Source organism: Diadema antillarum, unplaced genomic scaffold, assembly GCF_040938485.1.
Source record: "Diadema antillarum isolate AM-2024a unplaced genomic scaffold, OU_Dant_1.0 seq00000645_RagTag, whole genome shotgun sequence".
In the NCBI taxonomy this organism is placed as follows: Eukaryota; Metazoa; Echinodermata; class Echinoidea; order Diadematoida; family Diadematidae; genus Diadema; species Diadema antillarum.
This window is the reverse complement of record NW_027271559.1, coordinates 120,883-265,061: the sequence shown is the minus strand read 5'-3', so window position 1 is coordinate 265,061 and position 144,179 is coordinate 120,883. Positions and strand designations below refer to the sequence as shown.

Below are 144,179 nucleotides of genomic sequence, written 5' to 3'. Positions count from 1 at the left end.
TAATGTATTAATTTCCCAAAGGCTACTTTACTGTACCATATTTTATTTCATCTGTTATGTGATGCAAACTCTTGCTATTATTGCAAGTTACAACGCTTTTTCGTGCAGAGTCTGCTAGCGGCCCAACTTCAACTTCTATTAACTACTTTTTACAACTTGTGTCTTTTCTAGATTATGATGATGGATAATGATTAGATATATTAACAAGGAAAAGTAGAAATTACGCAGTGCGTAACATATGTCCCCGCCGGAAGTAGCATTTTGTAACAAAATGTGCAATATAGGTAAAAAATCAAGGTCAAAGGTCAAAGAAGTCAAAGGTCAAAATTCTGTGTAGAAGTTTTGAAGCCCTCACCTAGTGCCATCACATAAAGCAAATGGAATCGAAATTGGGTTAGAAATGGCGAAGGAGTAGCATTTTGTAGCCAATGTACAATATAGGTCAAAAATCAAGGTCAAAGGTCAAAGAAGACAAAGGTCAAAATTCTGTGTAGAAGTTTTGAAGCCCTCACCTAGTGCTATCACATAAAGCAAACGGAATCGAAATCGGGTTAGAAATGGCGAAGGAGTAGCATTCTGTAGCAAAATGCACAATATAGGTCAAAAATCAAGGTCAAAGGTCAAAGAAGTCAAAGGTCAAAATTCTGTGTAGAAGTTTTGAAGCCCTCACCTAGTGCCATCACATAAAGCAAACGGAATCGAAATCGGGTTAGAAATGGCGAAGGAGTAGCATTTTGTAGCAAAATGTACAATATAGGTCAAAAAATCAAGGTCAAAGGTCAAAGAAGTCAAAGGTCAAAATTCTGTGTAGAAGTTTTGAAGCCCTCACCTAGCGCCATCACATAAAGCAAACGGAATCGAAATCGGGTTAGAAATGGCGAAGGAGTAGCATTTTGTAGCAAAATGTACAATATAGGTCAAAGGTCAAGGTCAAAGGTCACGACTGAAATTCTGTGTAGAAGTTTCAAAGCTCCCATGTAGTGCTATCATATAAAGCAAACAGAATCAAAATTGGCTCATAAATGACAGAGAAGTAGCAAATTGAAGATTTTGATCACACACGGACGCACACACGGACACACGGACACACGGACACACGGACGGACGGACGGACAGACGGACGGACACACGGACACACACACGTACGGAGCCCGTTTCATAGTCCCCTGCTCGAACTCGTTCGGCGGGGACAACAATTATATAATAGTAATAATTATATTTGATGGCTTTATTTCAGGGAACACCAGGAAAAATTGCACATACTAGAGCTAATATTGCAATCATCTTTGATTCAAGCGATATTGGCCCCAACTCATGCAATATTCCCTGGTATTCTATTCATTGTAATTCAATATACAGTAAATGTACATCTTGTGCAGAGCTGACAGCATATCCCACCTCTAAGATGAACTCTGGTGGTATAAGTAGTAGTACTTTTCATTAAAAGCAAGAAAAAAAATCTTGGGCTGATCCTATACTACTAAAACTTTTGACATTCATATTCATGTCAGGTAATTAACATGTTACAAATCCAAACAGTAAAATTTACCACAGAAAATACCCTTTTGATGGGTGGGTTGTTTTTACTCTTTGGACACTTGCAAAGCTTACTTGAGCTCATTTATCTACATCAGGGCTGCACACTAACCCTTTTTTGCTACTGGTCCAACCTGTCTGTCAGACCAGTAGGTACCCAGTTTTCAATGTTTTACTCACTGGTGAATTTCTGAAAAAGTTACTGGTCCAACAGTGATTTTTACTGTTAAGGGAGCACCAGACCAGTGCCAGTGTGCAGCATTGTCTATATTGATCAATCAGAGAGTAATAATAACTATTCAAAGCTTTTCATGAGATGACTGAAATATCAAACTAGAAAAGCACTTGAAGAGCGCAGACCTCTGCAACCAGCTCATTTCCACTCATACTCGCATGCTGAAAATCACTCTTATAGTCTAATGATAAGCCTTTCTCTCCACTACCAAAGGTTAATCATCTCTTCCTTTTTTTTTTCATTATCAACATTTCCTGTAATTTCCACTCAAATCTGTTCATGAATTTTTGATTTATTTTGAAAACAGACAGGCAGACAGACAAACCAATGCCGGCAAAAAACGTTACCTCCTAGGTGGAAGTAATAAGAGAAGAGCTAACTTACCTTGAGAGAAGAAGAGTGCCCAGCAGACTGCCCCCACAACCACCAACCACAACCACCACTCCAAGCCTGGTAACATACTCTTTAGGAGGTATTTGGTAGACTTGTGCATAGAAGGTTGCTAGCCAGGCATCTAAGGCACAGCTACCAATATTTTGCAAGATCACTGCTACACACAGCACTACATACGGCTTGCATGCCACCAGCTCTTGTAGGGTCTCCTACACACAAAGAAGGGAGGATTAAAGTTCACAAAGTATTGAAGAACATATCATGACAAGCAGATGGCACATCATCATGTCTATGATGAAGAATATAAAATGTTTCAGTTTATGCTCTTAGAGTTGTGATATCCTTACACACAGCTAATCAGTTTACTCCATTGAGGACAAGTCCCAAGTATACTCAGGCAGGTATCTACTGGAAATGTGTGTTGAAGCAAAATCAGTCTGTCCTCAACGGGTTAACAATTAACCCACTGAAGACTAGTTATGAGTATACTCAGGCACATGTCTATGAGAGAGGTGTGTTTAACCTGTTGAGGATGGTTTGATATTGCTACAATACGCATTTCCCATAGACACCTGCCCGAGTATACTCGGGACCCGTCCTAAACGGATTAACACACCAAAATCAGCTCATCCCCAATGGGTTATTTACTTCCTTCCTAGTACTGACCTAAAATATTGTAGCATCTCACACTTTACAGTTGTCATCAGATTGCCTTTATCCTTATTGACTAATACAAGTCTTACACAAGCTGTGTTTCTCCTGAAGATGAAATCCCTTTGTTCTGAGTTGGGCTGTCTGACTACCAATGATGCAGCTAGGAAGACCCCAAAACCTGCCACGCCCAGAATGAAGATGACTTGTCTCCAGGTGGTGGTGAGATATGTCAGACCCAGCAGATACCCAGCAAAACCACCTTTCATCATAAGAACAAATAAAATCAGTAAATCTTGTAATCAATCAGTAACCATAGAGATCAACTCACAACCACACCTTGTATAATATCTTTGTATGTGTTTGTCACTCTTAGCTTTAAAGAAACATTTTGTCTTGTTATCGTCAGCCAATTGTAATAAGAATTCTCATATACTCTTAACCTGTCACAAAATTGAATAAAGGAAATGGCAAACACTGATTTTTTTTGTGTACATAATTAAATAATTTCACTACTAATAATGTTCATGGTGATTGTTGCAGTCAAATACATACCAGCAGTCTTTACTTAAACCTAGTTTTAAAGGTCCAGTTTACCTTTGGGAGCAGTGATTTATTTTTTTTTTACATTTGATGCATATGTGTGAGCCTATTGTATCACAAAACATCCTGCCATATAAGATTTTGGCAGTAAAGCCTTAAGTATTAGGAGATATCAGTATTTTTCTTAATAAACCATAACTGTAGACAGTTTTGTCTGGAAACATTTATATCATAAGTATAGTTCACGTTTTGTGTATTTAACAATACTTAACATTCATAATATGGATTCATATTTTTACAGTGATTGTTTCTATTCCAGACTCACATTTTAGAACTATATCAAAGCATCAATGCTGGGTTTTTGTTTCATCTGCAAACGGTAAATTATGCCTTTAAAAATGTGTCATGAAATATGATGTCTTTTTCTTATTCAACGGTGCAGTGGTATCTATTACAATGATTGTAAGAATCATAGATTAAAAAGTTGTCTACGAATTCATAGATCTAAGCATTGCCTGTCTAGGATACAAAATTCTGCAAACATTGTGACCTGTGCAGCATTTTTCATGAGCCTTACCTACAAACACTGCTTGATGGAAGACATTCGCTGCTTGCTGGGAATGAGTTGAAGATGTAAAGAGTACTGACTGCAGGCTGGCTGATGAGGATAAACATACAGACTGAGAGAAGAAAAATAAACAGGGGGAAAGATTCCTTGAATTAGACACTGTTTATTTGAATGATAGTGATAAATCTCTTTAAAGGACAAGTTCACCTTCATAAACATAAGAGTTGAGAGAATGTAGCAATATTAGTAGAACACATCATTGAAAGTTTGAGGAAAATCGGACAATCCGTTCAAAAGTTATGAATTTTTGAAGTTTTTGTGCAGTAACCTCTGGATGAGAAGACTACTGCAGTGTGTGAAAAACTTAGATGTCACATGCGTACAACAATATAAGGAAAATATAAAGAGAATTTCACAAAATTTCATCTTATGAAAAAAGTACACATTCCCCCGACTCGTTACCGACTGGATGTTATGGGTAATATTATTCCCCCTGCCTTTAGAAAGAGGCAAGTCAAGCGCTCTTTTATTATGCGAAAAAAGTGAAAATATGTTGAATTTTCTTTATATTTTCTTTATACTGTTGTACGCATATGACTCACAAGCTGTAGTAGTCTCCTCAGCCAGCGGTTCCAACACAAAAATTTTAAAAATTCATAACTTTTGCATCGATTGTCCAATTTTCCTCAAACTTTCACTGATGTGTTCTACTAATTTTGTTGCATTCTCTCAATCCTTATGTTTATGAAGGTGAACTTGTCCTTTAATGAGCATTACTTATTTAACATACATTAGTAAGATTCATGTTTCAATAGCAAACATTTTCCGTCTCACTTGGTTTATACTGGGTTTAATATCAAACCATGCTTGCTTCCTGCGTCAGAGCGGAGACTTGAGTTTTCCCTTCTATACAAAGTGAGCTTGTCAGTAGTCAGCTGCATCTAAAATGCTTTGCACAATAATAAGACAAACATGCTGTCCAACAATACTTTTACAGAAAGAACTACAACGTAACTCCTACAAAGTTTCAAATTCCTCACATCCACTTGTCTTGTTTTAATAACGCAACTTTACAGTGTGCAGTCGGAACAGGTCTGGAAAATGTCATGGTGAACTGTAGTACAGTGCATCCCCATGTTTAACAAACGTGGTTATAACGAAATACCAGTTGCAAAGAAACAAAAATCCAGTCATAAAATTATTGGCTCTATGTTTATTTTTATTGCTTATTTGTTTGGTTATAATGGAATTTCAATATGATGAAAGAAATTTGCCAGTCCTAAGGACTTTGTAATAACAGGAGTCCACTGTATCTGCTGACTTACAAAACCAATGCCGACCCCTAGTCTAGCGAGAGCCAGCTCCCAGAATGATCTGCAATAAGATGTGAGAAGCACCATAGCACTCCAGAGTAATCCCCCAGTCATGATGAGAGAGACGTGTGAGCCACAGCTTGCTGCTGACAGGAGCTGGGCTGATGGTGGGACAAAGAGAAGGGCTAGACCCACTAAGGGACCCAGGAGAACTCCTTCCTAGAGTAGGGATAAACCAGCATGTATGTAGCATTATACATTAAAATGAAATGTCTTTGATGAAAATCTCCTTTTGGTTTGCACACACACACACACACACACAAATATCAAAATCATACTTTATGTTGACGTAATAACAACTACAACCTCTTTTCATAATTGCCAGTTATTACCAGACTGTAATAATTGATGTGACAGTATCATATTTTGTTGATTCAATGCATTTTATATTGAAGATTTGTGTATGTATTACAATGGGAGACATGTGAAGTGATGATGTAATAGCACCTCTGCCAATTTAAATGATCAGCTGAGATTATGATTTGTGAAAACAACAAGGACATATTCTTCTTTTATTAAAGTCACTGCATGATTTCAATACATAAGTCTCTTTTATAACAATATATGTTACATGCTATCTTTGGACCTATGATTGTATATAGTTTTGAATGCAATGATTAGAATAGCATACCTGGATGAGAGTCATCTCTACACACTCTGTCATGTGATAATTGGTGCTGACTGTCACATTCTGATGTGTGGGACATGATTGATTTAAACATCTTAAACCTGTAGTCAAAGAAGCAAAGAAAGAGAATTCAGGCAATATGACTCACACAGACTGGGAATATAAAGAATTGTACAGTCCTACTGACAAAACAAAATAAACAGGCAATGTACTGGTGGCAACAGTTACATCCGGGCCACCAGTTTCATATCACTTAACCTAAAAGATGAACTCATTTCACTATAACACACATTTCCCACAGACACCTGCCAGAGTGTTTGGGACTAGGCTTCAACAGGTTAATGCATGCATTATTTCCAGCACAAAACTGCATACAATATTGTGTAGGCTTGCATATAGAATACCATTTGGAGCAACATTACAGTGTACTTCCTACAAAATGTGTACAAACATTTGAGTGTATGAGACTTCCATTTGGCAAGGCAACTTGTTTTAATATTTACTTATACTTTTACACAAAAAGTTTCCTCTAGGACAGCAAAGATATTGACACAATTCAAAATTTTGAGTTGGTATCAACTGCACAGTCACATGTTTGTTTTTGTCTTTTTGCACAACATTACAAAATAGTAGTTCATTTTTCTCTGAAATATTTTTGTTAGTTTATTTGGAGACAACCAATGCAGAATTATTGTCAAAGAGACTTATCATGGGTGTATGCAAGGGGGGGTCGGGAGGGTCGTACGACCCCCCCAAATTTTCAAGAGGTCCACTTTTTGTAAAAGACATTTTTTTTTTGAGGGCTTTTTACTCTATATAGGCCTACAACAGGAAAAAAAAAGTGACCAGGTGGTGTTCCAGCAAATTGTCAAAAACCTCGTAAATTTCGTAACTTAGTTTTAGTATGCCATAATTTACCTTATTTCTAAGCTGCACTGCCATGCCGAAAAAGTCACTTTTGTATGCACCAAATTGCCCCATTTTAAGATATAGAATTCAAAAACCCCCTACCGTGGAAGGGGGGACACCCCCCTCCCACACCCTCCCCCCGCTCGGTCGCTCCGCTCCCTCGCAAAGGTAAAGGTCCAAAAATTTTGGTTACGACCCCCCCCAGAAAAAATCCTGGATACACCCCTGCTTATTGTGGCTAAATGCAGTGCAATAAACCCTGCAGTCCAAGGGCAATAACAGAATCCAAAAATGAAATGTAAAAAATCAAGACTAATATCATACAAACTATTATTGCCAATTACAATAAGAGTATATCACACTAAAAATAAATGCCATATATATCCCTGTGACATATGAAAATAGACTGGCTGTTATTTTTGTTTACTTCGTCTGTACATTCAGGTATAATCTTTATATGGATAAAATTACTTTACAGGTGTATATTCATGAACAAAAGAGAAAAGAAAAATGGTTACATTGTTCATCATTTTACACAACTCATGTCATACAATGTATATTCCCACAGCAATGATGACATGGATTATTAAAGCAATTCATATTTGTTGACTAGTTTGTTAGCTTTGTCTGACTTGGGAAAATTCTTCCTTTTAACCCACTGAGGATGGACTGATTTTGCTACTATTCAAAACACGCATTTCCCATAGACACTTGCACGAGTATACTAAGGACTCATCCTCAGCGGGTTAAAGGCAGCCGATCGCCATCCCTAATGGTACGTAAACTCCGAACGACCGAAGTTTGTGCATGCAATTGCGCAATGCCAGACTCGGTGCTATATCCATAAACGTGTGGGACAATGCTGCCACTGAGACACGTGTGTGTGTGTGCATGTGTGTGTACGCATCATACACAAATATTGTCACCGCGAGCTGCGGTGATTGGAGGAGAGAGGCCAGAAGACGCGTGGCTCTTTTGGCCTCTCTTCACGCGCATGCGCACTGAGTGTGTGCGTCCATTCGGAAGCTCACGTGGCTCGCTCGGACAGCCATTTTGGGTTAGGAGATTAGCACAGAGAGCGCTCTTGTAGCCTACGCGTTTTGTTCGCTGACCCATTGAGCCAGTGCTATTCTCATTCGGGGTCACTACATTTGATACAGAATGGGGGAGGCAGCGTGTTGCGTTCGTCTCCGTGCCGCACAAACCACTCGCCACGACTGAGTGCCTTTAATAAGATATAATATTCTATGTATCCTATATCATAGACCAGTAATAGTCAAATGCATGGCATATTAAGCCTTACCTGCAGGCATAAATGTTGGAATGCCTTGCTTCTCACTCCAAATCAAAATATGAATGAAAGTCATGACTGCCACCGACACCACACCACGTCCCATTGGTACTTCTGGATCACTTGATATACATGCTAGTCTTCTCATCCAGGCTGACTCCATTGCTGGTCATGTGATTGCAGAATCCTCACTCATCAGTTGCATCTGGCCAAACAGCTTTGGTACACAATGTATCAATGTGCTTTGCCTGGGCTGAAGGAGTAAGCAATATGAAATGACAAAAAAATAAATCAACTGTATGTAATATGTCCCAAATTGTTTCACCCTGTAGTTCCTATTTTCTGACTCAAGCAACTAATGTGTAGTAACTTTACAAAAATTAAGCAAAATTGACCCAAATTTATGAAAGTTTATGGGCAAGATAAGGTCCCCTCAGAAGGCAAAATTTCATCTTTGTTCAATATTGACATGTTTGGTATCATTTTGAAGCTTATGAGTTGAAGTTTTGATTTCCATGGAGGAAAAAATGATATTATGTAAATTTATGTAAATTTCAAGGGCTTCATTTGCATAAATATGAAACACAGCATTACGTATGGGACACTTATAAAAATTCATATTTATTCAAAGGAAAGCAAATAATATTTTAGAGATATCTGGACATAAGAAGTTCATCAAATAGTTTAACTTGGTATGAAAATTTAGGGATTATGCAAATGATTATGCAAATTAACTCGTGTCCTATTATGGGATGTCCCATACGTAACAAATTGAGGTCATTTTTTAAGGTTTTTTCTGAAATTTCTAAGGTTATTTGAATGCCCTTTTGGAAAATTCCAATTTATTGTCTAGAGAAGTTAGAAACAATAGAAAGAAGAAAAAATAGTAAAAGAAATATTTTTTTATTAGGCAATGAAATGATGTTACGTATGGGACAAATGCCTTACGTATGGGACATCCTCATACGTGTACATATTGCATGTGAATGCATGTAGCTAACTGAGAAGGTCTCTCAGTACACAAATGGGCAATCATCCTGAAGAAAGCATCCCAACTTTGCAGCTATTTTGGAGTTATAGACACTTGAAACAATACATGTACTTGACTGAACAATTTTCGGAAAGGGCGAGGGGGAGATGGCAAAATACAAAATGAAAACCAACATTAAAGGGATAGTATAGTTTTGTAGAAATGGGGATTCCAGGGCTGCCAACATTGGAAACTAGTTGAGAGTGAGACTCCCATAGGCCAATGCTATAATTTAGGAGTCAAGATGAGTGAGATCAATAGAAATGCATGCAAATGAAATAAAGTTTTAGCGTGAGAAAGGACCAAAATGAGTGAGTCTCACTCTCAATGAGTGAGAGTTGGCAGCCCTGGGATTCAGTTTTCAACATTTTACGAGATGATTGGAAACCAATTATGTGAATCATTAAAGAGCATACAATTTTAAGACTAGATGAATTAAACGTTTATTTGATGGAGATCCAATTTGAAATGACAGAGATATAAAAAAACAAAACAAATACAAACTAAAATGACGTGGTCCTAAAAAAAAAATGATACCCACCTTTTGTTAGGACACCACATTTCTGGATATTTCAGCCATTTTGAAATGGATTTTTGTCATGTTAACTTTGAATTCCTCTTAGAACTGTATGCTATTTAAATATTTCATAAAAGAAGCGCTAATTATCTTGTAAAAGTTGAAATCAGAATTCCCATCTGAACCAGAAAAGAACTATACAGTCCCTTTAAGTAGAGACCTCTGATTTAAAGGGCACTGAAACCGAATACACAAGCAGATTGAAAAATTGCAGTTCAACTACTAGTATATTGGGTACTGTTCACCACACAATGTAGAGCTCTACAAATGTAGCTACGTTGCAGCGGCATTGTATAACACATGCATGTGATGATAATGAAGATGTTACTTCAAATTAGTGTTTTTTGTATCATTTCTTTTTTTATTGCAAGTGATAGACAAATTGTCATTCAGTTTTCAGTAGTAGCCACAACAAAGTTCATGGGTATACATACATACTGAGGTGTGACTCGAATCAATGACCTGATTGCTAGACATCATACAACTGTATATCTACTCAATTACTGGGGTTCCATGCAGCAGATATTGCATATTTATCAAAATTAATATTTCTTGTGTCAAGTTGTTTTTTATTGAAACTGAATGGCAAGCTGCCCTTCATCAATGGAAGTAAACACTTGGTGATAAGCACAATCAGGGTATGCAATCATGACTTTCTCACTTTAAAAAATTGTAACTTCTAAAAGAATGCACCAACTGACTTAAAAATTCACATGCAGCATGCTAAGACATCAGTAATCACATGTGGTAAGACAATAGCTAATTTCTTCTCATTTACTGTTAATTATTAAAGATTAATTACCAAAAAGTCCCCCAAAACCCACGTAATGCGTCAAAAAAAGCGTTTTACAACTTACGTAAAATCAAGATTTGAGGTCCATATTTTAAGTCTACCCCTATGTGTTTGGTATCAAATTAATGGATTTTTTCCTGGCGTTGCTTGCATGCAATAAAAAACAGTGGTTCTTTCAGCTGGAGAAAGTTATAAGGTCTGAAGTCCCATCCTGGTAGGAGTGTAATGCTGGCTTATTTTTGTGACATTGTGACCTTTTAACCCATGCTGTACAGCTATACATGGAGAAACAGCTTATTTTTCTGCTTTTCCTGAAAGTACTGAAGACACACTACAATATGGTGCGCTGTTTGCCAATAAATGTTCAGCCAGTTTTGAGTTTTGAGCCATTTTCAAATGCTGAGTAAAATAAGTGCAGCCGTCTTTCAGTATTTTCAGTGAGGTATATCCTAATTTGACTACTTTAAAGAATCTTTTCCCCTTATTGAATATCCTTGTTTTTTTAACCATGAATTGTACATTTGTAGAAATCTATTGTGTGAAAATTTTAGCAAATTTGAGCAATAGGAACTTATTTTTTTATATTTTTACAAATTGCTGAGCATAAAAAAGTGCGATACACGCCCATGTTATACTGCATGAAGGTCATATGATAAGTGTTCAGTGTTCATATTTCAATGCTTGTTCAATTTCTAAAGATATCATAAGCAAAACCATAGTATTCTGGCTTAATACAATGTATGTCATTGTTTGAGTGTCACAGCTTGGATATCAACTCAAGTCATCATAAATCTCACATTCATTCTTCTATCTGTGTTTACAAATATGAGAATTGATCCAAACACTGTGCGCACATTCAAGGTCAAACTGTACAGATAATTTTTTGATGAAAAATGTAATATCTTCCAAAGTACCAGCCCTAATTTCATAAAAAATCTGTAATAATGGCCACTATATGTCTGTTACCTATTCCTGAAAGTTTTGCCTCTTCACTCTTTGGCAAAAGTGAAATATGATAAAATATGTAAAAGTGGTTTTATTTGAATTCAAAATAATGCCTACAAAATTGATCATCCATTTCGAGAAGTGAAAATACGAAATTCATTCATATTTTGTGATATGTCATGGCTATGTGCTGGTGGTGAATGAAAGGGATATTTATCAGGAACATCTAACAGCAATATCAGATGAAAAAAACATTCTCCTTTTTTTTAATGAATTTTTCCAATATATTAGTCATTTCAATGTAATTCGACACCCCTAATTTAAATGCTAATTTATGCGCAGTTTGATGCAAAATTTTGACTCTTTCTTTACATGAAATGAAAATTTGAACACTCAGCTACAACAAACAACAAAAAAAGCATTTTCACCAAGTTTTTTCATTTTTGCCCTGTTACACAATTGCATACCCTGATTGTGCTATTGACCACTTTCCTATTCAATATTTTAGTAGTACCGTAACTATCCTGATAAAAATACAGGGCATCCTACATACTCAGGTTGGTCATAATAGAATATGATCAAATATGATTGTGATGGTAAATATTTGGGGAATATTGTTTCCTTTACAATCTGGATCAGTATTTGAGTAATTTCAACTGATTCTACCTAATTATGCAAAAATTTGTTTATGGGTATTTTACAAAATTATTTTGTAAAATACCCATGAACATGGTTCTGAACACACCAAAGGTATGGGGGACAAAGGGCATGCATACTCAGGTTGGTCATAAAAATATAAGAATATGATTGAATATGATCATGATGGTAAATATTTGGGAAATATTGTTTCCTTGACAATCTGGATCAGTATTTGAGTAGTTTCAACTGATTTTATTTCAATAATTATGCAAAATACCCATAAACATGGTTCTCCACACACTAAACGAATGGGGGACAAAGTGTCCCATATGTAACTGTCCCATACGTAACACTTTATGTCTGTCTTTAATTAGAACCTGTAATTAGAGCTTTTTGCCTCATGACATGAAACTTACCTCTAATAATCTTGAGTTGAGTGTTGTGACTTTCATGACAGTGGGTTATAAGTTATAATGCAATACTTTCAGAGAGTTTTGAGGTTGAAAACTATGTTTAAAAAAAAACAAAATTTTTCTGGTCCCATACGTAACGGCACATATTTTCTCTTCTAGAATATAATTGTGAAGGTCATTTTTCTCCATTTTTTACAAGATTATACTTCTCCTAGATATCGATCATCAATCATGAAAAAGTTCAATATGACCAAAGGCCATTAACACTATTTTTCAGTCATAAATGACTCTGAATGTCCCATACGTAACGCGCGCGTTATCTTGGACTTGCCCATATAAGGTGTCATCACTTTGGGCCCCCCCCCACCTTTTTTAACCCAGAAGTACGTAAGTGGTACTAAAAAAAAATGGATAGAGATCTTGAAGTGTGAGTGCGGTAAGGCTGTTTTTCCGCTGAAGTCCCTTTTGTTTTTGTTTTGTTTTTCTGCTTGTCAGCTAAAGAAACCCAGAAGTGGAAGGGCAGAGATGAGCTGAGGGCCTTTTTTTGTGAGTTATTCGTTTGTTTGTTTGTTCGCTAATGAAACCCGAAAGTGCCCCCCCCCCCCACTTCTTTTGAAAAACGCTCCGCCAGCCATGGATGATACACCAAACAAAACGAGGACTGTACCAGTTGTGGTAGTGAGCAGGAGGAAGAAAAAGAAGAAGAAGAAGAAGAAGAAGAAGAAAACACCTCTCCTGTGTAAACCATTATAATCCAGGGAGAGGTGAGACCTTCCTGTTATGATCACAACAATGGTCAATAACGTTGCGTTGGTGGTGCTAATGGTGGAGTAACCCTGGGGCGCTCCTTGTACACAGTTATAAACTTGAAAAGCACTCTGAGAGCACAGACCTCCGCCAAGCATTTATTTTCCACCGATGATCTAACTTACTCTTCCACAGAGATCAGTGATTTCCACCCATAATACGTACATGCATGCTGAAAAATCGCCCAGTTTCCCAATATAGAAGCTTTTGTTATGTCATAAACCCTCAGCTGTGTGGTGCTTCTTGCCTTTGCAGAAACTAGAGCATGCACTTTAGTGCGCATATAAAAACCTCAAAAAATGTGAAGCTTGAACTCCCAAGTTCATTGACCCTACCTGCTAAAATATCAAAAATCTTTCATAAAATCCATGATAAAAATTTCCGGATCACTACAAAAATTTAATCATTTGTTTCTTGTGTCATTCTCAATCTTCCCTACAAGTTTAATACAAATCCGAGCACAACTTTTTGATTTATTTTGCACATGGACGAACAAACAAACAAACAAACAAACACGACAAACCAACGGTAAATGAAAACATGTCATAACCTCCTCCCTTGGTCTTCGGGTTAAAAAAAATATTAAATATCAGGCACAAATAATTGCAAATGAGGAGCGAGGTAAAAATACGTCCACCTTCGGCAACGGCACGCACATACGACACCCCTTCATAGACAGTGCCCTTGGCGGAGGTAATTACAGTATACTGTGGTAGCCCGACCAGACGCTGTTTGTACGCTGTGCGAATACCGGTACTTACAGCGACTGGGCTGTGTATAGTTAATACTGTGGTATAGACTGGTAGACATGAAAGATCTGTCTGTCTGGAGGAGTCTTTTTTTTTTTGACGAGCATCTGTGAAGCCAGTCGCAGTTTAATGGTAGAGTAACGTTACACTTGTACTTGTACTGATCTAAACAGTTAACAGTTAAAGGTCCTGTTTACCTTTGCATTGGGAGCAGTGATTTAAAAAATGTTCAGGATATCACATTTGATGCATAAATATGTGTAGGTCTGTTGTATCACAAAACATCCAACCATAAAATCATGCAATAAAGCCTCGAATAAAAGGAGATATTATTCAGTATTTTTTGTGAAAAAAAAAAAACATAGTCGCATATGCTGTAGCTACACATGTAATTTAGACATAATTTAATAGATCTGGATGTTTAGTCTAGAAATATTTTTAAGATTTCTATTAAGTATTAGGCCTATAACTACACCCCTATTCATTGTTCACATTTTTTTTTTTTTTTTGTAAAATTGTATACCGGTACTGCGGTAGATCTATTGAACGATACTTAACAATGACATCGATTATACGGATCTATTCATTTTTTTTTTTTACATTGGCTGATTCTATTCCTAACTCACATTTAGAATGATTTAAAGCACTACTAGACATAGTCTAGAATTCTATGCCAATTCTAGTTGGTCTATTAATGTTGGGTTTCTATTTCATGTAAGCTGAAAATGCCACACATTTATAACTATAATGCCTTTTAATGGTAAATTATGGATGCCTTTATTCTGAGTAGACGTCTATAAACTACTGACGGCGAGACGACGCAACCGACTGAAACAGAAGCAGAGACAGAAAGAGATTCATACCTACATTGTAGAAGATTTACTTTGTCTTTGTAGAGTAGATCATCTGGCTGGACGAGTATTTTATTCAGCGAGCTGGGCTTCTTCGCTTGTGCACTGTGAAGAAGATTGTCCCAGCCTGTTATCACCTCCGCAACACTGCCAACAGAGCAGCTATGTGCCCTATGTGTGGTGCGATGTGATGAACACGATCAGATCAGGTGACCCGTGAAGTCATGTGACAATAGCTCCAGGAGCGGAGGACGGGCGGAGGACCAAATGCTAGTAGCTTGCTGTTCTTTGGATAAAATCATGGCACTGATGTTCACGGAAACTAACAGGTAGGCGTTGTCTACAAAGCAATTGAAAAAAAAATCCCAACGCTATCTTCACTTCTTTTGTTGTTTTTTAAGTTATAATTTAACAAGAGACATGAGTATGATTTGCCGAATTGTCTAGCTACATGCTACAATGACATGTGTAGGCCTACACGACATCCTGTATGACCAGAGGATGGTGTGCACACCGTGTGCTTGTGCTGTGTGCAGTGCAAGCAGTAAGTGTTAAGTGTAGTGCAGTGCCGCCGTAGTCTGCTGGTAGTGGCAGTGCAGTGCAGTGGCAATGCACATGGTGATATTATTAATACTAGTTACAATACTAAAAATGTTTTGAATAAAAGATGCAGTAGGGTCTTCTTCTGACTACTGTCCAACAACCCTATAGAGGTGTCTGTTATTGGTTATACAATGTATGCATGGCTTGACCGAAAGATCGGTCTGTATCTGTCCGTCGGGGAATGTTCCGCGGGGACTGCGTCTGGCTTCACGGATCCCCTCCGTATACAGACTGAAGTCAATGATCCCGGCTCCTGTGTGGAGCATCGCGCACAGATCAAACGTTACGATAAACCAAATTTCAGACAGCTTTTTTACATTCAAACAAGTTTGACATGACATGACACATTACACTGTACCTCACCCAATTTTCCATAGAGACAGTGGTTAAGAATATCCACACAGCAATGGGTACTGGTACCTTCCATCTGTCTACGGAGGACAGCGTTAATGGCAAAATACCAAAAGAGTCCTCCGGACAGACGGATCTTTCTGTCTGATGCATGGCATGCTATGCGAGCAGCGCTAGACTCCTACTGTAGCTTGAATGCTAATGAAATCTTTCTAAAGCGGTAGTCTACCGCCAAATGCGGTAGAGTTGGCAAGTATGGCATGGGCCACCAGACGACACGACAGAGCTGCGCATGCGCTGCGCTGCATGATGAGTTTAGTGCAGTGGCGTGGAGATCGAGAGAAGTTAAAAAGCTTGTTGCTTTGCTTTTGCCTTGGTCCAAGAAGACTGATGTAGTGAAGGGCTAGTCCATCTATTGTTTTGAGAAGATTGCAAGCCGCCCATAATTCAGCCAATGTCTTCCACAATTTGACAGCCAGTTACAAGTAATTTAAAACCTCCGCAGTATGCTTTTGTGCGTGATCAAATTTTGGCACAGGAGGTCAAACCTGGGTGCTGTGTTTTTTTGTTGTTTTTGTTGGTTTTTTTTTTTGTGTGTGTTTTTATCCTTGTTTAAATGTCCGTGACTTCTGATGGCAGTGCATTCCACTCTGTGATAGTCCTCAGCTCAGTAGAATCGAATGCTGAGTTGTTGCAGTCTTTGTATTATTGCCAGAGAGAGTGTGTTCTTTGTACTATGGAGTTGAATCAAATGGATTAAAAGACACCATTTTCTCCAGTGTTTTGCAAGTTTGTATCTTCTCTAATTTCCTTCTAGGATAAAAAAAGCAGTGAGTCTAATCAATGAGATTGATTCTTCAAGGTTTGCCAGGCTCCTTCAAAGGATTGTTCAGAAACTTCATCTTAGGGTAAGTTGCAGGGACTTTGCTTCAAAAGGCAAAAATTGTCTTGGGATATATGAATTTAATAGTTTCAGATGTATCAGATTTTTGGAACTAAACAATAAGCCTTAGAACCAAAAGTTCTCAACATTTGAATACAGTTGTATTTTGTTTTTGTTTTTTTTAATTCTTGGTTTGAATTCCAAATTTGGTAATTTTGGTTTTCTGACATGAGATGACTACCTACATGTACAAGTACGTTGGTAGAAATGTAACTATACACAGCCCAGTCGCTGTACGTAGGTACGTCGGTACTTACAGCATCTGGTCGGGCTAGTAGAAATGTATTGTGTACAAGATGTCACATGCTTATTTTTCCCTTCAAATCAACCTTTTCCAATGCTTGAGGTAAAAGCTGATGAGTATATCAATGCACAATGTAGTTTCTGACATTTTCTGCAACAAGTTTACAATTCACATGTTGAAAGTGATCTAGTTATTTTTCCTTTTTCTATGCCACTGAAATAGTGTATCTAGCTGTACATCATTTTTCTTTGGTCATGATTTTAAATCTAAGGTCAAATATTCAAATATAATGGATTGAGTGAATGCAGCAATTCTAGTAGCATACATCATTGAACTTTGAGGAAAATTGGACATTCCATTCTAAAGTACCGGGTAATTGATTTTTGTAGTTTTTGTGCCACTATTGCTGATGATGAGACTATTCATAACATCACTGCAGGACAATACTGTAAAGAAGATTATATTAGAAAGCGCTTTCACTTTAAGTACCTTTTTCAGAAAGCAGGGAGAATATTTTGGCCGTAGCATTTTGCACTGATAAGTTGAGAGAATGTGTGTTTTTCAGTTAGAAATAAAATAAATGTTGTGATATTCTCAGTACATTTTCTTTATATCATCCTGCAGTAACATTGAGAACTTAATGTACAATGTAGTCTTCCAATCGAGCGCTGATAGCACCAAACTTTTTTTTTCCAATGAAAGCTTTGAATGGATTGATTTGATTTCTCCTCAAACTGATATGTTCTACCATTGCTGCATAAGTTTAATCCACATGAATATATTTTGGTATTATTCCCTGTTAAAGCAAATTTTGCAATGTGAATGATATTCATGAAAAATTTGCAGCAGGCTAGAATATTGTATGCCTTAGTACAAATGCACATATCTTGTCCAAATGAAAAATCACTAGCTTTAGTTCTTAAAGAAATATATTTCTTATTCCATTCTTGTAGAACTTTCTTTTTTTAATCTAAAAAATCACCAACTTGGCTTTGGAGTCCCAGTTTGCAAAATATCATAGTCACAGAATATGTGATACTTTCCATTTATCTAGAGGGAAAAGGTGGAGAGAGATTGGTTTCATAATTTTTCATCCGATTTACAGATGAGAAAGAAAGAATTAGAACACTATGAAATATTTGTTGGTTGCTGTGGCAGTTGATCTATACAATCTTGCATTCTACAGTACATAATTTATTGACTGAAATGGTTGTTTTTCTCTTGTTTAGGATGAGCACTCTTTTACAGAGGATGAAGAGGAGAAGCTTGAAGGAGCTCTTGATCTAGAAAGAAGTGAACTTGAGTTGGTCCTAGAGACCACAGCCTTCATTCTAGAACAGGTCAGTACCTTGTCCAAATGACTGACATTGTAGCAGTCTGAAATGTGTCGTTGTATCATACTCATCATGCACTGAATTTAACTTACCATTTCTTCCAAGATACAATTGTATGACTTTTTCCTGTAAATCTAATCTGTGGCAAACTGTATCTAAACAAGAAGGATGTACGCATGCCTTTTGCCTCCAGGAGAATGACAATAGATCATGTTGATATTGGCCTCATGTTAGCCATAAAAGGTAATTGTACGTGTAATTGCCAGATACCTCCAGGCATTGTTGTTTGCAACCAGAATATAACCCTAAACTTACAGTACAATTACAGGCTGAACCAAACAGTGACCAGTGAGCTACAGAACAATAAATAAAGGAAATACAGCGTTATTTTCTTTGCCATCAATACCTGATCAAAGTATCCCTTTTAATTAGGGAGTCTGATAACAATGCAATTTATGTCTCCCAGATTTCATAGTCATAGAGCAGCCATCCATTGTCCTTATGATGTCCTTGTCATTAATCTTTACAGGCTGCATACCATCTGGCAAAACCTGGTGTCCTTAGTCAACAGCTTCAAAGCATTCACTTGAGTGAAGAAAAGGTTTGTTTGTCAGACAGGACAGTTATAGTGACGCCCTTTTATTTCACAAGACTTAAAAACACACGTCTTTATTTATTTTGTGTCTTGATTATAATTTGAAGATTTATTGATCACTATTGCTAAATAGGTAGATTTAGCTTTTTAACTGTGTGGCTGAATATAAAGACTTTTCTGATGTAAATATAGTGGCACAGTAGACATGGCATGACATATGAAGGCTAAGGAGCGGTTGTTGTTTTGTTGTTTTTTTCCATAAAATTTGGCAAGATGACACATTTTGATATTGTTTACATTGAGTTTACTCTGTTGTATCTAGTAAATTGGAGGTTAACTGTATCATATTCTAGAAGGTGAAACAAACAAGATTGTAAGGGAAATTTGCAAGCAGGAAATCAGATATTTGTAAATATCTAAAACGCAATGAATGTTAAAATGAATGTCATTAAAAAAAGAGAACCCTTTACATATTAAATTTTATATTTGTTGGTACCATTAATCTTGCCTCACAAATTGCACATGGCTATGTTTCAGGCATCCCTGTTTGCCAAAGTCTGGACAGCTACAGGCAAAGATGTGGTGGAAAAGTTGAGGAAGCGAACATTGGCACCGAAGCAGGTAAATCACACGACTGGCACTCAGCACTCTGTTTGAAGCTCATTATGAGAAACACAAGCACATTGTAAAGTGGCACATCTACCGGCGTGCCTTGACAACAGGCTAAAGAAAAAACTACATTCCTGGTAGTAGTAGATGTCATGATTACCTGTCTCAGGCAAGCTGATTTTTTCATCATCCTGACAAGTTGACCAAGAAAATGTAATGTTTTACGCTAGTGTATGTCCTCGTGCATGCTTGATCCTGTGTTGGTGTGTATGTGTGTAAGTATGTTGGTTTATGAGAAAAAGTGTATGCTAATTTTTACTATAATATAAGGGCCTTGCTTCATTTGTGTTTGATAAACTGAGATTTGCCAGTTTGCCTAGTATGACATGCCAGGTGACATCTCCGTTCTATAAGCTGTACAATAGGCCAGAGGGGAATATGGTATTGATTAAAATGCATTTCATTGATTTCATACTGGTAGATGATCAAAACTGCCTACATTACTTGTTTCATCCATTACACTTAGATATTTGTTATGTACATGTGTTGCTTTTATCCTTTCCCAAAAAAATTTGGATAACTCTGTGTTGAAGAGTTTTCGTACAAATCGCAGCACACATATGTCATGTGTATGAAAGATGTATAGGACTCAATGTATTGCACCCTGAATTTGCATTACAGTGTGCATAAACCAGCCATAACATCTGTCATGTGATATTAAAGAGGGCTGTTTTCTGTTGAAATTTATAACAATGGTAACAATACGTAATTTGTGGTGTGAAAGTGATAGTAATGGCAATAGTGATAATGATGTTTTTGGTGATTATGTTTATGATAGGTGATTAACTTATCATATCATATATCATATCATATCTATATATTTGTCATTCCAACCTACTGCAGTTGGCTGACGTTAATTGGAGGTTAAACCTTCAGATGTGTCAGTCTTCTCAAACGAAGCTAAAAACACCCAATGCCATGCTGGAACTTGGCGTGAAGACAGATCATGGGGAGACGGAAAGAATACGAATGGAATTCACTCACCAGGAACTTTACGCTTTTTACAACCAGGTAATGTAAAACATTTTTTTGTTCCATTGCCTTGTGCTTATTAGTATCATGTTATCTATGTTGAGCAGAGGTTATGGTTTATGCCAGTTGGGATAGTTTGTATCAATTTTAGAACAAGACTTTGCCTGCCTGTGCAGCTGTATATGGATATCTACAATATTTATCAGAGATTAATTCCATTTAAAGTTCTTCTGCCTCTGAAATCAAATTTATAGCAAGAATATTTTCTGATCTCTAGTTTCATTGATGTGATTTTCTTTTGTAATTTTCATGTAATAAAAAGAAGGAAATCTTCAATGAGGAAAAGAAAATTGACCAATTTGATAACTTTTCTACTTTTTCGAAAATTATGGCTATGGCTAAAAGTTAAAAAGCCTGCATAAAAAATGCTTACATGGATATGAGGCAATTTGTCAATCATTTGCAAAAAATTGAAAAAGTAAAAATAACCAATGTTTTTCAATTTTTATCCCCTACAATATACTCTTCCACATGTAGATGCTGCCTCTAGCACCCATTTTGCAGCTTTTGTTACAGCACGCACACGTCATTACAGTGCCATTCTCTATGTACTGCATACAATATTTAGCAAGTCAATTTTTTTGTCAAACAAGACTTCTCAATGATTCTGCAAGTGGATAAATTCATGATCGTGGAGTACAGTACTGAATATAGAAATGTGTGCGTACACGTCTCATTCATGAGATGCCAAACTTTGCTTTGATGTAAATTGTATGACAAATCTACGATCGTTTTTCTTTCAAATGACCAGTATATAGCCATATTATTGTAGAGGCATTCCTTTTGCAGACAAAACAGTGCCAGAAACTTAGAATTTACTCGCAAATCCAGTAGGGAACATCACTTGATAGCCAATCACCACATAAAATCAAGCTACCTGTGGCAGGAATGGAATTACGAGCAACGCTCGTACTGTGGCATTTGGCAATTTATCGGTCCGTTTGGGCGGCTTTGTGCTTTTGAGTAGAATATGCGAAGTTGGCACGCCGTCGACTGAGTTGGAGGTGCAAACGTGGCACATAAACCGAGTTAAATTTGCGAATTAACACCCGACTCACGCAATTCCCAAAAATGAAAAAATAGCAAAATATTCGGCATATAAAGTAGCTTTCTTTGAAATACCAGCTCTGTGTGTCTCATCATGCATAAAGCCCTGACCAAGATTCTCACAAGACTTTTCAAGACTCTGCCAAACCTTGATTTCTAGGTCTACCAATTACAATCCATAGTTGAATGATGTGTAGCACTTTTTTTTCACAACTAGATTTCTATATAATCTTTTCAGTTGTGGAATACCAATATGACATAAATTTGCTGTTATAAGCTTGAAATGTGACTATAAGTAAAGACGTCGCAAAATTAAATGCAGGCATTTTTGTAAACAAATTGAAGTAAGTCATGTGAATAATTTAAGTTTTTCATTGCTTGACCAAGTAATTTGAACTTTGTAGCATTTGATGAGGTGGTGCCAGGGCTACGTGCAGAAAATGTGGTGGAAATCTTAAAGCACAAGAGGGGTTTTCAGAGGGATTCATTACTTCATTTACAACCTAGTTCACTTATGTCATTGTTTCTTTACCTGTTACTGAAATCAAACTATTATAGGATATAACTGCTTTTCACTTCAAGGTGCACCAAGTAGAATTGTTTAAAAAAAGTGAAAAGTGTACAGTGGGACATATAGACATGAAAATATCAGTATTCTTTTACTGTCCATCTGTCTCTCTCTATCTTTCATTCTTTTCCTTGTCTCTCCTTGTGTTTTTTTTCTTTCAGTTGGAGACTATCCAAGGACAACTGGATTCACTGAGCTGATCACTGTCTGGGACTGGAATTAGACTAGCTGGGAAGATGTCATGTCTTCTGGTAGTTTTCACAAGAAAGAGATATCATCACTAGTATAGATAACCATTTTATGTCAGACCCTGGATTATTCGTTTACATAAAGATGACATGAACGTGTGATATGTCATTGTGAGAAGACACACAGTCCTTTATCATTGATCACGGCTAGCTAGTTTTCTTTTCAAGCTCATGTATTTTTATACATTTGTCGTAATTCAGTGTGAACCCAGATTGTCTCTGTTCAGAGCAGAACCCCATCATCTCCAATTTAGCCATTTTTGAACTAAGAAAAAAAAGGCAAGTAGTTCAGATGCAAAATTTATTCCATAGATTTTGAATATCTGAGCCAATCACTCCCTGCTTCTCTTGAGTTCATGTCCATTTATAGAAAAGACTGTAAATTCATGAGACCTGTGTGAGCACACATTTATGGCCAGTTCTCTAAATTGTTCATTTGCATCATGTGTTGCATTGATCCACATTGTACCCTGCAGCTCTTGAGAGAAGTCAGAATTCTTGAGCCCTGGTATGATTCGGCTTGCCGTACACCGAGGTACCATTAAAACCTGGGGTATGACATTGTGTAGCGCCATCTTGTGTCCATTATCATACAGTTGTGAAATACTTTAATGGCGACTATTTTCTCATCATCAGCACCAGCATAAATCGGTGTGGTGAAAACGATTTGAATGCCAATATTCCTACCATGCCAACTTTTAAACAGTGAAGATTACAACAGAGCATGTAAATTTATAAGAGAAAAAAAAGTTACTTATTATTTGCATACATTTATTGTTGCATAATCACAAGCAAGAAAACATTTTTATTCAAAAAGAGTACTGAAAATATTATATTTTACACATTTTTGGTAACCCAGGGTACAATGTTGGAAAAAAAAATGAATAATTCAACAAAATGGCAAATTGTCATTTGATACCATAGGGTACCAAATATTGCATCCTGTACATTCATGTGTGTGATATAGATCCCCACCTACAAACTGAACCCATAGAAAGAGGTCTCCTTCGATCACCTACAAACAGCTGAAAATACATGTATGTCATGTCAGTAAAGTTGGCGCATCTTCCTGGAATGGTCACTCCTGTAAAATAGGGTGCCTATAGCTCTTTATTAAAGGGTGATGACTTCTACAAATGTACATTGTACCATGTGTTGTTCTACGTTCACGTGTTGAGAAACACTCATGTGCACTCCAAGGACAATTACTTTCCAGTATGTGTCTGTGTATGGAAAATGAAATGTTTGTTCATAGCTTTTATTTTCATGTAGCAGAAATGTTAAAGGTAAAAATACTGTTGTCAACAGCATTAGCTCTGCTAGTATACATTGTAATATAAATATGCTGTCATGCTGTTTGATTCAGTGTAGAGAGTTTACAGACATGCCATTTAATTCCAAATTAAAGAAGCTATCATGTAAATACAAGAGTTATTCACTGCAAGTTTTTTATATCCAATTAAAACATGAAGGAAATACTGAAACTTTGTGTTTACTGTATTTCTTTGTATCCGTAATTGTCAGCAGATATCAATGGTGTCAAAAGTATGAGTGGTCTCAGTGCTGTATATAGAACTTTCTTCATTCACAAAGATTATGTTATTGTAACCCATTTGCCAGGCAATATGGCTCATTAATGTTTTCCCCTGAATTGTCACTGTTTGGAAAACAGAACTGGCAAATTCACTTTCATTGTATGTACTTGTATTAAGTTAATGCAGCCAAATGTCTCCAAAGACACTACTTTCTAAAAGCTGGATGGGCAATACTGTACAGAAGGTAAAGCTGTATAGAGCCTACATATTTCTACAACTCCTCTCTCTACTGACCCCACCCCATGTTATAGTTTGTTCATTCCTCTCTTCTCCCTTTTGTTCCATTGTCCATATTTCTATATTAATGCAGTAATTCATCAAATCCAGTCTAGTTTATTTGTGTGATTTCATAGATTGATACAAATTATACTTGCCATGGGCTGGTGTCATAAACAGGGAATAAAGGGATTCTTTCTTCTCAATGTACATTTCACTCACTTTACTGAAGGTTACACAAAATACCTGCCCTTGATTATTACTGGGTTAAATAGTGATTGATTCTTGCTTGGAAAAATATCTGTACATGTATTAGCACTCCAAGTTCCTCTATGTTGACAGAGAAAGCTGTAATGAGTGAGCCAAAATGTCACTGATGGTCAGAATATGTTATCTAGCATCACTCCCTTTGAGTTGTGATTGGGATATTGAAGCAATACATATGGCATTGTTCCTTGCTAGTGATGTCCTCCTATAGGCCCTAAAAAATCATGTTGAATTAATTTCATTACTGAACTTTTGAAATTAATAAAACTTGCTCTCCTCTGGAGATGAGTTAATGACAATGGTAATGACTTGAACTAGACTAAGTCTTGAGATATTGATCAGCAAATCACTTCTCTTTTCTCTTTACTTGATATTCAAATAAAAGTGTTTAGAGAGAGGAATGTTGCATGAGACTTCTTTGTATAAGAAAGAAAAAGAAAAATGACAGTAAATATTCAGCTCCCTGTGATTGGACACTGGAACTCACTGAGTGAAGTCTAAAGCATCCTCTGTCACATCCTACTAAACCAGTCCAGTAATAAACCAGTCTCCTGAAGTCCATCCTGTTCTCTACATTTATGAGGAGACTGGGTAAGAGAATGCTCGTTAACATCAAAATGCTTGCATTCATACATTTACACCAAAACATCACACACAAGTTCAAATTAAACACGCACATACAGTATGCCCACACATGAATACACACTACAGTCAACCCTCGCATAAGTCAAATAATTTGCCCAAGTCCAAAAGGTGTTTTCAAGTTTTCTTCTATCTTTTGATTTAATCCCTCATAAGCTGAGTTTTCTCCAAGTGGAAGCTAAATCTTTAGTCCAAATAAATTTGACTTAGGCAAGGTTGACTGTACTTTAATATCCACCAATGACTAACAGCAACACACAGTGAGCTAGAGTTAGACTGGAGCCAGCGGCCAACTAGGGAATGCCTCATCATTCTCATACAATCACTATACACAGCAATCTAATCATACATGTAAAGAGGTCACATGTAACAAAACCCTCTTTATCTTATACATGTATATTTTAGTGTGTTTATCAAGGTGATATTTTTTCAGGTCCCAACTCTACGTGTACATGTTCCTTTGTTTTGCAAAATGTGTCCTGATACATGTATAAGTTTTTAGATCCTTGTACATTGTATAACAGGTTCCCTTGTATGTGTACATGTTCTGCATGTTGCAATCTGTATGGCTCTAAAGTTTACTGACCTTGAACGTCGACCCTGGCGTTAACATTTCCAAAGTTTACACGAAAGAAATATAGCCTGTATTTTCCAACCCTTCCATCCAGCATACGAAATTGTACTCCCACTGAACTTTCCTAGCTTTAATACATTATGGCCAGATACATGTATTGACAATTAACCCGTTGAGGACGAGCCCCGAGTATAATTGGGGCAGGGGTCAATGGGAAATGTGTGTTGTAGTAAAATTACAGGCAGACAGACCGCCCCATGGGGCAAAGGCATGAAAAGGAAAAGTCTTATGAGAAAAAGAACACAAGTGACAAAAAAACTTCACATTAATTTGCATTTATTGCAATAACATAGAAAACAATGGCGTTGCAATTTGTTTACGGTATCAGCATAATGCTCCTCCTTACTTACATCATTGGACAACTATGACAAGATTTTAGCAAGGAGCAATATTAGTTTGTCTGCTTTTCACAGATGGGTAAGCTTACTGTCAATCTAATACACGTCAGATTTTGTCGGAGGCATCTCTGCTCTCTGGAAAAGATAGAAAAGTGATTAAAGCTTTACTTCTTTCTGATGACCATGACAGTCGAGAAGAAGAAGTGCATAATGCAGCTGGGCATTCTCAAGTTTGGAGCTGATCATAAGACAGTTCATTCCACAGAAAATACTGTTTCTACAAATTTCTCTTCTTTGCAGAATAGAATTTGTATCGTATAAAAATAATTCAGATTATCATTTCTTTATCTCTCTCTCTCAACCTTCCATCCCTACCTCCCTCCCCCCCTCTCTCTCTCTCTCTCTCTCTCTCTCTCTCTCTCTCATTACAGCAGGATTCTTATTTACACAAAAAACTTTTAAAAATTCAGTGAATAACAATTACCCAAGTCAACCCTACATGTAATTTTGCTTAATTTTAGCCACAAACTTAGGGATAAAAGCTACATTGTAATTACAGAATTTGGCAAATTGTAATGAAACATGCCCTTTTTGGGGCAGCTTTCTGGTACTACATACATATAACTCCCAAACACTATAAGCAAACTCAATTTTCAGCAAATATTTCATATCTACAAATGAATACCTTCAAATAAATTGCATGCAAACATGAATACATATGCAACATAAAGTTTAAAAAGCCCATGATAAGCATGAAAACATCACACTAGTACTCTGTATGGCATGGTGAGGTGATCATACATTCAAGTCTTATACATATAAAAGCAAAGAATGTTTATGGGATTGTGAACACAAATTTGCAGCTTGTTCTGAATTCTAACTGTGCAACTGAACATAAAACACTGCTCAATACGTTACCTCTTGCATATATCTGAAAATAATTAAAATACAGTAATATTTCTGTCTTGCATACTTCATATTCAAATTACTGCTGAGATAAACCATGACTCAAATTTCTAGCGTGGAAACCATGATCTCAAATTTCTAGCTTGGAATTCACCATGATTAATGTTGAATAACACATTGCTACAGTATTTGAAAGTTATAATGAAATTGAACCTGATCATGATTTTCAAATCTCACAGAAATCAGATATTTTATTACATCCAAAGTTCTGGATTGCTTCATCAGAATGTTGTGTTATCCTTTACTAACTTCTTTCACTCCAGTTTGACAGTGGAAGACAATGCTAATCTTAAATTGGACAAATCATCCAAGCTGAGATCCCAGAAATCCAGAAATAATTCACCAAGGAAGTGGATAATGATGGGATTAGGTACAGTGCATATAGCTGGGTTGTTTCTATGACAACAAAATTAAGTGAAAGACAAAAGGCATAATACTGGTGAAAACTAAACATCAGTAGCCCAGTATACACCACACACTACATGCAGGTTATAAAATATATTCTCACTTAATCTTTTGAAAATTTGTATGTTAAGCAAAGTGATTTAAATAGCTTAGGATGCATGCCATAATACAGCCAGGTTATGATCACAGTATTATCCTTTTGCTTGTGACAAAAGGATTTTTGCAAGCAGCATATTTAGGTTAAAAGAAGGAAAAGCGGCATAATGCTATATCTTTCCAAGTTCTTAAAAAAAGATTGTGCATGTTGCAGTTTGCACAGAGCAAATTGCATGGCAGTGAACAAACATTATTTCAAACAAAACATTGCAAAGCTATGAAAAAATTATATCTGACATGGAAAGATACAAACGCAGTTTTCTCTATGAAATGTTGGTGAATTCATTACAACAGTCAATATCTAACATCTTAAAAATCATGCACAGCTTGGGGATGAATTTCAAGTGCAGGTGCTCAGTATATAGCCTCTGTTAGCCCCCTCAAAAAAGAAAATGGTTAAAATTCAAACATTTTGTTCATATTAGATGGAAGATTCCAGATCATATCATTCATTTTTATGTCGGAATTTAGCCTACTTAATCCAGAATAGTCTAGTTTGCCTTCAAATAAAGGCACACAAATACTCAATCGCCATGACAACAAATGGAATTGTGCAATTATTACTATCACTGAAACATTTGGAATGTTAACAATTCATCACTTTACAAGAATACATCGATCGCTGTTAACAGACACATAAAACATAATACATAGAGGGCAATATTTTTGCAACATCTGTACAAGTACATATTTTCACATAACTCTTGTTTACATACTCTTTGTTCCAGCTTTGCTATAAAATTAGTAAATCTACACTCAAACTTCATAGTAAAATTAGTTCTCATTGTTAAAACTCTCAGAAATGTTAAAAAGTAGCACAGGACCATCACCCACAAATGCGACATCATTTCATGATAGGCGCTGTCTCAACTTGGTTACTGAGAAAATTACCGGTACATGCACATTATGTGGCCTACACTATAACTTTAATAGGTATGCTACTCTGCTATGTCAAAGAGATGTTTGGTACACTGTAGCTGAATACCAGAAAAGCATGACAACATAAATGTGTATAACATATTTAATCCTCACATGCCTCTACAAAACAACTCTTACTGATACAAAGCTCACTGAGGAATACTATAGGCCTATGTCTTGAAACCTGAAACAAAATTTGCTGGCTTTTGAATGATGAAAAGAAGGTAGCTTTATGTGAACAAAATCCAACATTATTCATGAGTAGCTAGCTATGTGTAGTGTACTATGTGTCAGGGATTACAGATTTTAACAAACAAGTAACAATAGTTTCTGACATTTCTATCTAAAACCCCAATATGCAAAGGTCATGTTCCACTTACATCACATTGTTTCCGCTTCGGTACATGTAGCTGATAGAATGCAGCCATCAGCTGCCATACTTCTTTCAAACATAGTGGTGATCGTGGCAATGTTTCTAGAGAGTCAAAGTGAGCTGTTGAATGCTGTTTGTGGTTACCTGTATTTTCTCACATTGGTTTGGAAGTCATCACAAACTAGATCTAATACAGAAGCCTACAGATATACATACATGTTCAATGTAATCAGTAATCAACATCTGTAAGTAATCTCTTGCGTTAGGTGCTGATGCTGACACTTATGGAGTCAGTTTCATGAGAGTCGTACATGTATCTATAGGAGATTTTTCACTCATAAGAAATGTACTCTTTAACTTTAGAAAGACTTCTTTTCTTTGAAAGTCTCATATAGCTACATATGAGCAACTTTGGCCATTCTGAGAGTTATGTAAAAACTTCAGTGACGACTTCATGAAACGGACCCCAGGTCTATGGTTATCTCTTAAAGCGTTTAAATGTTTTGCCTTGCATATTTTCTGTACTTTAGAGGCATGCATCACAATGCATTGTATATCTATTGTGAAAGTGCATCATTGGACAGGGTTGAAAATATATTTTGCCACCAAACCTTGGATCCCAAGAGACTTTGACACAAAAAGCTCTACATTCCAATCTGTCATTCCTTTGGTCAATAGCAAGGGTACTACTGCAACACTAGACATAAACACAAGATTGTGCCCTGTTTGTAATCGAGCCAACATTGCATAGGTGAGGAAAAAGAGAAAACAGCTGATGTTGCATAATCATGAAGCTACCTTTGATGAAATAAAACATCCCAAATTATCTAGCAATCTCTTCTCATTCACTCTCCACATACACATCTACCACATTCCACATAATTCAATCACAGTTAACCTTCGTAATAAAATCAATAAATATCCATTTGCATAAATATCTTCTGAAGAGTTGGTGGTGATGCTGTGTCAGATAAAACTTTATATACAAATATTTGTTAAACAGCACTCCTATACACTAGCTGTCAATGAGTTAGCATGGTGGCCACTCTTCTACTTTCTGATTTCTTAGACCTGGCTGTTAATGGCCTACATAAAAAATAATTCTCACTTTCTTTCTAAAATAGTTGCAATATTTTTGGAATCATTTCATATACTTTATATTTGGGATGACTTCCTCTCTGTGTGTGAACTCCCTAGTCTGTCTGCTCATGGTGAAGTCCTTATGATGTACTCTCCTCCAGGGTGTCATAGTCTTTGGTCAAACCTGGAACATACAGTAGCTGCAGGAATGTGCATCTCAATGTTCACAATCACTGCCTTGTTCGCAAAAAAGTCAGTCCCTGTATGGACACTGAGCCTGATGAACACAACCGTGGGAGGTCTACCTCAAGTGTCTGCTCGTTTTCCTTTAGGTCTGCATTCTGCCATTCCTAACAACCATGGAATGTTATAAAAATGGAGGCAAATGATCAATCTGACGTAGGTTTTCATCTTGGCCACAAGGTAATCCTCCGACTATCTCCACTCCAGGAATCCAAAGTTCATGTTGATCAGTTTATGATGATTAACAACCAGGAATGCAGTTGGCATTAGTCCACATGATGAATATGATGTCATCAGTCTGTAGCCATGGAAACACATTTGGCAGCATTAAACTGAATCATCCAAGTGGTCGAGTTCTTGCTGCAAGTCAAACCTACAGTAGGCAGGGAATCCATTCCAACAGCCTGGCTGGATCAGACAAGCTCTTCTCCATCCATCCTAGGCTGCCAAACATCATCATCATACATCTCACTGTCTGAGGCCCCCGAGGGCCTCCTATCCTCAGCTGTCATTACTCGTCCATTGTACGGTGAGTAGAGTTCGTGACTGCGTGGGTTTTCTACATACAGATTGTGAATGGCTGGTGTTCTGTGCCTATCCAGACTGTTGAAAGTGCTCAGTCCGTGTTTGTATTTATTGATGCGAGCTGGACTGGGGAGGGAGCCTACGGTATGTGCATATGATTGAGGAGACCGATAGGCCAGTGGGACGGTGGGAGTTGGAACAGGCATGGGACGCCTAGGTAGGCTGTGGCCGTTCACTGGTCCAAGAGAGTCTCTCTCCCGCCCTGCCGGTGTGTGGGAGGTACGGGAGGGGGGCGACCACGGGGCCTCCGTTAGCATGCCACTGGGAGGCGGCTCGCAGTGCAGTGCCTTTCCATTCGGGCTTAGGATGGAGGATTCTTTCTGCTCCTTGGTCTTGTGATCTGATGGAAGAACAACATAAAAAACTTAATAAGCACATCTTTTTTTCTCTCTCTCTCTTTCTCCCTAATGTAATCTTACAAATCCCTACAACCTTCTCAGCAATATCAAACATCAAAATGTCATGCAAAAATAAAAATGACACAAAAACAAATATCAACAGTAAATCTAACTCCACAATACATATGCCACTGCCTATAAATTTCTGTCAAGTACAATGTGGTATTCAAAGTTCACTTTATGCTTCATAATGCAGCTTTCATTTTCTGGCCTTTAAAAATACTGAATCACTTACATGTATGTGATTTACTCAATTCACTATGTGCCATTGGTGATGTAAGCCTGGGTGTGTTATTGTGCAACATTTTACCCTTTTGGCCAATTTCCATTATGTAACTTTTGATAATAAATGTCAATTGAAATCACCCCTGAAAAATGTGTGGAGTTTCAGAACACACAAAGGACAAACTCATTATAAACACACCAACAACACAAACAAAAAGAAAGAAACACCTATAATCACTGAAACCTGCACAATATCACAACAAATACAAAGATTACTACATTCAAGAAACAATGAAGAAGAACAAGACAAACATTTCAGGACAAGACAAAACTCACTTTTCACCTGGTACCCTTCTCTTGAAGAGAACACAGTTATATCACATCAAGACTTGAGACAAGACAGTTCAAGGAAAAGTTTCTCTGATCTTTGCTCTAATGTCTGGAAGGAAACATTTTGTTTCTCTTTATTTTCTCCCAATCTCAAGAAAACTGCTTCTCTGGGGATTTCCTTAAGCCCTGATACTGCCAATATTATTAGAGGTAGGTATGTATAATGAAAGACTGTCCAACAAGAATTAGATAGGCCCTGAACACCATGAAAGAGGCATGGATATGATGTACAGATGGCAATGGATGCATACAGGTATAATACAGTGTGTCTGCAACAAGAAAAGTAATGTTGAAATATGTTGCATGCTTGAAGAGACCATCATCATTAATAATGAAGATGATGCCAGAAATCATGGACTTCACCAATGCCACACATGAATTAAGTAGACAAACTGACTAGCATCTACAAACATGTTTATGTATCAAGACATTATTTCTACTAAAAGTTTTCAGCACATCCATGAATTTAGCTGAATGAGAAGTATTGGGTACAATGTACATAATGTACCCTGAAGTACCATACCAGGCAAAATGAAAAAAAAAAGAGGAATGTCAATTCCAACTGAAACATTCTCAAATGTTTGCACAATGAAGAGCAAGATAAATGAATACTGAAAGCATCTCATTTCATAGTTTGGACGCAGTGGAATGACAGAAATTTTGATCATACCTTTGCAGAAATTTCTTGCTTATTTAGTTGTTTGTGTTTTCTTAGATATCACATTACATTATGAAAAACAAGACCAGATATGCTTTACAAAGAATGCTATTATACTGTAGCCACAATGATCACACTGTTATTCAGAAGTGATTTAAAATCTGTTAAGTGATGAACAATATCAGTAAATTGATAAGGACAAAAATACGTATTAGTGTACCACATACCAGTTTAGTGTTAGGCACATCGCAAGACATGATGAGAGATTGGTTAGCGAAGTAGAGTGAATATATCATGAGGGAGGAGAAATGGAAAAAGAGACATGAAAAGATCACTTTTATCGTAACAATGAACACACAATTATTGATGTCTGGCTTTTTGTTTTTTTGCATGCCTCATACATCATGTCATTTCTATATCTGTAGCACTCTCTCATATCAGTATTTACCAGCAAACTAATTTCACTAGGACTTGCATGATACCATTATCTCATGCAACATTGTACAAAACAGTCTATTATCAGTTGGTTTAAACATTTGTTGGATAGAGTTGATATGCTAAATATGTAATATTAAATAATGTCAATCACAAAATACAAAGCATGCACAACTGAATCTTGTGTCTTTTCATAATGATTATCTGAGTGTCCTGTATTTTAAGTTAGATTACTGTAGATTTAAAATCTCATCATTTTCTGAGCACACAGGCAGCCATTATGCTTTCAAGCAAACTTATCACATTCTAAACAAGTCATACAGCAGAAGCCTTACACATTAGATTACTACATCAGGCAAACAGTGCATTGCTGGCAAATGTTGAGTGCATGGAAGGCATGGGGTGCATGGAAAGTAGAAGGAGAGAAGAACTGATGTCATATGATGAGAGATCCAGGGCTCCATATATTGAAATATGAAATGTCATTGTTCACCTTTTTAGACACTGACAAATAGCTGAGACAACGCATCTGAATATTGTCACATGTTGACAAACTGATGACTCATTTTGATATTGACAAAGAACTCCCATTACCCATGCAGACAATGACAGCATAAATTGTTTTTATTTAAATTATACTTAACAAATATTGTATGCGCAGGTATGACTGGAATATTACTATAATTCAAACAAATATTCCATTTCCTCCACCTCCCCCCCCCCCATAATATTTCATTGCACATGTTGATTCTTGATGAGACCAAGTATACTACTTGATATTACACAAACTTTTGGGTGTCTTTGTATAATATCATAAAATGAAACATATCAACAAATTCACTTTTAAAAATTCTTGCTGAAGCACAAATTGACAATGCTTGTGGAATATTAATAAAGATAAAAAGTACCGTGTAAGAATAACTTGGAAATCAACTTTGTTTCTTGTCTGACTATGACATCATACAGCGAAAGGCAAAATATCTCAATGCAAGAAATGGAAGCATTAATACGTTGAAGAGCTGTACAGACATGATAGCATACAAACTGGATGAAAGTAAGGCATTTACATGTGAAATGTACAACAGGAAAAAGAGCAAGTAACATAATGGAGGTGACAAGATGCAAAAACAGAGTGAAAATAATGTTGATGCATGCTGATGTGACATGTGAAAAACAGAAATTTGATTGGGTTAATTGCAACCTCCACCTGAAGATACTAAACCCTTTATACTGGCAGTCTTTAATATACTCAATGAGTAGCATGGGATTTCTTATTTTTATTTTGCCCTCTAACTTAACACAGTCCCTAACCATCTTTTCAAATTAGCCAATCTGAAATTATTAAAATCACTCTTCATTTATTAAAAAATAGCAAGAGCTCTTCTTGTTATTCCTCTGACTAGTGAACATTCAAAGACAATTTACCTGCAGATTAATTCTCTATGAAATGAATATTCTAACAAAACTTTTAGGAGGTAAGGACAAAGTGTACTACTAAGTGTATTATAACCATATCTTGTTTATAAGCTGATAGTCTTCAAATTGGGATAAGATAGGCTCTACATCTATCAAATTTTAACTTTTAATTCCCTTGCCACTCTGTAGTCTTCATAAAAAAGTGAAATAAAAAGCCTAACTGCAAAAAGTGTTTAAAAAAAAACAAGACCTACCTTGGCTGTCCCATTTCTACAGAATTCAAGAAACTTGAAGTGTCTATGAGTGCAAGTAATTAATAATTTACATTTTAATCATAAAACTGTCCACTACTTATTTTAGTCATGTAGAGTTTGACAGAAAGAAGAAACTGAATATCCCACTTGGAATATCACTTTGTGATTTCAGTGAAGAGAAGTCTTAGGGAGGTCCAATCAGAAGCAAGCATGACTTGAATTGGGATCGGAGGAGGGAGAGCTGTGCCAGGGTCTTTAGACACACAGCAGTCAGTCACAGCATGCTGGGAGATTACTAAGATCAGAGAAACCTTACTTGCACTCAAGATGCTTTCATCTGTACCAGTAGGTTGATAGATACCCTTATGATGTCGACTGTAGCACTGGTACAGGACCACCAATCCACAGAAGGTGAAGAGGATCCAGCCCAGAATGAGGAAGACCAGGACTAGCACATTGCCTTGGTCCAGCAGGCTGTAATTCTTTTGAGGATCTGAGGGGATAACAAAGTCAGGGCAATGAGAGGAAATATTGGTAACTTCTTGATTGGAGAACAAAAATGGAACTTAATGGACTGTGCAAGAACAATCCCTGAATTTGTTAGTAGCATTTACTGTTTAATTTACAACATGCATACAGACATTAGTGAGAACCTGTTTTGTCCACACTACATATTTTTCATAACATCTCTCAGGACTCCTATGAAGATATTGTATTGCATGTACCACTGACCCCATGCACACAAACCGACATTTCTCTATTCTCATTATTGCGATGCTTTCTTCAAATTCCAATAACGAATCATGTTTGAAAGTACCTAACAGTATATATGAAAATATAGACATACTGACACAAATACGAATATATCTACATCCATTGAAGTCAATGCCACAGGAATTTTAACATGAGGTATTTACAATACTATATCAATATCATAATGCTAAACATACAAGGGTAGTGTTGCTATAGCACCAGCATGCATTGTGCATCATATGCATATTGAGAGGCATTTTCAACATTCTGATACAAGGCATCACAAGGTTTAAGGTGAAGACTCTAGATTCTCTTCATAAAATCAGTGTTCTATTTCCAGAAAGGGCAGTCTACCAGTATCACTACAAAGCTCTCTTGTCCTCGTTCATCTTGAGGACACACTTTAATATTACAATGGCTTTATAAGAAAATGGGGAACTTTGCTCGATTATGACATTTTAGTGGGCAAAACGCTTTCAGTGCACTTCAAGTACAATGAATTGTGTATAAAAATGTCACCACAGTAATATCTGTTCTTTAATGTAATAGCAATACTGCATTGACATGAAAGTATGATAGTAATTTGTGTGTCACTAATTCCCACAATCTTATTTCTATATATAGAAATATCTTAATTCAGCGTCATAACAAAATATCAAAACACTTGGGAGAATGTGAAACCAAACAGATTAGATTTCAGCTAGCTGGAATCTTTGTTAAGCTGTGCATTTAAATGAACCATCCAAATGCAAAGCAATCACAGGCAGGATGGGACTGTCTTATAATGTAAGAGGGAATACGTGAAGTAACAGCATGCAAAAGGAGGTGATTTTAGAACTTGGACTGCTTAGACAGCCTTATAGAATGTAACCTCTCCATTCTTTGCATATGTAGATAAATAATAGCTTCATCATTCCATTCCTCAAAAGGTAGCTTAAGAAGAATTTCATTATTTCATTTGTAGATTAAGCAGTCAATCCTCAGTAAAAGTGTGATAATATGAACATATCTTGACACATGCAGCTCTCCATGCAGCATCATAGCTATATTTCTATGTGAGTGGTCATGCATGGCAGGTGGTTTTTACTCAGTTTATCATCACAGGCCAAGTTAAGGCCCTGATTTGGTCACTATGCACATCAAACATTTATATACTCAACTGATGGTAAATATTCTTAGCACTACAGGATAATTCAATATAAAAAATGTTAACAGCAAAATGAAGAAAACAAATAAATTGTTATCCACCATCATTTTTGTATTATAAAATGCATAGTACTTCCTGTTTCATTCTAAAAATTGATGTTAAACACAATTATGTTAATCATGACAAAATATTACGGAGACACATTTTTTTCCCTGCAAAAGACTTCATTCATTTATATGACTAGAGAAGACATAAATCACATAACACAGGTACATAACAAAGTTATCAACATTATAACATAATCATTGTTAAAATTCTTCACTTTTTGACATGTTAGAATTGAGTTGATGAAGAAAGATTCAAAATCACCAAAACCTCTACATCCACCCTCTAGTAGAAGCACGAAGCAGATGGAATGAAAATATAGATGAGACAAAAAAAGAGATATTGATGATAAACTTTCTTTTTGTCTGTCAACAAAAATATTTCAGAATTACCAAGTAATACGTCAATGTTACAGGAGAGTGTCAGATGCTAAGATTATGTCATCAATCAAGTATGGCAGAAGTTGTAATGATTCTGTCAGTGATCATGCCATGTACCATAACTTGGTTTGATGAATCACATCATAGCTCTTGTCATGTACCATAACTTGGTTGGATGAATCACATCATAGCTCTTCCTCTCATTCCATGATAACTCTCTCACCAGCCATCACATGCTCTGTGGAATCACTTGACATCATGCACTACCTAAACACTCCAACTACACTACCTTCACAAACAAGCACATCCTCAACAAAATAAATCTTCCTGAAACAGAACAACTTTTTTTTTCTGTGCAAGAGAAATCATACCAGCACAACAGAGAGAGGGACAAATGATCAAGCAAAGTTTTACAGATTTTTAGAAATCAAATGCTCTTTTGTGTTGATGAACAAAATAAATATGGGACAAGAAATAGCTTGCTGATGAGATGTGGACTGTGTGTGACATGCTATGATCAACACATGTAGGCTACCCAGCTGACAAAAACACTTCACATGCACAAACCATACAGAGTGCATTCATAGACTAACAGAAATCTACACCAGATGCTATATGTCCTACATCCCATATCAGCTACTCACACTCAAAAACATCAGGTCTGACTACATGTCTATCACCATGGATACCATCTACTTCATTGGGGGTTGCCGTGGCAACCTCAAGTATGTCCACATCAGAGATCACTAGGGCATAATTAACATTCCAGAACAGGAGAACAAGGGAAAGTTATAAATTGACAGGGATGAGGAAGACTGTAATATATCATGAAAGAATATACTGGAAATTTACTAGAATAAAATTGGCCAAGTAAATGAGTTGACCAAGTCAAAACGAGTCCATCATCACAGTCTCTCCTCCGCATAGCATACACAAACTCAGGATGCACAAGGATTCCTCTTCCTACGTTTGTCTGTCTTCACTCTTACATAATATTTGTATAGGAAGGATCAGGCAACGACCCCGAGAAAGAAATGATATATTTTTGGATCCTTAATCAGCCAAATTTCATCATTCTGAGATTTTCAGGCATTGACAAAGACTCATAGTTATGAAAGAAGAAGATAGGCAAGCAGACACATGGATACAATATATAATTTTCATGAGATGGAGGGATTAATCATTAAGTATATCATGGAAGTTAATCATTAAATGCATTATAGTTGAAGGACAGAAGTTTAGTAGCTTATTCTGCAAGCTTACAAGCATTTTTTTTTTTACCATTTAGACAAGCAGGCATGGCATGCATGACAAATTTTCCACAATGAAGCTTTTCATAAACCATAAGCAAACTTTCCTGTATTTATTTATTTTTAAAATTCTATTTACTGCTAAGATTGTGGCTTTTTCATCTTATAACAGATTCTACCTGGTTGGCCCATGAATACATGGGCTTTTATATACATTCCTTGGACGCATAGGTTTTAAATTTTGACTATAAAATGTGATTGCAACATGACTGGAAAGGTTATACCTGGGAGTAAATTTATCTGATGTCTGATGTGAAACAATGACTATTACATTGCCTTTTAATTATTCATCTTTCTTTCTTTCCTTTTTTTAAACAAAACTGAATATGTCCTAAAGCACATCTCAAAAAACAAGCTGAAGACTGCTTCTAAATTTCTAGCTTTCACAGAAACATTTGAAATTTTTGTGTTTTAGTAATCTTGCCTTGGGCTGATATGAAAGGAAATGGTTTGCATACCATCTCCCCTGCAATGTTAATAATGACTGTGGGTTAATGTTTACCACTAGACAGGATTATGGACACATAAATGAGGGCAGCAGCACCTTACAGGCAGGAGAGCTATAAGATGGCTGGTGTTAGCTCATGAGATGTCATGGCTACATGGAATGAGGTGAAGAACCAACTGAGAGATCTTACCAAGGGGGCCGATATTGTTGCTAAAGGTGGTGGAAGGGGGCAAAGATGGGGTAAGCTTGCCTTCTGATAAGTTGTTGTCCAAGCCAGAGGCATTTGGACTGTCATCAGTGGACTTCCCTTGGACATCACCATCTCCTGGTAGGTAGAAAAGGTGTCATTCAACATGTGAGGCTAGAGTAGAGTACTGAATCAAATCATCAGTGATTCCTGAAGACAGACACAACACCATCCTTCTACCTAACCTCACCTATAGAGGGAGCACTACCTGCCATGTTTACTTCCACTAAAACATGACAGACAACCCTAAACCATCTTTTGAACACAACCAGAATGAATTTGGAGGAAACTGAACACTGGTGCAGATAATGTGTATTTCTGGAGAATACCACTATAATGAAAAACAATGAATCAACTATTTTGATAGACCTACAGTCCAACAGAAAGAACAGAATGCTATCAGCTCATAGTGTAAAACAGACCGACTCTATTGGTTTGATTGCTTGGTTTCTAATGTCTGATATCAGACCTGTGTTCTTGGTTGTTTGCTATATGATATATATTTTTTTTTGTACAAAAATTTAAGAATGTGTGTGTGTGTGTGTGTGTGTGTATGATTGTTTGTATGTTCAAATGAAGGCATTTTTTTTTTTTCAACCGATGGACAGAGCATGTGAGGGTAGTACAGGAAGAAAAAGGTTCAAGATATGTTAAAATCAGTCGAATTGATATACAAATCAACACTCGTATATCTAAGTTACCCAACCTCACTTGCAATATCCTTGAGAGCATGTGGAAAAAATTGGAATACCTTCCATAAAAGCAACACAAATCCCAACCCTGTGCTTGATATAACTGTATCATACATCTGTACATCCTCTGAAGCATGTGGAGGGAAACAGGGGGTATAATCCAAGAAGTGATAAATATTTCTTCTTACATTAAACTTAAAGCACATTCACTAACAGAATTGTAAGGAACATGAGAGAGAGAAAAAAAATTCAATCATATTCATGAAGTAGTTAATCTTAAATGGTGATCACCATGAAAGACATGGAATAGACTGCATTTTTAAAGGAACAAGTCACAGCAAATAATGTCAAACAGACTGCAACATGGACAATCAATCCAAACCTTACTTCAGTCCAAATATGGATTTCTATCCTTGCCAAGCATGAAAAGGCAAAACAAAAGAGATGAAAACAACAACAACCACATTAAAGTGGAACTATGAATAGGAAGGAGGACAAGCAGACTGACTGGGATCTCACAGTAATTCAGTCACATGACATGGGAGGGAAAGGGAAAACAAATAGAGCAATATTTGAAACAGGAACATTGCTTACTACTGAACCTAGAGAAGATTAAACTTCAGAGTATGACCAAAGGCAGAAATGCAATGTTTAAACTCTCTTCTCACATTTTTCTGTACTCTTTAAAGAATGATATTTCTCCCTAACCCAAAGTCAAAGAACTCTATCAAAAAGACATAACTGGTTAATGCAAGAACCTTTATCAAAGATACATTATTTGATTATTCCTAATCAGGAAAAATCATACCTATGTGTCAGCTTATCTTGTCTGTGCAATCATAACACTGAACATATTGACTGAATCTAAGCTAATGAGAATATGAAACCAACAGTGGTTTGGATGCGCAATCCAAAATATTTACTTGATGGACTTGATGGAGATTCTAATTGACTAACTTTACACATCTTTCATTGAATTTAATAGCTCCCTATCTAGATTAGGTGTGGGGATTACAACATTTCCACTTGTTATGATTTTCAAATGATTTATACTTTGCAAGTGACTATCAATTGTGCCTAATTACTAACAAAAAATGAGGAGGAAATTTAAGTCTTATGATAATACTGTCTCACTTCTTTTGTAGTGCCTTCATGAGGACTTTTAGTAGTACATGTAGGTACACAGTTAGTACGAGGCATAATAATGTCATGTTTAGAATACACAGAGAGAAGGGGAGATAACATCTACAATGGAGGGATGAGAAGCACAAAGTCTATGGAGGGGGGGGGGTCTCCAATACAAAACAAACAATGACATAAATAACATCAACACTATCTGTGGGGGTTGGCGACAGGGTAAGGTAAGACAAAAGATGAGGGAGGGAAATATAACTGGAACTGGCTATGGAACAAGGTGTGTCTATAGTTTGGTATTCTATGGTCATTTGCCACAATGTGTACAATATATGATTCTAGGTAACGATAGATTACTACAAGACATTGTGGATTGATCAAACATTAAGAAAGTCTAAAAGAGGAAGGGTTTGATTTAGGAAACTGCTCTTCATATGATGATGTTTATGTGTTGATGTTTTACTTTGCATGCTTTTGTTTTGTTTTATTTTATGGGGAATGGTGGGATGGGGGGGCTTTAAAACAGAAATTATCATACCATAGTTTGTTTTGTGGGGATTTTTTTACCTAATATGAAGTTTACTCTGAATGAAAACAGGTCAGAAGTTCATATTCCTTCGTCTCCTTTTCGGACCATCACAAGAATACAACGCAGGTATGAAGATGGGTACAGACAGAGGGGATTGAAATGCAACACATGTTGGTATACAAAGGTCCAATGAAATAGACAAAAAGAAGGCACACAAACAGATCCAGCCAGACAAGAAAAGGGGAACATAGGGCGGGATGTACCTGTAGGGACTGGTGAGGAGGTAAGAGACGTCGTCCATTCAGGGAGTGTTGTGGAGACAATGCTGTTTGTTGTTGTGGAAACAGCTGCTACATAACACAAATTATCAAAAGAAAAATAAAACAATACACAGCCAAAGCTAAAAACAAAAACCAAACCAAAAAACAGAAACAAAAGAGCAAGATGCTATCAGCATGCCACTATCACCAAATGCACATATACTTGTTAATGCCTGGACATGTCAACTGTCATCATATTTCATATTTTCCTTCTTTTTTCTGCCTCAACGTCATATGAGAAATTGAAATAATCTCGGTAACAACGAACATCATTTCAGTGAGTTGACGGAGGTGTACAATAAATTGTACGAAGGCACTAACCAGCAGCAAGATAGTGTGATACCATTCAATATGCACTCATGCACGATACCAAATGCAATTTCTTCAGATATAAATGAGATGATGAGATAAGAAAAAATAACATGATAGAAATGATGGCAATGGCTTCAATTAGCTTCACCACTAGACCAAGGTTAGCATGTACAGCACTGATACTGTGTTTCTAAACTCTATAATAATTATGTAAAGAAAAGACACCACAAGTTCCATAATGAAAGAGTCTTCTAATACATTTTCTCAAAACAAAGGGTGTACTGGCTGATTTACTCCTAATTGAAATGACTTTTTTATGTCATCTTCTTTAAATATAGAAGAAAAAAAGAGGTCACTCATATTTATTGTACTTTAAATCTTTAAATTCTATAAAGACAGTCACACTTTCTGCATACACAAGGAAAAAATATTTGTATTCATCAAGTCCTAATTATGATTTGAAATGGACCATATCACACACAAAACAAATCACAGGCATCAACATCAAACAGGCCAAAGAGAACACCACAAACACATACTAAAATGCAGAGAACAGACAACACATGATTCTAGAAAAAATGAATAACTTCACAAAAAATACTATGAAGAGCACTATTCCCTCTAGTCAGTGTTTCTGCTACACAGTAAGAGCCAGCACTTAATGTGACTTCTGACACATAAACACACAAACTAACAAACAATAAAACAACAAGCAAACAGCAACTTATATTGATCTCTTCTACAAGGGACTCCAAATCTACAAATTTCTTAATATGCTAATTGGTTGAGTAAACAGTCAGGGTTACAGCAAGATCAGATTTATGATCTCTGAGTCATTACCTCACACAACATGCTCTTGGGGAAACCACATCAAAGTGACATATTCAAATAAGTGAAAGAACTCACTTAAATGTTGCAGTCTTGAATTATGAATAATATCTATGGACATCTTACAATCTTGACCTGAAACATTTGGTCATTCAATGTAGTCAGGAAGGAAAGAGAAAGAGAAAATGATACAGATGACATCGCAAGACTTGATATCAAAAAGATTTTTCTTTGGACTGTCAAACAACACTTTTTTTTCCTTACCAGATGGCTAATTTTATTTGAGGGAGAAGGAAATCTCAAGCTATATTTTGTCCTAGGAGAGAAAAAAAACCTGAGAAGCACACTTGCTTTTGTAATGCTTACAATAATGTTTACAAAGCACTCTGCTCAGGAAAGACTGACAGTTGACAAGTGATACTAATATCAAGGCCTCGGGGAAAGCTAGGTGGATTCCATCACTATGGTGTTATCTTTTCTCATTAGAGATGACAAACATCGTGTCTGAAACTCTGATGTAGTGCCATATTTCAGATCATCAGGTTACAGAAAAATCAAAGTTGTTAATAATTTCCAGATAATTCTCTGTGTCAGTCCTCAAGTTAAACTCAGCACCACAACATTCATACCATGTCACTATCATACATTCATTCATTTCATGAGTATAAAACAATGTAATTCCTCCAAGACTCTTGGTACCAAAGGACTTTAAGAGACCAGAGAGAAGCAACTGACCAGTTGTGGTGGTGGGCGGGGCAGTAGATGGTGATGTGGTAACCATGGTAGTGGTGTATTTGAGAGAGGATCCTGCTGAAGGCGCCGAGGTGTCACAGATACACTCAGGAGGAGGGGTGGTGGGTGGTGGTGGTTCTGTACCATGCACATGAGGGAGTGAAGGGTGTCAGGTAAGGGGCAAATTAAAGTGGGGCACAGCAAATCAAAACTCAAATCAAAACAACAAACAAAAGAAACATGTACACACTTGTGCAAATTAAAATATCAATAACAATCCAAGTGCAAATTACTGTGTATAAACACACATGTAACCTCACTATAACATAACAAACTAAATGTACAAACATTAACATGAAATTATGAGCACTACAAATAAAAATAAACGGCTTCTGATAACTTTAAGAGGCAGAGGGAAAAGGGAAGATGGATAGTGAAGCATGTCTTTGACAAGACTTCAATGTTATCAATAGTAATATGAAAAGCAGCAAATGAAGACATGAGGTATACAGGGTGAGAGGCTATGAGGTGAGAGGCTATGAGGTGAGAGTGGCTGAGTATTTCATTCATATCATGGCAGTGTTACAGGGTTCCAGGTTGAGAGGCACACAAAAGTAAATTCATTTTTTGTGTACCAGGTAGTAGTCATTCCATCGCTCTTTTTATAAATCTTCCAATAAATTTCTTTCATTCAATTGGTCAACTGTACAACAGTGTACCAACAGCTTTCATTCTGCTAAGAAATTCCTGCACTTTAAGTCATCATAAGATCCCTGTGGAAAAGAATTGCCATAATATACAAGTGTAAGAATTGTATAATTTACTCCCTCATCTTTGAGTTTATAAAATTTTGTTATTCCATAGTGTACCTGTGATTGCAAACTTTTCACAGTAGCTGACAAAATTCACTGCCTGTCAGTGCCTAATACACTTGAACACCACAGGGAAGTTAGAATAAATCAGTAATAAATAACTCTAATTAGCTGTAATTCGGGAAAGGAAGATTGCTCAATTAACTTATATCATCAGTGAATTGCCATTTTGGAGTTGACATCTGTTTAATTTTGGGGAATTATTACAAATAATGCAGTGTGAAAGTTATCATACATCACCACGTGGAAAACTCAGTGAGACCTATTCACTACAGAGAGCGTCATTTATTAGTCACACGAGTGCACTCTGAACAGAGTAGTGTAGTAAATCACATGTGCTATAAACACGTATCATGATACCAATCCAATCTAATTCTATCACTGGTAGGTTTCTGTAGCAACACCACACACTGACATGGAGGAAGTAGAGATACCTTCACAACCCAACTCTATTTGACTGTCAAGAGAGGAGCCTGGCTCAGATGTAGACTCAGATGTTTGAAAAGCAGAAGTAGTTGGAATTTGAATAGGAAGAACTAGGAGTACGGAGTATACAGAAGAGATTGGAAACAGACATAAAGAGAAAGAATGAATCAACATTGTTGAGAGCTTGAAAAGCAAAGAAAAATATTGAAATGAATTCATACATAATACCAAGCAAATATGATTAATAGAGCACAATGAAAGAAAGGACTTCAGCCAAACATAGAGTACAGCCTAGCTTTGGGTAAACTCAACTTCCAGGGCAACAAGATAAGGTCATGCCCTTCATTGCTCACATGGTATATTTCTCTTCTAATTATGAAAAGCACAACTTTATAAAGTAAAAAAAAAAAAATGATGAGGGAATTCTTACTTCAAAGGTAGGCTGTACCCTTAAACATGTTGCATTTAAATCTAAATATTGCATAGAAAGTTTTGAATAACCTTAAATGTTGTGTATGTCAGTACATGATGTATTAACTTCCTCATACCTGGTGGTTAGCTGAGTCAGAGAAAAGCACTTCCAAGCATGGAATACAAGCAAGTCAGGTTAGTATGGTTAGAACACAGAAATGATACAGCAATACAAGATTTATTATTATGCCAGTTAGAAATGAATTACAAGGCACAATGTTCTTGAGATAGACAAGAACTTCATCATTTGAACTCACAAGTTATTTCTCTGGTGCATGAAAATTAAAACTGCATGATATTCCATAAGTCAACAGAACATATTGCATGAAATCCAGAAAATGAACTATGATTGCTTTTTCTGAATCATCAAGATCAGTAATCATAAATGTGACATATTCTTGAAAAGTGAAATAAAATGCATTGGCTCCAAACTGATGCAAACCCTCCTAGGATTGAGCATCAGCCTGTGCTATATTTCATGTGAGACAAATCAACTCAAATAAGCATGGCATGTCGTAAAAAGCAACAATAACATGAAGAAACAAAATGTAAGATGACATGGTTTGAGCCCCTCTGACCAAATTAGTTGGTTAATGATTCCATCTGCACCACATAAATCATATCAATATCATAAAACAAATGACATGACATAAATCTTTTCACTTGCCATGCAAGTTTCATGTTTAGTTTCCAAGCAATTATCCCAGGCAGTAAAGTAGATGACAGTCTTTGCAATAAAGGCCTTCAGCATCTTCCTTGATCATGCATCAGGGATGCAGAATTAAGATTAAGAATGATTGCTTTTCATGGTCGGTTAGTCAATAAAATATCAGTGAGCATCATAAGAGTAGAACTTGCATTATAGATATGAGTGGGATACAGCTACATGGCATGTGAAAGAAAACATTGAAAACATGCCAGCTGAGAAGGAAATACACACAATGCTCCGACAGTCAAAAGTGTACCCATGCAATGCTGAATGATATATACACTGTGTAGTTTATGTGTCAGTATGAGCAGTGAAAGATTCATGTGAGGATGTGGACAGTTTTTGATGCATGTGCAAAGAGCAGACATGTTAACTTTCTAGGCAACTTTTTTTTTTTTTCATTTTTATTTGAAGCTATGAGCTGATAGCATTACAGATTTAGCTGTGGATTACCTGATTGTAAATGACAACCAAGAGATTTGGTAGGCAGGATTTAGAGCAATAATGAATGAGGAAAGGGTAACATAATCCAATGTCTCCAACATTGTGATGCAATCGGCATTCTGGTATCAAAGAAGGTAGTGGTAATCAAACTAAAGCAAAATGCAGACAAACATATAATGCATAATTTCCTTCAGATAGAAATATGGAATTTCCATGAAAAATGACTTATGGTGAACATTGACACCAATACATCTCGGGAAAAAAAAGATGTATATCAATAATTCAGAAAAAAAAACCTCTCTCTCACTGAGAACAGACATTGAACATAATTTGTTGATAAAAAAAGAATCCTTGCGAACACATTGTAGCACTCACCATCTGATGAATGGCCATGGAGCAGACAGGAGAAGATGGTAGAATGTCATGTGACATATCACATGACCACAAGATCACATGATGTAGAATGCAGACCAGACATCAGTTGAGAGAAAGTGAAAAGAAGCAACTCATTAACAAATGTGCAATGAACCCTGAAGTAATCATTACGTCACATTATATTCTTGATTAAATGTCCTCTGTAATAGAATCTGGTCACATTAACCTAACATTCCATACTTGATATTCAGACAAACAAGAATGAATCACATGTAAGCTCTTTTGAAAAATCAAAACAAACAAATAAACAAACAAAAACCACACAAACTGTAGCTTGCTGAAACACAGGCCAGTGAATGACAAAGAGTTGAGTCAACATAAACCTGATGTTCTCACAGCTAAAGACTACTAGTGACATACTGTAGTTGACTTACCTGGACACTCCTGGATTGCAGAAACATCTTGATCATCACTAGAAGATAAAAACACAGATGTTCTTCAATTCTTCACATGACATAAAGAATTGTCAAGCATTCAATAGATTGGCATAATTACTGGTATAACCACAGTTACACTACTCCGTTTTTCATTTGTTGATATACTACAAAGTTAATTGTCAGAAATGTTTTGAACACTCTAACAAGCCCTCCAGTATTTTCCTTTTAAAAGACCAACAAAATTCTGACCACAAACAATCTGCTTCATTTCACAGACTCTGTAAATCAGAATCTTGATTACTACAATATGTACCCCTAATATGCACATGCTATTTCAAAGAATTTCCATTGCTTCCAATATCTTTTCCATACATTACATATTTTTGCAAGACAGCTTTAACAACATCAGCAAGGAAATGTGCATATTGTGGTGAAAGAAAAAACCCAACAACACAAAAACAATGGAACTAAAATCTTAAATGCATAGTTTGGCAACACGTATGCAATCTATTGACACATAATGAGTACTTACAAAGAGTTATCTCCAGTGAAGTCATAACATTCATTACTGAAGTTGTTCCACACACAGTATGGATCCTGTACACAGCCACTGAAAGTCAAGAAGGATGAAAGTTGGTCAAATCTTTAAAAACAATGACAACAACAACAAACAACAACAACAACACAACAACAACACAACAACAACAACAAAATCAAATCCAACCAACAAACACAAAACCATTCGTACAAGATATGCCTGTATTTTGGACTGGAGTCTGTTGTCAATCACGTCTTCCTCATACTGAATATCAAACACACTTGTCTCTTCACAACAGGGATGATATTGAGGTTTGTTGAAAAAAATTGAAAATCAAAATTTTCAAGTAATTTTGATACATGAAAAAAGCAAAATGTGTATAGACTTGAGAAAAAAAAAAAATCTGATATCAGATTTAAATCTACAGAATATCATGCCTGTCACAATTATTTTCTCTGCTCTAGCATACACATAGCTGAACTGTGACTTCAACAGAAAAAATTAACAAACACACCACACACACAAAAAAAATCACTTTGCGAGCACTCAGCCGTATCACTTACCATGGGGGTTCACATGACAGCACTTATAATCAGAATATTTTCTTACAAAATGAGTAATCAAGAAATTAATATTTAACTATTGATAAGAAAGAACAACATGATTCTAAATCTCAGACTTCAGGACAATGAAGATCCTTATCATCACTTACCATCTGCTGGTGTAGTTGCTACAATCTCTGTAGTGGGACTTTCTACAATAGAGCTGACAGTGTGAACAATGAGAACTTCTTTTCCTTCATGATTTGGGACTATCTCCATATTAATCACTTTCTCTGACCCTGCTGAGGGCGTACAGATATCTCCTCCAGAAGATTGGACTGAACACTGCCCCCTTCTGTTGGGACCAGGACAACTTTTAGGATGCGGCTGTCATCTGTATAAGGAAAAGATACATGTATCAACTTTCAAGGCTAGAAAGTTGGTACTTTTACATTTAAGATACACTGATCCGAACCAAATCATGTATAAAGCTTAATACCTCCACTGGAAACATATTGCATTATCTCCCTTCACAAAATTCATTATAAGATACAGTCTGCATACATTATGTGTACTGCTTGCAGGAGCTTTTTTTTTTTTTCAATTACAATGTCATGTGCAGTTCAACTGTTCAACCTTACTGGAATCAAATTGTGATGGCCTAGATTACTACCATACAGTACAACATTTTTGAAGTCAATGATAGGACCTAAAAGTTTGTAAAACATATGTGAAACTATTGTCTATATGCACAGGTTGTTATCACTCCTACCTGTGCCCAAGAAGAGAACTTTGTAGTCTCTGTCAACCCCTCGCTGGTTATGAACCACTAACTGTGTCAGCCTGAAGTCTGCCCTCGTTAGGTCAAAGATAGGCAGTGGGTTGTTATGGTTCGGCACAGATTCATGCATCAGAGGATGAGCACTTATCCATCGTATGCTGGTAACAGGAAGTGCTTTTGAGCTCCAAGTCACACTGTAAGACAAAACCAGCAGCAATAAGGCAGTAGATATGATGAAGATTTGATTTATCACAACTAACATATCAAGTTAGGGCTGAGCAGAAACTACTCTAGCAATATATATGTATATCATATTTTCATGAATACACAAATTGTCATTGGAGTCCAAGCATTTTTAGTTTTCAGAGATATTAGAGCTACTCAAAGTTGATTCCAATCTTATCACACACACAAAAATATGCATTATTTTATAGAAATATTTCATCAAAGTAAAAAGTCATGTCTTGCCAAGAGATATATTAACAAAGCAGGACAACCATGTTAAAAAAATTATCAACCCCAATAACACTAAACCTTGACATCTTATCTACCAAACTAAATTTGATAATTACCTTTTCTATGCAATGAAATATCTGATAAAGGATCTTGCATTCTAAGGGGAAAAAAATACAGGGTTTGTCTACTCCTGTTCCTGGAAACTGTTTTTGTCTGTAACATACAAAATGCTTAGAACTGCATATTATGTCCTCAGTTTGGTTTTCAGTAGATTTTCCACGTGGCCTAAGTGAACACCTTCACTAAGTATCAAACTGCCTGCAATCTGTTCAGACTAAAAGTTCAGTTTATGGTCAGAGGATGTGGAAAAAACAGGCATAATGTATAAATAGCAAGAGGAACCATTAGGAAATAAAAGAGTAAAACATCAGACTGGTGTTAACTTTCTTCAAGCAATCATAAGGATGGGAGTAGACTTCCTTTTTGCCTGCTATCTTTAATATACTATAAACTTACATTTCCTGGTCTGGGAACAGTGTCAGACACTGGAGGGGAGGCTGGGTACCACGCCCCGCCCTGCTGTTCTTTGAACTCTCCTTCATTCATGATGGTTTGGATTGTTTTCAGACTAAAAACACAAACGGCTGAGCCTGGAATCTCATGTCTGAAAGAAGAAACACGACATACTTGATTTTAGATAACCAAATAGTGGTATACTACTTGATTTTCAATGCACACATTTGTATCTGAAGCAAGCCAACATATAAGTTTGAAATTTATCTTATGAACATCAATCACACCCAACATGATTTCTAGTTTGTGATAAGAAATCACAAAATGAAACTTGTCTTGCCTTGCCTGTTTATAATGTAATACTCTTAAAATGTAAACTCTCCTAAACTAGGAGAAAAATATCACCATTAAGTAGAATGCACTCAATACAACAAGCAAAAATGATCTGTCATTTGCCAAATTACTCTTTCCTTTCAAGAATTGATAACAATATATTAATCTCAATGCATTCTCCATATTTATGCAAGAGAGTATTAAACAATATTGTGTGCTTGTGATGTCTGAAAAAGGCTTTTCTTTGATAAATACATGAAGAGAATAACGCTATACAAGAGATAAACCTGCATGATTTATATGAACTTACGGGCCAGTGGTGAAGACTGCATAGAACATTGTATCATTCTCTGCTGGTATCATGTAAGTATCCTCTGTAAACAAACACACACAGTAATATGCAATTAATCCTTAGCTTCAACTACGTTAAAAAGATCAACATCCATTCTTTTATGCAATGGTGTAAAAGTGAAATCACCTATGTGGATACAATCATTCTAGTATCAAAGTTGTATCGTCAAGATTTCATTACTACTATTAAGGAGCACCTTGTTAATGCATGATGATTGATGGAACTCTGAGAAACTCATTACTCGCTTCTAAGCCACAACACACATGTGATAGCATATGTGAGCAGAACAGACTTCTACATGGTTCTCAGGCACTGCAGAGAGCGAGCACAAGATTGATTAAACCACGAGGGATTTAGCAGGACTGGAATTGGAATGAACTCAGTTATTCCCTGCCATGCCAATGCATATAACGACTTCAGCAGGCAGAAATCCGTGATACGAGGTGCTCTAATGTGATGACAGATAGCTTGGAAATTAGCTTCATTACACTGATGATTTTCTGGTAATCAGAGGTACAGACATACAAGTTTGTAATTATGAGCTTCAAAGATATATTAACTACCTCCATGAGAATGACATCATAAATTAGAGAAAATCTGATGTAGGATAAGGTCAGCTGCTCAAGTTTTGCTAGCGGTAGACATTGATGGAACAGGAAGTCGGCTAGCTGAATTGCAGAGAGCCGGTACTTGACAGCTTTCAGCAATGTTGGCTGAGGTGAAGGGAAGAGACTAAGACTTACGGAGAAAATTGAAGTAGAATGGAAAAGCTCCTGGGAATGAACAGTTCAGGCGGATTTTCTGAAAGGTTGTCCACTCTCCCGCAGAAAGCCAGCCACTGCCTCCTTCATCACTCTTACAAACCTTGCCCACACGGGAGTACACAGCCTAAAGGGTTAGAATGACATGAATTACAAGTGGATCATTTAAAACCCAAGATTTTCTTGACAGCCAATATTTTCTTTCATATAGTGCTTCTGTTTTGCGCAATTTAATATAGAATTAGCAACTGAACAATCATTGCACAAATACACAATGCGCAAAAAAAAAAAGACAAATTTCCTGGTTGTTATCACATCACCTATTTGTGCACAATCCCAAAAGATCATTACCTTCATTGTTTTTGTCAAAGTTGTAATAAAAAGATATGTCATCTCTGTTAGACTAATTGTAGTCATGTAATGAATAATCCACATTTGCTGTCTTTGAAATATATGTACTATCACATTAAAAAAAATTTTTGCCTGCGAGTTTCTTGGTTATATACTCAACTCACACCAACTTTAACAAGAATATGATTCATACACTGAGCACCTTCTGTCTCTTCACTCAGTGCTGGAATGAGAGTTAGACCATAGCATGGCTACTGATGCAGCCTTGGTATAACACTCTGTCCACGGCTGTTTGTTGTGTTTATTACACCTAAAAGGATCCTTGTTTATAGAAATCTGAATCTGCACATACCACGAGCACCCAGAATTCCCTACTAATAAATTGAGTTACTGTTGTGTGGATGTCAAAGTACTTTAGTGTATCATATCCACTATCTGTCATCCTGCTCTGCATTATGTTTTCAAAATATTTCCTCATATGCCAGGAATATCAAATTACCGCAATTTTGGGAAGAAATTTAATTTATGATAATAACCTTTCTGATATTCCCCTTTAGTCTGGATTTCAAAAAATGCATCATATCAGTTTTGTGGTATAGGTTGGTCTTTCGTGTTACACTCTTGCTCTGGACCTCGAGTGTGAAATACCACCTTCCCATATGTGATAAACATAAGCTTTAGAAAACCAACATGACAATGGCAGCCTCAGTCTTACAGCAAATATCACATGTGTCTTCATGAGATGCTTAAATGATGTGGACTGCTTGAAGTCAGAATATGACTACAATACAATCACTTTACTAAAGACCTGGATAAAAGCACTTCTGTGAAGGCACAAATGTAGAATTGATATTAATTGTTATAGCAACAATCATGTGCCATTCCTTGTATGATATTCAATGGCATGTTACATAATAGTTTGAATCTTACATCTCCAGAAGTGTACTCCACAGCTAACTCTCTGAAGAAAAACATAACCCAGTCTCCGACATCAAAGGAGTTAATAAAGGCAGGTACTGTGGACAAAGAAGGGGAGAGTTCACATGGGGGTCATAATCTACTGTCTGGTTTAATCTTTTAATCTGGTTTAATCTTTTAATCTCAATGTTACAAATCCAATCATAAGAATTAGGTTTGGTCACTGGACCAGTTACTGGACCAGTGCAACACAAATGAACAACTTATAATCTTATATTGCTAAACAGATATCAATTTCGCACCACAGAAACACAATAAAGCACAAAATCACATTTAAATGACATAAACTCATTTTGATTTATCCACCCAGTTGGTCGGAGAAAGTTCTTATCTTATATTAAAATAACAAATACACAAACAAAAACCTGCACAACTTGTACATAAATACCACATATATGCATGACATTTTCAATAATTTTAATGAGATGTTTCTCATTAATGGAAGAATGTGAATGTGAGAGTGACGGAGAAATTCTCTCCTTCGCTTGAAGCTAGCAGAGTAGACTTGGCATACAGTCTTTTATCACTTCCCACTCTATTTTCCCGCTTGACAGAGCCAAAGTAGGAAGTCTGTGTATATTCTGAGCATGTCTGACAAACCGAATGAACAGGATGTTTGGTTTTGTCACCTTCACACTCCATTAGCTGTGCACAGAAATTGGCAGCAATTTGCTGCGTTATTACCCATAACACCCTGGAAAAGAGTAGAAGTAAAATGTGAGAAACAAAGAGCGGTTCCATTTCTTGTCAGTGTACAGCAAATGGGCATTATGTGTACAACAATCCTATCACATAGCAATGTACAATGTAATAATGACTAACTGCACAAATATTGTATGTCTAGGAGATGTTTTGATTACTTTTTAGCCATTTGGAGTCCATAGCTTTAGATGTCAGAACTGTACTGGGTCCTTGACTTCTAAATATGACAGAATCTCGAACAGTATAATCCCGGGCTGCTCCTGTATACAGATTACCATCTGGCAAGTAAAAAGAGATGAGTTGCATGTCAGTTGTTTTGTAGGCATATCTTTACAAAAGAAGATTTAAATCTAAAACCATGGTTAACTGATTTACTGTGCAAAAAAAAATAATAATAATAATAAATAGTTTAATGAATGCAAATAGAATATCAATACATGTCCAGTTTACACATACATACACACATTGACTGGAAGGCACTGCTATGATATATGATACATTGTATGAATATAGTAGTAGCATGCAATAAGCTTGTCTACATTCCATACTCCAAATGTGTGTTGCATTACATTCATTCCTGTTGACTAAGTTTATTTCACAAACAGGACAAAGAACTACTCCCTAACATATACGACAAAATGCCCCAAAATGTAGTTTACATAAAATTTTTTCATTATTTCCATGCATCCAAATAGTCTGCTTATATTGTGAGAAATATGCAAAGCTTTTAACAAATTTTACATTATAACTAGCAGAGCTTATCAGTTTACAATGCACATTATGCAAAGTGTTGTATGTGTACCTAACTTTCTTATACTTTCTTCCCTTCTTAACAGTTCACCATTATAAGAATCTGATGGACAAACTCAAGGCAAAGGTGATGAACTTTGAAGCTTTGTTTACCTGCAAAGAGAGCTGTGCCTTCTTGCTTTGGGTTAAATGGTGAAATGAAGGTTCCATATGACTCCACATAATGAGTGAGGCTGGCATTCTAAATGTAGGAGCAAACATGTAAGTTGAATTAATACACATTCATCAATTTTCTTTGAACAGACTACTTCACTGAACCATGGCAACCATTAAAGGAGGAAATTAATGACCAGTTCTGTTTCTTTCGGTCTATGGCATGGAACCTACTATGATAGAAAGTGCCTGGATCTGATGGTTGACATAGAGACTCTATGACACTTTGGCATCATTCAGTTTCCTCAATCAGTCACATCCAATCAATCAACAGGGTAAATCTGATGACGTCACCACCAAAGAGGAAAATCCCAAACTCATGTCGCCATGGAAACCTACTAGTGCTAAGTTCATTTTCCTCACCATTGCATTTCTTGGCATAGACTGCAAGTTGGCAAACTAGAAGACAGGAAGATCGTTAGTCTAGAACCTTTCCCCAAGGAAAGAGGATTCCAAGCCTTGCTTTACATGCCTACACAGACAGTAGCTTATACACATGGTCTGTGCTGTTTAAAGGACCATTAGTTATCCTATAACCCAAAATAAATGAAGTAGGATCCAGAAGGAGTTATGTGTATCACGTCAGACTTTTCAAAACCTTTCTATTTGCATTAAGAATCCTTCCACAATTAGTCATGAATTGAAAGATGTGTAGCATGAGGGCATGTTTTTGCCATTATAGTTTGACACAGATCAATAGGGAGATAAAAGAAAAATTCCAGCTGTCTACACATCTTTCCTGACCAGCTTGTAATTCTGACGCTGACAGAACATCTATAGGATCAGCCAAAATCAGTTAACTCCTTATTGCAGACATGGAGGAAGCAATGAAAATATCATCATTGTTCCAAACTAAGATCATTCATTGAAAGCTATTTAACTTCAGAGCCGTGGAATCAAGCAACGGTTCTTTGACTTGAGATGCCTAGATACTGATTCAGAGGAGTGTAATGATCAATTCTCTGACATGATCTATGGGCTCCCTTCAGCAAATAAATTCTCTTCTTTTTTTACATTCCTAAATTTTTATTACCATTTTGTATTTACTACAGAGGCATCAGGGTTAAAAATGTTCTGCTGAATACGGCATGCATAAATCATTTCTAATCAGGGGTATCGTATGTTGCATTTAATGTAATTCTGAGTATGACAGTCTAGATTTCTGCCATCAGGGTGAAGAATTTCCCTTAAATGTTTCATGATTGGGGAGGCTACATCCTAAATTCCTCCACCAAGTCAGGCTTATCTTGCTGTCACGTGCAACTGAGGAGACATGTCTTCAGAGTGCGTGGAGTAATCTCCAGCCAAGACCCAGTTCAGCTGATAGTTACTCCCTGCCTGCCTGATTCATATCTGTGACTAAAAGGGGCAATAACATGCACCCCACTCACTCATATTACCTGGCCATAGAAAGATAACGAATAGGGCTCATATTATCAGTAGTGCTACATTACTGTCACATATTCTGAAATAACTGTAAGTTACAAAAAAAAAACACAAACAAACAAACAAACAAACACACAACTAAGCATGAGAAATAGATAATTTTTGGACACCATGCCCAGGAATAATATCCTTTTATACAACATTATCATCTCAATTACTTTGTTTACACGAAAAAATACATTGCTACTACAATACAAAAATATAAAAAATTATGATGTAAATGTAATGGTGAAATTCATGTATTCTAATAAATACAAATTTCTAACTTCAAGTGGACACAATCTACTCCACCCTAAACTCATTGACAAAATGGTTGCATGCAGTATTTCACTTATGAACCATGTTTAACAAGCTTGCAATACCTTCACAGAATTATTCTCAGCCTAAATGCAGTAATGTCAACACATTTTCCTTTCTTCACCCTTGTTGGTTTTTTTTTTAATGTAAAAGAGGTACCGATTTCATCAACTTGAGCATTGATACAAAACAGCATTGTGACACAACACACAGCTATTTTTTTTTTACTCATCCATTTATCCATGGACAATGTTTTACATACAGAGGAAGGAAGAAAATATTGTAACAATATCTATGAAAAGTCAAAGCTGATTAGAAATAAAAGACAGGACTGAATGTATTGAAATCAACAGTTAGAGTCTGTGCTGGATTTCTCCAGTTCGTCTAGAGAAGACAGACCCACTCTCTCTGACACTTCTCATTAGGAAAGAAGTGAAACCTTGTTTCCATTAGGCATGATGTAGCAGAGATCCATCCATGACTCAACATTTGACATGGGATAATATGTCCTCCTTCTCCCCCTACCTCTCTTTCTCTCTGCAGCCCGTTTTGTGGGGGCAGGCTGTCTGCTGTGAGCAGGAAGAGAGTGGTGAAAAGGCATTCCTGGCCAAGCTTGGGATCAAACCCCATCAGGAGTTTGATCGCAGCAGTAAGCTGCACATATATTGCAGGCAGCATGCAGGCTAGCCATAAATACTAGCTCATATCATGTCACTATCACATGCCACACATATGCAGACAAAATGGACAATTTATGAGCAAGAAAGCTATTTCCAGCAATGGATGGCAGGGATATAATATTTGCCTATTTCTAACATTCTACCAACTGCCACTGCTTTCAATATTTGGCAGTGACATTGTGATTTCACTGAACCATGTGATCACTTACTGAGAAGTATCTGCATCTTGGGTCTTGTGCATTGGTGCCACATACAAAGAGTTTGTTGGAATCAGCAGCGTTTGGTTGTAAGACTTCAATGAAATTCTGACACTCCCACTCTTCAATTCCTTTCATCAGGCAGTTCTGAATAGTGGTGTCATCTGAGTACCATGTGTAGTTTTGAATTCCCTATAGGACAGAAATCATGATGGGAGACTCTTTGCAAATATCTGTCTCATCCACACATAGAAATGTTCAATGGTTATATAATAAACACCAGTTTTTCATACTTGGAACACAGGTAAAATTCTTGACATATGATACAACACATATTGTGCTTTTATGAAATTTGGGCAAATATGACATCATGTCCAGCCACTAGATTTACATTTGCAACTTGCTGAATGGTGGTTTCTATGTGAAACAACAAAATGTTGACAGTAATACTTCACAATTTCATGATTTCTTTGATATTTATCAAATATTTATCAAATCATCACTGTTGTGTTGATACAATTTTACTCTCACTTATCAGATTAACTATTAACTGGTCTGGAATTCCTGTTTAAGTCTTCTCACATCATGTGGCTTACCTGCTGTGCTCCTATTGGTTGATTAAGGTCCATGATATAGAATAAATTCTGGGCACCAACCATGAGCAACCTCTGGTCCCTACTAAGAGTCATTGATCCAAGGTGACTGCCGGAAAATGATCGAAGATCTGAAAGTAAACGGCAAAAATTACCCCTTAATATCTTGGTCACTTTCATTCATGGTTTAACATCATCAGCTATTATTTTTTTTGTCAGTTATACAAAACTGAAACCAGTTATATACTACTTGCAAAATGATGGAAACATTTTAGTGACAGACTATGATCAGTAATTTGAGGAATGAATGCATTCAACCACAGCACAACAGAATACATTACAGTACATTCAAAAATGATTGTGCGTGGTATGTGTCTCAGTGTAAAAGTTACAGTCAGCTATACATAACAACCCATGTGCTTATGATCTACATCTATGTAGCTTACATTCACCATTTTCTTTTATCCCCTTCCTGTTCTTTCTTCCGTAGTCTTTTCTTTTTAATGTGTAGGCCCTATCTAATGTCATTTTGTACACTGTATAGCCTTTATTTTGCTGGTCTTTTATTTAAAAAAAAATGAATATATGTTAATTTTGTGTAATTGCTCACAATGGGTTTGATACTCCCTATTGTTAGTGATATATATTGAATTGAACTGAGTTGAAATGTATGGATATTACAAACAAGACATAAAACTCTGCCCCACTTTCAGACAGAAGTTTTCAAGAAGTTAGCAATGATACTATTACATTCCATCAAGGAATATGCTAAAATCTATGATCTTTAGAACATAATGCGTAAAAAGGGGCAGTCTGTAGGAAGACTATGCTCAATGTTTTGGCGGTCTGTTCATGAATACTCAATGTTTGCATTGCCTTTTCAATACACTGCACTCAGTTGGCTTCATTCATCAAATATTCATGATACCCTCCCCTCTCCTGCTCCATTCACTCAACCTGAGTCTACTGCAGAAAGGCAACTATGTCATTTGTATTCACAGGGTGCTAAATTGAGAGAAAACGCATAAGCCATTCAAGAATAATTACTCTTTCCACAAAATGTTCATTGACAAAGCAATAACTGTATGAAATAAATATGATATGCGTGCTGTGGACTGCAAATAAATATGCCCTTCTGGAAGGAGATTATGATAATGGTGCTTACGAGAGGAGGTAGTGGAGTGTATACTGATTGCTAATGAATGCAACCAAATGTGAAAGCTTCATCCTGCCATAAACCTGCTTCTACTACGTGTGTTCAGCCTCATTTTCCTATCTCTCCTAGCGTACAAATGTACACATATTGGCTGTATGGGTGAGTCATCCTTGCCATCTACGATACCATTAATCAATCTCCTTCCCTCTCCATCCAGCCTCCTCCCACTGCTTGGCAGTGAAAGTCTAGCAATCCACACCCTGCTGTATACAACACACAGTATTAACTCTTCCCTCTCTCCATGAAGACTGGTAGTCTCACACCTCTCAGCTCATCCCATCTTCAACATGAATTGTGGATAATGACTTCTCAGGCCTGCTCTATGGCTGTACTTTCATTCAGTGACCAGAGTCCTTTTAGACCTTTATAGATTTCTTGCCAAAACAGATCAATTGTTGGATGCATGTGTGATGGAGAAAGCTCTGTAACAATCAATACAGACTGGAGTTTTGCATCCGCTGGACACTCACTCTGCTCATTCCGGATGAATAATGCATCGTATTTCCGGTATATTGACACTCAAATAAAACATCAGAAAATATGGTAGATTGAGAAATCACAATCAGTGTGTGATACGAGGCAGAAGCATGGTATCTTACATTTTCCCCTGCATGCATATAGCAGACAGTGTGTTAATAGAGACAAAACATAGTTAATAGTGTGTCTGTGCTTCTCGAAGGCACAGTGACAACCTAGGCCTACATGTACTGGATAGTTCAACCATCATCTACCAAATTTAGAGAGTAATCATTTATACTAAAATAAAGCTCTTGGTACTAAATTGACTACACATATATCTAGCAATACCTATTGAATTAGTACCTACATGTTTCTCAACAAAAACAAGAACTAGTAAGCATGAGGAGATGCAGGAATGTGATTTATATGCTATGGACACCTCTGGACATACAGCTCAGTTACTAGTATGTACTGCATATTTTGTATTGAGAACTCCATTTTAGGTCCAGGAAGAATGAAGGAAAAAGCTCTAAAGCTCCGAGAAATGAAGGGGAGCTTATGAAAGACATTTGATGGTGAAAACAGATAACAGGAGTGAATCACGCAGGCCATATCTCTTTCCCAGACATATTCTACTAACTATGTTAAAAATCAATTTCCCATTTTTTCCCCTGTCCATTTAGGCCTACTGTCTGTACAAGAAAATAACAGCAGTCCAGGCATTGCACACTACGTGCTTTCTAGATCCAGATGAGAAAATGTCAGTCTTCTCAATCAATACTAAACATTGATTTCAGCCTTCCTCAGGCAAATCTGATATCAATAAATTGAGGGGATAAAAAAAACAACAACTGACAACTTCAGCTAAAGCACACAGCCCAAAACCTATCCACACATTCAATACGCACAAAATCATCACCCCAAAATCCATTGCAATTCCCTTAGGAATTCATGCACTGTAAAACTGTCTAGTTTCCTTCACTATGATTCTCCCTAATATGTATAATTACAGTATGCAATGAAATGTTGCTATTTTCCTTAGATGCAAATGCTATCCTGAACAGTATTGTCTCATGATATTGACAATTCCTATATTGATTTATTTCTTTTTCTTTATAGTAGACAACCTGATGGAAATCTGAAGTCTCATATAAATTGAACATCCAAATATTCTTTATCTATTCTGCACTAAAACCTTCTCTTAATAGTCTTGCCGTCAAATTTGGTATAATTTGTGAAGCAAACAATCTGACTGTGTTGATGTTTCCTTCAAAGCAGGCCCTTGGAACCTTGAAGTCTGTCATAATGGAGAGGTATGGGGGTAAAGTCTGTCATAATGGAGAAGTAAGGGGGTAAATCTTACCCCCTCCACCTGTTCCTTGAGGGGGCTAAACCATAAACTGAGAAACGGTTTGATAGAGTCAATGTGATTCTGGTTCTCCCCCGTATGTTTGCATCAGCCTTTCCCTCAAGAAGTTCATGTTGGGAGGCTCATTTTATTAGTAAGCATCCAGATTATAAAAATAACAATAATGTTTGGTCCTACTTTTTCAATCTTATGCTATAAAATCATGGAGTTGGTGCATTGCAAAACTGTTCAATTTAGGGGCACTAGAGCACATAATCTTGTGCAATCCCCTTGTTCTTGACAGCGCAGCAACTTGACATGAAGACATGGTGTATGCTTTCTTAGGATGCTGAGAACAATCTACCAGCAATCACAAAATCAATTAATTCCCATCAGAGTCAAAGTTTGCCAGTCATACTTTCGTAGCAAGTTCTGTACAGGAAGGAGGAAGTGTACAAGAAAAAACAAATCAAAGACCTATTATTTTCCCCCACCAAGCAATCTGATCCAAGGAATGTGATGGTTTCAAACTCTTCCCTGGCCTCAAGAGTTCTGAGAAATTTCATGTCACATGGAATCAGAGTGCTAGAAATAGCAAATCATAGAGCAGCTGTCCATGAGCACCGACAATGGACTTGACTAGAATAATATGATGGAGAATACTGCATCACAAGGGCTGATCCCCGACAAAATCAGAGAGAGACAGAGAATACTGCAGTAGTCTGTATGAGATATTTAGCAAATCTGAACTTTGCGATGATTTCATGAGCGGTTAGATTTGCGATCTTGCGTACAGTATACTGAACAGAGAAGTGTAGGCCTATACGTGCAGGTCACATTCAAATTGGGATCAATATATGTCACATTCATATTGAGTCAATATCTTTTTTAGTGTTTTTCAATTTGCGAATAGCACCTGACTCGCGAAATTTGCAAAAATAAAAACCTCCCAAAATATTTGGCGTATAGGCCTACAGTATCATGTTATCAAGAAGATTACAGTCATACTATTGTTGTGATGATGTACATAAAACGTCTACAGGCATATAGAATCTCTTTTTCTATAAGAAATTTAACAAATTCACAGAACATAAGGCTGCTCTGAGAAATATATATTTTTAGAATATTGACAATAACATCTGATGTTTTTAAGGACATTGTATATTGATACTTCTGTGCCAAGCTTGATCTTGAGAGTAATGAAGTGGTTGTGAGTTAAAATGTGATGATAAGATAACACAATGGAATGCTCAATACTAACATTTATCTTAAAAAGTCTGCCATGACACATATGGAAAAAAGTTAATTGTACTGTAGCAATACACAAACACAAGTAATGGATCAATGATTAACATTGGTGATTAAGCATTGTAGAGGAACTATGAATATATATCTCTGCAGGAAACATCTAAAGTAAACTCTCAACTTGTTATGAAGTATTACTATTTATGAATCTTTGGTGTATCTCTGGCAAATGTGTGATGAGCAAAGACAGAATTCAGACAAACCTGAATATGGTTCTATAAAATTGAGTAAGTATCTCTTCATCAGTAAAGAAAGCTTGGTTACTTTAAACTCAACACTCCTCCGTATGGATTCATTAGCTTTGATTTTGAATGATCATTTGTTGACATGTCACAGTAAATGAAGGGTCAGACAAGGGAGAGAAAGCCAATGTGCTAGGCTATGTCTGAAGCCTAGATGGAATAGACACTGTGAGACACATAAACCTTGTTGACTGACATATATCCGTGCTCACAAAGTGCAAGACCAATCCTGTTGCTTAAAATGCAAAGTTCATCTGCATGGTGAGAAGGGCAGCTTTACACTTTCACATATGTAGCGAAGAATGATCCGTCCATTCAAACAACTTAGGTTTCAAACTTCATTGGTGCAGAGTTTCCCAAATAAAACCTGTTCTTATGTCAACAAACTAAACTACAGAACCTGCAGTGACAAAAGAAATCTGGTACAATGATCCTTGCAGAGCAGAGAAGGGAAAAACTTTTGTTCCTGGTGTTTCTTATTGTTTAGTTTTTTCCCCCATTAGTGTTTAGGCTTGCCTACAGGCTAGTCATCTATCATTGTGTTTTTTTCTGTCTTTACACAAATTTTCAATCTCAGAGGGGTAGCGGAGCCCAAGAATAGGGGCGTAAACAGAGAGAAGCAATGACAATAGAGGGTTTACTCTGCCCTCTGTACCTCCTCACTGTGTTTCTGTCTGAGTGCCTCTCAATACTAGAACTAACACACTATTCTATGGAAGTGAGGAGGCTACCAAAGGGGGTAACCAATTCACACAGTCTCAACAGAAGCTAACGAGTGGTTTCTGCTTGTTCATTCTTGCCTTGCCTTGAAGCCAAAAAGTGGAGCATTTGCATGAAAAATCATGCAAACCAAATAAAATGGGTTTTAACTTGATTATGCCAGAATACAATGTGGCATATTTATGAACATGTTTGAATAAAGCAAAGGCCCTGGGAGGGAGATACAATCTCAAAACCTGTCCTTACTTGGGGATAAATACAATCAGTGTCGGGAGTGGGAATTGCAGTCACAAACAATACAGCACCTTGCTGCTCCACTCCAAGCCTGATGTTTACAGCAATAGTTTGCTTGATTGATCACCATATGTCAAGCCAATAACTTGATTTGAGAAATTTATAACCAAATAAATATGAGAAAACAGCAAAAGGTCCTGGCCACCTAAAGACCTTCAGCACCTGACTAAAGAGAGATGGTCTGATAAATAGTCCTTTATTTCCACAAAAGACCATTTCTGTCCACAAATTTTGTGGACTATCAGCCATCATCCCCCTCCCCCCCCCCCCCCCCCCCCCAATAAAAAAAAAAAAACTCTTATCATGTCAGTCTAGCAGAGTGCGGTTACATTGTAAAAGGAACCAGCCAAGAAGTCTGCACACACCAACCTCATTATGACACAAGTGGCTCCATCTATGATTACCTTAGACAAAAGTACTTGAGAGGATTACACTAGCCACCATGAAAAGTATCAATTAAGCCTTGTAGATTACACCACACCTCTGACTAGACAGGTATTAATCCCTGTGTTTTCAGAATGTCTTTCACTGTATCACCCTTGTGACTGGTGAGTACGTGGGGAACAAACATCATTTCCTTAGAGAAAACATGGACAGTGAACCTATGGAGGATGGAGACAGACAAGATTTACTAGGGCATCATTCCATGACTGGTCAGACTCCTACTGTAGGCCACAATAAAACCAAGGGACAAGCAGTGACATTGCATGGCTTCTTCTGACTACAGATTAGCCTCCAGAGCAGACAGTTTTCTGCATTGAACTCATAGTAACAATTGGTAGGAAGTCTACCCCTAGTACAAGATGCAAAATGCTTTGCTATTAATCTTGAAACTCTTTATCAGCTTAAGCTTGTAAGACATGAGTATTAACATGTTATGCTGTCTGTGCATGGATTATGGTTTACCAGATATTTTGACTGGAACTTTACTTATTCTTCACAATAAATCCTATTCGATAAGTAATTCTCCCACAATTCAGAAAACCAAGTGCGTAAAAAAGTGAGTCAAGCAACATTTAGGCCTACCATGCATCATGATGTTAAATTTACTTTACTGACACATGAGCTCTTTGTGGGGAAACACCTCATACCAAAGAGCATCAGTCATTTGTTGCTGTTTCTGTTTTAGCTTTGATGATGGCACATATTGAAATGCCACAACACAGCAGCCTATGTGCACTCTGGAGTGACTGCTATACAAACTTGTAGGCCTACATGTAGGTCTTTTGATAGTGACATTGCTTGCTTCAAGATGTCTTCTGAGTTTGCACTCATTGAGAATGTCATCTGTTTTAACTGAGATTACAATTGAGATATAGTGAGATTTTATAACATTCATATCAACACTCTCATCACCACTCATCTCAAAATGTAGGCTATTACATGAATACAAGCAGGTTGATGTAGTTATCACTAGCTTAAAGGACAAGTTCACCTTCATAAACATAAGGATTGAGAGAATGCAACAATATTAGTAGAACACATCAGTGAAAGTTTGAGGAAAATTGGACAATCGATGTAAAAGTTATGAATTTTTAACATTTTTGTGTTGGAACCGCTGGATGAGGAGACTACTACAGCTTGTGAGTCATATGCGTATAACAGTATAAAGAAAATGTAAAAGAAAATTCAACATATTTTCACTTTTTTCGCATAATAAAAGAGCACTTGACCTGCCTCTTTCAAAAGGCAGGGGGAATAATATTACCCATAACATTTGTCGGTAACGAGTCAGGGGAATGTGTACTTTTTTCAAAAGATGGAATTTTGTGAAATTCTCTTTATATTTTATCTAAGTTATTCATACACTGCAGTAGTCTTCTCATCCAGCGGTTACTGCACAAAAACTTCAAAAATTCATAACTTTTGAACGAATTGTCCGATTTTCCTCAAACTTTCACTGATGTGTTCTTCTAATATTGCTACATTCTCTCAATCCTTATGTTTATGAAGGTGAACTTGTCCTTTAAAAAATTCACAGGACAGATATTACAGTCATGTGACCTACAAACTTGTACATGTCAAATTACGTAGGTGATTTTCTGACTTGAAAATTCAGTTATTTATCAGAAGAGTTTCTTTACTTTCAGATCCATATGCACTGAGCTCTTCGCAAAACTACAAAATTATATGACTGATTGCAAGTAAGGATGGGTATAAAGTGGGTGATATATTCGAGTAATATGATGCCACATTGGGATGCAGATTATGTCACACCATGGTCACACACAGTGAGATGCATGGAAAAAAAAAAAACAGACAGACAGACAAGAATTGATCTAAAAAATAAAAAAAAATGCAGGCAAAGTCAAGACATCACAAAGCTCCATGGAGGAAACAAAATGATACTTTTGAGTGTAGAAATCTATATCATTTACTTGAGCTTCAAAGATTAGGCCAGTAGATGTTTTTCACTTCCTCTTTCACATCTCATGACAAACACAAATTTCAGGAACAAGAATGGAAATAACCTTCCCAAAAATGAGATGCCACATACAGAATGACATGAAAAATGAAATCTGCATTTGTCCCAGTAGTCCTATTGATATAATAGATATGACGAGACCAGTTCATTGTGGCATTCATCATGCCCCTCAGCCATACTGCGGTATTTGATTGGTGAGTGTGGGAGACGTTGATTGTTTTTGTAGAAGGGAAGCAAATACAGTCTGAGTTCTGGAGTCCTACTCATTTCTGCAGGCAGTGAACATGATAAGATTTATGACCCAAAGCCTTGCCCTAGACTCACTGACTATAGGAGGACAAACTAGACCAGACAGACTTGAGCCCAGGAGGCTTCAGCCTGTGCCAGGTTCATGGCTACACACAAACTTGATTACAAATGCAGTTTCCTAAAATGGAATGATTATAGGGCTTAAACTGTTTATCACAAAAAATTAATAAAGCTAAGTATAGGAATAAATTCATTACGAAATGAATACTTGTGGTCTATCCCTGCCTTGTTCATGTAAAATTTTCTATTAGATTTGCACTCCATGCCAGCACAATAATGATGAAAGCATGCCTTTGTTCTAAGACTACCAATAAACATTTGTGACCTGGTGCAACAAAAGGATCCGAAAGTATCTGAACGTCGCAGAGAGGTTGATTTTCTAAAAGTGACATGACATCATTCCCTCACTCTTCTGCTTTAATTGTAATATGACTCATAAAAGTACTTGGTTGCAGAAATATCAATGATTTTATGAGATTATGTTGAATGGTCTAAGGAATCAGCGTTTCAAGAAAACTGATTTTTAAGTTTTCCTAATCATGGTCAAGGTGAGGTAAGACAGTTTCCACCTCTTGACAACAGAAGGTACCCTCCTAGCAACCTCTGCAATGTTCATTCAAGCTTAGTGGCAGGGGTCTATGCATGACCAATCAGTAAGCAGGATGCCACGCACTGACCAATAAGATCATTCCCTCCTTGCCAGAGGTGGAGTCTTAACTGCGGCGCTAAATCCAAATCTTTGGACACATTTCTGTTCCATCAAAAGTTGGAAAATCATGACCAAGAACAAAGCTAATTTCTTGCCTTGGCTTTGGTCATTTAGCTTCGAAATTTCGGCAGATGATAGAAGAAACATTAGACTACAAAATTATGCCAAAACCAGAAATTCAATGGTTTTGACCGATTTTGATCATCTGACTTCAAACGCGATATTCTTGACTCAGCCTGCAGCAACTTTACAATCCTTTTGTTGTGGCAGGTCACATTTGGTAAAGAGACTGGAATTTCGGATGACCAGATGAATTAAGACTCTGCAACTCAAAATGATGTTACAGGGATACACATTACCTTTGTACTTCTCAGTCTCTCCTTTAATACATAGAAGGGCTTTTCAGCAAAGAGGTGTGGCAAAACATTTATCTCAGTATCTTAATTTTGGATTGACAAACACCAGGTTGTCTGGTGCCTAGGAAGCAAGCCTTGAGGAGAAGCTGGGAAGGCACATCATCCATCATGCTGTCCTCTAATTTAATCAGAGATCATTAGAAATCTGTGATGCTTTTACAAGCAGGTTATCTATGACAAATCGTTGGTGATAATTGAGTGCTCCAAGCCCCTCCCTTGTGACATCGTGTCCTGTAATCAGTTATGGAAGTACACCATATCAGGTAATTACAAGCTTCAAGCTACGCTACTTACAATGCACAGAACAGTAAGTCTGTAGCAAGGATAATTCTAACAACTCCTCCATGGATTGTGCTACATTTAATTCAATCACATGAGTGTTGCATGCAGAAAAAACTTAGAAACTAAAAAAATATTCATAAAACCAGTACCGAAATAATATGTCATCCTACAAAATTCATCAAAGTGCACAGTAGGTGTGTTATTGAAATGGATAGTTTTAACACTGCAGAATATATCATATTCACAATCTATTTTACTTAATAATGCCTGTGATATTGTTGCATCAGTTGTGCCTATACATAACAAAAATACATCCACACATCTGTGAGATAAAAATCTTGCAGAAACGCAGACAAACAAATATGAAGACATAAGAATATAAGCACATAAGAATAATGTGGTTGATCATAATAGCTCCAGTCTCTCTGTTCCAAGTCTTTCAACAGGTGCAAGCTTAACCCCAGAGTTTGCTTCCACTTTCAGTTCCAGGAAGTTAAGCATGCCTGCGGCTTCTCTCGCAACCATAGGTTACCAGAACTGTCAAAATAACCTTAAGTCTCTTGAAATCTGTTGTGGTTGCTAGGGACGGATTGTATTGCTTGCTGGCAGCCCTCTAGAGTTACTCATGGCACACACAATGCAATCTGCCGACCCACACAGTGCCTCAGAGAATTCATGTGAATGAGAGACACTGGCAGTGATTAAGTTTTGCAATGAAAGCTCATTTTGCCACTCACCAATCTCCTCTCCTTTCAAGTAGGCCTACCAGTAACCTGCTTTAAAAAGCTTATGAGCAATGCTACGTTTAGTATGTCATGCTCTTACATGCTGGTAAGGAATAAAAGTGATATGTACACTGTAATGCTCTGCTGAAAATCTTGTCAGTGTCTGTCAGTGGAAGAGATTCTAGTAGAAGACAGAATGTTGGATTACTACACAACTGGAAAAATAAGAATTGTGTTCACGCTTTTCCATTGGCAGAATTTTGCAGTGCCTAGCCATCAAGACTAGTAGAGAACTCCTATTGATGGCATGGATTCAACGACTTGTTTGTGACAAACAGGATTTGTAGGAGTTTGCTTTGAATGAAAATAAAGCAGCCTTACAAAACTCACTGATGCTATAATGTGGATCCTGCCCACAATAAACAGGCTTAGATTTAGCATAAATTGCGTCACAACTGTTTGTTGCCTGCATTGGTTATTTACTCAAGCCTGTTCCTTTCTCCCAACTTCCTTTCCAGTGCTGTTTTTCAGCTTCAGCTAATCATATAATTCTTGTAAAGAGGGTACAGCTAATGTTGTTGTTGTTGTTGTCGGCCTATGTCACCAGTTCAAACATGTAAAATCAAATTTCCATGTGATAGAAGAATATTGTAATGGTAAAACTACCACAGACATAATTCTTAGGAAGTATTCAATCAAAAGTGCATTTGCACCATTGTCATTTCCCATTAAAAATATGAGTAATGTGGTGCTGATTCTGGAAGTGTTTATGTACTATCAAATAGAGGACTACAAGAATGATTCCACAGCCATATCAGAGCAGACTATACATGAGGGTGTTGGCATTACAGCATCATCACTTAACCTCACAGGCTTCCAGAAGGTTGGGGTTTTTTTTAATATCTAGAACTCTTTTATTGCCAAGCCAAGTCATCTATCCAAGAAACCCAGCAGAATAGAACAGATGGTCTTATCACTCACATGATTCAGACGATGAACACAGAATGTGTCAGCCCCTCTGGAAAGTCTGATCATTTCTAAGATTTGGTGTCAAATGTGAGCTTTGTCTCAGAAACATACAAGAGAAAAATGTCCCTTTTCTCTTTCCAGAAACCAGTTATGTGACACAGTTTTACCCAAAAAACAGTGGTAACTTGAGTTGAATTGAACTGCCACAGAATGACCTTTGACTGGCACCTTACCAAATATGGTCATGACTGGTAGCTGGCCTGTCAGCAGTGAGCTTGAGAGTTTGTGCACTTTGAGAACCGAAAAAGAGGAACAGAAACCGTAACAAACTTCTTTCACTTTCATTTCTTTCTCCCTCCCTCCAAGTATGACCACCTCCTTGATATATTGTATGAGGGGGAGAATACTTTCTTCCTTCCTCTATAACACTGTGTGTGATTGGAATGATGTCACAGACACATTCAATATGTCTTGTACTGCTGCAGGAGTTCAAAGTTCATGACTTGTAAATAGAGTATTTCATCTATAATCTGATTCAATCAGTACATGTTCTGATCATGACTATTAGGCTTTAGAAAGCAGTTTGATATTCTACACTGTCATCTGCTTCAGATTTCTAAAACAAACTCTGATAAAACTGATTAGACTGATTATTACTGACCTCCACTACAATGATGAACATACATCAATACTTCTATTCAAAATTTTTGACTTGTTAGTTGGATTCCACTCTATTGATAGGGTCTATTTGGAAGGGGCACTCTAGTAAAGTCAAATATTCTGGACCTTTCAAATTTGCACAGAACTTGGTCTTTTGCCTATTTGCATTGATTGATAAGTTTCTTGCGTACTTAAACGTGATGTTCTTGACTTCATCCAAAATAAATGTCATGCTTGGCTGAGAAGGAGGTGTTGAATCATTAAACCACTGAACAGCTTTTATCCCACTTTATTCTACCATTACACAACCCATGGGCCTCCTTTTTTCTATTACCAATCAATTATTGATTGCCAAGCTGCAAAGAGACAACAGAACCTGCCAAGTTTTTATTTCCACTTCTCAGGTTCCTTCCTACTAAGCACATCTCAATTGTCTCCGTTCTTCTCTTCAAGGCCCACTCTGCCCTTGCCAAACACACTTTGGTTAAAGAGCTGATCGGTCGATCATTCTGGTCTTCAGGCGTAACCAAGATCAATACTTACCTAGCTTTGGATGATTGCTTTCCAACCCTTAGCCAGATATCTTGGCATTTAACACTGAAGTAAAGCCTGCTAGATCTACACTACTAAACACTAAACTAAAACCAAAAAGCCGAAGACTGCATCTCTTCACATGAAGCATCAGTAAGAGGGTTTATTTTCCAGGAGTAAATGACAATTTCAGAGGTGTATGCCCTTTCTGTCATAAATATGAACATTCAATTTTCTTATTGATGACAATCAAATATTTTCCCTCCTTTAACAAGTTTAAAGTACATTTCACGGAACAACAAATATGAGTAGTCCTTGCATTTATATCCTCAGTTTGTATCATGAAATAGTGTTTGTTTGACTGTACAAAAAGTATATTTTCTGAGGAGAGACAAGAAAACAGTGCTCCCCTCCCTCCAGAACATCAAAGATTACAAGAACACCACACTGAGGGTCTGCCCCATGGAGCCAGTTTGATGTCAGAAAAGGAACCCAATGTGTTTGTTTAACACCGATTGCCTTTGAATAAACATGAACCTTGAGACCAGGACTGGTCTATTCAGTTTCTTGGTTAGCACACACAAATCTGAGACAGCAAAGAGAACAATAGCTACATAATAATGTTTGCCAGGAATATAGTTCTTTCATTTTGATACACTTCTTTCTAAGTTGAACAAAAACAAGACATTTCACTTTGACAAAATTCTTATCTTATTTTCCCTAATAAAAGCAACAAGTTGCACCTTACTTTGTTAACTTTTGTTTTTGTTTCCATGAATTCTCTTGATCACATATCTCTCTAAAATGAGTGTCCTTTTTACATCCTTGCAAACTCAGGTAAACAAGTGTTGCATCAGTAACTGCCTTGTGTATTGTCTTCACTATTGTGTGCAAATATAGATGAGGGCTTTGTTTTGATATTCTGTGCAGTAAGAAAAGATATCACAAAACAAAACACTTCACAATCTTATCAGAGAGAGAGAGAGAGAAAGAGAGAGAGAGAGAGATGTTTACCTACATTAATGGCAATTGTCCTTTTAAAGAATATTGCTTCAGTTCTTGCTGAAAAAAAAAAATAGGCACTGGTGGTACTGAAAAAAAGTAGAACAAGACAGAGACAGAATTACATTTTATATGATACTCTACGGTATCTTGCAAATTATCTTTGTTCCACACACCATTTTCAAGCTATGGTGAAGTTGCACTTTTATGCTGATACTAGAAATTCTACTCTTCACGTAGACCTATCTATAAAGCATCTTCATGCAAACTGTGTGTTGTGATATTCACTCATGCCTTCACTTCAACAAAGAAAACACTCATATTAGCAGAGAAAGCTCAGTCTTTCCACTGTCCCTAGCCTTCTCTGTATTTATAGCAATACTTATCACTTGCTGTGCCTCCTCACTCTTGTTTGTTTTCTGCTCTCGTCTCATCTTGATGTGTTTGGAGTCACCATCTTGCATCAAGCAGACAATCACAGCCACTTCAGTCAAGTCTCTTTTTTCACAAGTGTCTGTCACTGTCACCCATGGGCCAGTCACAGCTTTTGTCACACCAGGGATGTGGGAGACAATCTCTCACCTCCCTAGTTACACAGACCAGCCCTCTGCATTGCTCTTAGCTTGTACTCTTACTGCTTCACATTTTCTCATAGTAAGTAGGCCTAATGTGTACAACTCACTCAATTCACGCTTCTCCTCACTCGTCACCATCTGACTTGTCCTATGTGTTTAAATGGCAGAAGGAAGAAAGCCTCTTGACAAGTAGGCCTACAGGTACCTAGAATTTCCCTATTCCCAGACTTGTTTGGGTTGTTTATAAATCAATCTAATGAAATGAAACAAACAGAATGAAAAACAAAAATACAGGCCTATATTCTGGTCTACGTACCTGGATACTAAACAGCTTATCACATTCAGAATCCCTGTGACATCATTCACGGTTAATTCTAAGATGATGTTTGCAGCTCAATAATCTTTGAGAGTTCTCTTAAATAATCATTTACTTAGGTGTAATTATGTGTCAAGTACAGGTCTGGGAATGATGTATAGTGTATGAAGAAATGGAGCTAGAGTGTTGGACCATTCTTCAGTGGTGGACCATTCTTCACTGCAGAGACTGACATCAGAATCAGAAAAGAGATTCCAGCTGGTTTAGGTCACAACCACAGACCCTATGACTGAGTCTGAGGTCAGTCTATGGCTTGAGGTGATGAAGATATGGAGGGGAGGGGGGGGGGGAGCGGGGAGCGGGGAGGGGAGGGGCCAGAGAGGAGCCTGAAATAATGACAAGAAGAAAAACAAGAGGTGACCTCAAACACCAGCAGGGTCTTAGCCCACAAACAAACAGCTCTACTCAGCAGGTAACAAACCCTGTGTAACAGGTGCCACAGAGAACAGAGTGACTAGTGCTGCTTTACTTCCACTATTATAGGGGCATTTATACTGCCACTAAAAAACAAGAGTTTTTGGCACATACCAATTTTTCTGTCAGATGTTGCTAGACAACAACTCATATGTGAGGAAAATATAGGAACTGGAAAGAAAAAAAAAACATTTTCTAAAAGTGGAGTCCCTTGAAACCCTGTACCTTTATTCTGTTTTGACAGTGTAAATGCTAATCTCCCAAGCTTGCCAATTTTACTTGTGGCTTTTGTTCAGATAGGAATCCTGCCCAACTGCACACACTTACAGCAGCAAATTGACATGCACTATTTTATCTACAAATCAGAGCATTCCAGTTTTCTCCCACATGTGCCAAAACTCTGTAAAGTTTCTGGTTTTTCTCGCAAAATATGTAGGCCCTAATTGGTAAAATTGAAAAACAGTAGGCCCTATATTTCTGAAATACAAATGCCCTTTATATGAGTGAAAACCATGGTAAAGCGGGTGCATTGGAATCTACAACAGAATGCAAGAGAATTAGGCCTAATCTATTTCATGAACACATTTCACTTTCAGGGAAGAAATACTTTTCATGGAACTGCTGCTATGATAATCTTTGATACACAGTTGAGACAGTGTATTCATCCTATCAAAAAAGTACATTTGTAGCTATTTTGCTATTGAAGTACATATATATGCTTCTTGCAGCATTTTGCCATTTTGCTGGATGAATTTATTTCCCAGCTTGTTCCTTTCATTAATAATACACTAACAATAAAGTATATTATCTCATAATATATTTTCAGAAACACAAAATCTTATGTAGCTCATAAGAATAGGTTGCTTTAATACTTCCATGATTTGGCATGTTGGTACAAAACATGAGGCCAGACTGTTTGGCATTTAAATATAGAGGGACACTGAATAAAGTGCATTTGAACAGAAAAAGGTTCAAAAGTAGTTAGCTGTAGTCCTTCCATTCAAATGGCTCAACAATAAGGTTCATTTGAGTTGTTTGGGATTCCTATTTGTGGTGCTGCTGAGCCCTTTGGGAATGAGGACAGAGGAATTGTTAGGTCCAGTAATGGGTCTATCTATGCCTAGAAAGGCAGCACAATGAGTCCTCGGAGGCTATTTCCCTACATTAGGAGATATCATTATCTAAGCTAGAAGGAAATGGACCTCAGTATTGAGACAGATAGCTTTGCAAGTGCAGGGCTGCTATTCCTATTACAAAGTATCATTTAATTTAAGTGACACACTTCAAAATTTCACTAATTCAGTAAGGATGGCTCCCAGCAAGCCATTCCTGTCAACTTAGACTTATGTTACAATCCTTTACTGGGATAAAAAACAAACAAACAAACAAACAAAAAAAAAACATGTATAACAGCACCCATGTAGACAGTTCCTCTAGTCAGATTTTATGCTGAGAAGTTGCATACATTGTTTAAAAAAATGAAGCTTCTCCTGCAAGAAAGTTGCTTGATAAATCAGATTCTAGCACATAAACATTTATGTTTTACTGTATGTATGATCTGTCCAGACATTCACCTGATAAAGTCACATGTGATAGAGCCCTAAGAGAGTAATTAAGAAAGTTATCTGGCTTCAGAAAAACATATTTTTGGTACTTATTCAAAACTAAAGGTTTGATGCCCTAATGTATCAGGCATAAGCCTATAAAAGAGTGTTTACACATGGCAGACACATTTCTTTTTGTTTCAAAGCATGTTGCAATGAAGGTTTACATTGATGCAGCATGATTCAACTACAATGGGGCAAAAACCTTAAAAAGAAAACTTAAAAGTTCAAAATACTATAAAATGAAAATTAAATAATGTTAATAGACCTAGCTATCTAACTCTCATGTAGATTGCTTGCATAACAGTACATTACATGCTGTCCATAAAGAGTCAAAGTGACAAGAATTGTGGTAAAAAAGCAACATAAACTAAATCCAATTGTCGTCTATACTACATAATACGCTATTGAAATCCTTACCAATCAATTTATAGACAATGAAAAAGTAGATTGAAATACTTTCCTTTTCATGCTGCTTGTGTATTGCGGATCATAAGATTACAAAAGGGATGCTGATTACATATTAAAAAACAAGTCCCTGTATCCTAAGGGGGAAAGCCAGACCTAGGAATACACATCAAAATCTTCAAATTTAAACAATAAAATCTAAACTACTGACCCTACGTAAGTCCAAAAAGCACTTTGCAGATGTTTGAGACTATCTGCAGCTATCCATGAATTGATGATTTCCTCTTTCACACTACTCCACTCTCCACTCATTTCCTCCTCATTTTCCTCCTACATAGTACCAGGTGTGTGTGTGCGTGAGGGCAAGGCAGGTGTACTATTTACCCTGCCAGGAGTCTAGAGACAGGTGCATGTTTGCTTTGCTGCTGGATCTCATTTTTTCTGCAAACTCATCTAAAATCTCCTCTCCTTACACAGGTATTCTTTTACAGACTGCAGTGCAAATTTAGTAATTTTAGTCCTGCGCTGCTGCTGAATTTTATATAAGAGGGGGCTCATTGACATTTCTTATTAGCTGATTATAATTTAGGTATTGGCCATTGGCCTTATCAATGGCTACGCAGTCACCTCTGTAAATGATAGACTCCAAGGCACATGTACCACTTTGTGCTTTCTCTCTGCATACCAGATAAATACTGTTGGCTAATATACCTACAATGTTCTTTATACCTCTCAGGTAAATTTCTTCACATACGTTGTATGTCTTCCTTCTTGTGCATCTGGACTAATACCAAGTCATTTCAGTTTTTTTTACAATCAATCTTCTTTATAGTCCTACATTTAACTGGACAGTGAAGTTAAACAAAACTCACTTGAGAAGCCATCTTTGGAGATGAGTTTTGGTTCTGCATCTTTCCAGACACCATCGACCTGTGTAAGGGTAGCTAGATGAATGATGAAGATGAGTGAAGATGAAGATATCCAGCTCCTTAGCTCCATCCTGATGATCATCCTGACCCACAGCTTCGAACTCAGTAGAAAAGTGGATAAAGTCCGTCAGCTTCAGATGTCTACAAAAAGACCAGACAAAATAAACAGACATACATTTACAAAACATACACAAAAGGAACATATACTGACCATTCTTGGTTTTTTTTTTTCTACTTCTACACAAAAAGAACTTTAGTCGACAATTTATTTCTATCGAAGGCTTACCAGGAATCCTAGCAACCACAAAAATATGCATTGGTTGAGTGTCTATTACAGTGTGTTGAAACAGCTGAGTTTGATATGACCTAACCTCTAACTGGCCAGCCCAGAAAGAGGCTTGACAGTATCAGCAGGCTGGGGTAGGGGATAGCAGGCTGGGGTAGGGGATAGCAGGCTGGGGTAGGGGATAGCAGGCTGGGGTAGGGGATAGCAGGCTGGGGTAGGGGATAGCAGGCTGGGGTAGGAGATAGCAGGCTGGGGTAGGGGATAGCAGGCTGGGGTAGGGGATAGCAGGCTGGGGTAGGGGATAGCAGGCTGGGGTAGGGGATAGCAGGCTGGGGTAGGGGATAGCAGGCTGGGGTAGGGGATAGCAGGCTGGGGTAGGAGATAGCAGGCTGGGGTAGGGGATAGCAGGCTGGGGTAGGGGATAGCAGCCAGTATGATTCAAACTGACAGACACCTTTGTCACAGCTATAATGATAGCAGCATTCACACAAATGAGTTGTCACATCTTGTATCACCATGTAAAAATCAACTTTGCTTGCCATTGTTTTTACAATGATATTACATTCGTATCACAACGGTTAACAAATTCTTTATATACAAACAGTTTTTTTCATGAGACTGGAAAAAAAAATCAATCTCAAAAAATGTTATGTCATGGGTGTGTGTGAACAGGCCTGACATTACATTGTATGTTCAGATAGAACACTGGACTATTACAAGCTGAGAATGTGTTGGCTTCCCTAGTTTGGCTGAATTAGGTCTGATGCAACACAAATAAACTCCATTATCTCACTACTTTTTACACTTGGTGTAGGCCTAATTAGCATTTATTAACAAATACATTCAAGAACTCTGCAGACTTCAAACAGTGCTCTTTCAGACACCAAATCTCAGACTGTTTATGTGCTGAAGTGATTTTCATCAGCTCAATATGAGCATTCAAACTCATGACCAACATTGCAAGCTACCACATGGCTAAGTTTATCTTTGTTTTTACCCTTATTAAAACAGAGTGCTTTTCAATGTCTTTTAGTGTAGAAATGGGTGCCAGGCTTCACAGACAATGAGTTTACCAGCCAATTAGACAGACTAGTCAACTTACATCTATCAGTTATCTTGTCTCACTACTTCATCCACAGGATTTTTTTTTCCAGTGAGTACCAGTATGGCAGGAGTTTAGCATGTCATGCAATTGAGGTTTACTGCACAAATCAGACATCAAGATGCAGAATGAGCAAGTTTTCAATGTTTTAGGACTTGATGTCACTTTGTTCACAAAGCCCGATTGCCCGCGGCAAGTGAAAAATCAATTCGGGCAAGTGTTTTTGAGCAATGATAACAAATGCTTGCCCGAATTAGGCAAGCAAAAAGTTTTGAAGCCATCTTTTTTTTCACTAATTCCCCCAACAAACCCAGAAAGTCAACCATACAGAAGCCCAAAGATAATGGCTGTTTAGTGATGCAACACACGTTATATTTCATTTTAGTAACTTTCCAACACTTTCGAGAAGAAGCTCCAATGCAATGCCACGGCAACACTTGATCGGACCAAGTTTGTTACTCCATTGTGTTTACGCGTGCAAATCAATGTGTGCTGTTTACTCGAATGATTGTGTTTTATTAAGCCCTTGACTACCACATGATTTTCTATATTATTTCCTTATATTTTAGACTTTCTTTTTTGTGCAAGTAAAATTAATGTTCGGGCAAGAGTTTGCACCAAATATGAAAATCTGCTTGCCCGACCGGGCAAGTGGTAAAATGAAGTTATGTAGCACCCTGAAAGTAATTAGTATCATAAGACAGAATTATTTGTAAAATATCCTAATGAGTGGACATACATGTTGTTGTACAAATGTGTTTAATACAAACATGCTGGCTCTGTATTATCTCCTCAGTGTCAAGTATAGTAAAGAGATGATATGTTCAATTTCTAGTTTTGCAGTTTGTAAAGACTGAATTTTCTTGGTCAAAAGAGAAAACTACCCTAATTGATTGATGGACATTTTTTTTTTTTAATCTGGTATATTTAAGCCATTACTACACAGTATCTGTGCTATGGATAATCGTCGCTGGGGCGATAAGACCTCGTATAGAGGAAATGTCAAATGTTCAGGAGAACAAAAAAAATACATGGCAGCCAAAGCACTGTATCCAATGGGAAAGACATTCCTTTGACATGCCGTGGTAGCTTCATTTTTGGGGTAAGACATCTAGGATTTGTACAGGACATCACTTAACTGATTATCTGACCATTAATCCAGAAATTCATTTTCACCAAAATTGCAGATACAAGGTCTTGTCACCCCAGCAACGATAAAATTATATAATATATATATATATATATATATATATATATATATATATATATATATATATATATATATATATATATTATATCTGCAAGAGGATTATAGAGAAAATAAATGTACTAAAGCTCTATGTATATTTAGGGTTTAGGTCTAGGCCCTACATCTTAACACAGGAACCATGTCATTCTCAAGAGAGCATTCTGGTGCATGAATTACTATGCATATCATAATTTGGTTTGATTGGAAAATCTATCACCATAGTACATTGACATAAAGAGCAGGTGACTCCCAAGATAATACAAGATTTAACTAGTGGCACATGTCCAAATGCACCTGATGCTACAGGTTGCAACAGCCAATTAATTAATTAATTGCTAGGTTTGCCAGACACTAATTACACCAAGCCCTGGATATGACGTTAATTAAAATGACATCCCTTCTGAAGACAGATAGTGATAACAAAGGGTTGTGTCAGAAGGGAAGAGAGAGAGAGAGAGGGAGAGGGGGAGGGGTGGGAAGGGAGAAAGAAAGGGAGAGTTTGAGTATACATCAATGCAGCCCTTGAGGCATGTAATAAGCTGCTGCTACCAATCAATAGTTCGTTCTTCTTCAGTTTAGTTGTCAATCTCCCTCGCCGTCTGGTCACTTTGCAGTGATTAGTCCTTTGTTAGTAACTCATTTGAATGTGAAGAGTTTGGGGTTTAATGGGGCCACAAATGATTCCAGGAGCCTCAGGAGGTTGGTTGATGACTGCAAACATCCTACAAACCAGCAACACTTTAACCACACCCATCCATCTACTGCATATCTTTATATGCAGTATATTTTGCACTGTTTTTATTTTCATGAAGTAAAAAACTAATAAAGACACATCCACAGTGGTGTAGCAGTATTCAATCATTTTTGTTTTGAAAGCACTTCTTTCAGCAATTAATATTACTGTGACATTGCTAGAGGAATTCTACTCCTGAGATGTGTACTATATGTCACAAATTTCACTTAAATCTCTGTAAGTCAAATACTTCATAACTTTAAGGACATCATGTCACCACAGCTCCACCCTAGCATTTTTTTTCTATCATATTGAAAATATGTTTTTATCACTTATACTCCCTACTAATTTAATGATACAATGCAGCAACATAATAGCCATAGTGACAAGGCCTCAAGGAAATACACTTATATGTTATCAATTAACTGACAAACTTTGAAATTTTAGTTTTAAGTAAGAGAAGTGACAAAGAGTCTTCTACTCAATCAATAAGACATTGCCCATGTGACATGGCAATGTCTTTTTTTTTAAAGCTATGAGGATAGCACTGGCTATACACTGATCAAAATCCACCCAAAAGTAGATCAACTACAACATAGGACTATAGGAGATTACATAGCCTGCAAAAAATGAAACATACTCAAGTTCTTCAACACACAATTCAACTGTTGATAAACATGTCAGGACTCCTACCCTCCACAGTCTCCCCCAAATTGTCCAATCAAGTGATATTTTTGTAAAGACGATTGCCATGAAAACAATCTGGCAGAGAAGAGCAATTTTCTCTCACCTACAAGTACCCTCTCCTTCCTCTGTGAGAAATCATATTTTCTCAGAAGTATTGACGGCCTCTCACTCTCTCTTGTTCTGGGAATGCTACGAACATTATGTACAGACATCACTATTAACCTCCACAGAAATTTAGGTCCCTCTTTGATGCATATTCTGTATTCTATTGAAACAAGGTAACTAAGTGCAATTTTCATTTTTGTGTAGTTAACTGATGTATAACTAAGCTATTCTTTTAAACTAAAGTAGTTTTAAAATCAGCATTAAAAGCATCATTCTTCCCCACCCCCAAATTAAAAAGGCCTATATACTATAGGGCCTACATTTATCCCATCTTGATGCTGACAAAATGTGTTTCCAACAATTCTGTGAGATATCATTGAACCATCACAGAAATATACATATTATCAACAAGAATAAGAGAGAGAGAGAGAGAGAGAGAGAGAGATACATTGTAGCTAGATAGTGATAGATGGAGAGAGAGGGGAGAGAAAAGGAAAGAAGACTTGAAACTTGACTCCCATGAGCACACACACACACACACACACACACACACACACACTCACTGAGATAGGAGTTGGGCCCCCACAGTGCTTGTCTGATTGGATGGCAAGCTAATCGCTGGTATGAAATATGACTGATATGAGATGGGCTGGCTGGGAGGCAGTTATTTGTTCTAGACCTGTCACTGGTATTATATCATGGTCATAGCTCAACTTCAAGGCTATCAAATGATCATTGAAGGAATTCTGCATGAAATATGTAACATAGCCTTCCAGCCAGTTTTTCTCATCATAGTACAACACTCTAATCACCATTCCCTTTGAGGAAATCATGCCTCATAATGAGTAATGCCAAAACATCCAAGTACACAAATATTTCATTTTCTTTAAAATGATTCTAGAAATGAGACTGGTGAGAGACAGTTGGTACAAATGTCATGTACGATATGCAACTCCACAACTCATCTTTCTACAAAAACTCACTATGATGTCATTACAGTATGTTTCCCCAGGCCTATGGACACCATCGGAGACATTTTTGGGTGGTTTTTTTTTTTGTGAAATCAAGTAATGAAATCAGAATAAAGCACAATTAAGACATGTCCCATGTGGCTCTCTCAATACCCAGTACCACACACCCAGATACTAGTCAAAGTCACTCTCATGGTTTGTGTGAAGTCATTACCAAAACCAATGACTTTCAAAAAGCAACCAATGAATGGGGCAATGATAGTTTGCACTGTGCAGGCAGGCTTCAAAGGAGCTGAAAAGAGTCATAAGATCAGTGCCTAGTAATTGCCACTTGCCAGCTTATGATGTGGAGGGCAGTGCTACGTAAGGCCTCCTTATCCACACGGAGAAGGTAAAATGAATGAATATTGGCACACTGTCCCCTGTGCATCATCTCCCTCATCCTGTATTGATGCAATTTCTGGAGGACATCAGGAGCAAGGGGCTCACTCCCATCCGTAGGCAGCTAGCTAGCTAGCTCGCTCATATTTGTAGACCTCTCCTCCAAGCGTCAGACCGCATGATTAGATCCACAGCTGAGCAAGGATGAGAGGCTTGCTATCTCCCTTTCTCTCTGCATAGACTTAAAGGGACAAATCTGGAGACAGTACTTGTACATCCATGAATCATTATCTGCCAACACCTGTTCTTATTCATTGGCATAAAACTTATTTGGTTAATACAAATATAAAACTGCATCACCTGAAATGTTCAACATCTACACCTTACATGTAGGCCTACGTGCAAAGTAAAGACTGTATTCCACTGTTTAGCACTGCTTGGCCTGTAAGTTGTGAAAAGTATGCCTATTTTGTGCTTATTTTAGTCCACAGACTAAATTGAAGTCGTTTTGATTTTAACTAGGGCCTATACCTTTGTGAATTTTGGCCAATGGGTTTACATTCGCAGAGTATAACCATATTGGATTTACAACAAATATGAACAAGCACCTAATGTCATCTTCCTGTATCAGGCCAGTAACTAGGATTTTTATGGGAGGGTTCAGAATTAGAAAAAAAGTAGACCTCTTCCGGGTTTAATCAGCTGACAAGCAAAAGAAAAAAAAAAAGGCTCCTCCATGCAGGGGGGCAGTGTTCCGCGACTCATTTTTTTTTTTTTTTTTAAACACATGTTTGGTGTACGCAATCTCTGACATACATTTACACAGACGAATGTGCATAATCCATGTTTAACTGCCTTTATGAATTCAGGCTAATTAGTTTTACTATGTACACCCCTAACTGGTTTCAAACAAGCTTCATGCAAGCTTCCTCACACTCTGGATCATCATAATCGCTCATGTTTGCTTCATTTCAAACTTACATGATGAACTCATGTAAGGCTAACTCAGCAATTCTTCAACACTGTAACTTTAGAATTACTTAGCTTCTCTATTCTATGAATCAATGTTGTGCTCATACTAGGTTCCCTATGAAGATTCACACTGAATAATACTAGTACATTGTAGATACATGGGGTAAATATTGCTACTAAATAAAAAAAAATACATCTAGAATAACTTTAGAATAATAAAATAATGACTAATAACATCACAAATACCTCCCCATGACAAACTAAAACTTTGAATTCATACCTTGATTGTTCTCAATAATGTCATCCTACATATCACAGACAAAAAAAAAAAATCTGAAAAGAAGCAGAGTGAAAGGTGCATTTCCAAAATTTGAAAGGCTATAGTACTTAAATAGCGGAGCTCTGTTGAGTTGGGAAAGCACAATATTCTCTCATTAGAATTGGCTGCAGTACTATGTTTGATAATGGAGTCATGTTGGACGGTTACAAGACAAAACAAAACACTTCGGGGAAGACATTTTCTACTATGATACACAAAGTTGTACAAATCTCAGTTGCGGTTATATGGCCTTGATATCTTCTACAGCTCTACATGACACTGAAAAGCAGCTTAACTAGCCATCTACACTGTAGCTCTGCTAACCCTAACATACAAACTAGTCAATCCCAACACAATAGGAAACTCTTCTGGGTGTCAGTAGGAAAGAGGTACACACTGAAGGAGCTTACGAAAGCAGGATTTTTTTTAAGAGAAATACTAGAACAAGTCTGCACTTTAAGAACGATTACACAAACCACTCCATTAGAAGGTTCTTGGCATCTACCTGTATGCGCAAGAAGAATTGGTAAAGCAGGATGAATTGAAAACAGAGAACTAAAAGAGGAAGAAAAAGAACAATCTGCACAAATGTAAATTTCAATTTGATCTACTCTGTACCTTGGTACGCCGAATATTTTGCAAGGCTTTTATTTTCGCCAATTTACAAGTTGAGTGCTTTTCATGAATTTAAAAACATGCAAAAATATTCTCTGATCCCGACATGAATGCCACATGCACGCATTTCTCCCTTCAGTACTGAACTCCACAAATGCAAATTTGACCACTCATGAAATTGTCAGGAAGTTCCAATTCGTGAAAAATCAAACTCCCTAAATATACAGCGTATGCAGTAGGCCCTACTTGTTTCACTCAATATCCCATACAGAAATGTGATGTACAGTTGTAAGCACTCTCCTGTACCCCACCCCCCTCCTTCCCCCCCCCCCCCAAAAAAAAAAGAAGGACATAAAAGTCATGTTTCCCATACATATGTATGAAGCATTCTTTCACTTCACTTCAGAAGGGATGCATAAACATGTTAACAAATCATACATAGGATAATGATGTCATTAATTAATTCTGGTGTCACTCTAAATTTCTTTAGAGAAAGCTTCCTAAAAATCATACCTGTTGCAGTAATGCACATTCTGGAACAATGACTTGTTGGCTCATACATCCCGATGAGGAAGAGTTCATGCAGAACTCAAGTGTATGTGAGAAATGATATCCAAAGTTCATTCCACACAGTGTTGATAACATTGCCCTTAAAATGACTATGAAGAAAGAGCAGGCTTTGCTTTGTTATGGGATTGTGATCTCAAGTCAGAGCACCTTGCTCACACTCCTTCTATACACACAGATAATACTGAAATGAATCAGGTAAGAAGTTCTTGGAGGGAGGAAGTTTCAGAAAAGATTACCTCCACAATGGCCTATTGTGTCTAGCTGTTTACAAGGAAGGAGATTCTCCAGTTCAATGGATGCCGTAGAGAGGAAGGGGGCTGAGGGTATTACTCAGTAGATAGAGGAGGGAGCCATTAACTACTTCTTTTATGGTCACTGGTTATTATCACTTTAAGCTCTTTCTGAGCCCATGGATAGAACCTTCCTATGCCTTAGCTATGGTTTTACCATGGAGGTAGGCACTACCTCCATGGTTTTACAAACTCTTAGCCACTGACAAAGGATAATCCTCTACGCACTCATTACAGATTGAATCTGGAGAGATTATTGGTTTCAGCTAGATTTTCTTCTTACTTATCTTAGTTCAATTCCCTTGCTAGTAATACTGGCTGGCATATAGTTAACAAGTGGAAAAAAATAACATTACTTAATTGGTCACTTTCAGCTTTATTTTGATTTATTGTGAGTAAAATTTTGATATTTCACACTCATTGCTCGCCTCACAACACACACACACACACACACACACACACACACACACACACACACACACACACACAATTCTCTTTTGCTGAAAAGCTAGAAAGACAAATTTCCTCGAAAGCTTAAGTCAGCTAGAAAATTGCAAATTGCTCTGAATAGGCCCTATACATAATTTCTGAGTCGAGAAGCATTACACCACGACTGAACAGAAAATGTGATAATGCAACCATGTTTAACCCATTGAGGACGTGTCCCGAGTATACTCGGGCAAGCGTCTGTGGGATATGCGTGTTGGAGAAAATCAAACCGCCCTCAACGGGTTAAATGAAACTGAGGGCTGCTGAACAGGGAATAGCATTTGTAGCTCTGTGGTCAGCATGCCAAATGACAAAAAAACTGTTGCCAATTCAACACACACACACTACAGGCCTACACAAAAATACAAACATTTGGTTGTTTGATTGCATCATTATGATAGAAATATTTGCCACTACTGTAACATTTCCAACACAATATTGATAATGCCTGAAATGTATAGGGGGAGGCATCCGCTTAATATCCTAAACTAAGTAACTCTACAAAAATTACTGAAAAGCAGTGAAGTTGTAGCACACACAATCTAACTTATAGAGAACCTGTCACATGTTGTATTACTCACTATGACTTGTTATTATTATTAACAAGTCAGTGTAATTGAATGACAAAACAGCTTTTCTCATTTTCTCACAGATAGATTGTATGGCATGTACAAAAAACTCTTGTGTTAATTCTCAAAAAGTTTCATTGCATTTCTACGAATGACAAATCCTTATCCCCTTGGACAGATCTTTAATCCTTAAAGCTCCTTGTACTTTCTTCATTGTTACAAAACGTAGTCATTCACCCATTCTGTGGTGTATCTTATCCTGCAATTTTGTTCAATCCATTTGTTAAAACCACAAACAACTAGGCCTATACCTTCTTGACAAGTTTGATTTGATGGTTTAATTATGTAAATCTCTTATAGGCAAGTTGTGTAAATTTCCCACCTTCAATCATTCATCCCCAATCGCTCGGATGACAAAGCTGTTCCTCACAAGTTCTCTGCCACTATATTTTCCTGTTTTAGATTTCAGTCTTTTACATGTTACATGCCTACTAGTGATACTCTTATTAATGGATTGACTTGTTACTTGTTAGTCAAGATATGGTGTTGAGAAGAAGCCGTCAGTTCAGAAGAGAATAACCATGTTACTATTTCTCAGCTATAAACCAAGCCAAACTACCCTGGGCCTCAGCCAGGACGCGGGTAACAAACAACCCGGCACACTTTGTACTCCTCTCGCGTGCACACATAAAGTGCACCTATTGGGAAAGAGCATACAGCATGAAGCAGAGTCTATCTTGGCACAATTACTTGATATGATTCATTGGTCCATGGATTTAAGAGGCAAAGAATATAACCCACATTGATTGTATTCAGTATGCAACCAACATCACAATAGGACAGCAATTGAAAGCAGGAACATTGTTGTAGAACACTCCGACTTGGCACAAAGCTCATCAAACAATCACTACCTGGATCACTGAACTGCTAAAATTGCAGAATAAGTTAGAATTTGCCATTTTGGAGCAAAAAAACAGACAATTTGGTGAAACCACAAAGCAGAACCCAGACAAGTTGGCCAAGTGTGTGATTAAAAACAAAGTCTGACTCGCAATCTTTGGCAGCAATGGGGGAAAAAAGAAAGAAAAAAAGACAAAACAGAAAGAAAAAAAGATAAAGCAGTGTGCCAAACTAATATTTTTTGTCTATGATCCCCTACAATCCAGGGTCCCACATTGAAATATCCTGTACTCCTTCTCAAGAATGACTATCCCACCGACCCCACCCCCCCCCCCCCCAAAAGAAGAAGAAGAAAAAATCTCATTTTCTTTCAAACTAGACAGAGAGAGAAAGAGGGAAGGAAAAAAGTTATGGTTCTTCCAATCAGGGGCTTGTGGTTTGCATTTGACCTCAACCTGAACCAGACATCAATCAGACCAGTCTCTCAGATGGCCAGGGAATGATCAGGGGTCATGACCTCAGCCTAGAGGTTCATATGTCAGCTGGTGCTTCAAGTCCCATGATGCAGGGGGGCTACCAAAACATACTGGGGCATTTCATGGTATGGGAATAGCTGGATCACTTACTAGTAGGCCTATCTGGCTCCTGAAATGCCTCAACTGTTGTCTACCATAATACTCACAAATTTGTGAGTTACTTGCCTTCTCTACACATGTATGTTTTGTTGCCCAAGATTGAGTAGGCCTATAGTAAAACTGCTTCAAAGTCTGACAAACTGATGGGGTGATGAAGCTAGATTCAGTATATTTTGTTTGACACGCTTAAAACTAAAATGTTTGGACGTTACTCAGTCGTACTTCTCCTTCCCCCCTCTTAAAAAAAGTTCATAGTCTATATAGAGAGTTATTCATATTACCAAAATACATTCACACAAAATACTGTACACCAATTTGATTTTTTTTTTTTCAAATCAATCCCATGTCATCATCCTCTATAAGCTACTGAAGATGTGCCTTTATGCAAGGAGTTGAAGCTCCTTGCTTTATGTCTCACTTTGAACAAGCTGTGTGAAAGTCATTGGTCCTGTCTATGTTGGGCCACTCTATGAAGCCAAGAAGGTCAGTTGAATCAGGGAGGTGAATGGGGAGAAAGCTCCCCCTCGTTGATTGGTCCTCCACTACTTACCAGCAGGAGGTTTACCGGCAGGAGGCCCACAAACAAACCCATTCTCAGCCTCACTACTGCTATGGTGGAGGGGTCACATCATACCCTCATCTCAACCCTAATGAGTGCCCCAAAGGGACCTAGAGGCCAGAAATCTCTATGGTAACCAATTCATGGTCTTCTGGCTGCACAGGGTAAAAAGAGACTTTGGGTTTGTTGTCACTAGAGCTTGGAGCTCTGCCAATTCAGCATCTTATCGCTGCTATAATCCAGGTAACCTTAAATCTTAGTTATCTACTTCAAATGAAAACTTCTCTAAGGATTAGCTGTAGGGAACAGGGCTAAATGCTTCAATAGTTTCATGCATTCTGGGATGTCACAGGCACATCTGCACTGATCCAAGTTGTAGCCAATTTCCAAGTTCAAAGAAACAAAAAAACTGGATTCTAAGTTCCTCAAAACATTTGACTCGTTGAGAAGCAAAAAAAAAATGCAGAGGTATAAATGAATTGGCTAACAATAAACAGATCTTGAATTGCCTTAAATCTACTAGGAAGGAAAGATCATCTCATAGCCTATCATTATTTGCTCACTCAACACTCACTTGTTGTTTACATTTGTCTAGGCACATTACATAATTTTGATCTTCCAGCATGTCATTCAAACAAGCTAACTACATATTGGGCCGACAACATGTATGTCAATTTTCAAAGTGCCAAAGTTCAAGATGGATGAAGATATCCCATTGTGTTCTATTGTGGTAGGCCAAGGGCCTATACATGTACATTATTTTGATGTTCCTGTTGAAGTCTTTTCATTCATTATTACTTTACAGAGAATTTTCCATACTCTGTCTGTCTATGCTGCATTTAAAACAGAAAATTAACCAGCTTAACATACATCATGTAGACTTCCTTCAAATAGAGGTATGCTGTATAAAAACTGTATGGTTCCATTTGATATAAACAAAACAAATACCACATTAACCTTCACACCATATAATATGTGAAGCAATCCTAACCTCTAACACAGTCTCAAGGCAAAGCAGGGCTTCACAAACAAATAAGATATCAGTGCAAATAAAAGTCATAGCCAATAACAATAAGTCAGAAAATACATCTTGTTTACTTTGTGCAGAGAAAAGAGAGAAAGAGAAAAAAACAAACAAATGTTTGGCATTTCCTGGACACAGTGTTTATTTGCATACATCAGTGGTAACAGAGGAGACAATGTTACCAGTGGGTTTGCTATGGGTCCATCAGTACTTCTAATAAGCAGTAGAGATGAATTTTGTTATTGAAGTAATTAATAATGACCATCTCTCTATCTTTCTCTCTCTCTCTCTCTCTCTCTCTCCTCCATCCTCCCATCCAAACCAAACAAACTTAATGATCATGTCTTGCTATGAAGACATTACAATAGTTACGTTCAGACGGGAGCCCTTAACCTCGAAGTTAGGAAACTTCGAGGTTAGAGCTTGTAGTTAGGGACCGTGAAGACGCACTCGTAATTAGCAAACCTCGAGGTTTGCTCGATGTTTCGAGCCACGAGAAATCTTATGGTTAGCGCTCTAACCACGAGCCGTGGGGGGTCCCCACTCGTAGTTAAGCACCGTGTGGACACAAAAAACAACGAACTCGAAGTTAAGAGTGACCTCGCCGTAAACTCCAGCCCCCACAATTTTCCTCTGCTTCCGGGTCAACCTCCCAAACGTACACCACAAATACACTACACGTGAAAAACCTATGACGGACGACACAACATCATCATCTTTTCTTCCCATGCGCTTGATCTCTGAAACTGAACACGTCGAACTCGATACTGTATTCTATATTCTTCTCCGACGCTAAAAAAAATGTTTTCGACGAATATCTTCATAAAGGCATAAAGTCATCAGTGCAGTGCTATCTCTGCATACCATGACAGAGAAAAAGAGTACCTGTAAGCGAGTCCGACAGGGTTGGACTAAAGAATAAATAGACGTCTTGTTAGCAGTGTGGGCTGAAACTTCCGGTTTTGTGGTTTTAACATCGAGTGGGACCCACTCGTAGTTACGGGGGGCAGAAGCTTTACCTCGAGGTTTCGTAACCTCGAGGTTAAGATTCGTCGTGTGGACACACGTCGTAGTTAGAGGGCAAGAGCTAAACCTCGAGGTTTCCTAACCTCGAGGTTAGGGCCTGCCGTCTGAACGTAACTTTAGTCAGATAACACAGCCAGCAATTTATCAGATGTAAGTTTATTTTTCCTCATCAACCTTCTGACTTCATTTTATAAATCTGAACATTGAGAAGGGGTAGTTTGTGGAGATTTGGCAACAACAAAATTATTCAGATTGATCTGCATACAGTACCTTTCTTTTCCACTTCTAGGACTTCGAATGTTAAAAGAGATACACCTTCTCTAAACTACCAAACCTGCTACTCACTGGAAGTCATGTAGACTGTTGTTCCTCTGCTGCTAAACTCAAAGTGCAGTGGCTCTTATGAGGCCTGGGTGTGGAGAATGCATTATCATGAGTTAGACGTGCCGATACGTCACTAAAGTTAGGTCTTCGTTGCCGATGAGTAATTATGCAGAGGTAGATGCCATATACGATGGCTGTGAGTAACGAGAAAGACACTCTATGTCCTGTCACTTTCTATCTCAAACCAAAAACAGTCAGCCTTTCATTTGCACACACAAGGGAGTCTTCACATCATGTGAATAGATTGTTACTTTGTCTACACCTCTTGGTCAAAAAGCTGCTTTATTCCTAAATTCTAAGGTAGTCTGCATTTCTCATTAGAAATAAAAAAGCTCTCTAAGTTAACACGCAAGGCTTCCAGTCATTCATGATCTAAGCCCTCATTGTTTAATTTGCATGAATGGTTCCACACAAAGTTTGTTTTCTTTAATATTTCATACCTAGAGGCACAAGGAAATTCATTATGGTTTAGTGATATTCATTAGCTGGTTATTCCCCGAGTGTAAACATCATAAGTAAATCAGAAGACAGACAAGGCAGTTTGCTTGAGAAAAGGTGGTGAGGTATTTTAAAATTATTGTTCAGGGAATTCAAAACTTTGGGAAAACACATCATGACATGTTTTTTAACTCATATTGTACTATGCCCCTCTACACATGAACACACCAATACTGATTCAGGTACAAATGTTTTAGTTCCCTCATTACCAAATGTTTGGCTTGGGTCAAGAGAAATACAGACACTGAAATATAATTGCTGAATTCCAGACAAGGTTATGTAGAGCCCTGAAATCTGCACAGAAGGAAATTGAGAGGAACCAGTTTTGTTGTGAAGAGTCAAGAATAAGATACTATTTGCTGCAAAGCCTATAGACCTCCCTCAATGTCAGTGATTCATTGCAGTCTATCATCTTCATACTTTACATCAGAGTTATCAAAGCACATTATATTTTGAGAATTACACTGAAAGTATGATGAGCTGTACAACTAGAGAGAGGGAGACTATAAAAACCATCCTGCCACAGCATAGGGGAAGAGACACTTCACAGGAGGTATCAACACAGGGCACTGGAGAAACACTCACACAGTACTGACGAGTGTTGTCTTGTGAAGAAAGAAACTATGAAGCCAGTAAAAGATGAGGTGGTTAGGCAAGGCAAGGGGAAGTCACCTCATTGCTATCTCTCAGACATCAGTAGTCCTCTGGGGTTACCTCTGGACCTACCCTCACTTGGCTTGACGGGAAATGGATGTGGAACGTTAAGAGTGCTCAGTAGGAATGAGTGTAGTATTGAATATGGTTTGCTACCAGCCAAGGTGTCTGTCTCCGATTCAGAGATTCATGATTATTTCATAAACTGCTCTGGTTAGGATGTTACAAACAAATACGCCTCAATGCATGAATAACCAACACTCCCTGTTGGTCACGTTAAATGCCAGGTATTAGTACTCAAATACATGTATGAATTTTATTGAAGTTAGTTTAGCTAATGGAAAGATGGCTGTTTTGTAGAGCTCTGCCAAACAATACGTACATTTCATCTTGTTTAAAGTTAAGCACGAGTAGTGACACCATTAAAACCACTACTCTGCCAAAACTACGGCACATCAATCATATCATTATCACTGTATTATAACTCAGTTTAGTCAAGTGTTCCATCCACAAAATAATGACTCGGAATATGACAATTTCCATGGCAACATCCCATGATTATGATCTTATGACAACTATAAAAATATGTCATATGACAGAGGACATACTATCTACTTCACTTGTAGCTTTGACAGTGGATTGCAATACAATAAAAAACATTTAATACAAGGCATTTACAATCATCATTGACAGTATCATACAGGATCGGGCTATAAAAGGGGAGAGGTTGATTGACATTGTAGATCGATTATGATGTCTGAGGATCAACAGAGAGATGGAAATGTAACAATGAAACGGTAACGTTGTGTACCAAGTTGGAAGAAGTAAAAGAAGAACACTTATATGTACTGGTGTCGATATCAGTCATTCTGTCCACATGTTGTCAGACGTCTGTCTACATTTTAACCAATTTAAGAAGCTAACATGAAAAAAAAAAACAAAGACACATCAACACATAGTAAATAGGCTAGCCAGTAGCAGTGGGGATCAATATGAAAGGTTACAAATGCTAATTTCACTTGCATCTTTAAGATTTAAATTGCAGTATCTCTTGATGGAGAAGAAGCAAAAATCTTCTCGCTGAATTTTCCTTGTCCCAGCTTTCTCTCTATTCTTCCCTTTCTCCATATCTTAAAATGTGACTGTAATCACCTTGTTAGTGGTGTGGTAATGAGAAGTAAAATCATTATGTAACAGAGTGATAGATAACACAGCTTTCTCTAATGGATGCTAATTACTTCACACAGCTGCAATGCACACAGCCCATGCAAGAATATACATGTACATATCTCAGTTTTCAAATAATGCTACTCCTACTGGACTCTGCTTGAGTGTCAGATACTAAATTACATAGTCATTTGTTGAATCTTAATTGCTTATCAATTCATGACCTACATACATTACAGAGCTAAAACAATCCAGACCAGTTTTCCATTTCAACCAGATAAAGACCATCTCTTCAAACCCATCTCTCGCCCCAAGCAAGCATACTTACCCTGGCCTGGGGCAGGGGGACGTGGATCCCAGTAACCTGGTACGAGCTGGGAGGGGCCAATGCGAGCTCTTACACCTAGGTGCGCGTTTGTTGACATAGGGGGACTAGCGTCTGGTGGGAGCTACTACCCAACACGGCAGCCGTAAGTCTGGTAGGGCTTCATCGCCTTCTCACTATCGTGCCCAACAACAAATGATAGAAAAGTGAAACAAATCCGCCATTGGTTTCCTTACCTTCAGATGTTAGCTGACTTCAATCATCAATAGATATCCATAGTGTAATGATGCAGATGTCCACTGAAGTATCTGCAAAACCAGAAATTACAGGCAGCAATCATTGAGTATCATCTGGAACAATATTTCACCCTGTCCAGGCCCTTCGATGCATAGCAGTATCCACAGCACTTCTGTATTCCAAGCCTTACGTTCCCCTCCCCTCTCTTCCCATTGCTACCTAGCAGTTTCTTAACCATTAAGTTCTGGGCTGGTTCATTTTGATAGAGGGGTGATACATATCAAGTTGCTGAAACACTCTGAATCTACTCGTCCTTTCAGTAAGGAGTTTTCATGGACCAGCAGTTAGTCTGTAATTGTAAATAGCAAAATTTTTTATTGAAAATTTTTCATTATACTGTAGATGAGTATTGCTTCATTTCAGAAACAGAATGTTTCAGGTTTGAAATCCCCTCCTGAAAAAATGTAGCATCTCTGCTCTACTCTCCACCCACAGGGGGCAACGGATAACTGTGTGTACCCTGAGCGTGTGTGCTCTGCGTGTGTGAACAGTGCGTTTTATTTGTGCTGCTCGGCGGAGAGGTCACTAGAGTGGAAAACACATGAGGGGGTGGGGGAGACTCCTACTAGTCTCCGATGCAGACACGGATATGGTAGTAGGTTTTGATAGTGTACTGAAGTATTGTATGTATTCAGTAGTACATGACATCACATTTTTTTTTTTTTTGCCATTTTCATAGACAGGACTGATGTTTCGTGCCACATGGCCGACTTGTAGTGATAGAGAATTTTTGTGTTCCACGAGGCCTACATCCATTTCTGCAAACATATTTTTGTTTACAATCCTTGCTTCTGCCATTCCTCTCGGTCTCATCTCCCTGCTTCTACATGTACTTAGTCTTCCGATCATAGTTGAGCTTGCCTGTTCATTAGACACTGGGCCCTGTTGCTTGAAAGTTGGAGTCAAAACATCAGACATAAGTCAAACATCAAACATAAGTCTCTGAATAATCAACTCTGAATGGCTGATACCTGAACTGTGTTTAGTTATCTGACTGCTTTTTGCATCTTTTTATGGCTCTGACTAATAACCAAACTTTGTTGTCACAAGAGTCTCATTTTCAAAAGTTGATGTTTTTAAATGAACGACACTTTAATGATGCCATAATGGTGTAATTTCTTCACTTAGTAAAACTAATGAATAAAACTAATTGATAATGCATAGATTATTTTGTTTTCTACCATTTCATAGTAACCTCTTATTTCCCAAGTCAGATACTTAAAATTTTGATGCAAAACAATGGTTAGAATAGCATTTCATCATGGCGATATGGCCTTACAAATCAAGAAATATCCTTTTTTCAATGACTACCTTGTTAATTTTGAATGAATTAAAATCATGGTCTAATATTATGACGAATGTCTGCAATGGATAAATGCAATTATTACAAAGTTTTTGAATTAATGTGTGATCATGATGAATTGCTCAGTGGAAAAGGCCAAATACTCTGAATTGATAAGTTTCTGGTTCAAGTCTTTTGGTATCTGCAGTTGTGCCCTTCAGGTACTGTAATGCTCTTTATCCTCATTTCTACTCCTTCACACTTATCACTTGTCATTCCCATAGTACTGGGAATTTGCTCATAAATACTCTATAATCTTGTTTACTACCACTAGCCATATTGTTAAAACAAATCCAAACAAAGTAAAGGAGATGAAAAGTTGATAGATTATTCATTTTGTTCATTGTTATATTTTTCATCGAAACGGAAAAAGAAAATCAGTAACTTTACATGAATTTTTGATCAAGTGTCTCAAGGAGGGTAAACAAAAAGAAACCTAATTTTCAATATTTAGGCCTGATAATTTCACAAAGGACAATGGAGAAACAATGTCAGTGAGGCAGAATACCCATGATCATGCTGACACAGTGTATGCCTAGTTGAAAACTGTCCAACTCAGCTCTAGATAATAGTGATCTAAAACATAATTGCTATATTTTGCAAGACTTTTTGGTGCCTTTTTCTTAATGCTGTACATTCTGATTTTCCAAGCTAATGTTCTTGTTAATATTCAGTGATATGTTTGCAGACCCTGAGCCCATTGCACTTGCTGGCTGTTTCCCACAGTCTGTGAGTCAAACAGTTGAAATGAGAAGAGAGAAAAGTTGACCCCTGCCAGGTGTATCCCAATGACAGAATGAGAAGCCATGCTGGGCAATGTTAGCCCTCCTGACTCCCCCTGGCTCAGTCTCAAACAAATCAGTGTCTGATAAATAAGGAGGCACAGGTATGGGGCTAACCAGTCAGCCTGAACACCTCTCCAGGTGTTCCATCAGAACAAAAACTTCACCAACTCCTCACCTCTTACCTCAATTCACTGCATTCTTTCACAGGCAATAATTGCTTCATTAACAGAGGCTCTGAAAGCCACATAAACAAACCTGTGTTGTTGCCTCTGAAGTTTCATGAAATGATTGAAAGACGGTCATCCAAGCGCCAAACCCTCCCCCCTGCTTACAGTAGGCCACAATAACAATTCACCTTCACAAATCCTTCATTGGTCTTTCTCCTTTTACAGTTGTTTTGATTTGAATGCTATCCATACGCAGTGAAAATGGCACTGTGTCAGGAGAGATAAACAGACAAAGTAAGATGCTGGTTGTGAGATCATTTGTGTCTCATGTTTGATCGGTCATCACGTGGATGTTATAAACTCCAGCCTGCTTGATGGTTGTAACAATTAGTTGTGGTTGTATCAAAATATGGACATTTTCTCCTCATTTCCATTCTTCCACAACATGAGTCATTTTGAACGAAAACAAAGAGAACATGTACCACAAAAAGACAATACAGAATTTAGAAATTATTTTATTTCTTTGGATAGTTTGTTATGATTAAAATGGATGTATACTTTTCTCAGATAATATGCTTGATATTTATACCATGAAGCATAACTCAATATAGCATCACAGCTGAAATGAAGATTAGAATGTTTTTGGCCCCTGTTATGCACATAAAAACTTGCCAAGGGTCAGGCATGATTATTGTCTAATTGTATGGGACATTAGACCAGATTTCACAGTTGTGATTAACTGTTACATGATCAAGATGCTGACTGCATTATTATCACATGTTCTGTGATCTAGCAATATTACTGAAAGTTTTATATCATGCTACCCTGCCTTATAATATACAGGCCCCCCACAGGAGGAGAAAAAGAACAAACAAAAGGCCTATCACCTGACCTGTTGCACACCTGCCCGCATTGGTCTCATGCCTGTGTTTTTGTTATGTTCTGTTTTATGAGCTACTATGGTGATGCTCTGTGGATTATGTAAAATATAGAGTATCTCAGTAATTTCATGTAAAAGACAAAATAGTATGATTAGGATGTGAAGCATCCATGCTTAGATCAAGTGGCACTGGATATGAGAATACTTCGAAAAAAGGAAGCATTTCAACAGCACAGCGTAGAAATGTAGTTTGATGCTGGCCCATATTTAAACAAAGTGATTATCAGTGGTATTGTAATTTGGTGGACAGGGCAGAAATGAATAGACAATAAACTGCATGAACATGACAGTGGTTGGTAAAAGGTCAACAATATTATAATTTTACCTGATTATGTGTGTATGTGTGTATGTGTGTGTGTGTGTGTGTGTGTGATACCTTCAGCTGGAAATGTCCAGTATTGATATCATCTGGTCAAAGGAATAAAAACATGAAAAATTGATATGCTGCCTAGAATAACAAGGAAAGTTCAAAGATCAAGGTCACAATCGTAACTGATATGTATCCAAAATGTAATTTTCTGCCCACTATACACTCTTAAAAAGAAAAGGGTAAATCAACATTTAAAAGGGGCGAGGAGTGACAGCATTTTTAAAATGTTGTATTCACCCTTTTATCCAGCTGAATCCAACAGTTAGATATGCTAGATACAGCAAGAAAAGGGGTGAATACAACATTTTGTAAAACCCTGTCACTCCTCACCCCCTTTTAAAACACTGATTTACCCTTTTCTTTTTAAAAGTGTAATATTTCTACTAGAGATGTCCAGTGGTATTAAATAGTAAAAACTATAAATGAATAAGAAAGTATTGTCTTCTGTGAGGAAAAGTACAAAGGTCAATCCTGAGATTGAATGAGAAGTGGAAATGGTTCATCAAAACACTTAATACTGAGATAATCCTATTGTATTTCTTTTGGATACGAGAATGTGAATCTCTTGTGGATGGAGTCTGTGCTAAATAAAGGCTAACTGCAATTTGTATATGAAAAGAAGTTTAACCCGTTGAGGATGAGTCCCGAGTATACTCGGACAAGTGTCTATGGGAAATCTGTGTTGTAGCAAATTCAGTCCGTCCTTAACGGGTTAAGAATAAAAATGATGGACAGCAGAAACAAGAAAAAGGCATTCAAGCATGCTAACAGCTCACAGCAAATTTTGGCCAGTGATTCACTTTCATATGTAAACTGTCCCCTCCTGACACATCTTTCAAGTCGATTGGATACCACTGCTGCTCATTTTACATTTTATTTCTACATGATTGCTCATTGGAACTTCTCCTTTGTACTCTAGGCTAGAGAATGAACAAAGGCAATCTCAAATGGGTTTCCCAAGAGTTGATAATGACTATACTTGGACTAAAAAAGAAAAAAAAAATATGTCAAGCAGAGAACTGAAAAGAACTATGGTCATTTAATCAGTTTAGTATGAGTAGGAAGCCATATTTGCATATCCAGCAATTGTGTGAAAACCACCCACCTTGAAATATGAGTTATTGTGACTCATACTTTAGGGTTTGCATGCAACAAACTCACTTACTACTCGGTGAGAAGAGTGGCTATTCAATGATTTTATAACAATGCACTTTACCTTGAGCATGAGTGCTATCTACACTGTCCTCTACTATTTGAACAGTCAGACCTCACTTTTTTTTTCAGTGGATATGGGGTTATTCCAGGAAAGATATATCCTTATAAATCATTAAAACACACCTACTGTCACAACAACTTGTTACTGCATTAACATGTTTTGGTGTCATTCAAATCAGCCTTTGATAAAATGAAATAATGATGAAACATGAGAATACGATACTGGTACAGGTAGAAACAAGAGGGGCTGATGCTTACAACACCATTGATATCTTGGTCAGAGTAATAGATGTGAGTGAAGTGTGTAGGAAAGGTCTCTTTCCATGATAAAAAATGACAAATATCATCAGTGTAATGTATCTTTATTAACCAAAAATACAGCATGTTTAATGCACAGGAACACTAGTGGTCACAGCTGGGATTTGCGTGCGTTTGTCTCGTATATTTCCAGGCAGAAGACAAAAGATGCACTCCTCATTCTGTGTTATTTTGCCTGGTCTGTTAAAGGAAGCCAAACCCCAAAATCAATGTGGATTCAGAGTGAAAGCAGCTATAGAACACAACATTTGAAAAAATAAAACAATAATATGGGTGGAAAGGACTCAGACAGTCATATATTCATGTTGGGTATAAATCTACACTCAGCAAAAACAGAAAGTAAACACTTTTTCAACTTTATCTTTCTCATAGATTATTTGGCTGATGTTAATATTTTATATACCATGTTAAAGGTAATTTATTTGGCTATCAACCTTGTAGGTCAACAAAGAGAGAAGAAGCAATCATGGTAACAAAGATGCCAGAAATTTGAAATGTTATTCCAAATTAAGTAAATTTGACATAACTTTTGGTTTTCGAACCTGTCCCATGAATTCTTAAACTCCTTAATTAAAAAAGGAAATAAAGAAACTCTGTCCATTTTATCACCTTTGTGGCTTACTCCCTATGTCCTTTAAACGCTGAGTTGACAAAAAATTCTCATGTTCCCCCTTCAGTTTCCCCACTATGTTTTATTTGAGAATATAAAGAGAAACAAGGGAATGAAAACATATTTCTGCTGTTTCATTCATGTCTCTCATTGCGTTAAATTGGTCTTTTGTCATCATTGTTATCTTGAAGGGCATTTACATATTAATTTCATTATGTCAATTTCTGCAATTTTTACTTTTGTACCTTGGAGGACAAAAATGAATGTGTTCACTCATGCGTAAAGTTCCCCTTCGTATAAACCTGTCAGGTTGATGGCCAATTAAATAACCTTTAAATTGGTATATTGCACAATTATTTTCATGAAAATCTTCTATGAAAAATATGAACTGGAAAAAGTGTTCACTCTCTGGTGTTTTTTTTTTTGTTTTTTGTTTTGCTGAGTGTATCATATCATAAATCTAAACAGTGTGGGCACATAAGTCCAGTGTTGTGGCTATATGAATACATTGAATGCTTCTTATAGCTACAACAAATTCACTGTCATTTCTTAATTGAGGAGTTTATAACATAAATTCAATCTCTTTTTATGATACATGTATTGTGATATGGTCACAAAACATCTGATTGCACATTACTATGCATGATGATAATAACAGAAAAAGTGTTGTATGAGCAAAGCATAAACAAAGCTATTAGTAATGAAACAGCACCTTGGAAATTAGCTGAACTATGTGCAGATTATCATGCAATGCCTTTTGCTCCCAACATCAAGTTTGATTACAAATGAAGAAAGAAATTCTGCAAATTCAATCTGATCCTTTATGATCTCATTATAAGTGAATCCTAGTTTTCATCCAGGCATATACAGAGTTAAAACTTTAAACATGCATCTTTTTCTCCAGGATTATCATAAGGATTATGAGACAGTCATCTGACATCAAGTAAGCCTACAGTCAAATAATTTGGTCTACCATCAATCAGATCAAGATCAGATTCTGTGTTTCCTGTTTCACCCGCACACTGCAAGAAACTGTCAATAACACACAGCTAACATATGTTTTACAGTGTTATAAGAGAAGACAAATAAATCATGTCAAATAACAATCTATGGCACCAAAAAATATTGCACTACAAGTCCTTGATAGTGTTTACACAATACACAGATAAACAAAACACTGTGACTGATGTTTTTCTATCATTAGCTCCTTCTTAGTATCACATTATCTCTATGGTTTTTGTCTCTTGTCCTAAACAAAATATTTTCCTTCATTGTCTTCCCATATTGCATGACGTCATTTAAATTCTGTTTTAGGGGATTTGTGTGTGTTTGTGTGTGTGTGTGTGTGTGTGTGTGTGTGTGTGTTTTATTCAGTCACTCTGCATGAACAGCAACATAAATCAATCTATCAATCAAGCATAGTAACAAGAATGTATAATACACAGTCATCATAAACACTCATTGAGTCTTACATTATAAACACACACAAGCACACACACACACACACACACACAAGCACAAAAGGTAACTTGCACTTTTGTATGCATGTACAGTGCACTCCTGTTAGCACGGTTTTAACAAAATTACGGTTACAATGAAGTAAAAATTTAGGCTCCAACATTATTAGCTCTATGTTCTTTATTGTTTATTTGTTCGGTTATGACAGAATTTCGATATAAGGAAAGAAAGCGACCATCCCGAGCACTTCGTTATAACAGGAGTCCACTGTACAAAGTAGACACTGGTACAGACATTGCACATGTGCAGACACACAAACTAGGTAGATGTTACACACACACATACTGACATATACACAGCTCTCATATTCTCCCTCTCTCTCTCTCTCTCTCTCTCTCTCTCTCTCTCTCTCTCTCCTAAGCTGTTTCTAAATGCTAATACAGTATCTCATTGTGCTAATGAGGTCTCCATCAACATCATGTGATTACTTGGGATGGAGGTCTCTTTCATCTTTTTTATATCATAGGTTACAGCAATCACACGTTTCATTCAAGATTAGGAAATAAAAAGTGTTTTTAAAGATTTATTGATCCATACTAGAAAAGTTATGTATATAGGATTATACTTTGGACATAGCATTCCTTTTCCATCATGCCCCATGCACGATATCATGTTTGCTTGACTAAAAAAAAAAAAAAGAGCCATATCATATATAGGTTTCAAATCATTCTAAACATTAAAAAAAAAAAACCCAAACAGTTCTTTCTCCATGCTTGTACAGAACTGTTGCCAGTGTTCTCATGGAGTGACCAATATCGCATAACTTGGCAGAAATCGCATAACTTGGCAGAAATTCAGTGCGAGCTGCTAAAAATAATCTCACCTACCAGTGAACATCAGCCTTCATCTCCATGATGGGAAATTACATGGAGTTGTCAATGGTTAGAGAGGAAGGAAAATGCTTTCTAGCAGTCTTGTGTGCTGTATGCCCCCGGCCTGTGGAAAAAATAATTCACCACCAGTCTTGCACTCTCTACCTTGGAGTAATGAATGTGTTATTTTTAAACTAGGCTTACACTGAAGATAATTACAATGCAAGAGGAGTTCTTGTTTATGTGACTTTTTGAGTGGATAGAATAGTGCATCATTTCATACTGTATGCTAGTCCTTAATATCTCCCTTGATATCCCACAAAATAAGGCACAGTATGAAATGTGACTATCATTATTTATTTCATGGTGTCTGATATGAGACAAGAAGGATGCAGTGTGTAGTATATGGGCTGCTTCTAAGCAACACTGTCTGATGGGCATCATAAATGAATTCTAACTACTGATACTCGGCAAAATAGTTTTTAATGAACTGCCTAATGTTTCATGAGAGATGTTCAGATACTGTTTTGTTCAAGATTGTTTAGTGAGTGCAATTTCCAATCAAGGGTACAAGAGAATTCCATATAAGTTTATAGAGTCTGTGATGTAACTCTGAATATAATGCTAACATTATTCACATCCTTGTATTGATTGCATTTTTGTTGTTAAGTCACCCCTTTAGAAATTGGGGGAGGGGGTATTCCCTTCTCCTCCTTCTTTATCCGAATGTTGTTGTCTTTGTATCAGATGCTTACTGAGAGAGATTGTACAGGTGAGAAATGACTGAAGACTGATGTACTAGATAGAATACCTTTTGGTAATCTATCAATTTTGATTGACAGCTTCATTTTCTTGCCATATGGATGTTTCCCCTTTTCATCCCCTTTTCATCCCCTTTTCATCAGGGCTAGTTGATGTGGAAAAGCTGACAATAATGAGGCATATGATGTGAGGCTTTCCAGATGATAAAAAGATGTGTTCATAAACGAGTTTAATGGTGAATGACACATTTATCATGCCTCTGAAAGCAAGGTAGAATCCTGTTTAGAAAATGACTTCTTATTTTTTAGATCATGAGTTATCTGTAATGAATAGTTTGGTTTCAATAACAAATTTGTGGAGCTTCATCTTTTATTCTCTTCTGCCAATAAACTTAGTGCTCTTTCATAAAGGGGCATACACATAGAAATTATGTATCAATGAATTGTGTCTATCAATTATGTATCTAATATGTATGGTATGTTTTAAAAGATGAACTGTTATCTAACAGTAATTACAGTATATGACCTTATATCCCACAGTCTGGCACATAGTTTCAAAAACAAGACAATTAAGGCAAGAAAAAAGTACTGAAGAGAAGAAGAATAATTGGAAGTGTGAATGTATCAATCTGTCCAATGTGTATCTCTGGTTACAGTTTGTTATTCCAAAGATTTGTTTTGCCAAAGGTTCATTAATCCCACAAATAAAAAATAAAAATGAAATATTGTTTGCTTTTTCCAAATGTTCTCTATTCTGAAGGTTATGAATAACAATTAAGATAAGGTGTGCGATTCTGAAGATTTGTTGATTTAAAAATGAAATAGGGTTCGTAATAACAAAGGTTTGTTTGTACTCACCTTCTGTCCATTTTCCAATAAACAAATCTTATTTCACTTTTGGATGAACAAACCTTAGGAATGAAAAACCTTAATTCACTTTCAGATTAACAAACTTGTTGAATAACAAACCTTATTCTATTTTTCTTTTTTGATGTAAGAACCTTCAGAATAACACTACCAATACTCAGATTATATAACAAACATGGAGGTATAGGGAATTTGTGTGATTGAGAATAACAAACCATAGAGGAATAATGAGCCTTATTTGATTATCGGATTACCAAACCATCAGAATAATGAGCACCACCCATATCTCTATAGACTTAGCAAATTACTGTACAGAATGTATGCAGTCATCAAACAATGTTCACCATATTAAAATATTGTCATCTTCCTGGTGTGTATACATAAAATGAAGGATACAATCAGAATCGCCATCCACGTGGAACGCAACAAACATCTGAACTGACATGGTCCACTTCATTTCTTTTTACTGACATGCACTGGGGTGAAAACAATTGATTCCATGAGTTTGCTGAAATCTAGGAAAAGGAATGATGATGAAATATAAAGGACTAGACTTATCAACAGTAACAGGCCATGTTTGTCTGTGAAATCAACTGAGTATAAAAATGTGTATAACTGAAGTTAGATGAATATTATAACTGAACGTATATTGCCTTAACAGAACTAATGGACAATCATCTCACTGACAGTTGGAAAAAAATATTGTGAAACGTCTGTTATGAGCAGTATTATGCTGACAACAAGAGAACAATAAATACATGTAGGAAACTAGGTCGCGAGTTTATGACGTTTTGAAAACCGTTCCGGTGTATGTTATGATACAGAAGTGGTCATCTTTACTGACATCTCAGAGAAAAATATGTAGCATTACATCAAGAGTACAAACTCTTCTATGGTCATTATTCTCTCAATGAAAATTCTGAACAAATCACTGAATGAAACATAATAATGCTCACTCCATTCACCTCATATATAATCTAGTGTATATCAATAGTTCAGGAAAGCTAATTATGGCATGATATCTGTAAGATGTTCAAAGTAGTCACAAAAAAGCAGAAGGAAATAGGAAATGGTTCTTCCAATTGCTAATTAGTGAGGGAGGGGAGGTGATAAAACTTGTAATGCAATTCAGATGCTCATTTGCATCAAACAATGAAAGATCTTACATAAGGAAGGTTGCTATCATATCAAATGTCAACAGTCAAATGCAGCCAGTTTTCACCATTCCCTGATGGTATTTTAAATATGTAACCATGTACTAGGTTCATCAAAATGGCATGTAAGTGATGCCAAGTGATATATTGTGTTAGGTATGATTCACTTTTACGACAAGTAAAAAGGGTATGAAATAGAATAAACGACAGTGAGGTCATGTAGCTTGTATGTCAGTACAAGGTATAGGCTGATCAGTCCAGTACAGATCTATTCCAGAAAAACAAGAAAGCTTTGAAAAGCTTATTGTTTGGGGAGTGCCAAAGTCAACTTCAGTCATAAAGAGAACAGTGTGAGGGTGTGTGGGGCATGGCGACTCCCACAAGTCTTTTGTTCTCCTCACACGACAGTCAGCGTGCCGTGTGCGTGCACCTAGCTCAGTACTCGTGGCAATAGTAGTCTCTCCTCCCATACTCGTTCACTTGGAAGTCCCATTTCATGGATCAAGCTAACTCTAAAAGGATTCTGAAATAGTGTTACACATGTAACTCTTTTCATTTCTCTACTTTTCAAACTCATAATGATAGATGTCACTCTTTCAGTGGCTTTATACTCAAAACTTGTTCCATGGATCTTAGAGGCATAATAGAATAGCTACATCATAGCATTAGCCTGGTGTTCACACAGCAAGGTTGTCTCTGTCTCTGATTTCAGTGATACAGAGAAGACTGGAGGTATGCTTGTTTTATGTAATTTGAGTTTCTTCTGAAATGTACAATGACAATCACATAGCATCTCGATAAATAGACAGGCTTTCATTACAAACAAGTTCTAGTCTGTGTCTGGACAACTGAAGTCCTTGGTTTATTTGGGTTAATACCAGCATTATTTTATTTCTCCTCCATACAAATCATTGGGTAAGTAGACAAGACTAGCATGTTTAGTCTCTTGCAGTCACAAACAATTCAAAGAATAGTGCTTCTTTACGTATCAGTAGTTTGCTAACAAAGATAGCAGCTATTCTGATTGGCTGATGTGGTTGAAGTGTGCCCACATGCAGTGAATCATAGCACACCCATTAGTGGAACAGATTTTTACCTGCTAGAATCAGGCCTTTGATTGTCCTTGATTTATTTTCATTTCTGTCCCTATTGCTAGCAAGCCACTGGATATGGTGTCTATTTGTTATCTCTGGTTGAGGACATATGAATTCGCTTGTTCATTGTGTGAGTAGCTGAAAACACAAGCATGTGAAGAGTCTGCATGTATGAAACTCTGAGTATGATATAGCATTTGAACATCTGAAAGAAAGGTTGCACTGACAATTCACGCTGCTTTCCAAAAACAATTAAGTTGATACTGCAGCATACATGATTGGAACAAAGGCTACATAAACTCACAAACATCTAATAAAAATATGGCATGATATTGGAGTGTGTGATGTACTCTTACGTATGCATCACTGAATGTATCAATGTCCCAACATTAGTGGAAAATTGAGCAAAGGAAATGGGATTCCATCGGGATTCGATGACATATGCCACAGTTGAATGGATAAGCGTTTAAAACATAAAAGTGCAATGTTTCAGTTGTTTATCATGTAGGCTACATGAATGGACAGCTGAAGATATGAGACTGAATACATGAACAGTATTAAAATATGTCTGCAAAACTGAAAGTCTCAAAATAGGCCATATTAATGAGAACACATTAATCATGAGAACAGTCTTGTGTGAAAAGTTAGAAACATGTACATACATTATCATATACAGCCTACTATTACAACTTTAGTTGATTCAGAGATGAATGCATAAAGGCTGATTTTACAGTCTTTCAGTTTCAGTTTCCATAAGTTTTATTTCTTGACTTGATTTAACAAAAATAAGTATGACAATATCAAACATATTATAGTCGGTATTGTATAAAGAGCCAATATCTACTAAGAGGTATCGCAACATCACACTGAAAAAGAAAATCTGTTTCATATATCATCTGTTGCCTATTCACATGGGTAAACTCTACAAATGTAAGTAACCAAAATAGATTTGTACTGTACACTAGGGTGATTGTTGAACTCAACTAGATAAGCTATAGCTCAAAAACTTTGTTCAGTCGGGAAAGGTTTAACCTGTTGAAGACTAGTTCTGAGTATACTTGGTCAGGTGTCTATGGGAAACGTGTGTTACAGCAAAATCAACTCCTCCTCAAAGGGTTGATGTAGATGAGCATAATTATGACTTGATTATGGGGGTCACTGGAAAGATGTGACCTTTGAACCTCTTGATATTTGTGGATCTTTTTCATTCATTTGAAGACAGCAAACTGTAGGTTTGTGATTTTTTTATCAGTCTAAATCAACAACTAAAAGAACACACTTGTATTCATAAGGTTATTACTATACTCTGTGACAAAAAACTACAAACAAAACTTTTTTTTGGCGCCATGAGCTATTTTCCTATTTCTATGCGTCCTTGCTTCTTCCTTGTTGCAGTGCTTGGTTTTGAATGAATAGATACAAGGCATCTCTCACTTCCACCCTTCTGTACTCTCTGTGCTTTGCTATGTTAGCTGCCACTCATAACAATCAGACTTACCACTGAAAAGAATTCCTACAAATCAGGAAGTTATCACAATCACTTTGGTACATAACAAGTAAGAAATAATTGATCTGTTTCAACACCAGCTGTGTTGCAGAAAGATTTCTTTTCCAAGCATTCCAAATGGGTGGAAAAGCTAACAATCTTTACAGTGCCTCCATTGGCTTTCATGCTGATCAGGGATGGGGGAAATATGACCTCAAGATTTGTAATGTTTGACATTTCCATGCACACTGCATCATAAAATGGAGGTGTTTTGATAAAATGTTTGTTTTTGGCTTTTTGGCTTTGCACTTTGTGCCTATTATAGCTATAACATAAGAATAAGAAGTCTAGCTGGTAAGTTTTACCTATTGAGAGTGGCCTAGGGGCAGTCATGTAACAAAAATAACATACATTTCTGTGGATTGCATTCATACTTCGAATCATGATAACACAATGGCACAGTGATGTGTGATTTTCCTGTCTTTGTTTTGAATGTCTTTTAAGACAGTTGCCTGCCAAGTTTTAACTTTATTTTTTTTCACTGTTCATGTGAATGGCCCTATATTGACTACTATGGATTCTATCTCCTGCTGTCTCAAGAATGATCACGTTATTCCTTGGTATTGTCCTTATTTTCTTCATCTCACATATGGCAGGGATATAGTCATTACTAGGTATAATTATAATATCAACAATAAATGACATGAGACATTCAAGCAAGCGAGGTAACCAATCAAATGATCAAGAATACTCAAGAGTAAAAATACCCACAACCTGTTTTCAATAGGTTCACTATTTACAAAATGGGCAAATGAAATTAGTCTAATTTGATTGAAATGGGAGATTTTTATCAATTTTTTTAAACAAAAACAATGGTATTGCTTACAACTGTAAAAGAAAAATATTGACCACGAACTATGATAAGACAAAAATAATAGAATAAAGAAACTACAATGAACAAAAAAGAGAGGAAAGAGACAGAGGAAGAGAATAGCAAGAAGACAAAAAAAATGTCAAGAGAATAAACTCAGAGAAGACAAGATGAGGATTCGCATAATGAGAAGTTAGGATATAAATCCATTCCTTACTCTGTGTCAAGTGTGTCTACTTGTCAATCTAAGCAAACTGTAAATACTGATAGTCACAGTTATGCAAATGACAGGAAGGAGTAAGAGTAATGTGATTAATCAAAGCCTCACTCCTTTCCTCCCTTTGTGGCTATTCCTAATAATGTATCAAAGAACGTATAAACCCAGGAGAAAGGATTGTAAATCCATCATGACTGAAGAGGTGTGATAGAGTGACAAGGTGCATACTGTGATGGATGTATGCACACTGGCTATACATCACATGACCACACAGCTATACATCACATGACCACACATTGTTCTCTGGGCTCTCAAGTCTCCCTCAACAAGCTGTATTCATCCTTGTAAGTATGCCCAACAACCATTCATACTACACAACATACGATATATCATATACCTTTGTGTCTACAAATTATTTGCCTTTAATCTTTGTACTACAGCCACATCTTTAAGTTAAGTCTCCTGCTAAGTCATGAAATATGCAGCCTTAAATGACATTCATAAAAGAGAAAGATGCACTTCCTTGAATTAATCCTTTTTTATCAAGTTACATATATGGCAAAACGAAACAAACAACACTAACAACAAGAAATAAAACGTGGATGTTGAAAATTGATGCTAAAAGGGTAAATTTCACTGTAGTCCCAGGATGGATAGTGTTAATCTGTCTGTTTGTTTGTTTTGAGAGGCACGGGAATACAATTGCATTCAAATATAACAGACATATCTAAGAATAAGGAAAACATTGAGAAAATAGGGATGAAAACTACTTAGTAGAGTAGTTGAGTGTTGGAATATACACTATAGAAATAACCAGATGATAATTTCTATGGGTTTTATGTATTCATATATTTTATATTATTTTCAGTTCTTTTGCGGTGTCATGTGTGTTGCACGAGTGAGAAACACATGATAAGAGTTTATAGAGCCTTGCAAGCATGTTTTATTAGAATCTGATACCAAAAGCCAGTTAGTCTGAACAGGGGCAGATGTATTAGTCAGATGCTGATGACACTACACTTTTATGAGAGAAAGACACATATTGGGTTGTAGTTTCCAATATTAATAAAGAATCAATTTGAGTTATCTATGGTCGGCTTGTTGAATTCTCCTTAAAAAACACACATACAAAAGAAAAAAAAAACAACTTCGAAGCACTTTCACTTTTATCAAAACACTCCTCACTAACGAAAGAGGAAAAACAAGATGATGTCATCCCCAGCTGAGAGACATCCTGTGATTCAGGTAATCCTTTCTTCTTCATTAAACACTAATCTCCAACTTGTTTTCAAATGTGCAGAGACACAGAACAATGCACAGGAAAGGGGTACTTCATAATCTAACTCTTGTTGGTGAATGCAAAGTTTGGTCTGTCTTAATACAGAGGATCAGACATGCTTTTTTATTATACCCATGTATCTTACATGACTAATTCTTAAATCCTTGCTGCTTGTATGCAATAATCTGAGAATATAGTTACCACAAGAATGGATGTTATTTGTACATGCATTCATAGCTGTCCAGCAAGATTTGAATTCTAAATGACAAAAGAGAAGCTTGTAGTGAAAGGCTAATCCTTTGTCACCTTGCCTGACAAGATGGGAATGAATTGGTGATCTAGCGGTGACCATCAGAGCCTCGATGTAGGACAATAGTCTGTCCACCACTGGGGGAGGTCATTGACCATCTACAACAGAGTCTGAATGTCTCTGAAAAAATGTAAGAAATACTGTATTCACAGCTCACTAAAAAAATGTGCCTTACCCTCTATGGAAAGAAGTAAGGACATTAAATATTCGAACAACATCTGTTAGCAGAATTGCTATAGCACATTATACTTCTTCTGCACCATGGATGGAGAATCCTAATCAAGACAACATGACTCAAGGCTCGATATCAGGTGTCAACATGTGCTACATGTTTATGTTATCCACAGGGCTGCAAAAATACTGCAGAAGTGATTAAAAATTAAAAGCTACAGAGTAATTAGATTGCAATAACTTTCTTAGATATCATTAATGTGACTACTAGTAATGACCACTCTTCAGACACTTGTTCTTCCTTTTTTTGTTTTTCTTTTTTTTAGTAAACTTGGAGAGTTCAAAGTAAGAGGGAGGTCCCGCAGGGTGAAGACACTCATAAACATATTTTTTCTTTTAGAGCATTGAAATTTCAAGCAAAAGAGAACATGAAAAATGGAGGCTATTTGATTATCATTATTATTGACATCATTTTGATTAATCACCATCGGTATTATTATTACTATTATTACTATCACTCTCATTATCATCAACATCAGCGGCATAGTGAAATTTAAAGGGCAAGTCCACCTTCATAGACATGTAGATTGAGTGAAACAAAAATACTAGTAGAAAAAACATCAGTGCAAGTTTGGGGGAAATCGGACAGTCCGTTTAAAAGTTATGCATTTTTAAAGTATCTGCGCAGTCACTGCTGGATGAGAAGACTACCACAGTGTATGATGTCACATACGTACAACGATATGAGCAAAATAAAAAGAGAATTTCACAAAACTTTACTTTTTAAGTAAAGTTCACATTTCTTTGACTTGTTACTGAAGTATGTTAAGGGTAACATTATTCCCCATGCCTTCTGAAAGAGAGAAGTCGAGTGTTCTGTTGTTATGCGAGAAAAGTGAAAATATGTTGATTTTTTTCTCTTTCTTTATGTCGTTGTACACATGTGACATTACAAGCTATAGTAGTCTTCTCATTCAGTCTTGACTGAGCAGAAACTTCAAAAATTAATAACTTTTGAACGGATTGTCCGATTTTCCTCAAATTTTCACTGATCCCTTCTACTAACATTGCTGCATTCACAAAACCAATATGTCTATGAAGGTGAACTTGTCCTTTAAGATGCTCTACATAGAAACAAAATATATCAGAACATTTAAATGCATACTGAAAGGTTGACAAATGATGAGAGTTTCACTAATATCTTGAAATCATGTAATCAGATGACATATCCAATATTGGTACTGATAGTATAATAAAGTATGTCACTGTGTACCTAAAATACACCATAATGTCACATCAGAGGCTTCAACCATTGATTACTTTTTTAAGAGCCGAAATTACCTGTGGTACTACAAAATGAGCTTGTGAAATTTACAGAAAAGTATTGAGTTCGGAAGAGTTTAAGATATTTCTGAAGTAAACAAGTGTCAAAGTGTCATACATAAATAAATAAATAAAGATATATATATATATATATATATATATATATATACATTTACTAAAAAGATAGAAATAGTTGCAGGATTAATTAGTACTGACCAATCAATCATATGACTGCAGCAGCATTCTTCCTGTTCATCTACAAGTGACTGCCCACCTCATTCTAGCAATTAATTCATACCGTACTTGTTTAAACTTACAGAAGCAGTAAACTATCTGGTTCCTTGTTCCCTCCCAGTCATTACGCATCACTCATTTTTAGTTTGACATCAATTAATTATCCCAGTATCTTCAGGGAAATTAAATAGAAACCTGTTAACGAGAATTTTAGCTAAATTTAGAACTGATTTATAAGCCACCTGAGATTGGATTGATTTGCAGTCTATAACGGGGTGTGCCATTTTAGTTTCCATTCCTTGTCTAGAGTATATATCAATAGAATATCACTACAGAATGACAGTAAATGATGCACACGTAGATATATGTGCCTGTAAAAAAGTCTCATGATCTCTAGCATATCTGTAAGCTCATATGATGTACATGTAACATGTCAGACCAAACATGCTGGTATGCTGTTTGCCATTACTGTCTCTATGATTTAATAAAGAGCATGACTGTAGTCCTTATTGAAATGATACACATCACTTACAATTTACTACAACTGTTGGTACAAATGGATATGTTCACTTACTTATTTTTTGTTCACTTACTTGAATTTTTTCACTTTCTCAAGTCTGTCACACACATATATCATTCATCCTCTGAAAAAAATCATTAAAGTTATTGCACACCATGGTTTGCAGACTGTACATCATAAGGTAGATCTTCAGAATAAAGTGAGGAAGGAAAAATGTTCAGAATACAGGTTAAAGGGGAATTTTGGGCCATGCAGTTATGGGATCAAAGTTAATTTGCTACTGAAAGAGTAAACTTTTATGAGCACAGCAATAAAATAGATCATATTAAGGAAGTTATGAAATTGTAAAGTTGAGCAGTTTTCACAAAACAGTACTCAAACAGTTGTTTTTGAATATGTAAGTGAGTGAGTTGGTGATGTCATCCCTTTACAATGTGATATTTAGTTTGCACACAAATGTTGAAATGCCCATTCTTTATTGTTAAAATGCATTTATGCCACAGTCTCAAATCCAAACATATCTAACTAATAATTATTTTGAAGTTGTTCAGCCAGGAATTTTATTATGTTTTACACTTTACCAAAATTACTTTTTTATCAGTTCCTTTTTTTTTACACAGTTAATGGAAAATTGTGAGGTGGTGACATCATCAGCTCACTCATTTGCATATTCTATATCAACTGTTGAGAATTGCTTGCAAATGTTAGCAACATTTCACAATTGCATACATACATAAATTTTCTTCATACCCTATTACAGCCTACACAACAGCAAACTTCACAAGATATACTGATAACATAATGTGGTTGTGTGTTATTTATTTCAGGGATGGCCGGTTTAAACCACAGTTGTTCACTACCTTTCACTGTAATATGGCATTCTTTTTTTTCTTGGGGGGGGGGGGGTGGACTCAGTACACTATTACACTTTATGTTCATTCAGGTTTTATGTTTGTACTTATATGTTCTTTCAGATTTTATTTGCTATGTTTTTTAAGCCCTATTCTCTTCTCTCTTATTTTTTTGCTTGTTTTTTACTGACTCATGTGAGTCATTTTATTGGTAAAATTCCTGAAGTCTCTCAAGTAAAAGTTTACAATCCAAGGTGAAACTTACAAACTGCAGACCATTTTTCTTCTTCACCGTGGTCAAATCTGTGAGGTTATAAAGGGATATCCTATTAGCTGAGTAATCTGTGAGGTTGGAGAGCTAGTACACCCTGCATGTAAGAAAAGACCAGAATGCCAAAGGGATGAGCTAATCACAAAAGACTAGGCTACTAACAGAAGACAAACAGCTCAGTGGCTGAAGGGCTTGACTGATGGGATGGAGATTCACAGGAAGCTGCTAGCACCCTCTCAAGAAATAAAGACAGCTTAGTGGAAAACACATCCTGCTCTGACCTTCCATTTGCAATTGCCTGCAGGAAGTCCCTGTGGGAAGATTGAGGTGGAAATCCTGACAGACTGACTTCGGGATGTGACAGAGAGCAAAGCTTAGAGACACATCTACAAATATTTGTGTATTCTGGAAACAATTGAATTGATACTGTACAAATATATGAACTTGTTTTTGCTCTTACAATAGCCTGCAACATGCAATGATTAATGCATGCTTTATGAAGTCAGATCTTATTCTAATGTACATATACAAATATGATTACATATATATAACTCTTTCACCTCTACCTGTACTTGTATATTTTTTGCTTCTTTTCAACTACAATGCCTCTCTCTTTCATTCTTTAAACTTGTCACTCTTTTGTGTATACATCTTCCATATCAACTCATGAACCTGAAAATCATTGCAACCATTATATTATCAAGATGTTGCTCCATGTCTTTCTTGTTGTTGTTATTTACAGGATGTTCACCACAGTTTTTTTTTTTCTTCAAAGAATCTGATATAAAGCTATGAAGTTCTCTAGGCCTCCTAAGGGCACTATCAATTCCCCTTGGTCATGTAAAACCTGTTTGTTCTCAGCTCTTGGGTTCATAACTCACCTCTGGGTCTCTGCAGTCACATGGCTTCCCTTTGGTTTGTGTAGTTTGAAAACCTTCTAATAACTCATCACTTTGTAGGTCAGGTTTTTTTTTTTTCTTTCTTTCAGCCCGAGAATGAAAAACAGATAAATAAACTATCAGTGATAAATGCATGAAATATTGAAAAGGGTGTCCCTTTTTTGTGAGATGTTTAAGTAAAAGAGAAGAAAACCCACTGACTTCACAGTGGCGTGTCAGTAGGTCAGAGTGAGAAAAAAATATACAACTGATTTATTGCCTTCTCGTGTGTTAAACTTCACGAAATAAAAAGCAAAAGAAAGAGGAAGAAAACAGAAGGAGAGTGGGAGAGAGGGAGGGGAGAGGGAGAGAGAGAAGGGGCAGAAAGAATGGGGAGATGAAGACAAATCAAACTAGAGATTGTAATTTGTCATCACTGACAAATTAAGGTGATCCGATCTTTTTTTTTAATCAATGATTCGAGTCCTGATACTGCAAAGTCTCAGCTACAACATATTAAAATCTGAGAGAAATTCACCGAAGCATAAGTAAGATAGTGCTCGATAAAGAGAGTCCTGTCAATTTTCACATCTAAAAAAATTCCCTCCCATAGAGATAACACGTCATAGCGAAGATAGAAAAAGAAGTACATGTGACCTTTGACCCCACTTTGCACAGACAAGATGGCATCTGAGCAAAAAGTGGTTATTTTGTGAAATGATCCCTGTAACATGGTCTCTACGTGTGCAAAATATGGGAAAGATAGGACATGTATTCACCAAGATACAGGATGAAACATCTATGACCTTTGACCCTAATTTACATACCCAAGATGGCGTCTGATGAAGTAGTTGTTATTTTATGAAATAATTTTCGTGACATGAACTAAACATGTGCAAAATATGAAGGTGATAGGGGCTGTTTTTCTTGAGTTATTGCAAAGAAAGTTGCAAAAAGAAAGAAATATTTCAATACATCGAAGATAAACTTCAATTTCAACCAAGTTTTTTTCACGTGATCCCGACAACGTATGAAGAAACGAAGGGCACACTTACGATAGCCCTACATCTCAGCTACAACATATTAAAATCTTAGAGAAATTCACCGAAGCATAGGTGAGCTAGTGCTCGATAAAGATAGTCATGTCAATTTTCATTTCCATAAAAATTGCACTCCCATAGAGATTACACGTAAACTGGTCAAATTTGACAAGGTTACCTTCAATCCATTTTTTCGAGGTAATGTCGTCATCAAATCAAAATTGTTTTATTACATTTATGAAAGAGTATTTCATAAGCTACAACATATTGAAATTTGGGTGAAAATTGGCAAAGGATTAGTGAGATACGCTCGAGTAAACTTGAAATTTGATGACGTCATTTTGAAAATTTACTTTTTTTACTTTATTAAGAAATTTGAAATCTTTTAATCATTTTATCAGCATAGCCAGCCCATGAAATGACATGTACAACTCATCACCTTTCAGAATATGTAAAGAAAATGGCGGGTCACCGTCCATTCTGACGAGTACAATCCGATTTAAAATTGGCGGTTTTTTGGCATAGTTGCACTGTGTATCCCCATTGACGCGCGCGCGGAATTTCAACTTTGACGGGCCCGCATGACGTCATATTGAGTTGGATTGATTTGAAACTTGGTAGAAATATTCCTTGACATTTCAGATATCCGATCTGAGTGAAAAAACGGGAAATTTCTATTGCATATTAGCTGTGCGTGCGTATATGCGCGCACGCGTACGCGTCCGTCAGATTTTTTCAATTTTTCAAAAAATGCTCCAAATGGTCTAAAACGTGTGCAAAAAAATTTTGAGCTCGATTGGAGCATACAAATATTTGAACGCGCGCGTACGCGCACGTTCGAAGAGTACAGATGAATTTTGAGAACATGAGTAGAATCAACTTGATTCGAACTATATGTGAGGTAAATTTCATAGAAAAATTCCATTCCATTAATGAGATATGAATGAGAATGTGTTTTCATATAATGACGTCATAGTGACGTCACTTTCGACTGATCACTATGATTTTATTAGATCTGTCGTCTTTGGGACATGATACATACACTTGTATATGGTATAATTTTGACATTGATAGGATGAGGACTTTCTGAGCTAACCTCTACACAACTTTTGAGGAGAAAGAACTTTTTTGTGACAACGGGAAGTTTAACACTAGAGATTGTAATTTGTCATCACTGACAAATTAAGGTGATCCGATTTTTTTTTATCAATGATTCGAGTCCTGATCGCAATAGGCATGACCATACAAGTTTCATCTGTGTTTAGAGACATTGGCCGTGTTATGTTTGCATTGTCATTTAGCAAAGGGAGTCATATCTGCCATGTTTGGTACCAAATTTTGTATACATTATAACGAAGAGACAGCAACAAGAACATATGACCTTTGACCCACCTTTGCACTCCCAAGATTGCATCTGATGAAATAGTGGTTATTTTGTGAAATGATTCTCGCGACATCGTCTATACGTGTGCAAAATGTGGGAAAGATAGGACAGGTATTCACCAAGATAGAAGATGAAACATTAATGACCTTTGACCCTAATTTACATACCCAAGATGTTGTCCGATCTAGTAGTTGTTATTTTATGCAATAATGTACGTGGCATGAACTAAACATGTGCAAAATATGGGGGTGATAGGGCGTGTTTTTCTTGAGTTATTGCAAAGAAAGTTGCAGAAAGAAAGAAATATCTCAATACATAGAAGATAAGCTTTGATTTCAACCAAGTCTTTTATCGTGATCCCGACTTCGTATGAAAAAACAAAGGGCAATTAAACGATAGCGCAAAGTCTCAGCTACAACATATTAAAATCTGGGAGAAATTCACCGAAGGGTAAGTGAGCTAGTGCTCGATAAAGACAATCATGTCAATTTTCACATTTAAAAAAAATTCCCTCCCATAGAGATAACACGTCATAACGGAGATACAAAAAGAAGTACATATGACCTTTGACCTCAATTTGCACAGACAAGATGGCATCTGAGTAAAAAGTAGTTATTTTGTGAAATGATCCTTGTAACATGGTCTTTTCGTGTGCAAAATATGGGAAGAGTAGGACATGTATTCACTAAGATACAGGATGAAACACTTATGACCTTTGACCCTAATTTACATACCCAAGATGGCGTCTGATCAAGTAGTTGTTATTTTATGAAATAATTTACGTGACATGAACTAAACATGTGCAAAATATGAAAGTGATAGAGGCCGTTTTTCTTGAGTTATTGCAAAGAAAGTTGCAGAAAGAAAGAAATATCTTAATACATCGAAGATAAGCTTGAATTTCAACCAAAATTTTTGACATGATCCCGACATCGTATGAAAAAACGAAGGGCACACTTACAGTAGCGTAAAGTCTCAGCTACAATAAAGTAAAATCTGGGAGAAATTTACCGAAGGGTAAGTGAGCTAGTGCTCGATAAAGATAATCATGTCAATTTTCATTTCCAGAAAAACTGCACTCCCATAGAGATAACACGTAAACTGGTCAAATTTGACAAGATTACTTTCAATCCATTTATACGAGGTGATACCGTTATCTAATCAAAATTTTTTAATTTTATGTTTGAAAGAACATTAAATAAGCTACAACATACTGAAATCTGGGTGAAAATTGACAAAGGACTAGTGAGATACGCTCGAATAAACTTGAAATTTGATGACGTCATTTTGAAAATTTACTTTTTTTACTTTATTAAGAAATTTGATATCTTTTAATCATTTTGTCAGCATTGCCACCCCATGAAATGACATGTACAACTCATCAGCTTTCAAAATATGTAAAGAAAATGGGGGTCACCGTCCATCCTGACGAGTAAAATCGGATTTAAAATTGGCGGTTTTTTGGCATAGTTGCACTGTATATCGCCATTGACGCGCGCGCGGAATTTCAACTTTTACGGGCCCGTATGACGTCATATTGAGTCGGATTGACTTGAAACTTGGTATAAATATTTCTTGACATTACAGACATCCGATCAAAGTGAAAAAACTGGAAATTTAAATGGCATATGAGCTGTGCGTGCGTATATGCGCGCGCGCGTACGCGTCCGTCCAATTTTTTCAATTTTTCAAAAAATGCTCCAATTGGTCTGAAACGTGTGCAAAAAAATTTTGAGCTCGATTTGAGCATACAAATATTTCAACGCGCGCGTACGCGCACGTTTTAAAGTAGAGATGAATTTTCAGAAAATGACTAGAATGAGCTTGACTTGAAATACATGTGACGTAAATTTCATCGAAAAATTCCATTCCATTAATGAGATATGATTGAGAATGTGTTTTCATATAATGACGTCATAGTGACGTCACGGTCGACTGATCACTTTGATTTTTGTTCGATTGTCGTCTTTTTGACACGATACATAAATGGTATAAGTTTGACATTCATAGACAATGCACTTTCTGAGCTAACCTCTACACAACTTTTGGGGAGAAATAAAGAAAAAAAAGAAAGAATCAGTACAGATACAGAAGGTGATCCGAGAGGATACTCGGATCACCTAATGAAAGCAGGATCGAGTTGAGAGTAGTCTCACCTCTCTGATGAAAGGAAGTTTGAACAAACTTTGTGTGTCTGTTCCATTGTTTTGTTCATCTGTTCCTTTTGTGTGTAAGTTCCCCTGTGCTTTTCTTTGGCCATATGACCCCCACAAGAGGGACCCAACATATATTTAGACATAAACAAGTTTGAAAATTCAATCCTTTCCTAGTTTTCCATACTTTGAGAGTGACACTATAAAGGCGGTAGATTCATTTAGGTATTGTCACAGAACAAGTTTACAAAAGTTCAGCAAAAAAGAAAAAAAAAGCGGGGGGGGGGGGGACATGCTGTTTTAGAATAAATACCTCCATATCGCTCTTTGTCACTACCAATTATGATAGTGCGTTTTGAGATTCATTCCTTTGGCATCGCATTTCATTCCATTATCCTTTTTCTTTCCAAGCCACATCATATAGAGTGCATTCTATTTAGCAAGAATATGTTCTCATCCAAAAAGTGTCACATTTTTTTTTTCATCATTAATGACCATTTTCTGTAGCCTACATTGCTCCGGTGCTGTTTTGCTTTGTGCAACATATTTTTAATACAGTGTTGAAATTTTCAACAATATATTCCCTTCTTTTGATCAAAAGGCCATGTATTTTTTTTTTCTGGTACAAATAAAGTCATCTTTGGTGTTTCTCTCTCTCTCTCTCTCTCTAACATTGTTCATATTCCTGTTATAACAATTTTCAAATCATTGTACATTGTGGTCAGAATTAAGAACTATTTTTCATATTCATATTGATGTACAATTGAGAAATTGTCATTTGGTTTTGATAACATTATAATTGTTTTATTTCACTTATATCTCATACTCTTGGACATGATAGTTGTAATGAATGTGTTCCCTCAGAGTAGGCAACTTTGAATTAGAGTAGTACTTAAGACTAAGAAATCAATGATTATGTGTGCAAACAAGCAAATTAATTTTGATAGTTGTGACTGATTAAACATGGAAGCAGTGTCAGTAAGTCTATTGGATTTTAAAAGAAGAGATCCTTGGTTTAAAACCTGTCTAGCGTGTACAAACTGTGTTATTCAAGCAATTCCAGCATATCATACAATTTCCAAATCATACGAGGAAATGTTACATGATGATGAGTTTTCTCCCCTTTAAGCAAGGCCTTCATTGTATTTGAATTGCAAATGATGAGTAAAAGATAACTATCATTCCCGGTCTACAGCCTACCATGAAGAATGAGATCCAGATCTTTTATTTCTAACAATTCCACAGACCTATAGGTAGAGTTGGCTGGCTTTATTAGAAGCTGTCTATAATTTGATGCCAACCTAAAGCCAGAGTTGGCAACAAGGGGTTACATGTCATTCCTTTTTCTTCACCAGGAAGCTTACCCAGGGATTAGCAGTGATCACTTCTATTCAGTCTGGGCTGGGTGAAAGTGCTCAGTTAATGCCTGAAGGAATCTAGAATATCTAATGAATACTCTAATAGTGACACAAAGGGTTCAAACATCTCACTTTATTGATCATGAGTTCTAGTGTCTCTCTCACTGTATTCCATCTTTTTACTGTCTTTGTTGCTTCCTTTCCTGTCTTTGGTGCTTCCTTTCATCTTTTGTTATGTTCTTACTGTGCAATAAAAAAGGAATGAGGAAAGCAGAAAAATCAATAACTCCCTTCAGATAATAATATGTGTTCAGTTGTCTGATGGATAGAGTGGGTGGGGAAAAATATACCATCAAATTATTTCATTTCAAAATGCAGTGAGGAAAAAAAGAATTGGATAGACAAGGAAATGACATTTGCACTTTTGCCTTTTTCTGATCAGTGAGCAATTGAAGCTTGTATAATGGGGGGGGGGGGGCATTTCATGAAGCATTTTGGTCTGATATTTTTCTGACAAACTGTTACAAGCTACTGAAATCCTATTATCTGATTGGCTGAGAGCAAATTTGTCTGACAACTCTGTCGGACAAAATGCTTCATGAAATGCCCCCCTGTACTCTTTGTTCTTCGGACTGTCAGAGTAATACGATTAAAGAAGCAACATACAGAAAATTCCATCAAAGCCCCTTGACATGATCAAGTGAAGTTGAAATGAACAACATTTAGCTTGACTTTACTTAACATTTGACAAAGCTCTATAGGAAAGTGGGATACTTCAGTCTTAGTTTTAATGTATATTTGTTACATGTTACATGTGTATACATCATTTCACTGCAACATTTTCATTGTTGTTTTTGTCACTCTTGTGTGGATCTGCCATGCCAATTAAACTTCACCTGTAAAATATCATCACACACCCTTGTTGGCACCATGCCTGTTCAACGATGTTTTCTTTGAGTGCACGCAGCTCTTCCAGCATGAACTACTGCTTTGCAACTAGACTATGGCATGGGTCAGGTTATCTGAGCTACCATGGCAACCAGGTCATGTGCCTTACATGAGGTCATAGTGTGTCTGTGTCTGTGTGGTGTCACCTGTCCTATTTATGCAGGAATAAGACACCAGAGGGTCTCCTATGTTGAGACTCCACAGCTATACCTGATCCTCCCTGCTCAGACAAAGCTCCACCTGCCTACCACATGTGTCTCCCTTCCCATCATGCTCTCTCCTCCTCCTCTCCTCCCTTCTTCTCAATTCTACTTTGATCTCACCTTTATTCTAACATTTCACTCTCCTTCCAAAACTTGTAAGAGAGTCACTAGCCTCTGAAAACTATGAATTACTCTCAATATCACTTAACTTGCCACTCTAAGAAGTAGGCAATATCAGTTTTCCTTGCAAAGTTTTTTTTTCCTTCTATTTGATATACTGCAAAAGAGGTATAGTTATTGTTAAAGATGTATCAAAGTATGAAAATGGATCATGTAATAGGTGTTTAGAATTTTCAAGTTTGGTTCTTAAAAATCCAATTTGTAATAACTGCACAGTTTACATACATATTTGTACCTATATACACGACACAACAGTTGCAGATAATCATATCGTCGTTGAGAATGATAAGTGCGTTAAGTTGCCTCAAAACCCATAGTGTTCAAGACCACTTAACGCCCTTCTCATTCTCAACAGACGATATGTGGTTTCCTCTTAATATTGAATGCAATTGCATCTATTATTTCCTTGATATTTGGGAACAGATAGACAAATAAAATTCTTGTCTGAAAGGTTTTTATAATATCAGCATGTTGATATGTAAAGAAACACTCAGACAAAAATGACTGAAATCTGAGCCATGTTATAATAATAATGTGACCCGGCCTGCATCACAAAACCAACAAAGTCGCCAAACATGGATTTTTAGTTAAGAGCAGATTCTGAAAGAGCAGACTTTAAAGGGATTGTACAGTACTGGTTGAGGTGGGGATTCATGTTTTGAAAATTCCTAAGGGAGATAATGAGAAACCTCTTATGAAATATGAAAGAGCATGTAATTTTAAGAAGGATTCAACGTTTATTTAATGAAAATTGGTTTTTAAATGGCTGAGATATCCAAAAAAAAGTGATAATAATAAAAGGCGACAGGCCACGCTTTTTACTAGGATCTCTTTCTTTCACCTTGTTTTTGGATATCTCAGCCATTTCCAAACCGATTTTCATCATATAAACTTTTGATGCCCCTTAGAATTGCAAGCTCTTTGACATCTCATAGAGTGGTTTCTGAATATCTTGCAAAGCTTTAAAAGCTAAATTCTCACCTCGACCAGAACTGTACACACCCTTTAAGCTTTAAGATGATACGTAACTCAATTCAAATGGACTCTCCTAACCTATCTAACTATTAGAAAGAAAGCACACATGTTGGCAAAGTGTGTACAGGAACTAAGAAAAGGGGCTTTCGAAGTGTGAGGGTCTATTCAAGCGCTTAATCTTCTGGGGAGCTGTGCTCTGTGTGATGAATGTGACAAAAACACGATGTAAAACTTTACATCAACAACAACAATGAAGGAATCATCAGATTAAGCTGGAATTGATCATGGTCTATTGACACTTTTTCTCCATGACTAATATAAACTTTCAAAGCAGTAGTATCATCCTTTGACAAATTATTAGAGTTAAAAGTGAAGAGTGTATAAAGACTTTTTAAGAAATGAAAAGAGGACTTTCAGACAAACTTAATCACACTATTCTACAAAAAAGTGCTCTAGAAAACCTGCTAAAAATACATTTTTCCATTCACTTTATGATGCCAAATTTTACAATAATATAGAAGTATTGCTCTTTCAGAGACTATAAAAAAAACTATAGATTGAATAGGTTGACAAGTTTCAGTCAAGTCTAGGCCACACAAAATCAGTGAGTGTGCGTTTTTGTTGGTTTTGTGATGCATGGTCACATATAGAGTGAATATAGAATGAAATAAAGACTAGACTAGATACAACCTGGATATTGTTACTATCCTATCATTCAAAGTTAATCTGGGCATTTCTTAAATTTATGTCATATATTGGTTGTAGAATAATATAGGCCTATCTGTTCTAATACACAGATATCTGTTCTGCAACATGTGTGACATTCTCTTGTCTTTTGTTACTGCTGTTCTCTCATTCTCCCTGTTCAAGTCACATTCTCTAGCATTAATATTCCTGATTTAGTAATATGTATTTAACATCTATGATATTCATCTTTCTTCCACATTGACTGCTAGCAGTTCATAATGTGTTGCATTTACAGAGCATTATTCTGATTTTTTTTTTCTGCAACAATATCAACTACATGTATAGCTCACTCTGAAGAAAGAAGTGACTCACACCATTTTTCTACAAGATATTAGTGTTTGCTCATTTACTCATTAAGTCAGCATATAGCTATTCAGCTTTTTTTCCTTGAATACCAGACCCCCTGCTTCTGACAGAGAGCTGTCTTGTGATCATCATTAGAGTCTGATTAGACAACTACATTGTATGCTGAGGGTGGGACTGAAGAATGAAAGGAAAAACTCAGGATGCAGCAAAGACATGAGAAAAGGATTGGGACTAGAGCTAGTGGATCATCACATCACATGTTAGCAGATGAGATTTGAGGCATGTGGGGAGGATTTACCAGTTTGCCTTGGTATTTCAGCAGCCAAGGTGAAAGGGAAGTTGTGATGGGCTGCTGGGTATTACACACAAATATGAAACAGATAAATCCTCTTAACACATCCCAGCCTTTTCTTCTGTTTTCTGAAGGATCATCATTACTAGCATCTCATCTCCTGTGATCTTTTAAATTCATTTCTCTTTAAATTCTCATTTTCCATGCATACTCTTGATCTGGCAAATATAAAACTGATATATGATTATTAAGACTCCTCAAATTCTGCCTATTGTTTGCTGTTCTCTCTTCAATTTAGCCTTTTTCTCATTGTTCTAGCCTGTGTGTTAGTTTTTGTACAATGTGCTTGTAGTCCTTCACTTTCTTCCCTACTTCTCTGCACTGTATGCACAGAAACATGTATGACAATTTCTGCACATATCAGTTTAAAAATTCTCTTTTTTTCTTGTTTTTTTTCTCTTTCCTCCTATAACTTCTTTTCAAGTTCATCCTCTGATATGTTGAGTATTTTTCTCTGTTTTGAGATTTAAAAAAAACTCTTATCACTCTTTCCTGGCAAGCTATGATGATATCCCAAGGGTCTTTCTGTTCATGTTTTGTGTGTGATGATAGAGTTGGTGGGAACAGTTTAGAATTCATTCCCAGGAAATGTTTGATTTCCCTCCTTATTCTCTGTGCCAAGCATGTACTGTTCTCTTAGAAGCACTTCCCATAGAGATAGAGATTTGCCAAGTCTCTTTGCATTAACTTTTTGACCACATAATTTTAGAGTTGAATAGGAAAAATGTCATGATTTATTCATCATTTTTTATGTATAGTGAGAGAAGATCATAAACATAGCCTGCAATGTGTCATAATGGCCATATATATGTACAATGAAAAGGAGTAAGTACAATTTAAATGAATTTGAAATATAATTTCAATATTCATATACGTGAACAAGAAATAACAGTTAAAGAATTGGAAAGTTACCCTTCGAGCAAAGATCATCAAAATGATTTTCATCCAAATCATCTCAACATCTGACTGAAATCTGCTGCAACACATACAGTGGGTGCTTGGGAATATCAAATGCTCAGAGTATTAGTGGTATTGAAAACATTTATTGTTGTGTGTCACTGTATGTGGTTTCTTTTTTACATGCTATCTTTGGGGCTCCTTGTAAGAATGACAGATAGAAGTGGGTGAATTGCATGAGTCTCATGATTGTTGCGTGAGAGTAACAATCCTCATGATATTCATATTAATGCTGCTAGCAAACTATAACTCTGATATTTTCCATGAATTACAACATCTTGTGAGACCCAGAATGACTCAGTATGATATGCTGGTAATGATAAATCATAAGGCTGCACACAACATAGCTTAGGTTGCATTGTTATCTTGGTACATTTATACAATACAGCACTCTCCTTTAGTCTCATTAAAACTTCCTCTTTCTTTAAAGGGAACCACTCAGCAAATGTTGTGGTTCTTTGATTGAATCAATCTCCATTTGCTACACCCATGGCTGTACATTTGAAAACAATGCCTAATTAAGCAGGTCTGCTAGAATAGAATTGTCTATCAGTAAATATGCACACATGGAAGTTTATGTGTTGTTTGAAGGTTTGGAAGTTTATACAGTATAAATCCTAGGTCTACACGAGGAAGTTGGCCACAAAGAGTCTGTAAACTGCTCAATAATCTTCTCTGAATTGGGCCTCTTGCAATAAAGTCTGCTGTGTGAGTATTTTCCAAAGTGTTACAGGAATCAATTCCCAAATACATTCAAAGTTGGGCCAACCCTGGCAATAAGCCCAAACTCCCTGTAATGCATCAGTCCCTTCATTTAAATTGTATCATTATTGATGAAAATCTATATCAGAAGTTTTCCATTGATGCAAACAATACATCATTCTAGGCCTATGTCAAGTTCTGTCTCTTACCATTATAGTTTGTTGCATCTCGTTGAGAGCCTTCTGTGAGTACACAGATTAAAAAGAACAAAATTGTAAGAATTTAGTTTTTGTGTACATAATGTTACATTGTATGCCTACTTATTTTAATGATTTGTTACTCGTGGCCACAAACTTATTTTTTTCTCGTTGTTGTTTACGTGGTTAGTTGGGTTACATTTTCTACACTCATGTAATATCAAAGATGTAGATGATTTTTTTCTTTCACATAGAGTCATTTATCCTAATAGTTCTATACATCATGTAATATGACCCAACATGCATCCATTTTTATTCATCTAAATAACAGATTGGCCTATCTGCAAGGTGGGAAACTTTTTCTCTGCCCAAAATGAGACACAATTATGCAATTGTCCTTAAATGTAGATTTATACTACCAGGATCCCATTGCTGAAAGTAGCGATAGAATGTAAGTCATAAAATCAAACATAAGTCTCTGAATACTCAATTGTGATTTTCTGACTTATGTTTGATTCCATCTTTTTGTACAACAGGGCCCAGTATCTGTATCTAATTTCAGAGAGTTTTGACAGATGAAGATTACAGTCACAAGTCTACTGGCACAACCAAAATTGAAGTGTGCAATGAACAATGAAAGGGTGTATGTTGCGGCAGCTTGCGGCAGCTTGCGGCAGCAAGAGGAGGAGACAAGTTTCAATCACTTCTTATAATCCTATCATGATTTGGTGCTGAAACAGACACATCAGGTGTTTCAGCATTCCAAAGCCTATCTGATTCACACTTCAGTCTACAAATGTGCCAACGATGTCAGCTTGACAAGGTCATGAGTCATACCTACTTCTGATTAAATGAATCAAATCCTGGCTTCAGTTTATCATCCAACACTTTGTCATCATTGGCGGCTTCTAAACTTTGTGAAATAAGGCCTTATTACAGAAAGGATAAGACTCTTACTTGATGCAATCAACATGCAGGTTGTATACATGGTTCTGTACACCATAATGTGAAATACAAACATTTAATATGAGTCATTTTAGAAAGATCCAGAGTAGGATGGATCCAGTGTTCCTCTGCTGACTTGCCGGCTTCTGAAAGCTTTATCAGCATGTATACTTGAAATGAAGACTGGTAGTGAATTGACTTTTAAATTTGATTCACTGAGATGTATTGTCTTCATTGACATTAGACCCTTGCCACCCTGTCATGATGGAATCCATCAGAATTCTAAACTGCACAAGCTGTGTCCAAACAATCTTGCCTATGCTCCTTTTTCACTCATGCATCACCAATTTTTGTCATATATCTATAATTTGCCATTATAGGCTGATGTGAATCTGTCTATTCGTTTATTTTTCTTTTTTTAAAACTATCATAAAAGGGGGACTGAGTTTGAATGCGATGCAAGCTGTTGGATAACACATCATAGAAGACAGTTTCTATTTTCTATATTAGAGAGATAAAAGATTTGTGACTCATTTTTCTTATCATTATCTGAATCTTCCAAATATCCCCCCCCCCCCCCCAAAAAAAAAAAAAAAAAAAAAAAACACCGCTCCATTACTCTTGGGTTTCACAGATTTAGGAATGGATCCTTTTGAGCCGCTGGGAGCAGAGATGATCCTCACTCCGATTTCTGCTCTGATCATAAGTAGTACTTACCATGACATTACAAAAAATTGTGCCAACTTGTCAACACGAACTATAAGACAAAATTCACACATGTCATTTGCACATCAAAATCCATGCATATAAATGACTCACTTAATTCTAAACTTCCATGCCAACAAATGCAACAAATACAACAAAAGAACCACAAGTCTCATGACATTTCCTGCCTATGCCACATGCATGAAGAACTCAGAAGTGGCTTTTCATGATAAGGCAAGAAATAGAATATACATTTTAATTTCAAAATATCATTTCGAGGACTGCATGGCATGCAGTAATGTGCAGAAAGCTTGCAGCGACTTCAATGACTTAGATTTATTTTGCATAAAGTTACTGAACTGGATTACCTCAACATAGGGTTATAGGCAAAAGATGTGAATACAGGCCAGTGTTTATCAGACAGACATATCTCTGTCACAACAAAAGGAAAGTTGGTTGATGTTCATTATTGTAAAGGTTTCTTAATCTGAATATTTGAATATAGTTATTCCAAAGGTTCTTAATTCCAAAAAATACTAAGGTCTGTTATTATGAAGGTTTGTTCTTCTAAAACTGAAAAAAGTTTGTTATTCTGAAGGTTCATCAATTCAAAAATGAAACACAACATCATAAATTCCCCCCCAAAAAGATGCATGTTGAACATGAGACATTAAAAATTATGAACCTTTGAAATTGCAAAGCTTTCGAATTACGAACCTTCAGAACAATGAACCGTAACCAGGAAATTAAGCCTCTGGTCACGCACCATTGTCTTCTATAGGCCTACTCCATGCAACAACTGGAATACAAAAAGTGTCATGGTTGTACTTTGTCTCTATGCACAAAAATGTGCAGAATATTTCTTTTATTTTTGTGTATGTGTGTGTGTGTGTGTGTGTGTGTGTGTGTGATATGAATTGTTAGGTTATATATGTTATGTTATACAGTAATATCAAATTGAATTGATGTTTTTAGTATTATTTGAATGGAAGTGAATAAATATCATAAAAAGTCATGTCATTCCTCATTAAATATCAATATGACACATTTGTACACATTGCAAAAGTAGATTTACCAAGGCCATTGCCATTGTCTTTCCAAGTTAAAGAGTCGAATTAACTGAGTAAGTAAAAACTCAAACTTAGATGTCATCAAACTTTTGTCTCCTTTCCAATTCGATCAAACTGATTCCACAAGGGTCAGGGTTTATCTGCATATTTTTCTCCACTCTCAGACTTAGTCTATCAACAACCCTTATTTTCTTGTCACTTCTTGCCTGTCAACACCCCTGGTAATTCTGATATTATCAGTGTTTTATTTCCATGTTCCATATAACACCTGCAGTTGGAGGAGAGAACATTTGAAAATACATTTAGCTATTGTACAGACATTGATGTCCTATGGTATATCATAATTAAAAAAAAATTAGCCCATTACAGTACAGTAGTTTTTTTTTTTTTTTTTTTTTGCATTCATCACGGCCGACACCACAGTTTAAAAAGTGGGGGGGGGGGGGGGGGGGGGGGGGAGGGCAGTTTATATTTCTGGTGCCACTTTTAGGTTTCATCAGCTAACAAGCAAAAAAGAAAAAAAAAAAGTCTTTAATATCCATCCACGCTCCCACTTGAAGGTTTCGTCGGTGGTGCGGTGGTGCAATTTGCAATCAAAACCTTAACCACATTCTCTTTTTTTTCTAGTGCCACTTGGGGGGGGGGGGGGGGCGGCGAAAGTGGTTACATGTACCCTATGTGTTTCCTATGTATCATGAAAAAAAAGGGGCCCAAGGGCCCCCCCCCCCCCCCCCCCCCCACCCCGATAAGAATACTACAGCAAATCATGATGTCACACATGAGCAAGGATTTGAAGAAATTTCTATAAACTAAAGTAATTTACAAAAACAATACATATAATGTCCACTTGTTACTGACATATTCTCCCTGCCTTTCAAAAAAAATGTGAGCTAAGTGGTTTTTCTTTTTGTCATTATGGTAGAAAAAATGAAAACAGGTTGAATTCTCGTTATTTTTTCTTTATATCGCTGTCGATATGTGACATCACAACTTCTTGTCATAAAATGTCCTATTTGGACTTCATGGAAGATCTACAACTTATGTGAAAGGTATATAGGTCAGGTAATGTTAGTAGTAACAAGGGAAACTTAAACAGATACTGACATTTACAATACAAGTTTTGGATGATTTGTATCAAAGTTGAGGGGGAAAATGTTTATTTTTCTCAAAACTGAATTCATTACCTATGGAAATTTAGTGTTTCTATTACAAAGTCTATGGGGACTGCAGAATTCAATGGGAAGGGGATTACCCTTGTATGTCTCCAAAAACAAACTTTTCTATTCTCATGTTTTGAGCTGAATTTGTCTCCTGTGTAATGACACAAAATGCATCAATGATTGCCAGAATGACTGCTGGAATCTCAAGACATGTCCATCGCAAAGAGCTTCGTCAACGACTTTGTCAAAGAGCACATATAAACTTTTCTACTACTTTTTGAAAATAAGGAGATTATTAAGAAGGCCATGTTGTATATAATGGGTTAACTGACAGACAAAACAAGTCCCAATCATGGGCAGATACTGTGAACAGTGATGTAAAGGACAGTCTCGTCTTGAGAGGGGAAATAAAGTTCACAGCAGGTCAAGTGAGGTTCTAGGGTGGAGGATTCCTGCATCCTAGCAACAGGAAATCAAGTGATTTCATCACTGCTGTATCATGTTACTTTATGCATCTCAAATTTGACCCAGCTTTTAGAACAGGACATATCAAGTTTGTTGTTAAATTCTTGTATCTCTTTGCTCTCCTACAACATGTTGCATTATCTTTGTACACATGTCATGTCGTTTTCCTGCCATTTTACTCATATCCAAACTTGCAAACAACTTTCATAAACTGATAAAAAATTGGGCCTTACTTTGCTCAGTTTTCAGATGATGTAAAATCAGAATAATGCCAGGCCTATTTTCTGTATTTCAATCAAGACATGTTTCCATGTAAACATCATTCAGTGTTCCTCATTTGGTTTTGAATCTTTTTCTTGTGAGATGAATAATCAAACAGTTTGATTGGTGTGTTTAACAATATCAAGAAAAATAGTCTGATTTTATTCAGTCAATATACTTGACAAGACTGCAAAACCAGCAAAATGACGAAGAAAGGACATCATTTCAGACCATTGAATATGAAAAACAAAGATTTCGTTGAACAACAACACTTGGTTCAGGCTATAGCAAACAAACACGAGATAATATCAGCACAAGAGTTAGATAGACAGATAGATATATAGATATATAAAGGGAGGGAGAGAGAGAGAGAAAGGATGAGAGGAATGGGGAGAATCAGGAAGAAAGAGAGAGAGGTTGGAAAGTGTAAAGTGTGAATCACTGGAGATATAAGAACTCTGACTTACAGTAGAATGTCAGAATTGTCAAAATACTTAGCATGGGCACATCAACATTGTTCACAAATCACAAAACAAGATTAATCTTTGGTTTATTTAAACATTAGATGATATAGACATTTTGATGAAGGAATTAGCACCCATGCAAAATTTTCTAAAAGGTAGAATATCATTAGCTGTGTACAACTTCCTATGCTGTAGAATCTTCTTTGTGACAGTATATATGCTGTTTTATGTCATAACCTACACCACAGACACAGGCATTCCTACATTTTTTCTCAACTGAAAAAAAAAAAGGTTTCTTCAAAGCTGCATGTTGTGTCATGAGAAGAGAGCTGTCTGATTATCACTCTAGCATGTCTACTTTATACAAGACCTTGAGACATGCAGTGTAGCAATATCAAGATAAGTAATTATGTAAAATTACATACATTCATGTTGTATTCACTATTATAGCTGAAAGTGACACAGGATGTAACACAATATGTGTATTGATCAAATGTTGAAAACCATGCATGACACACTGTTTGGAGTGGAAAAAGCTATGTTGACTAGAAATGACTTTACATTATGATGCAAAACAAAGAAAACCTCTTATGATAAGGAGCCTTCAACAATGAACCATGAAGAAGCCTCCTAACCTTCCCTATACACTGATATCTTCCTTTAGATTTAAACTTCTACACCCCTTTCTCTTCACCATGGCCTCATGTGCTGATGGAAGATTCTTTGGCGCAGAGATTCCCAGAGTTATCTGATCATTCACCATCATGACTGTATTGTGGAAGAGACATAGGGGTATGTCTACATGCAGACATCACATCTTACATCACTGCAGCTGTGTGTGAGTAAGGTGATGTCAACAGCTGATATTCAGCTTCTCATTCACACACAGTTCAATCCACATTGTGACTACCTCACGTTTGTTCGTTTTTTCTTAATCACTGACATACATTATCTTAGTCATTCTTTCATGCTAAAAACTATGAATGATTCCAAAACACAGAGCTTTTACATTTAAGAGACAAATGTTTTTTAACCAATATTTTATCTGGGAGCAAGTACATATATCAGAAAAGACCAAACAAGGAAGTTCCTTCTTATTCATATCCAAGATTTGATTAAGAATGGATTCTACAGCAAAAACAAATAAACAAACAATATTAGTAATTGACTACTGAACATGTACAGTGTTAATAGATATTTTACAAATGATGGCATACATTTAATGAAATAAACAGAATGTTCTATCTAATAGCATTTGTGACCTTTAGGTTTAAAACATTATATTTATTTCCACAGCTAAGATCATCACTACTCTGTATCTTAATTGATAAGAAAAAATGAAATAAGAAGAGCGAAGGAGGAATAAAGTGAAATGCATTCTACCCCTCACAGAACACAGATAGTGTAGTGACGCCTGGTGTATATGGGTAGTGCTGCTGGAAGGGTGGTGAATGGATGTGTTATCGAGAGCTATCTCTTACAAGAGAATACCAGCAGGGAGAGAAGGAGGAATAGGAGAAAGTGGGTAAGATGGGGCACAGGATGATATTACTAGGTAGGTATTTGAAGTCATCATCTCTATCACTAGGCCTATGACATCACTCTCACTCAACCTGTCTTCAACCTTCTCATCCATGGAGTCAAGTATCTCTTCTTCTCATCATTATCTTATCTCTATTTTATCCAAATGTCATGCTAAACATGTATTCATCCCCTGAACTCTAGGCCTACTGACACTCTCCCAGGGGCGGATCCAGGGAGGACAGCAACCAGCGCACGCCCCCCCCCCCTTTATTTTTTGTTGAAACAAAAGAAATAAAAAGAAAAAAATGGGGGGGGAGGGGTGCGTGCGCCCCCCCCCCCCCCCTTTAAATTTGTAAACGCGCCCCCTCTTTACGAAATTCCTGGATCCGCCCCTGCTCTCCTATGATGAATATCATATTTGTAGGCTTTGTATTGGATATACAGTGGCAGATCCAGAGGGGGGCTCACCGGGCATGCGCCCCTCTTAATTTTGTGTTAGAACAAAAGAAATATAAAGAAAATATGGGGGGGGGAGCTCTTGCGCCCTCTTTAATTTTGTAAAGGCGCCTCCCCTTTATGAAAATCCTGGATCCGTCCCTGATATGTGTGTCATATATATGTAATGAAAAGGAAAGAAAGCAAATTTGAAGTAATGCTGATGAATTTGACAAAGTTGTCCCACATACACAAGGTTTTCAATAAATGAAATGTTTCACCACAGTTCCTTGAATAAATAAACTATTGAAAAAATATTATTTTGTATAATGTTGAAATAACTATGAACCTGTTGCAGGGCACCCAGAATATAAGTATTCAAACTACTGATGGGGCTAGCCTGGGTAAAGAATACTACAGAGTTTACTGCATATAACGTACAACATGTCTTGATAGTGATGTTGATACCCTCAGGAAAGAATTAATCTTTCTCTGTCTCTCTGCTGGACTAAACCTGTCAGAAAGATGTACACTTCACCCTAGTTGGAAAGCAGCCATGTTTTGTTTTGTTTTGCTTGCTTTCTTTCTTTCTTTCTTTCTTTTTGTTGGGGGAGATTATCTGACAGGTTCTTTTTCTTCAGTTTCCACTATCTTCACAACACTTTTCACCAATTATGTCATAATCTCTGCTCCTGACCCCAGGAAATATCTCAATTTGTAATTACTTCCTGCTAAGAAATTTTCAGAGGACCTGCCAAGGTGCTACAAAGTGACTTTCCCCATAGGCCAAAGCAACTCATACTTACATTAACTTCTTGTCCACTATGTGACTAGTTCAAGGCAAGTTGGACAATTTAACACATTCTCAGTTATTTCTGCTAAATTTTCATGATGATAAGAGCTTCAGTCATATATTTCATTAAGATTCATCAATTAATCTTTTCCAAGAAGCAAAATGAATATTGACCCATTAGACACTATACACTATACCACAGTATGGCATATCATTGAGATCTGCTCCCAAAGTTTGGTCGATAGAAGCATGATAGAAGACTATACCAATAATTGAATAACTTCTTACAGGACTCATATCTAATATATTGCTTGTACAATATAGGACCTATGTGATATTTCTATACATTGAGCTCATTTTTTTTGTGTGCAATATTTCTTATGTTTAGAGTGTTTACATGTGCCTGGGTAATTTTGAATTGGTGATTAACTCTATTCAACATCTCAGTATTGTTTGTTCCTTGTTCCATTTTCTTTGCTCTTTCCTTGTTGTTTGCTTCACCGGGCCACCGTTAGTGTCGAGCCCTGCTGTATGGCTTGCTGAAGGACAACAAAAGTGCATATCTTTGAATAGTCACAATGTAAGCATAATTTGGTAATAGCTTAATACCATTTTTTGGTGACCCCTTTAAAATGTGGAGACAATAGCTTTGATTCTGGTTGTCCAGTAAGTCATCATGTCCCCCATGTATTATTCATTGTATAAGCACAATATAAACTGTGTGAATTTTGTTGATTACACAGTGAAGTCATAAAAATAACGTGAAAAGGGAATTTGAGCAGTCATGATGATTTTTTGTTATTATCTCATACTGTGCTTAAATGTTGCACTCTATTTTAATTAAACAAAGAAAAAAATCTTAAAATCATAATTTGCTTGTCTCTTAGCACTGTGTTAATGTGATGTCGTTATAACCTCTGTAATATATTGGCGAATACTGGAATTTACTATTTGTAAGATCATGCATTAATATCACTTGCTACAGTAATGATAAAACTAGAGCATATCATAAAATGCCGCAATGAAATTAAACATTGAAAGGTTAAATTAGCTATGTAGTTGTAAAACGGCTGACAATAAATTGTCTATACCATATGTTGTGTAGAAGTCTTCTACTACATACTTAGGTCCTCACAAGGGGACTTAGCAAGGATTAATACACCAAATAATACAGATGTTGGTATAATCATAAAACCTGTACTGCCATCAGTCTCATGTGCCTATATTCATCTATTAGTCCAAAATTTTGTTCTTTTTGACTCATTTCTAAGCTCTGACAACATAGAAATCATATTTATGCATGATGTAATTTGCTTTATTGTCTGCAAGCATGATTTAATTTGTCACATATATCTGACTTTAGTGTCCTTTTTTTTTCTGAGCATCATGCATTATGACGGTTATTAGTTGTTGGCCGTGATGGGTAAATTTGATTAGATCAGTGAGTTGGTTATATCGATAAAATCACATTGTTATGTGGATCAAAATTAGATTTTTAAAAAAATTAGATGAAAAGCCAAAAAGCCTGCAATTTGTCTCATGAGTAGTATTATTTCTGGTATGGGTTAGCAATTTACAAATTCCCAACATTTCCAGCATACCATTCTATCATGCACTAGAAGTATGTAGGCTACACTTTGAACTTATCCCCAAATGAAATAATTGTGGTATGCTCATTTCAAACATCAAGAATTTGTGCTTCAGTCTGATGACTACCTAATAGACATAGCATCAAACCAAAGTGAATTAACTGATACTCCCTGCTCAGAGGCAGATCCAGGAATTCCGTAAAGACAGTGCACATTTTCAAGATTAAAGGGGGGCGCACGCACTCTTCCCCCATTTTTTTTACTTTTATTTCTTTTGTTTCAACAAAAAATGAAGGGGGGGGGGGGCGCATGCACCCGGTGCGGTCCTCCCTGAATCCAACACTGCTACTCATGATTACTTTCATGACATAGGCCCTACTGTAAAATGAAGCAAATATGGGAGAAAAGTTTCATTCAAGTTGACATAAAATAAACTTGGAGTCAAAAGGGGCCCGAGCTTTCAATCATATCTTCATCACAGGCAAACTGACAAAGATTAAGCAGTTAACCATGACTGGAATTGCTTTGTGTGTGTGAATGTAGGTTTAAAATCTATCCCAGTAAAACATTCATCACACATAAACTGTAAGAATAATTGTCTAAACGAATTTTTGTTATCATAGCTACAGATGCATGATATACAGGCAATGACTTTCATGACCAAGACATGTTTTGATTCATGATGTAAGAGTTCTGATTCAGATTCAATGTATTAAACTGAGATGTGTGTGCCAAATTTTACTACTCACACCCAACTGTTGAGAGGCCCTGGAGTCTCTGCAGGCAGCTCTGTCTGCTGTCTGTCACACACCAGACTACATCAATAAATATCATCACTTGTTGATCATGCAGCAGGCAAATCAAATTTCTCTCTAGGTTCCTAATGCCTTGTGACAGGTGTAAGAGAGTAGAGCTTGTAAAGTTATCTCTGTGTGACCTGTATACTGCTTCATGCTCACAATACTGAGTGGTAAGTGCTTCCTTGAATAGAAGGCATTACTGTACCAACAAGCTGATGGTTAACTGCCCTTGTCAAGTGATTCTTTTAAACTTGTTCATTATGTGTTCAGTATGTCATCATGTCCTCCAGTTATCAATTAAATGCATGTGATTCCCTTTGTGGAGCAGGTTTGATATAATATTGGACTTGCTTTGAAAAGGTGTGGCAGATCAGAAATAGGGAACATTAACCTGAACTCCATTGCTATCATTTTTTTTTTAATGACTCATCATTGATCTAGGACCTATTCCCTGCACTTGAAGAAGTTAATTTCCTCTCTAAAATTAGATGATGTTGACAGATACGAGTGAAATGAAAATTGATTAACAGCAGCTCATGTTCCTGATTGATTTCCTTAGCTATTGGTGAAATACTTGATGTGCTTGATGAGGAATAAAAATCTTTGTCTAGGCAGTCTTTTCCACATCCAAGCCAAGTCTTCTGATGTAATATAGACCAGAAGTATGTTTATACTGTATCTATGCTTGCTTTTCTTTTAGCAAAATTCTATTGATTCAAGTCTGGTAGATTTTCTAAAGAATGAGGATGAAAAGGTTGAATGCTATATGGTATTTGTGTGTGTGTGTGTGTTACTGAAACTGCATCTTACAAACAATCAAATAAATATAAAAAGTTATAACTGTAGGTCCTAAATGAGAGAATGACAGTGCCGTACATACATCCAAGATTAATTCAAATCAGCCTCAAAGATTCAAGCAACCAAGCATTAAAGAAATATTTCTGTGGGGGCGCTATGGCATAGAGGATAAGGCTCCTGACTCGCAATTTGAGGACCCAAGTTCGATTCCTGACCAGTGCTTATGTCCTTAGACAAAATGTTTTTACTCACCATGTCCCTCTCGACCCAGGTGTATAAATGGGTACCTAGGGTAATAAAAATGGCAGGGCCCTCTTGCACAGCAGTGGCAAACCTGAAAAGGCTACCCTGGATTAAGAAGACCCTATTATTATTATCATTATTATCATTATTATTGTTATTGTTATTATTATCATCATCATCATTATTATTATCATTATTATTGTAAATATTATTATCACTACTATCACTGTCATTATCATCATTATTATCATTATCATTACTTACATACCGTACATCACATATTGCATACTTCTTTTCTTATAAGTCTTCCTGCTTTCTTCCTGTATTTTGCTTTTTTATTGCATATTCTCTGGGTATTGTAATTTTGATACCATAATACTGTGCTGCCTAATATCAGATATAACTACGTTAAACCAAGCCAGCTCTTGCAAAACCAGGTATCAACTTGTAAATGATAGCATATAGTTTTGGGACAAAGTACCAGGTAAATGTTCTAGCATTTATAGGTTTTTTACTTTCAGAAAGAAAAAAACAAACAAACAAGTAAACAAAGGCATAGTAGAGTGTCAACTTTGCATAAAGCTCTTTAAAAAAAGCCTCTGAAGCAGAGAGCATTCAAATCTTAAATCAGCATTACACTAAAGGCAATACATACAAGTAACTATCTTATCTGGAAGTACTAATGTACCGTAAAATACTTTTTGATTAGATCATTAGATTATGAGGTCTGAATCAGAGACTAAATATCTACATGTCTATCACCCTGGCTGACCATCATCTCCACATCAGCAATTAGTCTAACAAGTGCAGACAGCACCTTTACTGTCAATGCTATTATTTTAAATCCTGGCAATCACTTGTCAGTGTGGCTTATATCATAGACTGTTACAAACTGTGTTTGAGCCAGCGGAAAATCCAGTTTTAATCTTATTTAGCCCTTTTTACACTTGTGTTTCTTAACCCCGTACTTTTTCTGACCCAGGACTATCATTATTCCCGTACCGGTACCAATTTTTTCAGCTTTTTACACTTGCCAATAGATCCCCTACTAAGCTCTTGTCCTGGGCTAAGGAGAAAATTGACCTTTTTACACTCGTATATCTTAGCCCCGTACTTTCCAAACCACATGAATATTCATGATTACGCTGTGCACTGTACAAGTACATGCACGCACCGGCAGCACTTGTTTACCTCGTTTCTGATTGGTCAGTGGGGGGTCGGACTTAGTCTCCGTCGCTTAGCCCTGGATTATTTTTCCGTTCTGTTTACACTCGCTTGCTTGGCACCGCAATTGCGGTGCTAACCCTGCTATTTTGCAGGGCCAGATAGTACGGGATTATCGGTGGGGCTAGCCCACTTTCGCAAAAAACAAGTGTAAACAGAAGGTGGGCTAAGGAAAGTCCGGTACCAATGGTGGGGCTAAGGCCACCCCCCTCCCCTAGCCCCACCGTTGGTACGGGACATAAGCCCTTTTTACACTTGTGTTTCTTAACCCCAGACTTTCTCTGACCCAGGACTATCGTTAGTCCCGTACCAATTTTTTCAGCTTTTTACACTCGCCAATTAGTCCCGTACTATCTCTTGTCTGGGGCTTAGGAGAAAACTGACCTTTTTACACTCATATTTCTTAGCCCCGGACTTTCCAAACCACACGAATATTCATGATTATGCTGTGTACTGTACACGTACACGCACGCACCGGCAGCACTTGATTACCTCGTTTCTGATTGGTCAGTGAGGGTCGGACTTCGTCTCCGTCGCTTAGCCCAGGATTATTTTTTCATTCTGTTTACACTCACTTGCTTGGCACCGCAATTGCGGTGCTAACCCTGCTATTTTGCAGGGCCAGATAGTACGGGATTATCGGTGGGGCTAGCCCACTTTGGCAAAAACGAGTGTAAACAGAAAGTGGGCTAAGGATAGTACCGTTGGTACGGGACTAAGCAAAAATTTACAAGTGTAAAAAGCCCTTAAGCAAAAATTTGCAAGTGTAAAAAGCCCTTTTGTTATGTGAGGACTAAATTTTTACAAAGAGGAGAAGTACATATGAAATATCATCATGGATGAAAAGCTACTCTTAAGTCCAACAATAAATCTATCACAGTTATGATCTCTGAAAGAATTATCTGTGTATAAACTATACGTACATCTCTGCTATGATTGTAATTTTAAGTTGGTTGACTGGAGAATAGGAAGTTACGTATACTTGTAATAAAATGTACCATACACTCGTGCATTTGCATTGAAATGTATGCAAGTGAAATGGTATTGTAAAAAAGTATTGTATTAATAAGTTCTATTGAGAATTATGCTTATTTCACACTTCACAGCAGAATGGCAATCAATGTTTAAGTTCTGTTCCTGCCTCTCTTAGATCACATAAACACAAATGCAGATCTTTTTTTCATTGGAATAGGGCAAGGATAGATATATTTCTGCAATTTGATGGAAGTTTTATGTGTTGCCACATGACATTCATATTGGTTACAACCTCTTTCTGGGGATCACATGAGATGATAACTTTAATGTCTCACAATTCTTCCATTGTTCTGTTTGAGAAAAAAAAAAATGTGATGAAATTCAGACAATGCATTTTGGTCCATGACTAGAGAAAACTACAGCTATTATCCTCTCACAGTCACGAGCCATCCTCACATCTCTCAGGTAATTCATAAAAAGCGAAATATTCTTTATTATCTAAAAATGGGAAATTTATTTCAAAGACGTCATTACCTCATTTGATTTTTATTCATGTTTGTGACCAGAATCACTGTTTTAGGTTAATGTGTGAAACTTTGAATTTCCTTGCTATTTTAAATTTTGTAACTGATTAATGAAACTACTACAGAAGCTCAAGTTTAATTTTGAACATGCATTGCAAGAAATGCTTGAAATCATAGTCATATGCGTGACATACCAATAGTTGTGCTACACTGATCAGGACAGACTATTTGTGTGTGACAGTGCATAGTGTCATGGGTCTATATGAATGTTGGATTGTAGGAGTTATTTTCATCTCTAGTGTAAACAAAAACTTTAAGCTAAATGTAGAGGAGAGAAGGTGGATATGAAAATGAGAATGAGACAATCAGGGAAGAATTCATGTCTGGTTGGACAGTCTCCTGGGATTTTTGCAAGCAAACTTCAGAAAAAAGTTACCAAGTGCTCAAATAAGTCTGTGATGCATGTCACTAGGAATGTTTTCAGTGGAAATACAAGTCTCCTGCCATGCAAAGTACTCTCGGTTACTACTCCGTGTTCTCTAAAGTGAAAGCTCAAAGTAGCATATGGCTGCTGGGGAGAGACTAATAGCTCAAAGTAGCACATGGCTGCTGGGAGGGTCTAATAGCTGCAGTGACATTCTGAGGCACAGTGTGTACTCTTCTCCAGCTACAAACAATGTTTACAGCTGGCTTTGGTCTGAGACCTGCATGACAAGTTATCAAAAAAAAAAAAAAAAAATATATATATATATATATATATATATATATATATATATCAATCTATTAAGGAGCATGACTCAACTAATCAATCAAAGACCCTAAGTGGATTTTCTGTTTTCATACAAGTGTTAGATTCAAATTCGTAGTTCTTGCATCAAGATGTTTCAATTGCAACTGATGGACAAATTGCCCTATATCATCATAAATAAAAACAGATTATTGAGAGTTTGAGTAATAGCCATGATAAAAACCACTGGCATACATAACCAGATGAGACTCAAACCTACAATCTCTTGAGTGTGAGACAGACATCATATCCAACTGAACTTCCACCTGATCAATAGTCAGTGTTAATTCTAATCATGTAATCCCTTATAGCAGTGGATATACTGGTATTCATTTTAATGAGGGGCACTGTGGCATAGTGGATAAGACTCCAGACTCAAAATCGGAGGACCCGAGTTCGATTCCTGCCCAGTGCTTTCGTCCTTGGACAAGATGACTTTGCTCATGATGTCCCTCTTGACCCTGGTGTATAAATGGGTTCCTGGCAATGCTGGGGTGATAATAATGGCATGGCCCTCTGGTAAAGCAGTGGCAACACTGAAGAGGCTACCCTGAATAAAGAAGACCTTATTATCATTATTATTAATGAGTAATTCTTGGCATCAAGCTGTTTGCAACTGACTGATGAATTGCCCTTCATCAACATGAAACACCAGATAAAATTGCCATTCAAGCTGTGAATCAGTTGCAAAGTGTCAAATCAACATGAACGTTCTGTGGCATCATTGATCATTTATATTTTTACTTTTTTTAAATTTTCCTATACTACGTATAAAATGTTGTATTTTGTAATTGTATGATTTTTTTACTTCATGGACTCACAGAAGAACAGCCATTGGCTGAAGTGAGTGACCTGTGGTGAAATGAAATAAACTCAAACTCAACTCAACTATATTGTATAGCACTTCACAGGATTATATTTTGTTTGCTCTCATATGATGTAGCACCAGAAGTCTTTATCACCTTCCTTGGAAGTGTGCTGCTGCACTCAGAGAACACAGGTAAACATAGACCAAAGTATTTCCAAAGGAATAACTGGACAATTGTCCTATGATGCAGTTTTGGGAATGTGATTATGATCAGACTTGTTCAAAATCTCACTTTCTATCCCCCTTTGTGAATTCCATGAGCTGAATGGTGGATACCCTAAAATGTCTATATAACACAAGACTACCAAATCCACATTTCTAATCAGAAGATGCTAATCCTTTATTATTTTTCTAGCCTTTATCATACCAAGATTAAGATAACAATCTGTCATAGGGAGGAGTTGAAAGAATTAAAAGTTATTATACTTATCATTTCACAAGTTTCAGTTTCTTACTGAAACTGAAACTGAAACAATCCAGAGGAAATGTATAATTTCATATTTTGTTGCTATTGAATACATTGGTAGCCCTTATCAGAAACTCCCCTTTATTTCAGCTAAGAGAACTAAACCAAGATTCATAATGCACATCACACTGCTGTGATAATGTCCTATAGACACAAGTCCACCTGAGAAAAACTGCTAGATGAAATTGTTTGGCTGAAAAATATAAAATGTTCTATTTGACAGAAATGCCATGTCTTGACTACATCCCCTTTAAATTTACAGTCTAAGAATGATTGTAATTTTGGACCTTTTCACATCTGAAAGAAGGATGATACCAGCTACTCACTGTATGTAATCTTAATTCAAAGCTGATTTCTCAAACTGTTATCAGGTGACCGGCTATTTTACCAGCTGTACAGTTGAACATAAAGTGCGACAAGTCATATTCTATTACAAAACACAGAGTTTGGAGCACATAAAAAAACTTCAACTTATGGAGACTATAATAGGTGACATGAATTCACATGAATCATAATTATAGTTATAGCAATAAAATACGAAACTTAAAGTTAAAATAAAAAGATTGTGATATTTGAGCCAACCTGCAGCAGTTATTCATGTGAGTGGTTCGAGCTTTAATACAAAAAAATAACTGTTCTAATGAAATGAGAAAGTTTCACAATTTATGGATTGCATGTTACGCTCACTCATCTCAACTATCAAAAAGATGTCACTTACAAATAAGAAACTGAATAGTATGCATTCTACGTGTTACACTCTGTGTATCTGCAGCTGAACGTTTCAACTTTAAATCACTGGTATTTTTATGCTATACAGGTTGTGTGATCACTCATGCAAATTGGTTTTATCCATGATGTTCCCATTAGTAAACCTACTTCCCAGAAATGATTGATATGAGAAAAGAGTGCTTTACTGACCTTTAATGGGTAAAAACAAACACCGCTGTCAATGTAAAGCCTTCCCCTCCCTGAATCTGCTGATACTGCCATGTTTCTTCTTCCATAGGCCTACAGGTAGGTTACCACCTGCCAAGACAGAGGCTCACCCACAATCAAAGCATAGACCAAGATATTCTGTCTCCACTCATGACAATGTACATGTACCTCCTGGATTCCTGAAATCCTCTTCTTCCTTAGGCTGCACAGGATTGCTAATTCAATCCAAAAACAAAGATAGGTATTCTACTGTACCTCACTCCATGTGTGCTTACATAATGTATGAGGCTGATGGACGGTTGGATTTCCAAACTTAGACGATACTCTAATACCACAAACTTGCAAACAAGGTATAGAATGTAATCAAGTTGTTGGTGAGTGTGGCCAAAGTGGATCAGGTTTCCATGCCAGTATGGGAATTTGGACGATAATGAGCCAAACAGTATTGACTGTATGTAAAATGAATCCTAAAAAAAGAAAACGAGATGCCAAATTGGATTGGTCGATAGATAGAAAGAATGGTATGGGCAGGAGCACAGAATTTGCCAAAACTGTCTAGCTTTAAAAGTAAACACAATCAAGTCTTCATATATTACACATTTTGAGCTTGATTTTGGACAATCTTGTGGTGGGGCTTTCTCGGTTGTTACAGATTCCATACACCTAGAGGTTTGATGATCCAAAAGTGAAAAGAGTTTGTGAATCAAAACATAATTATGTGGCATTATTCTGGAGGGTCAATATATGAAAGGAGGGTCATTATTTCAGAGGTTTGTACTTGCGAGAACGAAATAAGGTTTGTTAATCTACTAGTAAATCTTCAATATAACAAACCTTATTTCATTTTTAGCAGGCCTACATAAATCAACTGGCAGGTAAATGACCATATTTCAGCCACTCAAGGGAAATGGATGGCATCCTTGCAGCAATTGTCATCAATACGTTACTAGGGCCCCTTTTTATCAAAAGATATAATCGATTTTAGTCATTCCTTACCACACAGGCTGCCATAGACTTCCCATAGAAATCAACTTTATGATCAATTTTAACTCTTCATAAAACAGGGCCCTGGAATACATCAGTCTACTGAAGTCATCCTTTCTAGTCTTCACATAGCAATCTTCATCCATTACTAAACATTCTAACAACTATACAAACAGAGAGTAGAAATCGTGATTCTAATAAGGCTAACACCATTTAAAGATAACACACATCAACTTTTTAGTGTAGGTAGCACAGTGATAATGGTAGTGGATCTATCCTTTATGTCACCAGGGCAATGCTTCTACTTGATAAGGCAGGTCAAAGTTACCTTTCATTATCACAGCTACACATCTAAGGAAGATAACAGAAACACATGATAAGTGGAAATTTATAGATTGGGAAACAATAAACCTAGAATGGATGTTCTTTTGTCACAAATATAAACCTAAGCAGATTGAAAGATGTCTATAAGATTATACCTAAATTTCTTTATGTGACTGAACCATCTTATATTATGTGGAACAAACAGTGGAAATTAAATCACCATAACCACTGGCATTAGAAAATGATCAGACTAAAACAATAATCAATTCACTCCTTGAGATTACTTTATTAATGCATATTAATCTGAAATAACTAAAACTACTGCTGACTATTTCAAACATGTTTGTAGGGTTTTCATGCACACTTTGATATAATGTAGGGTGCATTATACTGACCAACTTGAAAGAGAAAAGGTGGGTGAGGTCAATATGTTTAAAATAATGTCACAAACTTCTCACATTGAGTATTGGATATGCTTTTAAACTTTGTGTTGATATATACACATAAAGGGAAACTCTGTTGCAGTACCTGAAAACTTGAATAAATGCATTCATCGCTAAACAAAATACCTTTTTGTACTTTTAATGAGTTATCAAAAAAAAAAGAAACATATAGTAGATGGGGATCCAAATGATGATGTAAGGAGAGCTGTGTGATCACTGCAGTTAATTTTGATATACCATAAGACTGAAATATTAGAAGGCTTGAAATGATACTGGTATGTAACTCCCCAGCTGTTATTTTTTCAGGTTGATATCACTTTCCAATATAACCGCAACTACATTCCTACTGTTCAAACAAAATAACTTGACAGCACATTACTGTTGGATGTTACATGCTAAGTTTTCTGTTTACAAGTCTGTGCCAAGAATGACAATAGGACCTACTGCTGACAGTAAATAAAGATATGATTCTACAAATATCCCACACATAAACACATAAACATACACACACACTTATGCATGTACAAAAACTAAATTAATAATTGGCAAGACTAAAAAAAAAAGAGTGTATCAAATCCTAGCTGCACTTAGACTTTGAAAGAGAACCCTTATATAGAGTACTGCTTCCATGCACCTGAGAGGAATACTCTTATGAGGCTCCCTCTTTGCAGCCATTAGAATGCATCTTTTCATAAGTCACATATATTCAGCTAACATTTCACAGACTCTTTGAACCAGGAGACATCAGAATAAATGAAAAGTGATACAATGCATGCATCTCCATTTAGGGAAGCATCGGATTCTGGAGACCACTCTTCCACAAATTGAAGATTTGTTCCCATTCTCGCTGTGCCTATTGAAATGTATTACCAGTCGTATGGTACAAGGAGCT

General features: G+C 36.8%; 2 protein-coding genes and 1 pseudogene across 2 annotated transcripts in view; 1 reads left to right on the top strand and 2 right to left on the bottom strand.

Moving 5' to 3' along the window:
• LOC139736422 (uncharacterized) overlaps window positions 1-8,290 on the bottom strand; it is a 12,419-nt gene extending 4,129 nt beyond the window's left edge. The window contains exons 1-6 of the mRNA XM_071647174.1: window positions 8,140-8,290; window positions 5,931-6,028; window positions 5,252-5,458; window positions 3,936-4,038; window positions 2,908-3,077; window positions 2,156-2,373 (exon numbers count right to left, since the gene is read on the bottom strand). Coding sequence (XP_071503275.1) covers window positions 2,156-2,373; window positions 2,908-3,077; window positions 3,936-4,038; window positions 5,252-5,458; window positions 5,931-6,028; window positions 8,140-8,290 — 947 coding nt within the window. The remainder of the gene's footprint in view (window positions 1-2,155; window positions 2,374-2,907; window positions 3,078-3,935; window positions 4,039-5,251; window positions 5,459-5,930; window positions 6,029-8,139) is intronic.
• A 6,918-nt stretch (window positions 8,291-15,208) lies between these two features.
• On the top strand, window positions 15,209-22,650 carry LOC139736425 (COMM domain-containing protein 10-like). Its single transcript, XM_071647176.1, has 7 exons — window positions 15,209-15,260; window positions 16,703-16,793; window positions 18,302-18,412; window positions 18,936-19,007; window positions 19,539-19,622; window positions 20,514-20,681; window positions 22,479-22,650. Exons 1-7 carry the CDS (start codon window positions 15,232-15,234, stop codon window positions 22,515-22,517), a joined length of 594 nt encoding a protein of 197 aa, XP_071503277.1. The 5' UTR covers window positions 15,209-15,231; the 3' UTR covers window positions 22,518-22,650.
• A 6,749-nt stretch (window positions 22,651-29,399) lies between these two features.
• On the bottom strand, window positions 29,400-92,766 carry LOC139736419 (semaphorin-2A-like; annotated as a pseudogene).
• Window positions 92,767-144,179: the final 51,413 nt, after the last annotated feature.

What these genes read in the sequence shown, in the direction of transcription:
- LOC139736425 (XM_071647176.1), top strand. Translation starts at nt 15,232, where the DNA reads ATGGCACTGATGTTCACGGAAACTAACAG. An exon ending in ATGTTCACGGAAACTAACAG is followed by an intron (nt 15,261 to 16,702) that starts GTAGGCGTTGTC and finishes ATTTCCTTCTAG; the next exon opens with GATAAAAAAAGCAGTGAGTC. An exon ending in TTCACTTGAGTGAAGAAAAG is followed by an intron (nt 19,008 to 19,538) that starts GTTTGTTTGTCA and finishes GCTATGTTTCAG; the next exon opens with GCATCCCTGTTTGCCAAAGT.